This window comes from Mesoplodon densirostris, chromosome 4 (assembly GCF_025265405.1).
Source record: "Mesoplodon densirostris isolate mMesDen1 chromosome 4, mMesDen1 primary haplotype, whole genome shotgun sequence".
Taxonomy (NCBI): domain Eukaryota; kingdom Metazoa; phylum Chordata; class Mammalia; order Artiodactyla; family Ziphiidae; genus Mesoplodon; species Mesoplodon densirostris.
In genome coordinates, this window is record NC_082664.1 from 113748775 (window position 1) to 113892953 (window position 144179).

General features: G+C 41.8%; 2 protein-coding genes, 1 long non-coding RNA gene and 17 other non-coding genes across 22 annotated transcripts; all 20 read right to left on the bottom strand.

Annotated features, from left to right (window-relative positions):
* Nucleotides 1–1703: 1703 nt before the first annotated feature.
* Nucleotides 1704–1796, bottom strand: LOC132489470 (small nucleolar RNA SNORD116). Its single transcript, XR_009531880.1, has one exon. It is a non-coding gene; the product is annotated as a small nucleolar RNA SNORD116 (small nucleolar RNA).
* A 2684-nt stretch (nt 1797–4480) lies between these two features.
* Nucleotides 4481–4573, bottom strand: LOC132489471 (small nucleolar RNA SNORD116). Its single transcript, XR_009531881.1, has one exon. It is a non-coding gene; the product is annotated as a small nucleolar RNA SNORD116 (small nucleolar RNA).
* Nucleotides 4574–7256: 2683 nt separating this feature from the next.
* LOC132490118 (small nucleolar RNA SNORD116) lies at nt 7257–7349 on the bottom strand. The gene has a single exon (XR_009532478.1). It is a non-coding gene; the product is annotated as a small nucleolar RNA SNORD116 (small nucleolar RNA).
* A 2684-nt stretch (nt 7350–10033) lies between these two features.
* On the bottom strand, nt 10034–10126 carry LOC132489472 (small nucleolar RNA SNORD116). Its single transcript, XR_009531882.1, has one exon. It is a non-coding gene; the product is annotated as a small nucleolar RNA SNORD116 (small nucleolar RNA).
* A 4048-nt stretch (nt 10127–14174) lies between these two features.
* On the bottom strand, nt 14175–14267 carry LOC132489473 (small nucleolar RNA SNORD116). Its single transcript, XR_009531883.1, has one exon. It is a non-coding gene; the product is annotated as a small nucleolar RNA SNORD116 (small nucleolar RNA).
* A 2684-nt stretch (nt 14268–16951) lies between these two features.
* LOC132489558 (small nucleolar RNA SNORD116) lies at nt 16952–17044 on the bottom strand. The gene has a single exon (XR_009531963.1). It is a non-coding gene; the product is annotated as a small nucleolar RNA SNORD116 (small nucleolar RNA).
* Nucleotides 17045–19727: 2683 nt separating this feature from the next.
* LOC132490130 (small nucleolar RNA SNORD116) lies at nt 19728–19820 on the bottom strand. The gene has a single exon (XR_009532489.1). It is a non-coding gene; the product is annotated as a small nucleolar RNA SNORD116 (small nucleolar RNA).
* A 2684-nt stretch (nt 19821–22504) lies between these two features.
* Nucleotides 22505–22597, bottom strand: LOC132489475 (small nucleolar RNA SNORD116). Its single transcript, XR_009531885.1, has one exon. It is a non-coding gene; the product is annotated as a small nucleolar RNA SNORD116 (small nucleolar RNA).
* Nucleotides 22598–26644: 4047 nt separating this feature from the next.
* LOC132489559 (small nucleolar RNA SNORD116) lies at nt 26645–26737 on the bottom strand. Its single transcript, XR_009531964.1, has one exon. It is a non-coding gene; the product is annotated as a small nucleolar RNA SNORD116 (small nucleolar RNA).
* Nucleotides 26738–29420: 2683 nt separating this feature from the next.
* Nucleotides 29421–29513, bottom strand: LOC132489484 (small nucleolar RNA SNORD116). The gene has a single exon (XR_009531894.1). It is a non-coding gene; the product is annotated as a small nucleolar RNA SNORD116 (small nucleolar RNA).
* A 4048-nt stretch (nt 29514–33561) lies between these two features.
* LOC132489476 (small nucleolar RNA SNORD116) lies at nt 33562–33654 on the bottom strand. The gene has a single exon (XR_009531886.1). It is a non-coding gene; the product is annotated as a small nucleolar RNA SNORD116 (small nucleolar RNA).
* A 4048-nt stretch (nt 33655–37702) lies between these two features.
* On the bottom strand, nt 37703–37795 carry LOC132489477 (small nucleolar RNA SNORD116). Its single transcript, XR_009531887.1, has one exon. It is a non-coding gene; the product is annotated as a small nucleolar RNA SNORD116 (small nucleolar RNA).
* A 2682-nt stretch (nt 37796–40477) lies between these two features.
* Nucleotides 40478–40570, bottom strand: LOC132489523 (small nucleolar RNA SNORD116). The gene has a single exon (XR_009531931.1). It is a non-coding gene; the product is annotated as a small nucleolar RNA SNORD116 (small nucleolar RNA).
* A 2668-nt stretch (nt 40571–43238) lies between these two features.
* On the bottom strand, nt 43239–43331 carry LOC132489575 (small nucleolar RNA SNORD116). The gene has a single exon (XR_009531980.1). It is a non-coding gene; the product is annotated as a small nucleolar RNA SNORD116 (small nucleolar RNA).
* A 1888-nt stretch (nt 43332–45219) lies between these two features.
* Nucleotides 45220–45312, bottom strand: LOC132489574 (small nucleolar RNA SNORD116). The gene has a single exon (XR_009531979.1). It is a non-coding gene; the product is annotated as a small nucleolar RNA SNORD116 (small nucleolar RNA).
* A 15339-nt stretch (nt 45313–60651) lies between these two features.
* LOC132489701 (small nucleolar RNA SNORD109A) lies at nt 60652–60718 on the bottom strand. Its single transcript, XR_009532088.1, has one exon. It is a non-coding gene; the product is annotated as a small nucleolar RNA SNORD109A (small nucleolar RNA).
* Nucleotides 60719–103538: 42820 nt separating this feature from the next.
* LOC132487429 (uncharacterized) lies at nt 103539–107730 on the bottom strand. Its single transcript, XR_009531640.1, has 4 exons — nt 107333–107730; nt 106824–106938; nt 106104–106258; nt 103539–104396 (listed from the first exon to the last, which is right to left on the bottom strand). It is a non-coding gene; the product is annotated as an uncharacterized LOC132487429 (long non-coding RNA).
* Nucleotides 107731–118277: 10547 nt separating this feature from the next.
* Nucleotides 118278–118351, bottom strand: LOC132489691 (small nucleolar RNA SNORD107). The gene has a single exon (XR_009532080.1). It is a non-coding gene; the product is annotated as a small nucleolar RNA SNORD107 (small nucleolar RNA).
* Nucleotides 118352–121551: 3200 nt separating this feature from the next.
* On the bottom strand, nt 121552–129630 carry SNRPN (small nuclear ribonucleoprotein polypeptide N). The gene is made up of 8 exons (XM_060095108.1): nt 129523–129630; nt 127310–127455; nt 125873–126024; nt 123488–123599; nt 122885–123037; nt 122299–122437; nt 121819–121944; nt 121552–121713 (listed from the first exon to the last, which is right to left on the bottom strand). Exons 2-8 carry the CDS (start codon nt 127310–127312, stop codon nt 121676–121678), a joined length of 723 nt encoding a protein of 240 aa, XP_059951091.1. The 5' UTR covers nt 127313–127455; nt 129523–129630; the 3' UTR covers nt 121552–121675.
* A 1180-nt stretch (nt 129631–130810) lies between these two features.
* On the bottom strand, nt 130811–141191 carry SNURF (SNRPN upstream open reading frame). Of its 3 annotated transcripts, none has more exons than XR_009531642.1 (4): nt 141102–141191; nt 138484–138630; nt 136415–136538; nt 133195–133273 (listed from the first exon to the last, which is right to left on the bottom strand). XR_009531642.1 is itself a non-coding variant. In XM_060095109.1 (3 exons), the coding sequence occupies exons 1-3, from the start codon at nt 141113–141115 to the stop codon at nt 133165–133167; spliced, it is 219 nt and encodes a 72-aa protein (XP_059951092.1). In that variant the 5' UTR covers nt 141116–141189; the 3' UTR covers nt 130811–133164. The 3 variants fall into 3 exon arrangements, 1 of the variants encoding a protein (XP_059951092.1); XR_009531641.1 differs by having other exon boundaries at nt 138457–138630; XM_060095109.1 differs by lacking the exon at nt 138484–138630 and having other exon boundaries at nt 130811–133273; nt 136443–136538; nt 141102–141189.
* Between the last annotated feature and the right edge of the window lie 2988 nt (nt 141192–144179).

Below are 144179 nucleotides of genomic sequence, written 5' to 3' on the forward strand. Positions count from 1 at the left end.
TTCCTCATTTTGGCTTCCAGAAATAGCCCCCGAAGCTGCATGCACAAATGTGATCCTGGCCAAAGCACACCTTTCCAAGCTGCAAGCTTACTGGGCCTACACCAGCACACACTCCGACTCTGAAGACCAGCAGGAGAGCCTTCCCCCTCGCATGCACTCAACGGTCTTTCAGCAGGGACCTAATATGCGTAGATGACCCAGCTTATGGGCAGACACAGTGGACACCCAGATAGGAGCACCTCGAATTCTGGAACCCTGGTGTGTGTTTGCATGCAGGTCAGAAGGGGACCTACATGCCTACAGGCCCTCCTCCTGCCCACTGGGTAAGTCGAACCTACTGGAAGCCACAGACATCATTCAAACACGGGGTCACTGTATACCAGGGATGGCAGACCGCAAACACGACTGCTTTGATGACACTGACCATACGCCATGCATCCTGGCACTTCTTCACTGACAGAGTGACACTACCGAGAACCTCCCAGAGATCAAAGGCACTCTCCCCGAGGACCACAGACCGATTTCCAATGGAAGAACTCTGCTTCGCGAGGGGACCTGCAAGCTTCAAAGGGCACAGTGGCTGTCCACAGCAGCGCACCTGGCATCAGAACACTGAACGCATCTCTGCTCCGCCAACGGACTGCTCCAGATAAACCACTAGCTGTCCAAACCTCCTGCGTGCCACAAGGGCTGGCCGCATCATGCCCTCTCGGAGAAACACTTTCGCTTTGCACATTCCCAAACAAGGAAACAAAGTGGCCAAAGGGCATGTTCGCATAACCCAAATACCCCCAAGGTGAGCGGCACAGACGCTTCAACATGTCCAACTTCTCGGCGTCCCGCAAGACACCCTTTGGGCGACATTCCTCCGGCAACGGGATCACAACTCTACGCAGGTTAAGTACGTAACCGCATACTCATGTACTGCCAAAGCCATCCCCTTCGTGGGCAGCTGATGCCAGCACATCACGAACAGGACGCATTCTTGGGAAGACGTGGCCAGCTCCTGCAACCCAATCATGACAGCCCATCCCACGACATCACACAGGACATGTCCTCATGATGCCTTGCCATCTTCTGCAGGCCAGCAGCCACCACGCAGGCTTCAATGCAGCACTCGGTCCTAACCCCACTCCACGATGACCCACTTAGTGCCAAAACTCTGTCGGGAGCTGCAGTGGAGTAGCCGACATGGGCAATACCTAGCCCTAATCCATCAGCTCCCTTCCGTTGAAGACCAACCCCAGCCCACACCCACCCACTGCTCCATCCCCACCGGGCACTAAAGAACTTCAACGCGCCAAAACAAATGACAGAGAGGGACACAAGCCTGGCCTGAGGCTCCAGGCTCCAACGAGCGATGCTTCCTCATTTTGGCTTCCAGAAATAGCCCCCGAAGCTGCATGCACAAATGTGATCCTGGCCAAAGCAGACCTTTCCAAGCTGCAAGCTTACTGGGCCTACACCAGCACACACTCCGACTCTGAAGACCAGCAGGAGAGCCTTCCCCCTCGCATGCCCTCAACGGTCTTTCAGCAGGGACCTAATATGCGTAGATGACCCAGCTTATGGGCAGACACAGTGGACCCCCAGATAGGAGCACCTCGAATTCTGGAACCCTGGTGTGTGTTTGCATGCAGGTCAGAAGGGGACGCTGGCCCTCACTCCTCACTCTCCCCTACCCCCGAGAGACGAATCGTGCTGGACCTCAGATTCGATGAGGAGACGGTAGAGTGTTCTCACTCATTTTGTTCAGATTTTCCAAGGAATGCATACAAGGGTGTCACCATCGATCCAAGCACAGGCTGGGACGCTGCAGAACACAACCGGGCATGCCGTGGGGGTCTGAAGAGGAGAGATGACCTCGGAGTACTCCAAAACCCTGGGGAATCCACAGCCCTCAGGTCACTCAGAAAGAGCAACAGTCAGTCCACTCTTGCAGCCACTGGGACGGTCTGAGGAAAACCTCATATCCAATGGCACATCTTAGGGTGGGTGAAAGCCTACCTTCCTGAGTTAGCCAGAGCCACGCATAGAAACAGGCCCCTGTGTCATTTTTCCACTTTTCCTTAGCACCTGCAGTCATCAGCCAACGCGTAGGTCTTCTTGTCTTTGCCGACGGCCAGCCTTGTCCAGCAGCTGCACCTGAGAACTGGAGATAAATCAGGCAGGCTTCAGAATTGGACCGGGGTACTCAGAGATCATGATTCATGAGAATTTTTACCTGGGCTTCAGCTCGGAATCTGCCTCCCAAAGACGTCTACATTTATAGAGAACTCAATGTTTGTCTGACAGCACGACTGCAGGAATTAAGGCATGTACGTTGGCCGGTACGTGAGAGGGTATATTTTTGTTTTCACGCATGTGCGCGGGTGTGATTGTTACTGCACATGAGGACGCGCTTGTGGGCGTCTTTGTGTGCCTCTGAATCCGCATCTTGCTCTCTGTGTGTTCCTGTGGCCCTCTCCTGAGACCTCGAACCATAAAAGCCAGAGTTTATACACAGCGTCCTGGATTTGGACCCCCCGACTGAATGGAGAAAGACCTCTTCAAGCTTCAACAGACTGAATGTGAACTTTGAAACCCAGGGCGTTTTGACATAGGCCACGGACTTCCACTCTTCCACAGCCAAGCCTTCTGACCAACGCACAAACACCTGACGAGACCTGCTTTCCGACCGTGGGTGTAACATAAAGATGGACCCAGAAATCCTGCAACCTAGTAGAATATGTAATGTGCACTTGGGGCCACTCCCATCATTTTTAGGAGCAAGGAAACCTCCTATGGGCGGGCCGACCTGCGACTGGCTACAGGCAAGATGCAGGCCGGCACCTCTCAAGGGGCTAACGAAATTCGGCCCAACTGCCAATTGTTGCCAACTATGACAAATCACTTTGCGAGGACCCAGGGGAATGCCCACCACAGGAAGTGGTGGGCTTCAGTAACCAAGACCCACGTTCAAACCCCACTGCGGAAACTAGGCTAGCTTCCCAGGCACGTGTTGCCAGCATCCAGACACCAGGTTTGCCGGCCCTGAACCCGGAGGAAACACTCAAATTCTTGACAGTGTTGTCCTACGTGCCCTCCTCCTGCCCACCGGGTAAGTCGAACCTACTGGAAGCCATAGACATCATTCAAACACGGGGTCACTGTATACCAGGTATGGCAGACTGCAAACACGACTGCTTTGATGACACTGACCATACGCCATGCATCCTGGCACTTCTTCACTGACAGAGTGACACTACCAAGAACCTCCCAGAGATCAAAGGCACTCTCCCCGAGGACCACAGACCGATTTCCAATGGAAGAACTCTGCTTCGCGAGGGGACCTGCAAGCTTCAAAGGGCACAGTGGCTGTCCACGGCAGCGCACCTGGCATCGGAACACTAAACGCATCTCTGCTCCGCCAACGCACTGCTCCAGATAAACCACTAGCTATCCAAAACTCCTCCATGCCACAAGGGCTGGCCGCATCATGCCCTCTCGGAGAAACACTTTCGCTTTGCACATTCCAAAACAAGGAAACAAAGTGGCCAAAGGGCATGTTCGCATAACCCAAATACCCCCAAGTTGAGCGGCACAGACGCTTCAACATGTCCAACTTCTCGGCGTCCCGCAAGACACCCTTTGGGCGACATTCCTCCGGCAACGGGATCACAACTCTACGCAGGTTAAGTACGTAACCGCATCCTCATGTACTGCCAAAGCCATCCCCTTCGTGGGCAGCTGATGCCAGCACATCACGAACAGGACGCATTCTTGGGAAGACGTGGCCAGCTCCTGCAACCCAATCATGACAGCCCATCCCACGACATCACACCGGACATGTCCTCATGATGCCTTGCCATCTTCTGCAGGCCAGCAGCCACCACGCAGGCTTCAATGCAGCACTCAGTCCTAACCCCACTCCACGATGACCCACTTAGTGCCAAAACTCTGTCGGGATCTGCAGTGGAGTAGCCGACATGGGCAATACCTAGCCCTAATCCATCAGCTCCCTTCCGTTGAAGACCAACCGCAGCCCACACCCACCCACTGCTCCATCCCCACCGGGCACTAAAGAACTTCAGCGCGCCAAAACAAATGACAGGGAGGGACACAGGCCTGGCCTGAGGCTCCAGACTCCAACCAGGGATGCTTCCTCATTATGGCTTCCAGAAATAGCCCCCGAAGCTGCATGGACAAACGTGATCCTGGCCAAAGCACACCTTTCCAAGCTGCAAGCTTACTGGGACTACACCAGCACGCACTCCGACTCTGAAGACCAGCAGGAGAGACTTCCCCCTCGCATGCCCTCAACGGTCTTTCAGCAGGGACCTAATATGCGTAGATGACCCAGCTTATGGGCAGACACAGTGGACCCCCAGATAGGAGCACCTCGAATTCTGGAACCCTGGTGTGTGTTTGCATGCAGGTCAGAAGGGGACGCTGGCCCTCACTCCTCACTCTCCCCTACCCCCGAGAGATGAAACGTGCTGGACCTCAGATTCGATGAGGAGACGGTAGAGTGTTCTCACTCATTTTGTTCAGATTTTCCAAGGAATGCATACAAGGGTGTCACCATCGATCCAAGCACAGGCTGGGACGCTGCAGAACACAACCGGGCATGCCGTGGGGGTCTGAAGAGGAGAGATGACCTCGGAGTACTCCAAAACGCTGGGGAATCCACAGCCCTCAGGCCACTCAGAAAGAGCAACAGTCAATCCACTCTTGCAGCCATTTGGACCGTCTGAGGAAAACCTCATATCCAATGGCACATCATAGGGTGGGTGAAAGCCTACCTTCCTGAGTTAGCCAGAGCCACGCGTAGCAACATGCCCCCGTGTCATTTTTCCACTTTTCCTTAGCACCTGCAGTCATCAGCCAACGCGTAGGTCTTCTTCTCTTTGCCGACGGCCAGCCTTGTCCAGCATCTGCACCTGAGAACTGGACATAAATCAGGTAGGCTTCAGAATTGGACCGGTGTACTCAGAGATCATGATTCATGAGAATTTTTACCTGGGCTTGAGCTCGGACCCTGCCTCCCAAGGACGTCTACCTTTACAGAGAACTCAATGTTTGTCTGACAGCACGACTGCAGTAAGTAAGGCGTGTACATTGGCCAGTACGTGAGAGGGTATATTTTTGTTTTCACGCATGTGCGCGTGTGTGACTGTTACTGCACACGACGACGTGCTTGTGGGCTACTTTTTATGCCTCTGAATCCGCATCTTGCTCTCTGTGTGTCCCTGTGGCCCTCTCCTGAGACCTCGAACCATAAAAGCCAGAGTTTATACACAGCGTCCTGGATTTGGACCCCCCACTGAATGGAGAAAGACGTCTTCAAGCTTCAACAGACTGAATGTGAACTTTGAAACCCAGGGGGGTTTCAAATGGGCCAAGGACTTCAACTATTCCACAGCCAAGCCTTCTGACCAACGCACAAACACCTGACGAGACCTGCTTTCCAACCGTGGGTGTAACATATAGATGGACCCAGAAATCCTGCAACCTAGTAGAATATGTAATGTGCACTTGGGGGCACTCCCATCATTTTTAGGAGCAAGGAAACCTCCTATGGGCGGGCCGACCTGCGACTGGCTACAGGCAAGATGCAGCCCGGCACCTCTCAAGGGGCTAACGAAATTCGGCCCAACTGCCAATTGTTGCCAACTATGCCAAATCACTTTGCGAGGACCCATGGGAATGCCCACCACAGGAAGTGGTGGGCTTCAGTAACCAAGACCCACGTTCAAACCACACTGCGGAAACTAGGCTAGCTTCCCAGGCACGTGTTGCCAGCATCCAGCCACCAGGTTTGGCGGCCCTGAACCCGGAGGAAACACTCAAATTCTTGACAGTGTTGTCCTACGTGCCCTCCTCCTGCCCACCGGGTAAGACGAACCTACTGGAAGCCACAGACATCATTTAAACTCGGGGTCACTGTATACCAGGGATGGCAGACCGCAAACACGACTGCTTTGATGACACTGACCATACCCCATGCATCCTGGCACTTCTTCACTGACAGAGTGACACTACCGAGAACCTCCCAGAGATCAAAGGCACTCTCCCCGAGGACCACAGACCGATTTCCAATGGAAGAACTCTGCTTCGCGAGGGGACCTGCAAGCTTCAAAGGGCACAGTGGCTGTCCACGGCAGTGCACCTGGCATCGGAACACTGAACGCATCTCTGCTCCGCCAACGGACTGCTCCAGATAAACCACTAGCTATCCAAAACTCCTGCGTGCCACAAGGGCTGGCCAAATCATGCCCTCTCGGAGAAACACTTTCGCTTTGCATATTCCCAAACAAGGAAACAAAGTGGCCAAAGGGCATGTTCGCATAACCCAAATACCCCCAAGGTGAGCGGCACAGACGCTTCAACATGTCCAACTTCTCGGTGTCCTGAAAGACACCCTTTGGGCGACATTCCTCCGGCAACGGGATCACAACTCTACGCAGGTTAAGTACGTAACCGCATCCTCATGTACTGCCAAAGCCATCACCTTCGTGGGCAGCTGATGCCAGCACATCACGAACAGGACGCATTCTTGGGAAGACGTGGCCAGCTCCTGCAACCCAATCATGACAGCCCATCCCACGACATCACACAGGACATGTCCTCATGATGCCTTGCCATCTTCTGCAGGCCAGCAGCCACCACGCAGGCTTCAATGCAGCACTCGGTCCTAACCCCAGTCCACGATGACCCACTTAGTGCCAAAACTCTGTCGGAAGCTGCAGTGGAGTAGCCGACATGGGCAATACCTAGCCCTAATCCATCAGCTCCCTTCCGTTGAAGACCAACCCCAGCCCACACCCACACACTGCTCCATCCCCACCGGGCACTAAAGAACTTCAACGCGCCAAAACAAATGACAGAGAGGGACACCTGCCTGGCCTGAGGCTCCAGGCTCCAACCAGGGATGCTTCCTCATTTTGGCTTCCAGAAATAGCCCCCGAAGCTGCATGCACAAACGTGATCCTGGCCAAAGCACACCTTTCCAAGTTGCAAGCTTACTGGGCCTACACCAGCACACACTCCGACTCTGAAGACCAGCAGGAGAGCCTTCCCCCTCGCATGCCCTCAATGGTCTTTCAGCAGGGACCTAATATGCGTAGATGACCCAGCTTATGGGCAGACACAGTGGACCCCCAGATAGGAGCACCTCGAATTATGGAACCCTGGTGTGTGTTTGCATGCAGGTCAGAAGGGGACGCTGGCCCTCACTCCTCACTCTCCCCTACCCCCGAGAGACGAAACGTGCTGGACCTCAGATTCGATGAGGAGACGGTAGAGTGTTCTCACTCATTTTGTTCAGATTTTCCAAGGAATGCATACAAGGGTGTCATCATTGATCCAAGCACAGGCTAGGACGCTGCAGAACACAACCGGGCATGCAGTGGGGGTCTGAAGAGGAGAGATGACCTCGGAGTACTCCAAAACCCTGGGGAATCCACAGCCCTCAGGCCACTCAGAAAGAGCAACAGTCAATCCACTCTTGCAGCCACTGGGACCGTCTGAGGAAAACCTCATATCCAATGGCACATCATAGGGTGGGTGAAAGCCTACCTTCCTGAGTTAGCCAGAGCCACGCATAGCAACATGCCCCCGTGTCATTTTTCCACTTTTCCTTAGCACCTGCAGTCATCAGCCAACGCGTAGGTCTTCTTCTCTTTGCCGACGGCCAGCCTTGTCCAGCAGCTGCACCTGAGAAGTGGACATAAATCAGGCAGGCTTCAGAATTGGACCGGTGTACTCAGAGATCATGATTCATGAGAATTTTTACCTGGGCTTGAGCTCAGACCCTGCCTCCCAAGGACGTCTACCTTTACAGAGAACTCAATGTTTGTCTGACAGCACGACTGCAGGAAGTAAGGCATGTACGTTGGCCGGTACGTGAGAGGGAATATTTTTGTTTTCACGCATGTGCGCGTGTGTGACTGTTACTGCACACGACGATGCGCTTGCGGGCTTCTTTGTGTGCCTCTGAATCCGCATCTTGGTCTCTGTGTGTCCCTGTGGCCCTCTCCTGAGACCTCGAACCATAAAAGCCAGAGTTTATACACAGCGTCCTGGATTTGGACCACCCCACTGAATGGAAAAAGACCTCTTCAAGCTTCAACAGACTGAATGTGAACTTTGAAACCCAGGGGGCTTTGAAATAGGCCAAGGACTTCCACTCTTCCACAGCCAAGCCTTCTGGCCAACGCACAAACACCTGACGAGACCTGCTTTCCGACCGTGGGTGTAACATATAGATGGACCCAGAAATCCTGCAACCTAGTAGAATATGTAATGTGCACTTGGGGGCACTCCCATCATTTTTAGGAGCAAGGAAACCTCCTATGGGCGGGCCGACCTGCGACTGGCTACAGGCAAGATGCAGCCCGGCACCTCTCAAGGGGCTAACGAAATTCGGCCCAACTGCCAAATGTTGCCAACTATGACAAATCACTTTGCGAGGACCCATGGGAATGCCCACCACAGGAATTGGTGGGCTTCAGTAACCAAGACTCACGTTCAAACCCCACTGTGGAAACTAGGCTAGCTTCCCAGGCACGTGTTGCCAGCATCCAGCCACCAGGTTTGGCGGCCCTGAACCCGGAGGAAACACTCAAATTCTTAACAGTGTTGTCCTACGTGCCCTCCTCCAGCTCACCGGGTAAGTCGAACCTACTGGAAGCCACAGACATCATTCAAACACGGGTTCACTGTATACCAGGGATGGCAGACCGCAAACACGACTGCTTTGATGACACTGACCATACGCCATGCATCCTGGCACTTCTTCACTGACAGAGTGACACTACCGAGAACCTCCCAGAGATCAAAGGCACTCTCCCTGAGGACCACAGACCGATTTCCAATGGAAGAACTCTGCTTCGCGAGGGGACCTGCAAGCTTCAAAGGGCACAGTGGCTGTCCACGGCAGCGCACCTGGCATCGGAACACTGAACGCATCTCTGCTCCGCCAATGGACTGCTCCAGATAAACCACTAGCTATCCAAAACTCCTGCGTGCCACAATGGCTGGCCGCATCATGCCCTCTCGGAGAAACACTTTCGCTTTGCACATTCCCAAACAAGGAAACAAAGTGGTCAAAGGGCATGTTCGCATAACCCAAATACCCCCAAGGTGAGCGGCAGAGACGCTTCAACATGTCTAACTTCTCGGCGTCCCGCAAGACACCCTTTGCGCGACATTCCTCCGGCAACGGGATCACAGCTCTACGCAGGTTAAGTACGTAAACACATCCTCATGTACTGCCAATGCCATCCCCTTCGTGGGCAGCTGATGCCAGCACATCACGAACAGGACGCATTCTTGGGAAGACGTGGCCAGCTCCTGCAACCCAATCATGACAGCCCATCCCACGACATCACACAGGACATGTCCTCATGATGCCTTGCCATCTTCTGCAGGCCAGCAGCCACCACGCAGGCTTCAATGCAGCACTCGGTCCTAACCCCACTCCACGATGACCCACTTAGTGCCAAAACTCTGTCGGGATCTGCAGTGGAGTAGCCGACATGGGCAATACCTAGCCCTAATCCATCAGCTCCCTTCCGTTGAAGACCAACCGCAGCCCACACCCACCCACTGCTCCATCCCCACCGGGCACTAAAGAACTTCAGCACGCCAAAACAAATGACAGGGAGGGACACTGGCCTGGCCTGAGGCTCCAGACTCCAACCAGGGATGCTTCCTCATTTTGGCTTCCAGAAATAGCCCACGAAGCTGCATGCACAAACGTGATCCTGGCCAAAGCAGACCTTTCCAAGCTGCAAGCTTACTGGGCCTACACCAGCACGCACTCCGACTCTGAAGACCAGCAGGAGAGCCTTCCCCCTCGCATGCCCTCAACGGTCTTTCAGCAGGGACCTAATATGCGTAGATGACCCAGCTTATGGGCAGACACAGTGGACCCCCAGATAGGAGCACCTCGAATTCTGGAACCCTGGTGTGTGTTTGCATGCAGGTCAGAAGGGGACGCTGGCCCTCACTCCTCACTCTCCCCTACCCCCGAGAGACGAAACGTGCTGGACCTCAGATTCGATGAGGAGACGGTAGAGTGTTCTCACTCATTTTGTTCAGATTTTCCAAGGAATGCATACAAGGGTGTCACCATCGATCCAAGCACAGGCTGGGACGCTGCAGAACACAACCGGGCATGCCGTGGGGGTCTGAAGAGGAGAGATGACCTCGGAGTAATCCAAAACCCTGGGGAATCCACAGCCCTCAGGTCACTCAGAAAGAGCAACAGTCAGTCCACTCTTGCAGCCACTGGGACGGTCTGAGGAAAACCTCATATCCAATGGCACATCTTAGGGTGGGTGAAAGCCTACCTTCCTGAGTTAGCCAGAGCCACGCATAGAAACAGGCCCCCGTGTCATTTTTCCACTTTTCCTTAGCACCTGCAGTCATCAGCCAACGCGTAGGTCTTCTTGTCTTTGCCGACGGCCAGCCTTGTCCAGCAGCTGCACCTGAGAACTGGAGATAAATCAGGCAGGCTTCAGAATTGGACCGGGGTACTCAGAGATCATGATTCATGAGAATTTTTACCTGGGTTTCAGCTCGGAATCTGCCTCCCAAAGACGTCTACATTTATAGAGAACTCAATGTTTGTCTGACAGCACGACTGCAGGAATTAAGGCATGTACGTTGGCCGGTACGTGAGAGGGTATATTTTTGTTTTCACGCATGTGCGCGGGTGTGATTGTTACTGCACATGAGGACGCGCTTGTGGGCGTCTTTGTGTGCCTCTGAATCCGCATCTTGCTCTCTGTGTGTTCCTGTGGCCCTCTCCTGAGACCTCGAACCATAAAAGCCAGAGTTTATACACAGCGTCCTGGATTTGGACCCCCCGACTGAATGGAGAAAGACCTCTTCAAGCTTCAACAGACTGAATGTGAACTTTGAAACCCAGGGCGTTTTGACATAGGCCACGGACTTCCACTCTTCCACAGCCAAGCCTTCTGACCAACGCACAAACACCTGATGAGACCTGCTTTCCGACCGTGGGTGTAACATAAAGATGGACCCAGAAATCCTGCAACCTAGTAGAATATGTAATGTGCACTTGGGGCCACTCCCATCATTTTTAGGAGCAAGGAAACCTCCTATGGGCGGGCCGACCTGCGACTGGCTACAGGCAAGATGCAGGCCGGCACCTCTCAAGGGGCTAACGAAATTCGGCCCAACTGCCAATTGTTGCCAACTATGACAAATCACTTTGCGAGGACCCAGGGGAATGCCCACCACAGGAAGTGGTGGGCTTCAGTAACCAAGACCCACGTTCAAACCCCACTGCGGAAACTAGGCTAGCTTCCCAGGCACGTGTTGCCAGCATCCAGACACCAGGTTTGCCGGCCCTGAACCCGGAGGAAACACTCAAATTCTTGACAGTGTTGTCCTACGTGCCCTCCTCCTGCCCACCGGGTAAGCCGAACCTACTGGAAGCCATAGACATCATTCAAACACGGGGTCACTGTATACCAGGTATGGCAGACTGCAAACACGACTGCTTTGATGACACTGACCAAACCCCATGCATCCTGGCACTTCTTCACTGACAGAGTGACACTACCGAGAACCTCCCAGAGATCAAAGGCACTCTCCCCGAGGACCACAGACCGATTTCCAATGGAAGAACTCTGCTTCGCGAGGGGACCTGCAAGCTTCAAAGGGCACAGTGGCTGTCCACGGCAGCGCACCTGGCATCGGAACACTAAACGCATCTCTGCTCCGCCAAGGCACTGCTCCAGATAAACCAATAGCTATCCAAAACTCCTGCGTGCCACAAGGGCTGGCCGCATCATGCCCTCTCGGAGAAACACTTTCGCTTTGCACATTCCCAAACAAGGAAACAAAGTGGCCAAAGGGCATGTTCGCATAACCCAAATACCCCCAAGGTGAGCGGCACAGACGCTTCAACATGTCTAACGTCTCGGCGTGCCGCAAGACACCCTTTGGGCGACATTCCTCCTGCAACGGGATCACAGCTCTACTCAGGTTAAGTACGTAACCGCATCCTCATGTACTGCCAAAGCCATCCCCTTCGTGGGCAGCTGATGCCAGCACATCACGAACAGGACGCATTCTTGGGAAGACGTGGCCAGCTCCTGCAACCCAATCATGACAGCCCATCCCACGACATCACACAGGACATGTCCTCATGATGCCTTGCCATCTTCTGCAGGCCAGCAGCCACCACGCAGGCTTCAATGCAGCACTCGGTCCTAACCCCACTCCACGATGACCCACTTAGTGCCAAAACTCTGTCGGGATCTGCAGTGGAGTAGCCGACATGGGCAATACCTAGCCCTAATCCATCAGCTCCCTTCCGTTGAAGACCAACCCCAGCCCACACCCACCCACTGCTCCATCCCCACCGGGCACTAAAGAACTTCAACGAGCCAAAACAAATGACAGGGAGGGACACAGGCCTGGCCTGAGGCTCCAGGCTCCAACCAGGGACGCTTCCTCATTTTGGCTTCCAGAAATAGCCCCCGAAGCTGCATGCACAAATGTGATCCTGGCCAAAGCACACTTTTCCAAGCTGCAAGCTTACTGGGCCTACACCAGCACACACTCCGACTCTGAAGACCAGCAGGAGAGCCTTCCCCCTCGCATGCCCTCAACGGTCTTTCAGCAGGGACCTAATATGCGTAGATGACCCAGCTTATGGGCAGACACAGTGGACACCCAGATAGGAGCACCACGAATTCTGGAACCCTGGTGTGTGTTTGCATGCAGGTCAGAAGGGGACCTACATGCCTACAGGCCCTCCTCCTGCCCACTGGGTAAGTCGAACCTACTGGAAGCCACAGACATCATTCAAACACGGGGTCACTGTATACCAGGGATGGCAGACCGCAAACACGACTGCTTTGATGACACTGACCATACGCCATGCATCCTGGCACTTCTTCACTGACAGAGTGACACTACCGAGAACCTCCCAGAGATCAAAGGCACTCTCCCCGAGGACCACAGACCGATTTCCAATGGAAGAACTCTGCTTCGCGAGGGGACCTGCAAGCTTCAAAGGGCACAGTGGCTGTCCACAGCAGCGCACCTGGCATCAGAACACTGAACGCATCTCTGCTCCGCCAACGGACTGCTCCAGATAAACCACTAGCTGTCCAAACCTCCTGCGTGCCACAAGGGCTGGCCGCATCATGCCCTCTCGGAGAAACACTTTCGCTTTGCACATTCCCATACAAGGAAACAAAGTGGCCAAAGGGCATGTTCGCATAACCCAAATACCCCCAAGGTGAGCGGCACAGACGCTTCAACATGTCCAACTTCTCGGCGTCCCACAAGACACCCTTTGGGCGACATTCCTCCGGCAACGGGATCACAACTCTACGCAGGTTAAGTACGTAACCGCATACTCATGTACTGCCAAAGCCATCCCCTTCGTGGGCAGCTGATGCCAGCACATCACGAACAGGACGCATTCTTGGGAAGACGTGGCCAGCTCCTGCAACCCAATCATGACAGCCCATCCCACGACATCACACAGGACATGTCCTCATGATGCCTTGCCATCTTCTGCAGGCCAGCAGCCACCACGCAGGCTTCAATGCAGCACTCGGTCCTAACCCCACTCCACGATGACCCACTTAGTGCCAAAACTCTGTCGGGATCTGCAGTGGAGTAGCCGACATGGGCAATACCTAGCCCTAATCCATCAGCTCCCTTCCGTTGAAGACCAACCGCAGCCCACACCCACCCACTGCTCCATCCCCACCGGGCACTATAGAACTTCAGCGCGCCAAAACAAATGACAGGGAGGGACACTGGCCTGGCCTGAGGCTCCAGACTCCAACCAGGGATGCTTCCTCATTTTGGCTTCCAGAAATAGCCCCCGAAGCTGCATGCACAAACGTGATCCTGGCCAAAGCAGACCTTTCCAAGCTGCAAGCTTACTGGGCCTACACCAGCACGCACTCCGACTCTGAAGACCAGCAGGAGAGCCTTCCCCCTCGCATGCCCTCAACGGTCTTTCAGCAGGGACCTAATATGCGTAGATGACCCAGCTTATGGGCAGACACAGTGGACCCCCAGATAGGAGCACCTCGAATTCTGGAACCCTGGTGTGTGTTTGCATGCAGGTCAGAAGGGGACGCTGGCCCTCACTCCTCACTCTCCCCTACCCCCGAGAGACGAAACGTGCTGGACCTCAGATTCGATGAGGAGACGGTAGAGTGTTCTCACTCATTTTGTTCAGATTTTCCAAGGAATGCATACAAGGGTGTCACCATCGATCCAAGCACAGGCTGGGACGCTGCAGAACACAACCGGGCATGCCGTGGGGGTCTGAAGAGGAGAGATGACCTCGGAGTACTCCAAAACCCTGGGGAATCCACAGCCCTCAGGTCACTCAGAAAGAGCAACAGTCAGTCCACTCTTGCAGCCACTGGGACGGTCTGAGGAAAACCTCATATCCAATGGCACATCTTAGGGTGGGTGAAAGCCTACCTTCCTGAGTTAGCCAGAGCCACGCATAGAAACAGGCCCCCGTGTCATTTTTCCACTTTTCCTTAGCACCTGCAGTCATCAGCCAACGCGTAGGTCTTCTTGTCTTTGCCGACGGCCAGCCTTGTCCAGCAGCTGCACCTGAGAACTGGAGATAAATCAGGCAGGCTTCAGAATTGGACCGGGTTACTCAGAGATCATGATTCATGAGAATTTTTACCTGGGCTTCAGCTCGGAATCTGCCTCCCAAAGACGTCTACATTTATAGAGAACTCAATGTTTGTCTGACAGCACGACTGCAGGAATTAAGGCATGTACGTTGGCCGGTACGTGAGAGGGTATATTTTTGTTTTCACGCATGTGCGCGGGTGTGATTGTTACTGCACATGAGGACGCGCTTGTGGGCGTCTTTGTGTGCCTCTGAATCCGCATCTTGCTCTCTGTGTGTTCCTGTGGCCCTCTCCTGAGACCTCGAACCATAAAAGCCAGAGTTTATACACAGCGTCCTGGATTTGGACCCCCCGACTGAATGGAGAAAGACCTCTTCAAGCTTCAACAGACTGAATGTGAACTTTGAAACCCAGGGCGTTTTGACATAGGCCACGGACTTCCACTCTTCCACAGCCAAGCCTTCTGACCAACGCACAAACACCTGACGAGACCTGCTTTCCGACCGTGGGTGTAACATAAAGATGGACCCAGAAATCCTGCAACCTAGTAGAATATGTAATGTGCACTTGGGGCCACTCCCATCATTTTTAGGAGCAAGGAAACCTCCTATGGGCGGGCCGACCTGCGACTGGCTACAGGCAAGATGCAGCCCGTCACCTCTCAAGGGGCTAACGAAATTCGGCCCAACTGCCAATTGTTGCCAACTATGACAAATCACTTTGCGAGGACCCAGGGGAATGCCCACCACAGGAAGTGGTGGGCTTCAGTAACCAAGACCCACGTTCAAACCCCACTGCGCAAACTAGGCTAGCTTCCCAGGCACGTGTTGCCAGCATCCAGACACCAGGTTTGGCGGCCCTGAACCCGGAGGAAACACTCAAATTCTTGACAGTGTTGTCCTACGTGCCCTCCTCCTGCCCACCGGGTAAGTCGAACCTACTGGAAGCCATAGACATCATTCAAACACGGGGTCACTGTATACCAGGTATGGCAGACTGCACACACGACTGCTTTGATGACACTGACCATACCCCATGCATCCTGGCACTTCTTCACTGACAGAGTGACACTACCGAGAACCTCCCAGAGATCAAAGGCACTCTCCCCGAGGACCACAGACCGATTTCCAATGGAAGAACTCTGCTTCGCGAGGGGACCTGCAAGCTTCAAAGGGCACAGTGGCTGTCCACGGCAGCGCACCTGGCATCGGAACACTAAACGCATCTCTGCTCCGCCAACGCACTGCTCCAGATAAACCACTAGCTATCCAAACCTCCTGCGTGCCACAAGGGCTGGCCGCATCATGCCCTCTCGGAGAAACACTTTCGCTTTGCACATTCCCAAACAAGGAAACAAAGTGGCCAAAGGGCATGTTCGCATAACCCAAATACCCCCAAGGTGAGCGGCACAGACGCTTCAACATGTCCAAATTCTCGGCGTCCCGCAAGACACCCTTTGGGCGACATTCCTCCGGCAACGGGATCACAACTCTACGCAGGTTAAGTACGTAACCGCATACTCATGTACTGCCAAAGCCATCCCCTTCGTGGGCAGCTGATGCCAGCACATCACGAACAGGACGCATTCTTGGGAAGACGTGGCCAGCTCCTGCAACCCAATCATGACAGCCCATCCCACGACATCACACAGGACATGTCCTCATGATGCCTTGCCATCTTCTGCAGGCCAGCAGCCACCACGCAGGCTTCAATGCAGCACTCGGTCCTAACCCCACTCCACGATGACCCACTTAGTGCCAAAACTCTGTCGGGAGCTGCAGTGGAGTAGCCGACATGGGCAATACCTAGCCCTAATCCATCAGCTCCCTTCCGTTGAAGACCAACCCCAGCCCACACCCACCCACTGCTCCATCCCCACCGGGCACTAAAGAACTTCAACGTGCCAAAACAAATGACAGAGAGGGACACAGGCCTGGCCTGAGGCTCCAGGCTCCAACCAGCGATGCTTCCTCATTTTGGCTTCCAGAAATAGCCCCCGAAGCTGCATGCACAAACGTGATCCTGGCCAAAGCACACCTTTCCAAGCTGCAAGCTTACTGGGCCTACACCAGCACACACTCCGACTCTGAAGACCAGCAGGAGAGCCTTCCCCCTCGCATGCCCTCAATGGTCTTTCAGCAGGGACCTAATATGCGTAGATGACCCAGCTTATGGGCAGACACAGTGGACCCCCAGATAGGAGCACCTCGAATTCTGGAACCCTGGTGTGTGTTTGCATGCAGGTCAGAAGGGGACGCTGGCCCTCACTCCTCACTCTCCCCTACCCCCGAGAGAATAATCGTGCTGGACCTCAGATTCGATGAGGAGACGGTAGAGTGTTCTCACTCATTTTGTTCAGATTTTCCAAGGACTGCATACAAGGGTGTCACCATCGATCCAATCACAAGCTGGGACGCTGCAGAACACAACCGGGCATGCCGTGGGGGTCTGAAGAGGAGAGATGACCTCGGAGTACTCCAAAACCCTGGGGAATCCACAGCCCTCAGGCCACTCAGAAAGAGCAACAGTCAATCCACTCTTGCAGCCACTGGGACCGTCTGAGGAAAACCTCATATCCAATGGCACATCATCGGGTGGGTGAAAGCCTACCTTCCTGAGTTAGCCAGAGCCATGCGTAGCAACATGCCCCCGTGTCATTTTTCCACTTTTCCGTAGCACTTGCAGTCATCAGCCAACGGGTTCGTCTTCTTCTCTTTGCCGACGGCCAGCCTTGTCCAGCAGCTGCACCTGAGAACTGGACATAAATCAGGCAGGCTTCAGAATTGGACCGGTGTACTCAGAGATCATGATTCATGAGAAATTTTACCTGGGCTTGAGCTCGGACCCTGCCTCCCAAGGACGTCTACCTTTACAGAGAACTCAATGTTTGTCTGACAGCACGACTGCAGGAAGTAAGGCATGTACGTTGGCCGGTACGTGAGAGGGTATATATTTGTTATCACGCATGTGCACGTGTGTGACTGTTACTGCACACGACGATGCGCTTGTGGGCTTCTTTGTGTGCCTCTGAATCTGCATCTTGCAATCTTTGTGTCGCTGTGGCCCTCTCCTGACACCTCGAACCATAAAAGCCAGAGTTTATACACAGCGTCCTGGATTTGGACCCCCCCACTGAATGGAGAAAGACCTCTTCAAGCTTCAACAGACTGAATGTGAACTTTGAAACCCAGGGTGCTTTGAAATAGGCCACGGTCTTCCACTCTTCCACAGCCAAGCCTTCTGACCAACGCACAAACACCTGACGAGACCTGCTTTCCGACCGTGGGTGTAACATATAGATGGACCCAGAAATCCTGCCACCTAGTAGAATATGTAATGTGCACTTGGGGCCACTCCCAGCATTTTTAGGAGCAAGGAAACCTCCTATGGGCGGGCCGACATGCGACTGGCTACAGGCAAGATGCAGCCCGGCACCTCTCAAGGGGCTAACGAAATTCGGCCCAACTGCCAATTGTTGCCAACTATGACAAATCACTTTGCGAGGACCCATGGGAATGCCCACCACAGGAAGTGGTGGGCTTCAGTAACCAAACCCACGTTCAAACCCCACTGCGGAAACTAGGCTAGCTTCCCAGGCACGTTTTGCCAGCATCCAGCCACCAGGATTGGCGGCCCTGAAACCGGAGGAAACACTCAAATTCTTGACAGTGTTGTCCCACGTGTCCTCCTCCTGCCCACCGGGTATCTCGAACCTACTGGAAGCCACAGACATCATTCAAACACGGGGTCACTGTATACCAGGGATGGCAGACCGCAAACACGACTGCTTTGATGACACTGACCATACCCCATGCATCCTGGCACTTCTTCACTGACAGAGTGACACTACAGAGAACCTCACAGAGATCAAAGGCACTCTCCCCGAGGACCACAGACCGATTTCCAATGGAAGAACTCTGCTTCGCGAGGGGACCTGCAAGCTTCAAAGGGCACAGTGGCTGTCCACGGCAGCGCACCTGGCATCGGAACACTGAACGCATCTCTGCTCCGCCAACGGACTGCTCCAGATAAACCACTAGCTATCCAAAACACCTACATGCCACAAGGGCTGGCCGCATCGTGACTTCTCGGAGAAACACTTTCGCTTTGCACATTCCCAAACAAGGAAACAAAGTGGCCAAAGGGCATGTTCGCATAACCCAAATACCCCCAAGGTGAGCGGCACAGACGCTTCAACATGTCTAACTTCTCGGCATCCCGCAAGACACCCTTTGGGCGACATTCCTCCGGCAACGGGATCACAACTCTACGCAGGTTAAGTACGTAACCGCATCCTCACGTACTGCCAAAGCCATCCCCTTCGTGGGCAGCTGATGCCAGCACATCACGAACAGGACTCATTCTTGGGAAGACGTGGCCAGCTCCTGCAATCCAATCATGACAGCCCATCCCACGACATCACACAGGACATGTCCTCATGATGCCTTGCCATCTTCTGCAGGCCAGCAGCCACCACGCAGGCTTCAATGCAGCACTCGGTCCTAACCCCACTCCACGATGACCCACTTAGTGCCAAAACTCTGTCGGGAGCTGCAGTGGAGTAGCCGACATGGGCAATACCTAGCCCTAATCCATCAGCTCCCTTCCGTTGAAGACCAACCCCAGCCCACACCCACCCACTGCTCCATCCCCACCGGGCACTAAAGAACTTCAAGGCACCAAAACAAATGACAGGGAGGGACAAAGGCCTGGCCTGAGGCTCCAGGCTCCAACCAGGGACGCTTCCTCATTTTGGCTTCCAGAAATAGCCCCCGAAGCTGCATGCACAAACGTGATCCTGGCCAAAGCACACCTTTCCAAGCTGCAAGCTTACTGGGCCTACACCAGCACGAACTCCGACTCTGAAGACCAGCAGGAGAGCCTTCCCCCTCGCATGCCCTCAACGGTCTTTCAGCAGGGACCTCATATGCGTAGATGACCCAGCTTATGGGCAGACACAGTGGACCCCCAGATAGGAGCACCTCGAATTCTGGAACCCTGGTGTGTGTTTGCATTCAGGTCAGAAGGGGACGCTGGCCCTCACTCCTCACTCTCCCCTACCCCCGAGAGACGAAACGTGCTGGACCTCAGATTCGATGAGGAGACGATAGAGTGTTCTCACTCATTTTGTTCAGATTTTCCAAGGAATGCATACAAGGGTGTCATCATTGATCCAAGCACAGGCTAGGACGCTGCAGAACACAACCGGGCATGCAGTGGGGGTCTGAAGAGGAGAGATGACCTCGGAGTACTCCAAAACCCTGGGGAATCCACAGCCCTCAGGCCACTCAGAAAGAGCAACAGTCAATCCACTCTTGCAGCCACTGGGACCGTCTGAGGAAAACCTCATATCCAATGGCACATCATAGGGTGGGTGAAAGCCTACCTTCCTGAGTTAGCCAGAGCCACGCATAGCAACATGCCCCCGTGTCATTTTTCCACTTTTCCTTAGCACCTGCAGTCATCAGCCAATGCGTAGGTCTTCTTCTCTTTGCCGACGGCCAGCCTTGTCCAGCAGCTGCACCTGAGAAGTGGACATAAATCAGGCAGGCTTCAGAATTGGACCGGTGTACTCAGAGATCATGATTCATGAGAATTTTTACCTGGGCTTGAGCTCAGACCCTGCCTCCCAAGGACGTCTACCTTTACAGAGAACTCAATGTTTGTCTGACAGCACGACTGCAGGAAGTAAGGCATGTACGTTGGCCGGTACGTGAGAGGGAATATTTTTGTTTTCACGCATGTGCGCGTGTGTGACTGTTACTGCACACGACGATGCGCTTGCGGGCTTCTTTGTGTGCCTCTGAATCCGCATCTTGGTCTCTGTGTGTCCCTGTGGCCCTCTCCTGAGACCTCGAACCATAAAAGCCAGAGTTTATACACAGCGTCCTGGATTTGGACCCCCCCACTGAATGGAAAAAGACCTCTTCAAGCTTCAACAGACTGAATGTGAACTTTGAAACCCAGGGGGCTTTGAAATAGGCCAAGGACTTCCACTCTTCCACAGCCAAGCCTTCTGGCCAACGCACAAACACCTGACGAGACCTGCTTTCCGACCGTGGGTGTAACATATAGATGGACCCAGAAATCCTGCAACCTAGTAGAATATGTAATGTGCACTTGGGGGCACTCCCATCATTTTTAGGAGCAAGGAAACCTCCTATGGGCGGGCCGACCTGCGACTGGCTACAGGCAAGATGCAGCCCGGCACCTCTCAAGGGGCTAACGAAATTCGGCCCAACTGCCAAATGTTGCCAACTATGACAAATCACTTTGCGAGGACCCATGGGAATGCCCACCACAGGAATTGGTGGGCTTCAGTAACCAAGACTCACGTTCAAACCCCACTGTGGAAACTAGGCTAGCTTCCCAGGCACGTGTTGCCAGCATCCAGCCACCAGGTTTGGCGGCCCTGAACCCGGAGGAAACACTCAAATTCTTGACAGTGTTGTCCTACGTGCCCTCCTCCAGCTCACCGGGTTAGTCGAACCTACTGGAAGCCACAGACATCATTCAAACACGGGTTCACTGTATACCACGGATGGCAGACCGCAAACACGACTGCTTTGATGACACTGACCATACGCCATGCATCCTGGCACTTCTTCACTGACAGAGTGACACTACCGAGAACCTCCCAGAGATCAAAGGCACTCTCCCTGAGGACCACAGACCGATTTCCAATGGAAGAACTCTGCTTCGCGAGGGGACCTGCAAGCTTCAAAGGGCACAGTGGCTGTCCACGGCAGCGCACCTGGCATCGGAACACTGAACGCATCTCTGCTCCGCCAATGGACTGCTCCAGATAAACCACTAGCTATCCAAAACTCCTGCGTGCCACAATGGCTGGCCGCATCATGCCCTCTTGGAGAAACACTTTCGCTTTGCACATTCCCAAACAAGGAAACAAAGTGGTCAAAGGGCATGTTCGCATAACCCAAATACCCCCAAGGTGAGCGGCAGAGACGCTTCAACATGTCTAACTTCTCGGCGTCCCGCAAGACACCCTTTGCGCGACATTCCTCCGGCAACGGGATCACAGCTCTACGCAGGTTAAGTACGTAAACACATCCTCATGTACTGCCAATGCCATCCCCTTCGTGGGCAGCTGATGCCAGCACATCACGAACAGGACGCATTCTTGGGAAGACGTGGCCAGCTCCTGCAACCCAATCATGACAGCCCATCCCACGACATCACACAGGACATGTCCTCATGATGCCTTGCCATCTTCTGCAGGCCAGCAGCCACCACGCAGGCTTCAATGCAGCACTCGGTCCTAACCCCACTCCACGATGACCCACTTAGTGCCAAAACTCTGTCGGGATCTGCAGTGGAGTAGCCGACATGGGCAATACCTAGCCCTAATCCATCAGCTCCCTTCCGTTGAAGACCAACCGCAGCCCACACCCACCCACTGCTCCATCCCCACCGGGCACTAAAGAACTTCAGCACGCCAAAACAAATGACAGGGAGGGACACTGGCCTGGCCTGAGGCTCCAGACTCCAACCAGGGATGCTTCCTCATTTTGGCTTCCAGAAATAGCCCCCGAAGCTGCATGCACAAACGTGATCCTGGCCAAAGCAGACCTTTCCAAGCTGCAAGCTTACTGGGCCTACACCAGCACGCACTCCGACTCTGAAGACCAGCAGGAGAGCCTTCCCCCTCGCATGCCCTCAACGGTCTTTCAGCAGGGACCTAATATGCGTAGATGACCCAGCTTATGGGCAGACACAGTGGACCCCCAGATAGGAGCACCTCGAATTCTGGAACCCTGGTGTGTGTTTGCATGCAGGTCAGAAGGGGACGCTGGCCCTCACTCCTCACTCTCCCCTACCCCCGAGAGACGAAACGTGCTGGACCTCAGATTCGATGAGGAGACGGTAGAGTGTTCTCACTCATTTTGTTCAGATTTTCCAAGGAATGCATACAAGGGTGTCACCATCGATCCAAGCACAGGCTGGGACGCTGCAGAACACAACCGGGCATGCCGTGGGGGTCTGAAGAGGAGAGATGACCTCGGAGTACTCCAAAACCCTGGGGAATCCACAGCCCTCAGGTCACTCAGAAAGAGCAACAGTCAGTCCACTCTTGCAGCCACTGGGACGGTCTGAGGAAAACCTCATATCCAATGGCACATCTTAGGGTGGGTGAAAGCCTACCTTCCTGAGTTAGCCAGAGCCACGCATAGAAACAGGCCCCCGTGTCATTTTTCCACTTTTCCTTAGCACCTGCAGTCATCAGCCAACGCGTAGGTCTTCTTGTCTTTGCCGACGGCCAGCCTTGTCCAGCAGCTGCACCTGAGAACTGGAGATAAATCAGGCAGGCTTCAGAATTGGACCGGGGTACTCAGAGATCATGATTCATGAGAATTTTTACCTGGGTTTCAGCTCGGAATCTGCCTCCCAAAGACGTCTACATTTATAGAGAACTCAATGTTTGTCTGACAGCACGACTGCAGGAATTAAGGCATGTACGTTGGCCGGTACGTGAGAGGGTATATTTTTGTTTTCACGCATGTGCGCGGGTGTGATTGTTACTGCACATGAGGACGCGCTTGTGGGCGTCTTTGTGTGCCTCTGAATCCGCATCTTGCTCTCTGTGTGTTCCTGTGGCCCTCTCCTGAGACCTCGAACCATAAAAGCCAGAGTTTATACACAGCGTCCTGGATTTGGACCCCCCGACTGAATGGAGAAAGACCTCTTCAAGCTTCAACAGACTGAATGTGAACTTTGAAACCCAGGGCGTTTTGACATAGGCCACGGACTTCCACTCTTCCACAGCCAAGCCTTCTGACCAACGCACAAACACCTGACGAGACCTGCTTTCCGACCGTGGGTGTAACATAAAGATGGACCCAGAAATCCTGCAACCTAGTAGAATATGTAATGTGCACTTGGGGCCACTCCCATCATTTTTAGGAGCAAGGAAACCTCCTATGGGCGGGCCGACCTGCGACTGGCTACAGGCAAGATGCAGCCCGTCACCTCTCAAGGGGCTAACGAAATTCGGCCCAACTGCCAATTGTTGCCAACTATGACAAATCACTTTGCGAGGACCCAGGGGAATGCCCACCACAGGAAGTGGTGGGCTTCAGTAACCAAGACCCACGTTCAAACCCCACTGCGCAAACTAGGCTAGCTTCCCAGGCACGTGTTGCCAGCATCCAGACACCAGGTTTGGCGGCCCTGAACCCGGAGGAAACACTCAAATTCTTGACAGTGTTGTCCTACGTGCCCTCCTCCTGCCCACCGGGTAAGTCGAACCTACTGGAAGCCATAGACATCATTCAAACACGGGGTCACTGTATACCAGGTATGGCAGACTGCAAACACGACTGCTTTGATGACACTGACCATACCCCATGCATCCTGGCACTTCTTCACTGACAGAGTGACACTACCGAGAACCTCCCAGAGATCAAAGGCACTCTCCCCGAGGACCACAGACCGATTTCCAATGGAAGAACTCTGCTTCGCGAGGGGACCTGCAAGCTTCAAAGGGCACAGTGGCTGTCCACGGCAGCGCACCTGGCATCGGAACACTGAACGCATCTCTGCTCCGCCAACGCACTGCTCCAGATAAACCACTAGCTATCCAAAACTCCTGCGTGCCACAAGGGCTGGCCGCATCATGCCCTCTCGGAGAAACACTTTCGCTTTGCACATTCCCAAACAAGGAAACAAAGTGGCCAAAGGGCATGTTCGCATAACCCAAATACCCCCAAGGTGAGCGGCACAGACACTTCAACATGTCTAACGTCTCGGCGTGCCGCAAGACAACCTTTGGGCGACATTCCTCCTGCAACGGGATCACAGCTCTACTCAGGTTAAGTACGTAACCGCATCCTCATGTACTGCCAAAGCCATCCCCTTCGTGGGCAGCTGATGCCAGCACATCACGAACAGGACGCATTCTTGGGAAGACGTGGCCAGCTCCTGCAACCCAATCATGACAGCCCATCCCACGACATCACACAGGACATGTCCTCATGATGCCTTGCCATCTTCTGCAGGCCAGCAGCCACCACGCAGGCTTCAATGCAGCACTCGGTCCTAACCCCACTCCACGATGACCCACTTAGTGCCAAAACTCTGTCGGGATCTGCAGTGGAGTAGCCGACATGGGCAATACCTAGCCCTAATCCATCAGCTCCCTTCCGTTGAAGACCAACCCCAGCCCACACCCACCCACTGCTCCATCCCCACGGGGCACTAAAGAACTTCAACGCGCCAAAACAAATGACAGGGAGGGACACTGGCCTGGCCTGAGGCTCCAGGCTCCAACCAGGGACGCTTCCTCATTTTGGCTTCCAGAAATAGCCCCCGAAGCTGCATGCACAAATGTGATCCTGGCCAAAGCACACCTTTCCAAGCTGCAAGCTTACTGGCCTACACCAGCACACACTCCGACTCTGAAGACCAGCAGGAGAGCCTTCCCCCTCGCATGCCCTCAACGGTCTTTCAGCAGGGACCTAATATGAGTAGATGACCCAGCTTACGGGCAGACACAGTGGACACCCAGATAGGAGCACCTCGAATTCTGGAACCCTGGTGTGTGTTTGCATGCAGGTCAGAAGGGGACCTACATGCCTACAGGCCCTCCTCCTGCCCACTGGGTAAGTCGAACCTACTGGAAGCCACAGACATCATTCAAACACGGGGTCACTGTATACCAGGGATGGCAGACCGCAAACACGACTGCTTTGATGACACTGACCATACGCCATGCATCCTGGCACTTCTTCACTGACAGAGTGACACTACCGAGAACCTCCCAGAGATCAAAGGCACTCTCCCCGAGGACCACAGACCGATTTCCAATGGAAGAACTCTGCTTCGCGAGGGGACCTGCAAGCTTCAAAGGGCACAGTGGCTGTCCACAGCAGCGCACCTGGCATCAGAACACTGAACGCATCTCTGCTCCGCCAACGGACTGCTCCAGATAAACCACTAGCTGTCCAAACCTCCTGCGTGCCACAAGGGCTGGCCGCATCATGCCCTCTCGGAGAAACACTTTCGCTTTGCACATTCCCAAACAAGGAAACAAAGTGGCCAAAGGGCATGTTCGCATAACCCAAATACCCCCAAGGTGAGCGGCACAGACGCTTCAACATGTCCAAATTCTCGGCGTCCCGCAAGACACCCTTTGGGCGACATTCCTCCGGCAACGGGATCACAACTCTACGCAGGTTAAGTACGTAACCGCATACTCATGTACTGCCAAAGCCATCCCCTTCGTGGGCAGCTGATGCCAGCACATCACGAACAGGACGCATTCTTGGGAAGACGTGGCCAGCTCCTGCAACCCAATCATGACAGCCCATCCCACGACATCACACAGGACATGTCCTCATGATGCCTTGCCATCTTCTGCAGGCCAGCAGCCACCACGCAGGCTTCAATGCAGCACTCGGTCCTAACCCCACTCCACGATGACCCACTTAGTGCCAAAACTCTGTCGGGAGCTGCAGTGGAGTAGCCGACATGGGCAATACCTAGCCCTAATCCATCAGCTCCCTTCCGTTGAAGACCAACCCCAGCCCACACCCACCCACTGCTCCATCCCCACCGGGCACTAAAGAACTTCAACGTGCCAAAACAAATGACAGAGAGGGACACAGGCCTGGCCTGAGGCTCCAGGCTCCAACCAGCGATGCTTCCTCATTTTGGCTTCCAGAAATAGCCCCCGAAGCTGCATGCACAAACGTGATCCTGGCCAAAGCACACCTTTCCAAGCTGCAAGCTTACTGGGCCTACACCAGCACACACTCCGACTCTGAAGACCAGCAGGAGAGCCTTCCCCCTCGCATGCCCTCAATGGTCTTTCAGCAGGGACCTAATATGCGTAGATGACCCAGCTTATGGGCAGACACAGTGGACCCCCAGATAGGAGCACCTCGAATTCTGGAACCTTGGTGTGTGTTTGCATGCAGGTCAGAAGGGGACGCTGGCCCTCACTCCTCACTCTCCCCTACCCCCGAGAGAATAATCGTGCTGGACCTCAGATTCGATGAGGAGACGGTAGAGTGTTCTCACTCATTTTGTTCAGATTTTCCAAGGACTGCATACAAGGGTGTCACCATCGATCCAATCACAAGCTGGGACGCTGCAGAACACAACCGGGCATGCCGTGGGGGTCTGAAAAGGAGAGATGACCTCGGAGTACTCCAAAACCCTGGGGAATCCACAGCCCTCAGGCCACTCAGAAAGAGCAACAGTCAATCCACTCTTGCAGCCACTGGGACCGTCTGAGGAAAACCTCATATCCAATGGCACATCATCGGGTGGGTGAAAGCCTACCTTCCTGAGTTAGCCAGAGCCATGCGTAGCAACATGCCCCCGTGTCATTTTTCCACTTTTCCGTAGCACTTGCAGTCATCAGCCAACGGGTACGTCTTCTTCTCTTTGCCGACGGCCAGCCTTGTCCAGCAGCTGCACCTGAGAACTGGACATAAATCAGGCAGGCTTCAGAATTGGACCGGTGTACTCAGAGATCATGATTCATGAGAAATTTTACCTGGGCTTGAGCTCGGACCCTGCCTCCCAAGGACGTCTACCTTTACAGAGAACTCAATGTTTGTCTGACAGCACGACTGCAGGAAGTAAGGCATGTACGTTGGCCGGTACGTGAGAGGGTATATTTTTGTTATCACGCATGTGCACGTGTGTGACTGTTACTGCACACGACGATGCGCTTGTGGGCTTCTTTGTGTGCCTCTGAATCTGCATCTTGCAATCTTTGTGTCCCTGTGGCCCTCTCCTGACACCTCGAACCATAAAAGCCAGAGTTTATACACAGCGTCCTGGATTTGGACCCCCCCACTGAATGGAGAAAGACCTCTTCAAGCTTCAACAGACTGAATGTGAACTTTGAAACCCAGGGTGCTTTGAAATAGGCCACGGACTTCCACTCTTCCACAGCCAAGCCTTCTGACCAACGCACAAACACCTGACGAGACCTGCTTTCCGACCGTGGGTGTAACATATAGATGGACCCAGAAATCCTGCAACCTAGTAGAATATGTAATGTGCACTTGGGGCCACTCTCAGCATTTTTAGGAGCAAGGAAACCTCCTATGGGCGGGCCGACATGCGACTGGCTACAGGCAAGATGCAGCCCGGCACCTCTCAAGGGGCTAACGAAATTCGGCCCAACTGCCAATTGTTGCCAACTATGACAAATCACTTTGCGAGGACCCATGGGAATGCCCACCACAGGAAGTGGTGGGCTTCAGTAACCAAACCCACGTTCAAACCCCACTGCGGAAACTAGGCTAGCTTCCCAGGCACGTTTTGCCAGCATCCAGCCACCAGGATTGGCGGCCCTGAAACCGGAGGAAACACTCAAATTCTTGACAGTGTTGTCCCACGTGTCCTCCTCCTGCCCACCGGGTATCTCGAACCTACTGGAAGCCACAGACATCATTCAAACACGGGGTCACTGTATACCAGGAATGGCAGACCGCAAACACGACTGCTTTGATGACACTGACCATAACCCATGCATCCTGGCACTTCTTCACTGACAGAGTGACACTACAGAGAACCTCACAGAGATCAAAGGCACTCTCCCTGAGGACCACAGACCGATTTCCAATGGAAGAACTCTGCTTCGCGAGGGGACCTGCAAGCTTCAAAGGGCACAGTGGCTGTCCACGGCAGCGCACCTGGCATCGGAACACTGAACGCATCTCTGCTCCGCCAACGGACTGCTCCAGATAAACCACTAGCTATCCAAAACACCTACATGCCACAAGGGCTGGCCGCATCGTGACTTCTCGGAGAAACACTTTCGCTTTGCACATTCCCAAACAAGGAAACAAAGTGGCCAAAGGGCATGTTCGCATAACCCAAATACCCCCAAGGTGAGCGGCACAGACGCTTCAACATGTCTAACTTCTCGGCATCCCGCAAGACACCCTTTCGGCGACATTCCTCCGGCAACGGGATCACAACTCTACGCAGGTTAAGTACGTAACCGCATCCTCACGTACTGCCAAAGCCATCCCCTTCGTGGGCAGCTGATGCCAGCACATCACGAACAGGACTCATTCTTGGGAAGACGTGGCCAGCTCCTGCAACCCAATCATGACAGCCCATCCCACGACATCACACAGGACATGTCCTCATGATGCCTTGCCATCTTCTGCAGGCCAGCAGCCACCACGCAGGCTTCAATGCAGCACTCGGTCCTAACCCCACTCCACGATGACCCACTTAGTGCCAAAACTCTGTCGGGAGCTGCAGTGGAGTAGCCGACATGGGCAATACCTAGCCCTAATCCATCAGCTCCCTTCCGTTGAAGACCAACCCCAGCCCACACCCACCCACTGCTCCATCCCCACCGGGCACTAAAGAACTTCAAGGCACCAAAACAAATGACAGGGAGGGACAAAGGCCTGGCCTGAGGCTCCAGGCTCCAACCAGGGACGCTTCCTCATTTTGGCTTCCAGAAATAGCCCCCGAAGCTGCATGCACAAACGTGATCCTGGCCAAAGCACACCTTTCCAAGCTGCAAGCTTACTGGGCCTACACCAGCACGAACTCCGACTCTGAAGACCAGCAGGAGAGCCTTCCCCCTCGCATGCCCTCAACGGTCTTTCAGCAGGGACCTAATATGCGTAGATGACCCAGCTTATGGGCAGACACAGTGGACCCCCAGAGAGGAGCACCTCGAATTCTGGAACCCTGGTGTGTGTTTGCATGCAGGTCAGAAGGGGACGCTGGCCCTCACTCCTCACTCTCCCCTACCCCCGAGAGACGAAACGTGCTGGACCTCAGATTCGATGAGGAGACGATAGAGTGTTCTCACTCATTTTGTTCAGATTTTCCAAGGAATGCATACAAGGGTGTCACCATCGATCCAAGCACAGGCTGGGATGCTGCAGAACATAATCGGGCATGCCGTGGGGGTCTGAAGAGGAGAGATGACCTCGGAGTACTCCAAAACACCGGGGAATCCACAGCCCTCAGGCCACTCAGAAAGAGCAACAGTCAATCCACTCTTGCAGCCACTGGGACCGTCTGAGGAAAACCTCATATCCAATGGCACATCTTAGGGTGGGTGAAAGCCTACCTTCCTGAGTTAGCTAGAGCCACGTGTAGCAACATGGCCCCGCATCATTTTTCCACTTTTCCTTAGCACCTGCAGTCATCAGCCAACGCGTAGGTCTTCTTCTCTTTGCCGACGGCCAGCCTTGTCCAGCAGCTGCACCTGAGAACTGGACATAAATCAGGCAGGCTTCAGAATTGGACCGGTGTACTCAGAGATCATGATTCATGAGAATTTTTACCTGGGCTTGAGCTCAGACCCTGCCTCCCAAGGACGTCTACCTTTACAGAGAACTCAATGTTTGTCTGACAGCACGACTGCAGGAAGTAAGGCATGTACGTTGGCCAGTACGTGAGAGGGAATATTTTTGTTTTCACACATGTGCGCGTGTGTGACTGTTACTGCACACGACGACGCGCTTGCGGGCTTCTTTGTGTGCCTCTGAATCCGCATCTTGGTCTCTGTGTGTCCCTGTGGCCCTCTCCTGAGACCTCGAACCATAAAAGCCAGAGTTTATACACAGCGTCCTGGATTTGGACCCCCCCACTGAATGGAAAAAGACCTCTTCAAGCTTCAACAGACTGAATGTGAACTTTGAAACCCAGGGGGGTTTGAAATAGGCCAAGGACTTCCACTCTTCCACAGCCAAGCCTTCTGGCCAACACACAAACACCTGACGAGACCTGCTTTCCGACCGTGGGTGTAACATATAGATGGACCCAGAAATCCTGCAACCTAGTAGAATATGTAATGTGCACTTGGGGGCACTCCCATCATTTTTAGGAGCAAGGAAACCTCCTATGGGCGGGCCGACCTGCGACTGGCTACAGGCAAGATGCAGCCCGGCACCTCTCAAGGGGCTAACGAAATTCGGCCCAACTGCCAAATGTTGCCAACTATGACAAATCACTTTGCGAGGACCCATGGGAATGCCCACCACAGGAATTGGTGGGCTTCAGTAACCAAGACTCACGTTCAAACCCCACTGTGGAAACTAGGCTAGCTTCCCAGGCACGTGTTGCCAGCATCCAGCCACCAGGTTTGGCGGCCCTGAACCCGGAGGAAACACTCAAATTCTTAACAGTGTTGTCCTACGTGCCCTCCTCCAGCTCACCGGGTAAGTCGAACCTACTGGAAGCCACAGACATCATTCAAACACGGGTTCACTGTATACCAGGGATGGCAGACCGCAAACACGACTGCTTTGATGACACTGACCATACGCCATGCATCCTGGCACTTCTTCACTGACAGAGTGACACTACCGAGAACCTCCCAGAGATCAAAGGCACTCTCCCTGAGGACCACAGACCGATTTCCAATGGAAGAACTCTGCTTCGCAAGGGGACCTGCAAGCTTCAAAGGGCACAGTGGCTGTCCACGGCAGCGCACCTGGCATCGGAACACTAAACGCATCTCTGCTCCGCCAACGCACTGCTCCAGATAAACCACTAGCTATCCAAAACTCCTGCGTGCCACAAGGGCTGGCCGCATCATGCCCTCTCGGAGAAACACTTTCGCTTTGCACATTCCCAAACAAGGAAACAAAGTGGCCAAAGGGCATGTTCGCATAACCCAAATACCCCCAAGGTGAGCGGCACAGACGCTTCAACATGTCTAACGTCTTGGCGTGCCGCAAGACACCCTTTGGGCGACATTCCTCCTGCAACGGGATCACAGCTCTACTCAGGTTAAGTACGTAACCGCATCCTCATGTACTGCCAAAGCCATCCCCTTCGTGGGCAGCTGATGCCAGCACATCACGAACAGGACGCATTCTTGGGAAGACGTGGCCAGCTCCTGCAACCCAATCATGAGAGCCCATCCCACGACATCACACAGGACATGTCCTCATGATGCCTTGCCATCTTCTGCAGGCCAGCAGCCACCACGCAGGCTTCAATGCAGCACTCGGTCCTAACCCCACTCCACGATGACCCACTTAGTGCCAAAACTCTGTCGGGATCTGCAGTGGAGTAGCCGACATGGGCAATACCTAGCCCTAATCCATCAGCTCCCTTCCGTTGAAGACCAACCCCAGCCCACACCCACCCACTGCTCCATCCCCACCGGGCACTAAAGAACTTCAACGCACCAAAACAAATGACAGGGAGGGACACAGGCCTGGCCTGAGGCTCCAGGCTCCAACCAGGGATGCTTCCTCATTTTGGCTTCCAGAAATAGCCCCCGAAGCTGCATGCACAAATGTGATCCTGGCCAAAGCACACCTTTCCAAGCTGCAAGCTTACTGGGCCTACACCAGCACACACTCCGACTCTGAAGACCAGCAGGAGAGCCTTCCCCCTCGCATGCCCTCAACGGTCTTTCAGCAGGGACCTAATATGCGTAGATGACCCAGCTTATGGGCAGACACAGTGGACACCCAGATAGGAGCACCTCGAATTCTGGAACCCTGGTGTGTGTTTGCATGCAGGTCAGAAGGGGACCTACATGCCTACAGGCCCTCCTCCTGCCCACTGGGTAAGTCGAACCTACTGGAAGCCACAGACATCATTCAAACACGGGGTCACTGTATACCAGGGATGGTAGACCGCAAACACGACTGCTTTGATGACACTGACCATACGCCATGCATCCTGGCACTTCTTCACTGACAGAGTGACACTACCGAGAACCTCCCAGAGATCAAAGGCACTCTCCCCGAGGACCACAGACCGATTTCCAATGGAAGAACTCTGCTTCGCGAGGGGACCTGCAAGCTTCAAAGGGCACAGTGGCTGTCCACAGCAGCGCACCTGGCATCAGAACACTGAACGCATCTCTGCTCCGCCAACGGACTGCTCCAGATAAACCACTAGCTGTCCAAACCTCCTGTGTGCCACAAGGGCTGGCCGCATCATGCCCTCTCGGAGAAACACTTTCGCTTTGCACATTCCCATACAAGGAAACAAAGTGGCCAAAGGGCATGTTCGCATAACCCAAATACCCCCAAGGTGAGCGGCACAGACGCTTCAACATGTCCAACTTCTCGGCGTCCCGCAAGACACCCTTTGGGCGACATTCCTCCGGCAACGGGATCACAACTCTACGCAGGTTAAGTACGTAACCGCATACTCATGTACTGCCAAAGCCATCCCCTTCGTGGGCAGCTGATCCCAGCACATCACGAACAGGACGCATTCTTGGGAAGACGTGGCCAGCTCCTGCAACCCAATCATGACAGCCCATCCCACGACATCACACAGGACATGTCCTCATGATGCCTTGCCATCTTCTGCAGGCCAGCAGCCACCACGCAGGCTTCAATGCAGCACTCGGTCCTAACCCCACTCCACGATGACCCACTTAGTGCCAAAACTCTGTCGGGAGCTGCAGTGGAGTAGCCGACATGGGCAATACCTAGCCCTAATCCATCAGCTCCCTTCCGTTGAAGACCAACCGCAGCCCACACCCACCCACTGCTCCATCCCCACCGGGCACTAAAGAACTTCAGCGCGCCAAAACAAATGACAGGGAGGGACACTGGCCTGGCCTGAGGCTCCAGACTCCAACCAGGGATGCTTCCTCATTTTGGCTTCCAGAAATAGCCCCCGAAGCTGCATGCACAAACGTGATCCTGGCCAAAGCAGACCTTTCCAAGCTGCAAGCTTACTGGGCCTACACCAGCTCGCACTCCGACTCTGAAGACCAGCAGGAGAGCCTTCCCCCTCGCATGCCCTCAACGGTCTTTCAGCAGGGACCTAATATGCGTAGATGACCCAGCTTATGGGCAGACACATTGGACCCCCAGATAGGAGCACCTCGAATTCTGGAACCCTGGTGTGTGTTTGCATGCAGGTCAGAAGGGGACGCTGGCCCTCACTCCTCACTCTCCCCTACCCCCGAGAGACGAAACGTGCTGGACCTCAGATTCGATGAGGAGACGGTAGAGTGTTCTCACTCATTTTGTTCAGATTTTCCAAGGAATGCATACAAGGGTGTCACCATCGATCCAAGCACAGGCTGGGACGCTTCAGAACACAACCGGGCATGCCGTGGGGGTCTGAAGAGGAGAGATGACCTCGGAGTACTCCAAAACCCTGGGGAATCCACAGCCCTCAGGTCACTCAGAAAGAGCAACAGTCAGTCCACTCTTGCAGCCACTGGGACGGTCTGAGGAAAACCTCATATCCAATGGCACATCTTAGGGTGGGTGAAAGCCTACCTTCCTGAGTTAGCCAGAGCCACGCATAGAAACAGGCCCCCGTGTCATTTTTCCACTTTTCCTTAGCACCTGCAGTCATCAGCCAACGCGTAGGTCTTCTTGTCTTTGCCGACGGCCAGCCTTGTCCAGCAGCTGCACCTGAGAACTGGAGATAAATCAGGCAGGCTTCAGAATTGGACCGGGGTACTCAGAGATCATGATTCATGAGAATTTTTACCTGGGTTTCAGCTCGGAATCTGCCTCCCAAAGACGTCTACATTTATAGAGAACTCAATGTTTGTCTGACAGCACGACTGCAGGAATTAAGGCATGTACGTTGGCCGGTACGTGAGAGGGTATATTTTTGTTTTCACGCATGTGCGCGGGTGTGATTGTTACTGCACACGAGGACGCGCTTGTGGGCGTCTTTGTGTGCCTCTGAATCCGCATCTTGCTCTCTGTGTGTTCCTGTGGCCCTCTCCTGAGACCTCGAACCATAAAAGCCAGAGTTTATACACAGCGTCCTGGATTTGGACCCCCCGACTGAATGGAGAAAGACCTCTTCAAGCTTCAACAGACTGAATGTGAACTTTGAAACCCAGGGCGTTTTGACATAGGCCACGGACTTCCACTCTTCCACAGCCAAGCCTTCTGACCAACGCACAAACACCTGACGAGACCTGCTTTCCGACCGTGGGTGTAACATAAAGATGGACCCAGAAATCCTGCAACCTAGTAGAATATGTAATGTGCACTTGGGGCCACTCCCATCATTTTTAGGAGCAAGGAAACCTCCTATGGGCGGGCCGACCTGCGACTGGCTACAGGCAAGATGCAGCCCGGCACCTCTCAAGGGGCTAACGAAATTCGGCCCAACTGCCAATTGTTGCCAACTATGACAAATCACTTTGCGAGGACCCAGGGGAATGCCCACCACAGGAAGTGGTGGGCTTCAGTAACCAAGACCCACGTTCAAACCCCACTGCGCAAACTAGGCTAGCTTCCCAGGCACGTGTTGCCAGCATCCAGACACCAGGTTTGGCGGCCCTGAACCCGGAGGAAACACTCAAATTCTTGACAGTGTTGTCCTACGTGCCCTCCTCCTGCCCACCGGGTAAGCCGAACCTACTGGAAGCCATAGACATCATTCAAACACGGGGTCACTGTATACCAGGTATGGCAGACCGCAAACACGACTGCTTTGATGACACTGACCATACCCCATGCATCCTGGCACTTCTTCACTGACAGAGTGACACTACCGAGAACCTCCCAGAGATCAAAGGCACTCTCCCCGAGGACCACAGACCGATTTCCAATGGAAGAACTCTGCTTCGCGAGGGGACCTGCAAGCTTCAAAGGGCACAGTGGCTGTCCACGGCAGCGCACCTGGCATCGGAACACTAAACGCATCTCTGCTCCGCCAACGCACTGCTCCAGATAAACCACTAGCTATCCAAAACTCCTGCGTGCCACAAGGGCTGGCCGCATCATGCCCTCTCGGAGAAACACTTTCGCTTTGCACATTCCCAAACAAGGAAACAAAGTGGCCAAAGGGCATGTTCGCATAACCCAAATACCCCCAAGGTGAGCGGCACAGACGCTTCAACATGTCTAACGTCTCGGCGTGCCGCAAGACACCCTTTGGGCGACATTCCTCCTGCAACGGGATCACCGCTCTACTCAGGTTAAGTACGTAACCGCATCCTCATGTACTGCCAAAGCCATCCCCTTCGTGGGCAGCTGATGCCAGCACATCATGAACAGGACGCATTCTTGGGAAGACGTGGCCAGCTCCTGCAACCCAATCATGACAGCCCATCCCACGACATCACACAGGACATGTCCTCATGATGCCTTGCCATCTTCTGCAGGCCAGCAGCCACCACGCAGGCTTCAATGCAGCACTCGGTCCTAACCCCACTCCACGATGACCCACTTAGTGCCAAAACTCTGTCGGGAGCTGCAGTGGAGTAGCCGACATGGGCAATACCTAGCCCTAATCCATCAGCTCCCTTCCGTTGAAGACCAACCACAGCCCACACCCACCCACTGCTCCATCCCCACCGGGCACTAAAGAACTTCAACGCGCCAAAACAAATGACAGGGAGGGACTCAGGCCTGGCCTGAGGCTCCAGGCTCCAACCAGGGACGCTTCCTCATTTTGGCTTCCAGAAATAGCCCCCGAAGCTGCATGCACAAATGTGATCCTGGCCAAAGCACACCTTTCCAAGCTGCAAGCTTACTGGGCCTACACCAGCACACACTCCGACTCTGAAGACCAGCAGGAGAGCCTTCCCCCTCGCATGCCCTCAACGGTCTTTCAGCAGGGACCTAATATGCGTAGATGACCCAGCTTATGGGCAGACACAGTGGACACCCAGATAGGAGCACCTCGAATTCTGGAACCCTGGTGTGTGTTTGCATGCAGGTCAGAAGGGGACCTACATGCCTACAGGCCCTCCTCCTGCCCACTGGGTAAGTCGAACCTACTGGAAGCCACAGACATCATTCAAACACGGGGTCACTGTATACCAGGGATGGCAGACCGCAAACACGACTGCTTTGATGACACTGACCATACGCCATGCATCCTGGCACTTCTTCACTGACAGAGTGACACTACCGAGAACCTCCCAGAGATCAAAGGCACTCTCCCCGAGGACCACAGACCGATTTCCAATGGAAGAACTCTGCTTCGCGAGGGGACCTGCAAGCTTCAAAGGGCACAGTGGCTGTCCACAGCAGCGCACCTGGCATCAGAACACTGAACGCATCTCTGCTCCGCCAACGGACTGCTCCAGATAAACCACTAGCTATCCAAAACTCCTGCATGCCACAAGGGCTGGCCGCATCATGCCCTCTCGGAGAAACACTTTCGCTTTGCACATTCCCAAACAAGGAAACAAAGTGGCCAAAGGGCATGTTCGCATAACCCAAATACCCCCAAGGTGAGCGGCACAGACGCTTCAACATGTCCAACTTCTCGGCGTCCCGCAAGACACCCTTTGGGCGACATTCCTCCGGCAACGGGATCACAACTCTACGCAGGTTAAGTACGTAACCGCATCCTCATGTACTGCCAAAGCCATCCCCTTCGTGGGCAGCTGATGCCAGCACATCACGAACAGGACGCATTCTTGGGAAGACGTGGCCAGCTCCTGCAACCCAATCATGACAGCCCATCCCACGACATCACACAGGACATGTCCTCATGATGCCTTGCCATCTTCTGCAGGCCAGCAGCCACCACGCAGGCTTCAATGCAGCACTCGGTCCTAACCCCACTCCACGATGACCCACTTAGTGCCAAAACTCTGTCGGGAGCTGCAGTGGAGTAGCCGACATGGGCAATACCTAGCCCTAATCCATCAGCTCCCTTCCGTTGAAGACCAACCCCAGCCCACACCCACCCACTGCTCCATCCCCACCGGGCACTAAAGAACTTCAACGTGCCAAAACAAATGACAGGGAGGGACACAGGCCTGGCCTGAGGCTCCAGGCTCCAACCAGCGATGCTTCCTCATTTTGGCTTCCAGAAATAGCCCCCGAAGCTGCATGCACAAACGTGATCCTGGCCAAAGCACACCTTTCCAAGCTGCAAGCTTACTGGGCCTACACCAGCACACACTCCGACTCTGAAGACCAGCAGGAGAGCCTTCCCCCTCGCATGCCCTCAATGGTCTTTCAGCAGGGACCTAATATGCGTAGATGACCCAGCTTATGGGCAGACACAGTGGACCCCCAGATAGGAGCACCTCGAATTCTGGAACCCTGGTGTGTGTTTGCATGCAGGTCAGAAGGGGACGCTGGCCCTCACTCCTCACTCTCCCCTACCCCCGAGAGACGAATCGTGCTGGACCTCAGATTCGATGAGGAGACGGTAGAGTGTTCTCACTCATTTTGTTCAGATTTTCCAAGGAATGCATACAAGGGTGTCACCATCGATCCAATCACAAGCTGGGACGCTGCAGAACACAACCGGGCATGCCGTGGGGGTCTGAAGAGGAGAGATGACCTCGGAGTACTCCAAAACCCTGGGGAATCCACAGCCCTCAGGCCACTCAGAAAGAGCAACAGTCAATCCACTCTTGCAGCCACTGGGACCGTCTGAGGAAAACCTCATATCCAATGGCACATCATCGGGTGGGTGAAAGCCTACCTTCCTGAGTTAGCCAGAGCCACGCGTAGCAACATGCCCCCGTGTCATTTTTCCACTTTTCCGTAGCACTTGCAGTCATCAGCCAACGGGTACGTCTTCTTCTCTTTGCCGACGGCCAGCCTTGTCCAGCAGCTGCACCTGAGAACTGGACATAAATCAGGCAGGCTTCAGAATTGGACCGGTGTACTCAGAGATCATGATTCATGAGAAATTTTACCTGGGCTTGAGCTCGGACCCTGCCTCCCAAGGACGTCTACCTTTACAGAGAACTCAATGTTTGTCTGACAGCACGACTGCAGGAAGTAAGGCATGTACGTTGGCCGGTACGTGAGAGGGTATATTTTTGTTTTCACGCATGTGTGCGTATGTGACTGTTACTGCACACGAGGACGCGCTTGTGGGCTTCTTTGTGTGCCTCTGAATCCGCATCTTGCTCTCTGTGTGTCCCTGTGGCCCTCTCCTGAGACCTCGAACCATAAAAGCCAGAGTTTATACACAGCGTCCTGGATTTGAACCCCCCCACTGAATGGAGAAAGACCTCTTCAAGCTTCAACAGACTGAATGTCAACTTTGAAACCCAGGGGGTTTTGAAATAGGCCACGGACTTCCACTCTACCACAGCCAAGCCTTCTGACCAACGCACAAACACCTGACGAGACCTGCTTTCCGACCGTGGGTGTAACATATAGATGGACCCAGAAATCCTGCAACCTAGTAGAATATGTAATGTGCACTTGGGGCCACTCCCATTATTTTTAGGAGCAAGGAAACCTCCTATGGGCGGGCCGACGTGTGACTGGCTACAGGGAAGATGCAGCCCGGCACCTCTCAAGGGGCTAACCAATTCGGCCCAACTGCCAATTGCTGCCAACTATGCCAAATCACTTTGCGAGGACCCATGGGAATGCCCACCACAGGAAGTGGTGGGCTTCAGTAACCAAGACCCACGTTCAAACCCCACTGCGCAAACTAGGCTAGCTTCCCAGGCACGTGTTGCCAGCATCCAGCCACCAGGTTTGGCGGCCCTGAACCCGGAGGAAACACTCAAATTCTTGACAGTGTTGTCCTACGTGCCCTCTTCCTGCCCACCGGGTAAGTCGAACCTAATGTAAGCCACAGACATCATTCAAACACGGGGTCACTATATTACAGGGATGGCAGACCGCAAACACGACTGCTTTGATGACACTGACCATACCCCATGCATCCTGGCACTTCTTCACTGACAGAGTGACACTACCGAGAACCTCACAGAGATCAAAGGCACTGCCCCAAGGACGACAGACCGATTTGCAATGTAAGAACTCTGCTTCGCGAGGGGACATGCAAGCTTCAAAGGGCACAGTGGCTGTCCACGGCAGCGCCCCTGGCATCAGAAAACTGAACGCATCTCTGCTCCGCCAACGGACTGCTCCTGATAAACCACTAGCTGTCCAAAACTCCTGCGTGCCACAAGGGCTGGCCGCATCATGCCTAATCGGAGAAACACTTTCGCTTTGCACATTCCCAAACAAGGAAACAAAGTGGCCAAAGGGCATGTTCGCATAACCCAAATACCCCCAAGGAGAGCGGCACAGACGCTTCAACATGTCTAACTTCTCGGCGTCCCACAAGACAACCTTTGGGCGACATACCTCCGGCAACGGGATCACAACTCTACGCAGGTTAAGTACGTAACAACATCCTCATATACTGCCAAAGCCATCCCCTTCGTGGGCAGCTGATGCCAGCGCATCACGAACAGGACGCATTCTTTGGAAGAAGTGGCCAGCTCCTGCAACCCAAACATGACAGCCCATCCCACGACATCACACAGGACATGTCCTCATGATGCCTTGCCATCTTCTGCAGGCCAGCAGCCACCACGCAGGCTTCAATGCAGCACTCGGTCCTAACCCCACTCCACGATGACCCACTTAGTGCCAAAACTCTGTCGGGATCTGCAGTGGAGTAGTTGACATGGGCAATACCTAGCCCTAATCCATCAGCTCCCTTCCGTTAAAGACCAACCTCAGCCTACACCCACCCACTGCTCCTTCCCCACCGGGCACTAAAGAACTTCAAAGCACCAAAACAAATAACAAGGAGAGACACAGGCCTGGCCTGAGACTCCAGGCTCCAACCAGGGACGCTTCCTCATTTTGGCTTCCAGAAATAGCCCCCGAAGCTGCATGCACAAACGTGATCCTGGCCAAAGCACACCTTTCCAAGCTGCAAGCTTACTGGGCCTACACCAGCACACACTCCGACTCTGAAGACGAGCAGGAGAGCCTTCCCCCTCCCATGCCCTCAACGGTCTTTCAGCAGGGGCCTAATATGCGTAGATGACCCTGCTTATGGGCAGACACAGTGGACCCCCAGATAGGAGCACCTCGAATTCTGGAACCCTGGTGTGTGTTTGCATGCAGGTCAGAAGGGGATGCTGGCCCTTACTCCTCACTCTCCCCTACCCCCGAGAGACGAAACGTGCTGGACCTCAGATTCGATGAGGAGACGGTAGAGTGTTCTCACTCATTTTGTTCAGATTATCCAAGGAATGCATACAAGGGTGTCACCATCGATCCAAGCACACGCTGGCACGCTGCAGAACACAACCAGGCATGCCATGGGGATCTGAAGAGGAGAGATGACCTCGGAGTACTCCAAAACCCTGGGAAATCCACAGCCCTCAGGCCACTCAGAGAGAGCAACAGTCAATCCACTCTTGCAGCCACTGGGACCGTCTCAGGTAAACCTCATATCCAATGGCACATCATAGGGTGGGTGAAAGCCTACCTTCCTGAGTTAGCCAGAGCCATGCGTAGCAACATGCCCCCGTGTCATTTTTCCACTTTTCCTTAGCACCTGCAGTCATCAGCCAACGCGTAGGTCTTCTTGTCTTTGCGGACGGCCAGCCGTGTCCAGCAGCTGCACCTGAGAACTGGACATAAATCAGGCAGGCTTCAGAATTGGACCGGTGTACTCAGAGATCATGATTCATGAGAATTTTTACCTGGGCTTGAGCTCGGATCGTGCCTCCCAAGGACGTCTACCTTTACAGAGAATTCAATGTTTGTCTGACAGCACGACTGCAGGAAGTAAGGCGTGTACGTTGGCCGGCACGTGATAGGGTATATTTTTGTTTTCACGCATGTGCGCGTGTGTGACTGTTACTGCACACGACGATGCGCTTATGGGCTTCTTTGTGTGCCTCTGAATCCGAATCTAGGTCTCTGTGTATCCCTGTGGCCCTCTCCTGAGACCTCGAACCATAAAAGCGAGAGTTTATACACAGCGCCCTGGATTTGGACCCCCATACTAAATGGAGAAAGACCTCTTCAAGCTTCAACAGACTGAATGTGAACTTTGAAACCCAGGGGGTTTTGAAATAGTCCACGGACTTCCACTCTTCCACAGCCAAGCCTTCTGACCAACGCACAAACACCTGACGAGACCTGCTTTCCGACCGTGGTGTAACATATAGATGGAGCCAGAAATCCTGCAACCTAGTAGAATATGTAATGTGCACTTGGGGCCACTCCCATCATTTTTAGGAGCAAGGAAACCTCCTATGGGCGGGTGACCTGCAACTGGCTACAGGCAAGATGCAGGCCGGCACCTCTCAAGGGGCTAACGAAATTCGGCCCAACTGCCAATTGCTGCCAACTATGACAAATCACTTTGCGAGGACCCATGGGAATGCCCACCACAGGAAGTGGTGGGCTTCCGTAACCAAGACCCACGTTCAAACCCCTCTGCGGAAACTAGGCGAGCTGCCCGGGCACGTGTTGCCAGCACCCAGTCAGCAGGTTTGGCCGCCCTGAACCCGGAGGAAACACTCAAATTCTTGACAGTGTTGTCCTACGTGCCCTCCTCCTGACCACCGGGTAAGTTGAAGCTACTGGAAGCCACAGACATCATTCAAACACGGGGTCACTGTATACCAGGGATGGCAGATCGCAAACACGACTGCTTTGATGTCACTGACCAGACCCCATGCTTCCCGGCACTTCTTCACTGACAGAGTGACACTACCGAGAACCTCCCAGAGATCAAAGGCACTCTCCCTGAGGACCACAGACCTATTTCCAACGGAAGAACTCTGCTTCGCGAGGGGACCTGCAAGCTTCAAAGGGCACAGTGGCTGTCCACGGCAGCGCACCTGGCATCAGAACACTTAACGCATCTCTGCTCCGCCAACGGACTGCTCCAGATAAACCACTAGCTGTCCAAATTTCCTGCATCCCACAAGGGCTGGCCGCATCATGCCCTCTCGGAGAAACACTTTCGCTTTGCACATTCCCAAACAAGTAAACAAAGTGGCCAAAGGGCATGTTCGCATAACCCAAATACCCCCAAGGAGAGCGGCATAGATGCTTCAGCATGTCTAACTTCTCTGCGTCCCGCAAGACACCCTTTGGGCGACATTCCTCCGGCAAAGGGATCACAACTCTACGCAGGTTAAGTACGTAACGGAATCCTCATGTACTGCCAAAGCCACCCCCTTCGTAGGCAGCTGATGCCAGCACATTGCGAGCAGGATACATAATTGCGAATCCGTGGCCAGCAGCTGCAATCCAATAATTACATCCCATCCCACAACATCACACAGGACATGTCCTTATGTTTCCTTACCATCTTTTGCAGGCCAGCAGCCACCACGCAGGTTTAAATGCAGTACTCGCTCGTATCCACACTCCACAATGACCCACTTAGTGCCAACACTGTGCCTGGAGTTGCAGTAGAGTAGCTGACATGGGCAATACCTAGGCCTAATCCATCAGCCCTCTTCCGCCGTCGCCCAACCTCAGCCCACACCCACCCATTGCTCCATCCCCACCGGGCACTAAAGAACTTCAACGCACCAAAACAAATGACAGGGAGGGACACAGGCCTGGCCTGAGGCTCCAGGCTCCAACCAGGCATGCTTCCTCATTTTGGCTTCCAGAAATAGCCCCCGAACCTGCATGCGCAAAGCGTGATCTTGGCCAAAATACACCTTTCCTATCTGGAAGCTCACTGGGCCTACACCAGCACACACGCCGACTCTGAAGACCAACAGGAGAGCCTGCCCCCTCGCTTTCCCTCAATGGTCTTTCAGCAGGGATCTGATATTCATAGACGACCCTGCTTATGGGGAGACACCATAGACCCTCCAATTGTGGAGCCCTGGGTGGTGTTTGCATGCATGTCAGCAGGGGACGCTGGCCCTCATTTCTCACTCTCCCCTACCCCCGAGATAGGAAACGTGCTGGACCTCAGATTCGATGAGGAGACTGTAGACTGTTCTCACTCATTTTGTTCAGATTTTCCAGGGAATGCATACAAGGGTGTCATCATTGATGCAAGCCCATGCTGGGACTCTGCAGGACACAGCCAGCCAGGTTGCGAGGCTCTGTAGAGGAGTCATGACCCCGGAGTACTCCAAAAGCCTGGGTAATCCACTGTCCTCAGGCCACTCAGCAAGAGCAGCAGTCAATCCACTCTTGATGCCACTGGGCCTGTCTGAGGAAAACCTAATAACCAATTCACATCTTAGGGTGGGTGAATGCCTACCATCCTGAGTTATCCGTTGCCATGCTCACCAACAAGCTCCCACCTCACTTTTTCCAGTTCTCCTTAGCACCTCCATTCATCAGACAATGTGAAGGTCTTTTCTTTGCCAATGGTCAGCCTTGCCCAGAAACTGCACCTGAGACATGAACAGACATCACTCAGGCTTCAGAATTGGACTGGGGTACTCAGAGATCATGATTCATGTGAACATTTACCGGTGTGTGATTCTGGAACCTGCTTCCCAAGGAACTCTATCCCTTACCGAGATCTGATTGCGGGTCTGACAGCATGACTGTAGAATTTAGGCACTTACGTTGGCCGGTGTGTTTGAGGGTATATGTGTGTTTTCACACATGTGCGCGTCTGTGACTGTGACTGTGCACGAGGATGCGCTATGGGTTTCTGTGTGTTCCTCTGAATCTATGTCTTGGTCTCTATGTGTCCCTGTGGCCCTGTGCAGAAACTTGAACAGTAAAAGCCACAGTTTATACACAGCACCTTGGCTTTGGATCCCCCCCCCCCACTAAATGGAGAAAACCCCTGTTAACCTCAAGAGGCCGCATGTGAACTTTGACCCCCAGGGGCTCTTTAAATTGGCCACGGACTCCCACTCTCCCACAGCCACGCCTTGTGACCAAAGCACAAAGACTCGACGAGATCTGCCTCCCGGCCGTAGGTGTGACATCTACATGGGCCTGGAGACCCTGCCAGCTAGTAGCACATCTGATGTGCACTTGGGGCCATTCCCAGTCCTTTTGGAAGCAAAGGAACCTCCCATGGATGGTGCCGACTCCGACGTGTTGCTGGCTACTGGTAAGATGCAGCCCGGCACCTCTCTAGGGGCTAAGGGACTTCAGCCCAAGTGCCACTTCTTGCCAACTAGGGCAAATAACTTTCCATGGACCTGTGGGAATGCCCTCCATGGGAACTGTTGGGCTTCAGCAACCATGACCCAGATTCAAGCCCCATGGCAGAAACTAGGCCAACTTTCCGGCCACGTCCCATTCAGCTCCCAGCCGGCAGGGTTCGGAGTCCTGAATCCCAAGGAAACGTTCAAACACTCGACAGCCTCGTGCTCAGTGCCCTCCTCCTGCCCTCAGGGTGACTCGACCCTACCGGAAGCCACAGACATCTTGCGAACATGGGGACACTGTACACCAGGGAAGACAGACCGCAAGCATGTCTGATTTGATGATGCCGACTCCACCCCGTGCATCCTGGCACTTCTCCACTGCCACAGCCACACTACCGAGGACCTCACAGAGATCAAAGGCACTGTCCCCGAGGACCACAGACAGACTTCCAGTGGAAGACCTCTGCCACGCGAAGGGAGCTGGAAGCCTGCAAGGGCACAGTGAATACACCCCCCGAAGTGCCACGCCCAAAGAGGGAACCTGGCGAAAACACACCTCTCCAAGCCGCAAGCTTACTGGGCCTAGATCTGCACACACTCCTTCTCCTAAGACCAGCAGGAGAGCCTGCCATCTCGCAATCCCTCACCGGCCTTTCATCAAGGACCTGGGATCATAGACTACCCAGCTACTGTGCAGACATAGTCGACCCTCAGACAGGATCCCCTTCAATGCTGGTGCCCTGAGTGGTGTTTGCATGCGTATTAGCAAGGGAACGCTGGCCCTCACTCCTAACTGTCCCCTACCCCCAAGGGAGGCAACGTGCTGGACCTCAGTTTCGATGAGGAGATGGTAGAGCATTCTCACTTATTTTGTTCAGATTTTCCAAGGAATGCATACGAGGGAGTCATCATCCAACCGAGCTCGTGCTGGGATGCTGCAGAATCCAACTATGAGGCCGGGTGGCTCTGAAGAGGATCCAATGACCCCGGAGTACTCCAACAGCCTGGGGAATCCACAGCCCCCAGGCCACTCAGCAAGAGGAAAAGTGAATCCACGCTTGTAGTCGCTGGGCCCATCCGAGCAAACCCTAATATCCAGTAGCACATCTTGGGGTGGGGGAATGCCTATGGCCCTGAGAGATCCATGGCCAGGTTCAGCACCCTGGGCCCACCCCACTTCTTTCGTGTCTCCCTCATACCTCCAGTCATCATACCACGCGACGGTGTTCTTATCTTAGCGGACGGCCAGCCTTGCCTGGAAACTCCACCTGAGAAGAGGACAGAAATCACACACGGGCTTCAGAATTGGACCTGGGTCCTCACAGAAGAAGATTCATGCCAATGTTTACCTGGGGGTAAGCCCTGCACCTGCTTCCAACTACCTCTTTCCCTTAGGGAGGACTGAATGTGTGTCTGATGGCAGGAGTGTAGGACATTAGTCACTTACGTTTGCCTGTATCTGTTTGTTTGTTTGTATTTTTGTGTTTTTAGTGAAATGGCATTCCTTCTACACATCACCGTGGCCTGTGCCATGTGAAATGCAAAGAATTCCCATGCACACTATGATTTGTGCTTCATGCCAGGATCTGCCGCCTAAGTCAAAATCTTCACATTTTTTCAAATCTTCTTATTTTTCATTTTTCATACTTTTTGTCCTATGTCATATTCTCCCGTGGAAAGGTATCACTGCCCTTCCCAATACATAATGTGTACCTCTCACCTGATATGTTCATGGACTTTTAAAAACCCTTAAGCAATGTCTCTCACAGAGTTCCTTTCTAAAAATATTATATATATATATTTTTTGCCAACAAACACATGAAAGGATGCTCAACATCACTAATCATTAGAGAAATGCAAATCAAAACTACAATGAGGTATCACCTCACACCAGTCAGAATGGCAATCATCAAAAAACTTATAAACATTAAATGCTGGCGAGGGTGTGGAGAAAAGAGAACCCTCCTGCACTGTTGGTGGGAATGTAAATTGATACAACCACTATGGAGAACAGTATAGAGGTTCCTTAAAAAACTAAAAATAGAACTACCATACAACCCAGCAATCCCACTACTGGGCATATACCCTAAGAAAACCATAATTCAAAAAGAGTCATGTACCACAAGGTTCATTGCAGCTCTATTTACAATAGCCAGGACATGGAAACAACCTAAGTGTCCACTGACAGATGAATGGATAAAGAAGATGTGGCACATATACGCAATGGAGTATTACTCAGCCATAAAAAGAAACGAAATTGAGATATTTGTAGCAAGGTGGATGGACCTAGAGTCTGTCATACAGAGTGAAGTCAGAAAGAGAAAAACAAATATTGTATGCTAATACATATATATTGAATCTAAAAAAAATGGTTCTGAAGAAGCTAGGGGCAGGACAGGAATAAAGACACAGACATAGACAATGTACTTGAGGACAGGGGGAGGGGAAATGGTAAGCTGGGATGAAGTGAGAGAGTGGCATGGACATATATACACTACCAAATGTAAAATAGATAGCTTGTGGGAAGCAGCCACATAGCACAGGGAGATCAGCTCAGTGCTTTGTGACCACCTAGAGGGGTGGGATAGGGAGGGTGGGAAGGAGACACAAGAGGGAGGAGATATCGGGTTATAGGTATAGCTGATTCACTTTGTTATAGAGCAGAAACTAACACACCATTGTAAACCAATTATACTCCAATAAAGATGTTAAAAATATATATTATCTTTTTTCCTGAACATAACACCTTTGTGGAAAATATCTCCAATATTATGTGCTCTTTTTTTGCACGTTTTAAAAAGATTATCCATAGACCTGTTTTTTATTATGAATCATCATATGTTATGCAACATATTTTATATTCCACTTCATGTTCTTACAAAAGGTAAACTATCCTATTTACAGAAGGCAAAAAGAACAATAGCAATAAAATATCTTTTTCACAAAAAGTTAAATGAAAAATTTACATACATTTTTCTTTACCAGTATTACTCTATTTTGTGATATAGGATTTAATTTTACAGATAAACTGTAACCAGCAGAATCACAGGGGGGTGATTTTCAAATTATATTTTTGGTAAAATCTTTCCTCCTGTACCATATAATCAGTTCTTTCAACTGAAGAAGAAAAGAAATAACTCCATTAAAATTGTTGAAATTATTTTAATAGACACTTCTCAAGAGAAGATACACAAGTGATTATAATCCTTTCAAGATATGATGAACTTCATTAGTGATTGGTAAAATCAAAAATGAAATGAGAAGTGACAGCATCAAATCTGACACATGAGGAACTCCAACACCTGTCCCTTCATAAACAATAAAGAAAAAGTGGTAAATGCTTGCACTATCAGCTTTTTTGCAAATCTGCAAATTCACCAAGTAATAGCTATCACTAGATAATCTCTTAATCAAGAAACATAGTTCAATTTCTAAAATCCAGAAACTTTGGGTTGTTTAACTGACTCTAGTCCCATGTCTTATTCCCCAACTCAGTGATATTATTGAGAATAACACTCCACATTCCTGGTTCTTGTAGTGGAAAGAGTCAGACTGACCTCATATCCAAAGAATTGTAATTTCTTCTTTTAATTTATGATTTATATTGACTCCCTAAAACACTGGTTCAAAGACTTGCTTTTCTATCTTCTAATTCAGAAGTCACTCAGTGCTATAGCAGCTAGATTGGTGGTAATTTGCATTGTTTGTCACTGCTGCCTAATGCAATTGATTACAGTTGTAACAGAAAATAAATTAAACCAAAACATTATGAGGAAAGATCAGGAATGAATTTTTTGTGTTTTTGGAGTAATGGCTATCAGATGATTCCATGTGTTCCTCATAATCTATAAGGGCAGCACAGATGTAGAGTTATGTGTCTATTCAGGGAAAACTTGAGAAGGCCTAAGGTCTCCTCTGTGAGTGAACTTGAGGCTCTTAACAAGCAAAAATTGAGGCTAAGAGAAAGCTTAAAATGCCTGGCTAAGTGTTAAAGGCATATACTAACATACACAGAGAGACTTCTGAAATGCAGGGATATTTTTTGTCTTCAGGATTTCTAAGGAAATCTTTGTCCAATTTTTAGCTGACCACAAATCTAATGAAACAGTCTTCAGTGAACACATACCACAAACAACTTCAACAACAAAAAGTAACAACAGACAAACAGGGAAGGCAGATCTGATTTCCAGAGTTGCCACATTATATTCATAATGTCCAATTTTCAATGTAAAAGTACTGGGCATTCAAGGAAACAATGAAGTATATCCCACACACAGAAAGAAAAAAAAAAAAGAACAAGAAATAGAAATTCTCCCTGAAAAGCCAAGACACTGGACTCAAAGACAAATATTTTAAATCAGTTACTTTAAATGTGTTGAAAGAGCTAACGGAAAACATATTTAAGAACTAGATGAAGCCCACAAGCACTGTCTCATGAAATAGGTGTATCAATAAAGAGACAGAAAGTTTTCAAACAAATCAATTAGAAATTCTGGAGTTGAAAAGCACAATAGCAAGTGTTGAAAAACTCACAAAAAGGGCTCCATGACAAATTGAGCTGAAAAAATAAATCTAACTTGAAGATAAGTCAATTTAAATTACCCAGTTAAAAGAAGAGAAAATTTATTTTTTAATGGATATAGCCTAAAAGTCCTATGAGGCTACCATCCAGTGTACCAACATATGCATAATGAGAGTCACGAAAGAAGAAAGAAAGGAACAGAAAGTATATTTCAAGTAATAATGGACAAAACTGCCCAAAGCTGATGAAAAGTGATAAACTACGAATACAAGCAGTCTAATGAACTCCATGTAGGATAAATTCAAACAGATTCATACTGAGACACATCATTATGAAACTGTTCAAATAGAAAGTCAAAGAGAGAACCTTGAAAGCAGAAATAGAGAAGGAACTCATCACATAGAAGTGATCTTCAATAAAATAACAAGTGATTTTTCATCATACAACATGGGGTCAGGGGACTTCCGGGTAAGATGGCGGAAGAGTAAGACGCGGAGATCACCTTCCTCCCCACAGATACACCAGAAATACAGCTACATGTGGAACAACTCCTACAGAACACCTACTGAACGCTGGCAGAAGACCCCAGACCTCCCAAAAGGCAAGAAACTCCCCACATACCTGGGTAGGGCAAAGCGGAGAGATTCCCGCACAGAGGAGCGGTGCCGAGCGGCACTCACCAGCCCGAGAGGCTTGTCTGCTCCCCCGCTGGGGCGGGCGGCGCTGGAGCTGAGGCTCGGGCTTCGGTCAGAGCGCAGCGAGATGACTGGGGCTGGCGGCGAGAACTCAGCCTGAAGGGGGCTAATGTGCCACAGCTAGCCGGGAGGGAGTCCGGGAAAACTCTGGAGCTGCCGAAGAGGCAGGAGACTTTTTCTTCCCTCTTGGTTTCCTGGTGTGCAAGGAGAGGGGATTAAGAGCGCCGCGTAAAGGAGCTCCAGAGACGGGCGCGAGTCGCGGCTGAAAGCGCGGAGCCCAGAGACGGGCGTGGGACGCTGGGGCTGCTGCTGCCGCAGCCAAGAAGCCTGTGTGCGAGCGCAGGTCACTGTCCACACCGCCCTTCCGGGAGCCTGTGCAGCCTGCCACTGCCGGGGTCCCGGGATCCAGGGGCGGCTTCCCTGAGAGAACGCACGGCGCGCCTCGGGCTGGTGCAACGTCACGCCGACCTCTGCCGCTGCAGGCTCGCCCCGCACTCCGTGCCCCTCCCTCCAGCCGGGCCTGAGTGAGCCAGAGCCCCCGAAGAGGCTGCTCCTTTAACGCTGTCCTGTCTGAGCGAAGAACAGACGCCCTCCAGTGACCTACACGCAGAGGCGGGGCCAAATCCAAACCTGAGACCCAGGAGCTGTGAGAACAAAGAAGAGAAAGGGAAACCTCTCCCAGCAGCCTCAGAAGCAGCGGATTAAAGCTCCACAATCAACTTGATGTACCCTGCATCTGTGGAATACATGAATAGACAACAAATCATCCCAAATTGAGGAGCCAGGAGTCAGTGCTGTGCCTCTGAGGTGGGAGAGCCAACTTCAGGACACTGGTCCACAAGAGACCTCCCAGCTCCACATAATATCAAACGGCGAAAATCTTCCAGAGATCTCCATCTCAACACCAGCACCCAGCTTCACTCAACGACCAGCAAGCTACAGTGCTGGACACCCTATGCCAAACAACTAGCAAGACAGGAACACAACTCCACCCATTAGCAGAGAGGTGGCCTAAAATCATAAAAAGTCCGCAAACACCCCAAAACACACCACCAGACGTGGACCTGCCCACCAGAAAGACAAGATCCAGCCTCATCCACCAGAACACAGGCAGTAGTCCCCTCCACCAAGAAGCCTACACAACCCACTAAACCAACCTTAGCCACTGGGGACAGACACCAAAAACAATGGGAACTACGAACCTGCAGCCTTCAAAAAGCAGACCCCAAACACAGTAACATAAGCAAAATGAGAAGACAGAAAAACACACAGCAGGAGAAGGAGCAAGATAAAAACCCACCAGACCTAACAAATGAAGAGGTAATAGGCAGTCTACCTGAAAAAGAATTCAGAATAATGATGGTAAAGATGATCCAAAGTCTTGGAAATAGAATAGACAAAATGCAAGAAACAGTTAACAAGGACCTAGAAGAACTAAAGATGAATCAAGCATCGATTAAAAACACAATAAATGAAATTAAAAATACTCTAGATGGGATCAATAGCAGAATAACTGAGGCAGAAGAACGGATAAGTGAGGTGGAAGATAAAATAGTGGAAATAACTGCTGCAGAGCAAAATAAAGAAAAAAGAATGAAAAGAACAGAGGACAGTCTCAGAGACCTCTGGGACAACATTAAACGCACCAACATTCGAATTATAGGGGTTCCAGAAGAAGAAGAGAAAAAGAAAGGGACTGAGAAAATATTTGAAGAGATTATAGTTGAAAACTTCCCTAATATGGGAAAGGAAATAGTTAATCAAGTCCAGGAGGCACAGAGAGTCCCATACAGAATAAATCCAAGGAGAAATACACCAAGACACATATTAATCAAACTGTCAAAAATTAAACACAAAGAAATCATATTAAAAGCAGCAAGGCAAAAACAACAAATAACACACAAGGGAATCCCCATCAGGATAACAGCTGATCTCTCAGCAGAAACTCTACAAGCCAGAAGGGAGTGGCAGGACATAATTAAAGTGATGAAGGAGAAAAACCTGCAACCAAGATTACTCTACCCAGCAAGGATCTCATTCAGATTTGATGGAGAAATTAAAACTTTTACAGACAAGCAAAAGCTGAGAGAATTCAGCACCACCAAACCAGCTTTACAACAAATGCTAAAGGAACTTCTCTAGGCAAGAAACACAACAGAAGGAAAAGAACTACAATAACGAACCCAAATCAATTAAGGAAATGGGAATAGGAACATACATATCAATAATTACCTTAAATGTAAATGGAATAAATGCTACCACCAAAAGACACAGACTGGCTGAATGGATACAAAAACAAGACCCATATATATGCTGTCTACAAGAGACCCACTTCAGACCTAGAGACACATACAGACTGAAAGTAAGGGGATGGAAAACGATATTCCATGCAAATGGAAACCAAAAGAAAGCTGGAGTAGCAATTCTCATATCAGACAAAATAGACTTTACAATAAAGACTACTAGAAGAGACAAAGAAGGACACTACATAATGATCAAGGGATCGATCCAAGAAGAAGATATAACAATTGTAAATATTTATGCACCAAACATAGGAGCACCCCAATACATAAGGGAAATATTAACAGCCATAAAAGGAGAAATCGACAGTAACACAATCATAGTAGGGGACTTTAACACCCCACTTTCACCAATGGACAGGTCATCCAAAATGAAAATAAATAAGGAAACACAAGCTTTAAATGATACATTAAACAAGATGGACTTAATTGATATTTATAGGACATTCCATCCAAAAAGAACAGAATACACATTTTTCTCAAGTGTTCATGGAACATTCTCCAGGATAGATCATATCTTGGGTCACAAATCAAGCCTTGGTAAATTTAAGAAAATTGAAATTGTATCAAGTATCTTTTCTGACCACAATGCTATGAGACTAGATATCAATTACAGGAAAAGAGCTGTAAAACATACAAACACATGGAGGCTAAACAATACACTACTTAATAACGAAGTGATCACTGAAGAAATCAAAGAGGAAATTAAAAAATACCTAGAAACAAATGACAATGGAGACACGACGACCCAAAACCTATGGGATGCAGCAAAAGCAGTTCTAAGAGGGAAGTTTATGGCAATACAATCCCACCTTAAGAAACAGGAAACATCTCGAATAAACAACCTAACCTTGCACCTAAAGCAATTAGAGAAAGAAGAACAAAAACATCCCAAAGTTAGCAGAAGGAAAGAAATCATAAAAATCAGATCAGAAATAAATGAAAAAGAAATGAAGGAAACGATAGCAAAGATCAATAAAACTAAAAGCTGGTTCTTTGAGAAGATAAACAAAATTGATAAACCATTAGCCAGACTCATCAAGAAAAAAAGGGAGAAGACTCAAATCAATAGAATTAGAAATGAAAAAGGAGAAGTAACAACTGACACTGCAGAAATACAAAAGATCATGAGAGATTACTATAAGCAACTCTATGCCAATAAAATGCACAACCTGGAAGAAATGGACAAATTCTTAGAAATGCACAACCTGCCAAGACTGAATCAGGAAGAAACAGAAAATATGAACAGACCAATCACAAGCACTGAAATTGAAACTGTGATAAAAAATCTTCCAACAAACAAAAGCCCAGGACCAGATGGCTTCACAGGGGAATTCTATCAAGCATTTAGAGAAGAGCTAACACCTATCCTTCTGAAACTCTTCCAAAATATAGCAGAGGGAGGAACACTCCCAAACTCATTCTATGAGGCCACCATCACCTTGATACCAAAACTAGACAAGGATGTCACAAAGAAAGAAAACTACAGGCCAATATCACTGATGAACATAGATGCAAAAATCCTCAACAAAATACTAGCAAACAGAATCCAACAGCACATTAAAAGGATCATACACCATGATCAAGTGGGGTTTATTCCAGGAATGCAAGGATTCTTCAATATACGCAAATCAATCAATGTGATACACCATATTAACAAACTGAAGGAGAAAAACCATATGATCATCTCAATAGATGCAGAGAAAGCTTTTGACAAAATTCAACACCCATTTATGATAAAAACCCTGCAGAAAGTAGGCATAGAGGGAACTTTCCTCAACATAATAAAGGCCATATATGACAAACCCACAGCCAGCATCGTCCTCAATGGTGAAAAACTGAAACCATTTCCACTAAGATCAGGAACAAGACAAGGTTGCCCACTCTCACCACTCTTATTCAACATAGTTTTGGAAGTTTTAGCCACAGCAATCAGAGAAGAAAAGGAAATAAAAGGAATCCAAATGGGAAAAGAAGTAGTAAAGCTGTCACTGTTTGCAGATGACATGATACTATACATAGAGAATCCTAAAGATGCTACCAGAAAACTACTAGAGCTAATCAATGAATTTGGTAAAGTTGCAGGATACAAAATTAATGCACAGAAATCTCTGGCATTCCTATATACTAATGATGAAAAATCTGAAAGTGAAATCAAGGAAACACTCCCATTTACCATTGCAACAAAAAAAATAAAATATCTAGGAATAAACCTACCTAAGGAGACAAAAGACTTGTATGCAGAAAATTATAAGACACTGATGAAAGAAATTAAAGATGATACAAATAGATGGAGAGATGTACCATGTTCTTGGATTGGAAGAATCAACATTGTGAAAATGACTCTACTACCCAAAGCAATCTACAGATTCAATGCAATCCCTATCAAACTACCAATGGCATTTTTCAGAGAACTAGAACAAAAAATTTCACAATTTGTATGGAAACACAAAAGACCCCGAATAGCCAAAGCAATCTTGAGAACGAAAAATGGAGCTGGAGGAATCAGGCTCCCTGACTTCAGACTATACTACAAAGCTACAGTAATCAAGACAGTATGGTACTGGCACAAAAACAGAAAGATAGATCAATGGAACAGGATAGAAAGCCCAGAGATAAACCCACGGACATATGGTCACCTTATCTTTGATAAAGGAGGCAGGAATGTACAGTGGAGAAAGGACAGTCTCTTCAATAAGTGGTGCTGGGAAAACTGGACAGGGACATGTAAAAGTATGAGATTAGATCACTCCCTAACACCATACACAAAAATAAGCTCAAAATGGATTAAAGACCTAAATGTAAGGCCAGACACTATCAAACTCCTAGAGGAAAACATAGGCAGAACACTCTATGACATAAATCACAGCAAGATCCTTTTTGACCCACCTCCTAGAGAAATGGAAATAAAGACAAAAATAAACACATGGGACCTAATGAAACTTAAAAGCTTTTGCACAGCAAAGGAAACCATAAACAAGACCAAAAGACAACCCTCAGAATGGGAGAAAATATTTGCAAATGAAGCAACTGACAAAGGATTAATCTCCAAAATTTATAAGCAGCTCATGCAGCTCAATAGCAAAAAAACAAACAACCCAATCCAAAAATGGGCAGAAGATCTAAATAGACATTTCTCCACAGAAGATATACAGACTGCCAACAAACACATGAAAGGATGCTCAACATCTTTACTCATTAGAGAAATGCAAATCAAAACTACAATGAGATATAATCTCACACCAGTCAGAATGGCCATCATCAAAAAATCTAGAAACAATAAATGCTGGAGAGGGTGTGGAAAAAAGGGAACACTCTTGCACTGCTGGTGGGAATGTGAATTGGTACAGCCACTATGGAGAACGGTATGGAGGTTCCTTAAAAAACTACAAATAGAACTACCATATGACCCAGCAATCCCACTACTGGGCATATACCCTGAGAAAACCATAATTCAAAAAGAGACATGTACCAAAATGTTCATAGCAGCCCTATTTACAATAGCCTGGAGATGGAAACAACCTAAGTGTCCATCATCGGATGAATGGGTAAAGAAGATGTGGTACATATATACAATGGAATATTACTCAGCCATAAAAAGAAATGAAATTGAGCTATTTGTAATGAGGTGGATGGACCTAGAGTCTGTCATACAGAGTGAAGTAAGTCAGAAAGAGAAAGACAAATACTGTATGCTGACACATATATATGGAATTTAAGAGAAAAAAATGTCATGAAGAACATAGGGGTAAGACAGGAATAAAGACACAGACCTACTAGAGCATGGACTTGAGGATATGGGGAGGGGGAAGGGTAAGCTGTGACAAAGTGAAAGAGCGGCATGGACATATATACACTACCAAACGTAAGGTAGATAGCTAGTGGGAAGCAGCCGCGTAGCACAGGGATATCAGCTCGGTGCTTTGTGACCGCCTGGAGGGGTGGGATAGGGAGGGTGTGAGGGAGACGCAAAAGGGAGGGGATATGGGAACATATGTATATGTATAACTGATTAAATTTGTAAAATAAAAAAAATAAAAAAATAAAAAAAAAGAAACATGGGGTCAGAAGGCAGTAGGAAGATAGTTTCAAAGTTATGCAATGAAAAGACATTCAACTAGGAATTCTTGATCTGACATTAATGCCTTACAAAACTGAAGGAGAAATTAAGACATTCTCAGACAACAAAAACTGAGAATGTTCTTTGACAGCAGCCTTGCCCTACAACAAATGTCAAAGGGAGTCAAGCTGAAATGAATGGACCATATACAATAACTTGAATCCACATCAAGAAATAAATAATATCAGTAAAGGTAACTTCACAAGCAAATATAAAAGCCAATATTAATATGTGTTTTGTAACTCCTCTCTTTTCCTATCATATGCTTGAATAACTGCATAAAACAAAAATTATCAGTCTGTGGTGATGAGTACATAAGTATAGAGACACAATTTGTGACAATGACAACACACAGGGGAAATGGAGCAATATGGAAGCAAAAATTTTATATACTACTGAAATTAAATTGGTATTAATTAGAACTAGTTTGTTATAAATTAAGAAGTTAATTGTTACCCCTAGGGCAACCACTAAGAAAATAACTTAAAGTATATGTAGTAAAAACAACAAGGAAATAAAGAATTTTAAATGGTGCACTCAACAATATCTACTTAACACATAAAAGCAATAGTGAAGACCAAAAACATGTAAGACACAGAAAAAAATGAGCAGCAAAATGGCAGTAGTCCTCCTTTATCAGTAATGACATTAAACAGAAATGTTATAAAATGTATAAGTGAAAGGCAGAGATTGGCAAAATGGATTTAAAAACATGATCCAACTGTATGTTATCTGCCAGAGACACACTTTACATTCAAATAGACAAACTGGTTGAAAATTAAAGCATGAAATAAATATTTCATATAAGTTGTAACCAAAAGAGAGCTAGAGTGACCATACTAATATCAGACAAAATTTGTTTTCAAACAAAAATTGTTTCATGAGTCAATTAAACATTAATAAAAGAGTCAATCGATTAAGAAGATATGGCAATCATAAACATTTACACACCTAACAACAGAGTCCCAAAATATTGGAAGCAAAATTGCACAGAATTGAAGAGAGAAACAGACATCTCTACAATATGTGGATACTTCAATGTCCTACTTTTAATAACCAATAGAAAAATTAGAAAGAAGATCATTCTGGAAATAAAGCACTTGAACAACACCATAAATCAACTACACCTAATGGTCTTAGGCAGAACAGTCCACCTAAAAGCAGAAGATTACACATTTCTCTCAAGTGCATAAGGAACATTCTTCAGAATAGACCAGAAATAACACCCAAAATAAGTTTAAATAAATTTTAAAACATTGAAATCATGCAAAGTATGTTCACTGATCACAATGGAATTAAATTAGAAATCAGTAACAGAAGGAATTTTAGAAGACTCACACACAAGTGGAGATTAAGAAACACATTCCTAATAAACAATGAATCAAATAAGATTCTCTCATTCTCAATGTAAATTATTTGAGATCAATAAAAATTAACATACAACATTCCAAAACTTATGAGATGACAAAAGCAGTACTTGAGGGGAAAATTTTATAGCTGTTAAAATTTACATTAAAAAATGAAGAAAGATTTCAAGTCAATAATATAACCTTATACCTTAAGAAGGTAGAAGAAGAGAAATCCAAACATAAAGCAAGACAAGGAAGAAAAAAAAGATTAGCATAGAAAATAAAGATTAAAGCTTGAAATTATCAATTGAATAAAAATTTAAAAATCAATGAAACCAAAAACTGATTCTTTGAAAACTTCAACAAAATTCAGAAAGTTTTAGCTAAACTGACCAGAGGAAAAGAGAGAAGATTCAACTTACTAATGTCACAAATGGACACAGGCACATTATTACTGATTTCAAAGAAATGAAAAGGGTTATAAACAATACTATGAACAAGTATATACCAACAAATTAAACGATCTAGATGTAATGGACTAATTCCAAAAAACATAAAAACTATCAAAAATAATTCAAGAATAAATTGAAAATCGTAATAGACCTTGCTATGGTCTGAATTTTTGTCCCCCAAAATTCATATTTTAAAATTGCAACCCCCAAACGTTAACGTATTAGTAGGTAGGGCCCTTGGGAAGTGTTTGGACCATAATGGTGGAGACCTGGTGAATGAAATTCCTTTCTTATAAAAGAGACCTCCACTAAACTCTTTTATTCCTTCCACCACGTGAAGATACAAGAAGTCTTCAACTCAGAAGAGTGCCCTTACCCGAGCATACCAGCCCCCTGATTTCAACCATGCTGGTATTCCAGCATCCAAAACTTGAAAAGTAAATTTCTATTGCTTATACACTACCTGGTCAGTGGTGTCTTGTTATGACGGCCCAAATGGATCATGACAGATTAATAAAAAAGTGACTGAGTCAGAAATTAAAAAAAAAAAAAAAAACTACCAGCAAAGAAAAGCCTAGGACCATATGCTTCACTGGTGAATTCTACCAAAAATTTAAGGAAGAATTGACATCAATACTTCTCAAACTCTTTCAAAAAATAGAGGAGGAAGAAACACTTCCTAACTCATACTATGAGGCCAGCTTGACAGTGATACCAAAGCCAGACAAGGACATCACAAGGACCTCACAAACTAGTGAATGTAACAAAAATAAGTAGACTCGCAGACATAGAGAACAAAGTAGTGGTTACCATTGGGGAGAGGGAAGGGAGGGGATGAATTATTTGTAGTGGATTAACAGGTACAAACTATTAGGTATAAAATAAGCTACAAGCTATATTGTACAACATGGGAAATATAAGCAATATTCTATAATAATTACAAATGGAGCACAACCTTTAAAAATTGTGAATCACTATATTTATACGTGTAACATATAATATTGTACATCAACTATACTTCAATCAAAAAAAAGAAGTGATGAGACAGGACATCGTCTTTTTCCCAATCCTAGGAAAAAGTACTTCTTTTTTAAAACACCCTGGGTTGTACATTTTTAATACTTGCCATTTACAGCATTAATACTATACGTCAATTTAATTCTACACATTAAGACAGCAACCATGCACTATAAATCTACTTATATACTAACATGGATGAATAAACAATTATGTAATTTTAGGATCATATTTATTAGACCAAAATATGTTCTAGTGCTCCTGTCATTCATAATTATACTCAAATGTTTTTAAATGATAAGAGTTTCTACAGTTCATGTCAGTAACTGGTAAGGCTCTTTTCCTCCCTAATATTACAATTATTAATGTTCATGGCTATTTTATTAGTTGTTATTGATTTCATTTGAATTACTTTGCTAGGTTCTGGAGAAGTGAAAACATATATTACAATACATAAATAAGTATAAAAATAGCAAAAACAATTATTACTTCAAAGAATTTGTGACCATAACTTTGTCAAGAGAAAAACAGAGTTTACCCATTTCTAAAGTATTAAACACTAGTCCCTATGTAACATAAAACCTGTGTAATCATGCCAAGGAATATACAGACCATTTTCCTTATTGATGGATGTTTCAAGTTTAACAACAAACAATGATTAATTATTTAATATATGAAATTTCACTATCTCTACACTTGATTAACCCAACCCGATATCTTTTGTGAGATTAATGTACTATGGAAAATTGAATTTTTTTGTGTTTCAGAAAAATGAAGTACTTCAAGGTTCTTTATCATTTAAAATCTTCATGGGCTTAGAAAGATCTCAGAAAGTTTAATATATAATTTTTCACATCAAAAAATGAAAAACACCTAATTAAAGTCAAATTCAACACTGAGAAGAGTAGCAATAATGACCCATAATGATCTTATGGATCTGATCAAAATGCTCTAAGTATGATGCTCTCAATCATGGGGTCAACATTCTGAAACCATAATTTGTTATGGAAACTCCCAAGCACAGATTAATTTCACCAAAGGATATTTCACTGCAATAAGAAAATGTATTTAAAAACCAACAATTTTCCAAGATTCTCCACTTGTCAGTCCACCCAAAACTCAGATAAAATAAAATTTAAAATTTGGAAATGAGGGTAGAGGCAATCACCAAAGAAAAGGACACATCATGAAGATACAATCGAGTAAGCCATTGAACAGATGAACACAGAGACTTCAGGGTGTGGCACAGAGCACATGACATATGAATTTTAAAGGACTCAGGTATAGTTACTCACCCCTATTCTCTGAAGTGGAGGCCCTCATTTCAGCCCTTCTACCTCAAAAAACCATAAACAACAACAAAAAAGAAAGATATAGTCTCAAAAAATACTCAACACTAAAAATAAAAACACACTAATACTGACTCCATGGTCAATATTTATTACAGGCATGCATGGTTCCCTTCTTTTAGCCCAATACTAATGAGGCTTTCAGTACCCACCACAGTTGCTTGACCCCTTCTTAATGTAACATTTCTTTTGTTTCCTCATTTATTACTCAAGAACGTTTCCTTTAAACAAGTTCTATCTAAATCTCTGTTCAAAGTGAGCAAAATGAAGCAAGTCTTGGGTCACTTAGCATATATACAGTGAATATTGCCTCATAAGATAGGATGCTAATAATGCCTTGCCCTGGGAGAAAGAAAAGGAATGCTTGCAGCAGTATTATGTCGTCAATGAGGGGTCACCAAATAAAGCCAGGCTATGAGGGTCTTATTTGTCCTATTAGAGAGGCATTCATCTGGACCTCAGATTGACATCTGGAATGAGTCCCTCAGCATCCTCAGACAATTTTTCTCATCATCGATCCAGACAAGTACCCCCCCCCCAACAAATAAGCGTTTCCATAGCTAGGCTTATTTTCTTCAGGCTTATCTACTGCATTATGAATAAAAAAACAGCACATATACAGTAGACATTTTGTTTAGTAGTTGAACCATGGAACCCTCATCTACACAGCACAGTAGGCACATAACCATGGATTTTTTTTTTGAATAAAATTAAATAAAATCTATTGAGAAAATACAAAAAATTAAGTCAACTAAAATTTCAAGGAGTAGTGGAGTAATATTTGTAAATGAGTTAGCAAATAAGGTTTGATTATCGTAGAAATATGAGTAAAAAATCTAAGTTCTGAAATGCTAGTAATAAAAAGATAAATATTTTGGCACATTTAAATTTCACTAAAAGATTATTTTCATACATAATAAAATGGTATAAAAAGGAAATCTATCAATGGTTCTTAAACGTTAGCCAAGTTACTTCAAAGAGAGATTTTTATTTAATAAAGGAAAGAAACAATAATGAAGATTCCATTAACAAAGTAGGCATACCTATGGGGAAAAATCTATCATAAAAGCATGCTCCCTGAGTGCCTGAAAGAATGAGACAACAGGACTTGAATTTCTCACATCACTGGCCAGAACACAGACCAAAACTTTCAATAGCACCCGAGTAGCTGCTCACCTTTCCTCCTTGAAGTATGATAAATTTCTAGCCTTTTACCTGCAGCAGAACATCACAAAGAATATAAATCAGATCAGAAAATACATGAAATTCATTTAAAACTCAAGTACAACAGTTGGTTCTATGTAATTATTTATTGCACAGGCATCCCCGCATGTCTAGTCCTCGTCACACAAATCATGGTTCCTTGGTCCTTTATCACCTTTGTCATTTCATTTCTTCACTTATTTCCTCTCTGAATTCTTCACTCTGCAAATAGTCAGTAATCCTGTCTGCAATGTTATGCAAATTAGTGGCATAACAGTTTTCTTTTTAAGTGAGAAATTCTAAAGTTGTATTCCACCAAATAAAGACTTTGTGAAAATGCTTTGTGATTGGTCAAATGAAAAGCACATGATAAAGGCGTTGTTAGACCTATATTCTGGAAGTAAGATAAAAACTCTGAAAATCTATTACAAACAACATATAGAAATGAATGGAGCAATGGCAAGAACAGAAAAATATCGATAGATGAGACAGTTCAAAAGATAAGTGGAAATTATATGGAAAAAGACATTAGAGATAGGTAAGACATAAGTGGAATTAAGATGGAGTAAGATTGGCTTGTCTTTTCTCCACACAGAATGCAACTAAGAATCCTAGGAGGATTATATCTATAAACCAACAGACATCTCTGAAGTATAAAGGCCTGCAAGTAAACTGGGGAACTCAGAATGCTAAGTAAAAGGAACTAGACCTTAGATGCTAAGTAATGTTTGATTCCATTTAAATGACATTTTGTAAAAGGCAAAACTATAGAAACAGTGATTGCAAGAGATTGTGGAGTAGAAGGAGGAGAAACACAAGGGGATTTTAGGGGTAATGGAACCCCTCCACATCATGATCGTGGTGCTAGATATACTATTCTATACCTTTGTCAAAACCCACAGAACTGTAAACGACAAAGGGTGTATTTTACTGTACATAAAATAAAAATTATATAAGGGGTACAAATATAAAATTGAAAAAAGGCTGGGACAGGGACTTCCCTGGTGGTCCAGTGGTAAAAAATCCACCTTCCAATGCAGGGGACACGGGTTCAATCCCTGGTCGGGGAACTAAGATCCCACATACAGTGGGGCAAATAAGCTCGTGCACCACAACTAGTGAGCTCACGCGCCACAAACTACAGAGCCCATGTTCTCTGGAGCCCGGGCACCACAACTACAGAGCCCACACGCTCTGGAGTCCACACGCTACACCTAGAGAAGAGAAAACCAGCATGCCACAACTAGAGAGAAGCCCACGCACTGCAATGAAGAGCCCACACATTGCAACAAAAGATCCCATCTTCCTCAACAAAGATCCCACATGCTGCAACTAAGACCTGATGCTAATTAATTAATTAATTTAAAAATATTTTTTTAAAAACGAAGAAAGGCTGGACTGAACACTGGACCTAGTATTCATGTACTCAATCCACACTCTCATGTATTGAACGTATATATTTTTTAGCAGGCACACATTCAAAGGAATACCATTTAATAAGGAACCAGATACTCAGATATCAAATGCTGAATACATGCAAAGCTAGTAGCACTCAAAGCTACCCAAACTCTGAGCTAACATTAAAATGAGTTAGCTAACATCTTCCCTCACTTGCTTAGAATAGAAATACAGTACTGTTCAACAACAGTGATTTTGCCTCTCATTTTCTTCAGATTTTTCACAATGTATGAATATATGATCCAGACACATTCATTCAAAAGGGCACCTTTTGTTGGCTGCCTGTGAAAAAGGATAGACCCTGAAGACACCCAAGAAATAACAGTCATTCATAACCCTGGAAACATACTGAAACAATTGATTTACATGTGAAAATTGGAGATGACAATGAATAAGGGAGGCTACACCAGCTATTAAACCAATGAGAGAGTTTTTCATTTCAGTTCTTCATGAACATTATGAGTAATATCAATATATTTCTGTGGCAAAATTCTACCAATCCGAATGATCCTACTGTCCTTGAATAATATTTAATTCACTTATTTGAGATACCCTTTCTCCATCATAATTAATGTTGTAAGACAAGGAAATGCTTTGTATGAAAACCAACATTGATTCCATAACATTTAAAACAAAAAACATAAAAGCAAAAATGCACAATAATAAAAAATATATATACCCATTGAATCAACCATGTATGAGGCAATGGGCATCAACTGTGTTTATCTTGGTTTTTCAATTTACATAATTATTTCTACAATAACATTTTCCACCAATATTCAACAGGATATTCACGGTGCACAGAGTTGTACACCTTCAAATGAAACAAATATGATCTTAAAGTCCTGGTCAGAAAACTCAAAATGTTAAACATAGAGTTACCATATTCTCATCCCTAAAAGAACTAAATCTCTACATAGGTATTTATAGCAAGATTATTCAAAATAGCCAAAGTGTAGAAATAACCCAAATAGCCACTAACTGATGAATGAATAAGCAAAATGTGATATATCTATAAATGGAATATCACTCATCCATAAAAAGAAATGGAGTTCCGATACATGTCATAAGGTGGCTGAACCTTGAAAATATTATGCTAAGTGAATTGTGGGTAAAAAGACTTGTTCTATTGGAAATGGTTCAAATGCAGATACAGATAAGACTCATTGGTATCATAGTATTCATGAACTTATCCCACACTTTCATATTTCCTGAGCAAGTATGTACACCTGAAACCATATGCTTCAAGATATTCTTCTTTTTACATATTATTTTATACTATCATTTTGACCTAATTTCAGACTTAGTCTTATAGTTGTAAGTCAACTATACTTAAATAAATGTTTTAAAAAGAATATTAAAAAGTATCCTGTTTCTCTTCAAATTTTCTCCAATAAGTTCTAGCATCCTTTGATGTTCCTGGTTAAAACAATTATTGAATATTATGATTATTGCCAAATGTTGAGCTCTTATATCCTGTCATTCTTATAATGTTCCTTGCAGCTTTCTGTAGTAAAGAACTTTACTTTCTACCCTATTCATTCATTCATTCACATATTAGGGGTTTTTTTTTTTAGCATTTTTTTTTTGTGTGTGTGTGTGTGTGTGGTAAGCGGGCCTCTCACTGCTGTGGCCTCTCCCGTTGCAGAGCACAGGCTCCGGACACGCAGGCTCAGCGGCCATGGCTCATGAGCCCAGCCACTCCGCAGCATGTGGGATCTTCCCGGACTGGGGCACGAACCCATGTCCCCTGCATCGTCAGGCGGACTCTCAACCACTGCGCCAACAGGGAAGCCTGATTTACATATTAGTTTAATAATATTATAAACATCTTAACATCATTAATCAGTTTTATCATCCTTAAAGAGATTTACCAGGTCCAAACATCCCCAAATTGTACCAGTCAAAACCAGAGGCTGAACAGCTCAGTGTCCAGCAGTCCTCTTTGACAGATGCAGCCTTACCCATATATGACTGGTTTTTCCTTCTGTACTTATCTTCCTCCTTCAGTATTCTCAACGTTACAGAGCCCCAACTGTGCGTATCTTATGTAGGTCCATTTCCCCTCAAGATACCAGAAGATAAAAAGGCAAAGTTAGAATAGCATAGCACATACCTTGCTATAAACCACCCAAATTTTTAAACATACCTTAGGCACTGCTATGGCACAGTCAGGCAAAACTTATGTCACAATTCACTCTGCTTATCATTCTGGCCAACATTTTAGCTACTAGCTGAGAATTACTAATGAACCACACTTGTAAGACACAGTGTTGTCTTTAGAAAAGTGTTAGAATGAATACAGAGAACTGGATAAAATTGAATTGATTATGGAACACACATTCATATGAAGTAGATAGTTTATAATCCAGACCATATGGTCATAAAGTACAATTTGAAAAAAATATTCCAATAGGAGATTATGGAATTTGAATCTATATCAGTTGGGGATTATTTCTTCACTCCAAGATCTTCATTGGTCCTTTCCCTGCTATCTACAGTATTTGTCTTGGTATTGCCTATCACCAAGTCTGATCCAAAGTTGATTTCTTCCATTTACTGATACTCCACTTACTGGCCATTTCTCTTTGGACTTTGATCTGTGCCCCATTCTCTATCTATGAAATGGTTTCTGCTGAAGAACACTGTCCCATCACCTAAGCACTGGTGCCCCATATTTTTAGAGGTCATTCTGTGTAGATTTATACCACGGAATTTTCCACAAACCAATGTCCTATTCATCTTTTTCTCCTGTTCTGGCAATGTCTCAACACATACACTTTTTAGCTTAAAGAACTAAACTTGAGAATTCTCATGGCTCTGACCTTAACAACACAGAGAAAACAAATATGAGCTCAGAAATGTGCGTCTTTTCCCCAAACATGGGGAGATTTAGCAAAATATAAGTATTTTTAATTATCATCTACCAAAGGCTGTGACACTGAGTGTGTGGGTTTTTTTAAGTTGTGAGTAACAGAATGAATTGCACAATCAAACTTAGTTTCAAACTCAGTCTCTATCTTCTCATCTTATAAAAAGGAATGAATATCCTAATCTGTTATTTTGGTTATTATTAGCATTAAATGAGATAATCCATGAAAAATTATTTATCTCAGCATGTGGTAGTACACATACTAAGAATTCAATAATTGCTATATATAATTGAAATATATATATTTGAAATTACACCACACACACACACACACACACACACACACAGATAATAGTAAAATAATGACCCAAACTCACGATCAACAGTTTTTGAACATTCTTCCTGTAAAATTGGTTTATTGACCATATCCAAACAATCACATACATATATCATTTTATGTGAATGAAATACAATATTAATGCCTCAAACATTGTTGATATTCAGTAACTGATGGACAAATGAACTTTTGAAAAACCTAGATGTTCATATCAATTAATTTCAGTATACATTACCATATATAACTGAATACAATTCAATTAGATAAATGAATCATCATTAATTTACCTAGCATTATGACTTGATAAACAGATTACTTATAATTTTACAAGTATAACTAAGGCTCTCATGAGTACCCTTGAGTTTATATATACATTTGAACACTCCCTATTATATCTTATAGGTAAATCTCTAAAAATAAAATTTTTAGTCAAAATGTGCTAATTTCCATCTAATACATATTTTTCCACTCTCTATTGGAAAGACCATAACACACAAGGAGTCCCAAATTCTCCACACTTTGTTAACAAATGTGCCTGTTAATCTAATAGGTGAAAAAGTAACTGTTGATTTATTTTATTATGCGTGTTTCTGTCTGTGTTTAAACACACATACACATATTTATTTCATTATATATGTATAATGATTAATAATTATTTAATATATATTTAATGTTTCATTATAAAGATAGATATGGTTGAGTATATTTTTACGTGTTCTTGGCCATTCACAATACTTACCTTTTATGAATTGCTCGTTTATGTGTTTTCCCACTTTTGTACTGGAATGCTTGCCTTTTTCTAATTGATTTGCATGAGCCTTTCATAGAATATTAACACTAAACTGGTCATATATGTAAATATACAGGTACATTTTCAATTGACTGCAGAATAAGCAATAGCCCAAATTTAATTTTAAGTTAGCGTGTTTTAGATACTTTTTCTTTCCTCTAAACCCTCCAATGCAGATAACATGAAGAAAACTCAGAAAACACAGTTTAACTGGATTAAAGATTATATCCATTAGCTATTTATGCTGTTGAATCTTTCACATTTTTACAAACTAGGTCACATAACAGCCTTGGAAGATACAAATCCTATTCTGAGATGTTGAAACAATTACAAAAACTGTTCAAATGATGTCAAAATAGACTGAAGTCAATGCCTAAGGAGACTGGATACCACCAAGGAAACTGATAGATAACATTTTGACTTGAAATGTGCCGAAGGGGAAAAGAAGGCAGGCAAGATTTTGGACACAATCCTTGCGGACTTTATAAATGGAATGTGGGAGAAATATGCTCAACTTAAAAATATAATTTATTGGTTACAACTGGAAAGGGGTTCATATTACTCCAGTCACTTATACAGTTTTACATTGTTTAGGTTATGATGGCATGTAGTATTCATTTATAGCACTCTCTTATGAGTGAGATTTAGCAGAAGAACTAAAATAATTTTCATGAAAATAAAATAGGGAAATAATTTTCAGATATTTTTACCATGTAGTGAGGTTAATCCAATTATTTTCCAGGTTCTGATTTAACCAATGCTCTAGTTCAGCATGTGGTACTCAAGCCCACAGCCTGCTGTTGTAAATAAGGTATTACTGGAACACAACCATACTCATTCAATTAATTACACATTATGTTTAGCTGCTTTCACACTACAATAGAAGAGTAGATTAGCTGTAACAGAGTTCATAAATTCTAAAAAGCTGAAATCATTTGTTATTTGGCCTTTTACAGAAAAGGTTTACCAATCCATGGTCTAATTTAAAGTAAACTGAGGTGATAACTCCATGTAATTAAAACTGAGTCTTAAAATATGGAGACATAGGTGGACTGAAAAGGCAGAGCTATATTTAGATGAAATTTTCTCATGTAAGCTGACACAGAATATAGGCAACTCTATTTTGATTTTTCAAATTTGAGCACAGTAGTAAGTCCAGAGTTCCTGGTCCTCAGTCCTCATGTTCTCTTCTTGTTTTCTCCTTATACATCATCACTTCAGAGACCACTGTCATCACTGTCCTTTCACATGGGAGGTAACCCCCTTGTTTTTCTATTGCCATGCTCTTCTGCCTATTATACTTAATAAAGGCATGGATGGAGAGATAGATAAATCAATGATACACAAAAGATATTTATAAGATGGGTGATTGAACTTGAATGATAACTTATCTATTAATAAGTAAATAGGCAGATGATAGGTAGAGATATACAGATAAATACAGAAGATAAAGTGATAGATAGACAGATAGATGATAAAGTAGAATGGGGCAGAATTTGAGAATCATTAACATAAGACATTACAACACCAAAGTGCTTCTCAAAACTGAGCACTTCTGCTTCCACAGAAACTTATTTATCTTACATGTCCATTGGAATATGATTTCTACATTTATCATAAGATCAAGGATGGTAGTATGTTTTGGTGACAATGTACATTGCAAAAAGTACAACAGCTTCCTCTTTTCTGTATGATTGTCATGGAATTTCACATGTGGGGATCATGTGAAAGCAAAAAAATATGCCATTCAAATCAAACACAAAAAATTCGAAGGTTAATTTCATCCTCCCTAAATTCAGAGGTTGTGAGGTACCCATGTCCCACTTATCTTCAATAAAGAGATGTTATTTCAAGAGATGGATCAATTCTGTGTTAAGAGAACTAATACCAAATGTTTACATCACAGCACAATTCACAAAATATTCCGTATTTCTATGCCTTGACCAAATGGTAATATTATCAATTAATCAAATGAAATATTTCTAATATCAATTCACTCCAATCTTTTTACCTTCGTTTTTCTCTTTAACACAGTCATCCATTTACTCTCTAACTAACTTATTATTTTATTGTAAATACCATGAAAGCAAAACTAGCCATTTAAAAGTGTGGAATGATTATTTTCTGTATGACTTTCTGGGTAAGACAAGAATATAAATAATACCAAATCCCTGTCAAAGGGAGCTCATTTTTCAAAACTGTCAAGAGACACAGAGAGCAACACATAACAACAAACTGTTTAGTTAAGAACTCTTCATAACAACTGCTTGTTAAAGTATCTATCACATCCTGCTTTGTTAGCCTAAACTTTTGCTTCAACTATTTTCTATGCCAACTACCCCCAAAATGGATTTTATTTCAATGAAGCAGAGAAAACCATGGAATATTATCTTTAAAGTACTAGGGGAAAATGTTAAATCATAATTCTATATTCAGTAACTATATTCCTCAATAAAGAGGACTAAATAAAAGACACTGTCAGATAAAAGAAAATGAAGAAAAGTATCACCAGTACTACTGGTGCTAAAGAAAACTCTTTGGGAAGATAAATAATGATATCAGAAGGAAACATGGATCTTCTGGATAGAATGAAAAGCTTTAAAACTGGTTAGTATGTGGGTAATTATGAAATATTTTCCCTCTTAAATTCTTAAAAATAAATATACCTATTTAAAACAATTATTCTATTGGCTATATGGTTTAGAGTAGATATAGATATAATATATATGACACCTCTAGCATAACAGGGGGCAGAGACTAAGTAAATATGTATGTATGTTTCCAAGATTCTTCTGTTTATGTGGTGATTTAATGGTCTTAAAGACTGAAATAACTAAACATGTATATTGCAATCACTAGAAAACCACTAAAAAACTACAAAAAGGTAGAGTTAAAAAAGTAAAGGAAGGCTTCCCTCGTGGCACAATGGTTGAGAGTCTGCCTGCCGATGCAGGGGACTTGGGTTCTTGCCCCAGTCTGGGAAGATCCCACATGCCACGGAGCAGCTAGGTCCGTGAACCATGGTCGCTCAGCCTGTGCGTCCAGAGCCTGCATGTCTGGAGCCTGTGCTCCACAATGGGAGAGGCCACAACAGTGAGAGGCCCACATACAGCAAAAAAAAAAAAAAAAAAAAAAAAAAAAAAATAGTAAAGGAAAATGGAATTCTGAAAAAAAAATTAAACAATCAAAAGCAAGACAGAGAAGAAGGGAAGGAAGAACAAAAAACAGAAGATAGACACTGATAAGGAGTACACACTTACAAAGAAAAAAACAATAAAAGAGGTGGAGTAAATCCGCCTTTTCAATAATTATATTAAGTGAACACTGAATAAACACTCCAACTGTTAACAGTTAAAACATAACCTAACTATATGCCATCTAATAATGACAATATTTTGTACATAAAGATATAGGTTAAAAGGAAGAAAAGATGAAAAGATACACCATACTAACAGAAAGCATATGAAACCTAGAGTAGTTATATTACTTTCTAATACAGTAAATTTCAAGTTAATGTATTACCAGAGATAGAGACATTTCATAATATCAGAGGGTCAATTTATAAGGGAAACATAATCATCATGAAAATTTTTATGACTAATAACAAAGTTTCAGATTACATGAAATGAAACTAACAGAAATAAGGGGAGTAAGAGACAAATCCACAATCATAGTTGGTGACTTTAAACTCTACTCTTTCAGTAATTTATAGACCAAAACACAATATCAGTCATAGAAGATATGAACAATATATATCAACCATTTAAACCTAATGGATATTTATAAAACACTATAGCCAACAATTTTAGAATGAATGCACTTTTTAAAGTGTCTATGGCATATTCACCAAGAAAAACCATATACCAGGCCAAAATCTTTAAAATCCCTCAAATAACGTAGAATATATTCACTGATCATAATGAAAATTAGAAATCCATACAATAAAATATCTTTGAAGAATAAAAGGAAACAGTGAAGGACTTACATATTAGTATAGCTAATGAAATTTGTGTAGCTAATAAAATTTTCTCTGATTTTTCATAATTGTATGATCTTAACTTAGTTCAGTTTTAGAGTCAAGCAATCCTTACTTGTAAGAGTAAGTCAGCACAAGATTGAAATGCAACCCTAGAATATTGTTCCCACACCTCAGGAAGGTTTGACAGAAAAAAATACTTTTACTGTCATTAAAATGGGGCATCCTACCCAAATCTAAGAAAATTTGGAAGATTAAATTCTTATTAAAGAAAGTACTTTAAGTTTCAAAAAACAATGTTAGAGCAAAGAGAAATATTTTGACTGAAAAGCAAGATACAGAATTTTAGGAATTGGGAGTCAACAAGATGGTGACAAAGGAGTTCCCCTCCTCATACAGACACACCAAATGTACAGCTACACATGAAGCAATTTACTCTGAAAGGGACCCAGAAACTAGCTGAGCAACTCCTACAAGTAGGACAAATGAGAAAATATGCACATCAAAACATGTAGGAAAGGCTGTTCCTTCCACACTCTTGGCATCAACTCCACCCACAGCCCAGTGCCTTACAATCAGGAGAGAAGTCTCAACTTCTAGCTTCTCCCTGAAAAGCAAAGGGCTTGAACTCCATATCTAGCACACCAACTGCTAAGACCCACCAGAGGGACAAGCTCACAAAATCCCTTGCTCTAAAAACCAATGGAGCTTGTGTCCACAAGACTTACAACACTATAGCAAAAAAAAGAAACAATTCTTAATAAGCATGCAAGCACTCACCAAGGCTATCAGTCCAGCAATCAGCATAGAGGGAACAGGCAAAATTGCACACCTCACAGTTTTTCCCTGAAAGAGTATCTGCATACTTTAAACGCTGCCGCCTAAAGGCCAGTCTTCTAACTTAGCAGGCACTAGGGGCTGGCTGTGATACTCCCCAGAGAATGGGGAAATGGACACCACTCCCCCCCACTCCAGATGGCTCTAATTTCCTACTCTCTCCCCGGAATGGCTTTGTACACATGCCTACACCCAAGATTTTATAGCTTCTGCCCGAGAAATGGGTAAAGAGACCATCAGTCTTACAGTTAAAGGGGGCTCCATTCACAAGTTCCACAGGACCATAGAAAACAAAGGAGTAATTCCTAGCAGGCTACTCCCTAGGCTCAGTGAGAAGGAGAAAGCAAAATTACCCTTCTCCCAATCGTTCCCTGAAAGAGGTTTACCTGCATACTGTAAAAGATGGAAAGTTATACTTTATTCTTGGATTGGAAGAATTAATATTGTTAAAATGACCATAATACCCAAGGCAATCTGCAGATACAGTGCAATCCCTATCAAACTACCAATGGCATTTTTCACAGAACTAGACCAAATAATTTTAAAATTTGTATGGAAAAACAAACAAACACAAATAGCTGAAACAATCTGGACAAGAAGAACAGATCTGAGACAGAGGGATGATCATACGAGGACACAGGGGGAAGGCAGCCATCTGCAAGCCAAGGAAAGGGGCCTCAGAATGAAACTAGTCCTGCCCACACCTGGATCTTGGACTTTCAGCCTCCAGAAATAAATAGAGACACATGAACCATGAAACCAAAGAGAAGGCCGGAAAAGAAAGGTCAAGATACATCAGAAATACATCTACACGTGGAACAACTCCTACAGAACACCTACTGAACGCCGGCAGAAGACCTCAGACGTCCCAAAAGGCAAGAAACTCCCCACGTACCTGGGTAGGGCAAAAGAAAAAAGAATAAACAGAGACAAAAGAATAGGGACGGGACCTGCACCAGTGGGAGGGAGCTGTGAAGGAGGAAAGGTTTCCACACACTAGAAGCCCCTTCGTGGGTGGAGGCTGCAGGTGGCGGAGGGGGGCAGCTTCGGGGCCACAGAGGAGAGCACAGCAACAGGGGTGCAGAGGGCAAAGCGGAGAGATTTCCGCACAGAGGATCAGTGCTGACCAGCACTCACCAGCCTGAGAGGCTTGTCTGCTTACCCGCCGGGGTGGGTGGGGATGGGAGCTGAGGGTCAGCTTCGATCCCAGCACAGGGAGAGGACTGGCAGCGTGAACACAGCCTGAAGGGGATAGTGCGCCACAGCTAGCCGGGAGGGAAGCTGGGAAAAAGTCTGAACCTGGACAAGAGGCAAGAGACTTTTTCCTCCCTCTTTGTTTCCTGGTGCGCGAGGAGATGGGATTAAGAGTGCTGCTGAAAGAAGCTCAATAGACGGGCGTGAGCCACGACTAACAGCGCGGATCCCAGAGACAGGCATGAGATGCTTAGGCTGCTGCTGCAACCACAAAGAAGCCTGTGTGTGAGCACAGTTCACTCTACACAACTCCCTTCTGGGGAGCCTGTGCAGCCCGCCAATGCTAGGATCCCGTGACCCAGGGACAACTTCCCTGGGAGAACGCACGGCGCGCCTCAGGCTGGTGCAACGTCACGGCGGCCTCTGCCACTACAGGCTCGCTCCGCATCCGTACCCCTCTCTCCCCCAAGCCTGAGTGAGCCGGAGCCCTGGACTCAGCGGCCCCTTTAACCCTGTTATGTCTGAGCGAAGAACAGACGCCCTCCAGCGACCTACACACAGAGGCGGGGCCAAAACCAAAGCTGAACCCCGGGAGCTGAGCGAACAAAGAAGAGAAAGAGAAATCTCTCCCAGCAACCTCAGGAGCAGCAGATTAAATCTCCACAATCAACTTGATGTACCCTGCATCTGTGGAATACATGAATAGACAATGAATCACCCCAAATTGGACTTTGAGAGCAAGATTTATTATTTTTTCCCTTTTCCTATTTTTGTGAGTGTGTATGTGTATGCTTCTGTGTGAGATTTTGTCTGTATAGCTTTGCTGTCAACATTTGTCCTAGGGTTCTATCTGTCCATTTTTTTAATTAAAAAAATTTTCTTAATAATTATTTTTTAATAACTTTATCTTATTTTACCTTACTTTATTTTATTTTATTTTATCCTCTTTCTTTCTTTCTTTCTTTCTTTCTTTCTTTCTTTCTTTCTTTCTTTCTTTCTTTCTTTCTTTCTTTCTTTCTTTCTTTCTTTCTTTCTTTCTTTCTTTCTTTCTTTCTTTCTTTCTTATTTTTCTCCCTTTTATTCTGAGCCGGGTGGATGAAAGGCTCTAGGTGCTCCAGCCAGGAGTCAGTGCTGTGCCTCTGAGGTGGGAGAGCCAACTTCAGGACACTGGTCCACAAGAGACCACCCAGCTCCACATAATATGGAATGGCAAAACTCTCCCAGAGATCGCCATCTCAACACCAGCACCCAGCTTCACTCCACGACCAGCAAGCTACAGTGCTGGACACCCTATACCAAACAACTAGCAAGACAGGAACACAACCCCACCCATTAGCAGAGAGGCTACCTAAAATCATAATAAGTCCACAGACACCACAAAATACACCACCAGATGTGGACCTGCCCACCAGAGACACAAGATCCAGACTCATCCACCAGAACACAGGAACTAGTGTCCTCCACCAGGAAGCCTACACAACCCACTGAACCAACTTTAGCCACTGGGGAGAGACATCAAAAACAACGGGCACTATGAACCTGCTGCCTGCAAAATTGAGACCACCAAAACAGTAAGATATGGAAAATGAGAAGACAGAAAGACACACAGCAGATGAAGGAGCAAGATAAAAACCCACCAGATGTAACAAATGAAGAGGAAATAGGCAGTCTATCTGAAAAACAATTCAGAATAATGATAGTAAAGATGATCCAATATCTTGGAAATAGAATAGAGAACATACAAGAAACATTTAACAAGGACCTAGAAGAACTAACGATGAAACAAGCAATGATGAACAACACAATAAATGAAATTAAAAATACTCTAGAAGGGATCAATAGCAGAATAACTGAGGCAGAAAAACGGATAAGTGACCTAGAGGATAAAATAGTGGAAATGACTACTGCACATCAGAATAAAGACAAAAGAATGAAAAGAACTAAGGACAGTCTCAGAGACCTCTGAGACAATATTAAATGCACCAATATTCAAATTATAGGGGTTCCAGAAGAAGAAGAGAAAAAGAAAGGGACTGAGAAAATATTTGAAGAGATTATAGTTGAAAACTTCCCTAATATGGGAAAGGAAATAGTTAATCAACTCCAGGAAGCACAGAGAGTCCCATACAGGATAAATCAAAGGAGAAACATGCCAAGACACATATAAATCAAATTGTCAAAAATTAAATACATACTAGAGAATGGACTTGAGGATATGGGGAGGGGGAAGGGTAAGCTGTGACAAAGTGAAAGAGCGGCATGGACATATATACACTACCAAATGTAAGGTAGATAGCTAGTGGGAAGCAGCCGCATAGCACAGGGATATCAGCTCGGTGCTTTGTGACCGCCTGGAGGGGTGGGATAGGGAGGGTGGGAGGGAGATGCAAAAGGGAGGGGATATGGAAACATATGTATATGTATAACTGATTAAATTTGTTATAAAGCAAAAAATTTAAAAAAATCTTCATTAAAAAAATTAAATACAGAGAAAACATATTAAAAGCAGCAAGGCAAAAATAACAAATAACACACAAGGGAATCCCCGTAAGATTAAGAGCTGATCTTTCAGCAGAAACACTGCAAGCCAATAAAGAGTGGCAAGACATATTTAAAGTGATGAAGGAGAAAAACCTACAACCAAGATTACTCTACCCAGCAAGGATCTCATTCAGATTTGATGGAGAAATTAAAACCTTACAATAAAGCAAAAGCTGAGAGAGTTCAGCACCACCAAACCAGCTTTACAACAAATACTAAAGGATCTTCTCTAGGCAAGACACACAAGAGAAGGAAAAGACCTATAATAATAACAAACTCAAAACAATTAAGAAAATGGGAATAGGAACATACATATCGATAATTACCTTAAATGTAAATGGATTAAATGCTCCCACCAAAAGACACAGACTGGCTGAATGGATACAAAAACAAGACCCATACATATGCTGTCTACAAGAGACCCACTTCAGACCTAGAGACACATACAGACTGAAAGTGAGGGGACTGAAAAAGATATTCCATGCAAAAGGAAACCAAAAGAAAGCTGGAGTAGCAATTCTCATATCAAACAAAAGAGACTTTAAAATAAAGACTATTAGAAGAGACAAAGAAGGACACTATCTAATGATCAAAGTATCGATTCAAGAAGAAGATATGAGAATTGTAAATATTTATGCACCCAACATAGGAGCACCTCAATATATAAGGCAAATACTAACAGCCATAAAAAGGGAAATCGACAGTAACACATTCATAGTAGGGGACTTTAAAACCCCACTTTCACCATTGGACAAATCATCCAAAATGAAAATACATAAGGAAACACAAGCTTTAAATGATACATTAAACAAGACGGACTTAATTGATATTTATAGGACATTCCATCCAAAAACAACAGAATACACATTTTTCTCAAGTGCCCATGGAACATTCTCCAGGACAGATCATATCTTGGGTCACAAATCAAGCCTCACTAAATTTAAGAAAATTGAAATTGTATCAAGTATTTTTTCGGACCACAACATTATGAGACTAGATATCAATTAAAGGCAAAGATCTGTAAAAAAGACAAACATATGGAGGCTCAACAATAAACTACTTAATAACGAAGTGATCACTGAAGAAATGAAAGAGGAAATAAAAAAATACCTAGAAATCAATGACAATGGAGACACGACGACCCAAAACCTATGGGATGCAGCAAAAGCAGTTCTAAGAGGAAAGTTTATAGCAATACAATCCCACCTTAAGAAACAGGAAACATCTCGAATAAACAAGCTAACTTTGCACCTAAAGCAATTAGGAAAAGAAGAACAACAACAAAAAAAAAACCCCAAAGTTAGCAGAAGGAAATAAATCATAAAGATCAGATCAGCAATAAATGAAAAAGAAATGAAGTAAATGACAGAAAAGATCTATAAAACTAAAAGATGGTTCTTTGATATGATAACTAAATTGATAAACCATTAGCCAGACTCATCAAGAAGAAAAGGGAGAAGACTCAATTCAATAGAATTAGAAATGAAAAACGAGAAGTAACAACTAACACTGCAGAAATACAAAAGATCATGAGAGATTACTACAAGAAATACCATGCCAATAAAATGGAAAACCTGGAAGAAACGGAAAAATTCTTAGAAATGCACAACCTACAAAGACAGAATCAGGAAGAAATAGAAAATATGAACAGACCAATCACATGCAATGAAACTGTGATTAAAAATCTTCCAACAAACAAAAGCCCAGGACAAGATGGCTTCACAGGCGAATTCTATCAAACATTTAGAGAAGAGCTAATACCTATCTTCCTCAAACGCTTCCAAAATATAGCAGAGGGAGGAGCACTCCCAAACTCATTCTACGAGGCCACCATCACCCTGATACCAAAACCAGACAAGGATGTCACAAAGAAAGAAAACTACAAGCCAATATCACTGATGAACATAGATGCAAACATCGTCAACAAAATACTAGCAAACAGAATCCAACAGCACATTAAAAGGATCATACACCATGATCAAGTGGGGTTTATACCAGGAACGCAAGGATTCTTCAGTATACACAAATCAATAAATGTGATACACCATATTAACAAACTGAAGGAGAAAAACCATATGGTCATCTCAATAGATGCAGAAAAAGCTTTCAACAAAATTCAACACCCATTTATGATAAAAAACCTCTAGAAAGTAGGCATAGAGGGAACTTTCCTCAACATAATAAAGGCCATATATGACAAACCCACAGCCAACATCGTTCTCAATGCTGAAAAACTGAAAGCATTAACACTCAGATCAGGAAAAAGACAAGGTTGCCCACTCTCACCACTCTTATTCAACATAGTTTTGGAAGTTTTAGCCACAGCAATCAGAGAAGAAAAGGAAATAAAAGGAATCCAAATTGGAAAAGAAGAAGTAAAGCTGTCACTGTTTGCAGATGACATGATACTATACATAGAGAATCCTAAAGATGCTACCAGAAAACTGCTAGAGCTAATCAATGAATTTGGTAAAGTAGAAGGATACAAAATTAATGCAGAGAAATCTCTGGCATTCCTATACACTAATGATGAAAAATGTGAAAATGAAATCAAGAAAACACTTCCATTTACCACTACAACAAAAAGAATAAAATATCTAGGAATAAACCTACCTAAGGAGACAAAAGACCTGTATGCAGAAAATTATAAGACACTGATGAAAGAAATTAAAGGTGATACAAATCAATGGAGAGATATACCATGTTCTTGGATTGGAAGAATCAGCATTGTGAAAATGACTCTACTACCCAAAGCAATCTACAGATTCAATGCAATCCCTATCAAACTTCTAATGGCATTTTTCACAGAACTAGAACAAAAAATTTCACAATTCGTATGGAAACACAAAAGACGCCAAATAGCCAAAGCAATATTGAGAACGAAAAACGGAGCTGGAGGAATCAGGCTACCTGACTTCAGACTATACTACAAAGCTACAGTAATCAAGACAGTATGGTGCTAGTGCAAAAACAGAAATATAAATCAATGGAACAGGATAGAAAGCCCAGAGATAAACCCATGCACATATGGTCACCTTATCTTTGATAAAGGAGGCAGGAATGTACAGTGGAGAAAGGACAGCCTCTTCAATAAGTGGTGCTGGGAAAACTGGACAGGTACATGTAAAAGTATGAGATTAGATCACTCCCTAACACCATACTCAAAAATAAGCTCAATATGGATTAAAGACCTAAATGTAAGGCCAGAAACTATCAAACTCTTAGAGGAAAACATAGGCAGAACACTCTATGACATAAATCACAGCAAGATCCTTTTGGACCCACCTCCTAGAGAAATTGAAATAAAAACAGAAATAAACAAATGGGACCTAATGAAACTTAAAAGCTTTTTCCCAGCAAAGGAAAACACAAACAATGTCAAAAGACAACCCTCAGAATGGGAGAAAATATTTGCAAATGAAGCAACTGACAAAGGACTAATCTCCAAAATTTACAAGCAGCTCATGCAGCTCAATAAGAAAAAAACAAACAACCCAATCCAAAAATGGGCAGAAGACCTAAATTGACATTTCTCCAAAGAAGATATACAGATTGCCAACAAACACATGAAAGAATGCTCAACATCATTAATCATTAGAGAAATGCAAATCAAAACTACAATGAGATATCATCTCACACCAGTCAGAATGGCCATCATCAAAAAATCTAGAAACAATAAATGCTGGAGAGGGTGTGGAGAAAAGGGAACACTCTTGCACTGCTGGTGGGAATGTGAATTGGTACAGCCACTATGGAGAACAGTATGGAGGTTCCTTAAAACACTACAAATAGAAAAACCATGTGACCCAGCAATCCCACTACTGGGCATATACCCTGAGAAAACCATAATTCAAAAAGAGTCATGTGCCAAAATATTCATTGCAGCTCTATTTACAATAGCCAGGAGATTGAAACAACTTAAGTGTCCATCATCGGATGAATGGATAAAGAAGTTGTGGCACATATATACAATGGAATATTACTCAGCCATAAAAAGAAATGAAACTGAGCTGTTTGTAATGAGGTGGATGGACCTAGAGTCTGTCATACAGAGTGAAGTAAGTCAGAAGGAGAAAGGAGAAAGACAGGGCTTCCCTGGTGGTGCAGTAGTTGAGAGTCCGCCTGCCGGTGAAGGGGACATGGGTCTGTGACCCAGTTCGGGAGGGTCCCACATGTTGCGGAGTGGCTGGGCCAATGAGCCATGGTCACTGGGACTGTGTGACCGGAGCCTGTGCTCCACAACGGGAGAGGCCGCAGCAGTGAGAGACACGTACCGCAAAAAAAAAAAAAAAAAAAAAAAAAAAAAAAAAAAAAAGAAGGAAAGAAAGAGAAAGACAAGTACTTTATGCTAACATGTATATATGGAATTTAAGAAAAAAATGTCATGGAGAATCTAGGGTTAAGACAGGAATAAAGACACAGACCTACTAGAGAATGGACTTGCAGATATGGGGAGGGGGAAGTGTAAGCTGTGACAGAGTGAGAGAGTGGCATGGACATGTATACACTACCAAACGTAAAATAGATAGCTAGTGGGAAGTAGCCACATAGCACAGGGAGATGAGCTAGGTGATTTGTGACTGCCTGGAGGGTTGGGATTTGGAGGGTGGGAGGGAGGGAGATGCAAGAGGGAAGAGATATGGGAACATATGTATATGTATAACTGATTCACTTTTTTATAAGGCAGAAACTAACACACCATTGTGGAGCAATTATACTCCAATGAAGATGTAAAAAAAATGACATTAATAAATGAAGAAAAAATTTAAAAAAAAAGAACAGAGCTGGAGGAATCATGCTCCCTGACTCCAGACTATACTACAAAGCTACAATAATCAAAACAGCATGGTACTGGTAGAAAAACAAACGCATAGATCTATGGAACAGAACAGAGTCCAGAAAGAAACCAAACACTTATAGTAAATTAATCTATGACAAAGGAGGCAAAACTACACAGTGGAGAAATGACAGTCTCTTCAGTAAGTGGTACTGGGAAAACAGGACAGCTACATGTAAAAGAATGATATTAAAACATTCTCTAGCATCATATGCAAAAATAAACTCAAAATGTATTAAAGACCTAAATGTAAGACTGGCAACCAAAAAATTACTAGAGGAAAACATATGCAGAACACTCTTTGACATAAATCGGGGCAATATTTTTAGGATCTGTCTTCTAAAGCAAAGGAAATAAAAGCAAAAATAAACAAATTTAACCTAATCAAACTCAAAAGCTTTTGCACAGCAAAGTAAGCCCCTAACAAAATGAAAAGACAACCTACCTAATGGGAGAAAATATTTGCAAATGATATGACTAATAAGGGGTTAATATCCAACATACATGAACAGCTTATACCACTCAACATCTAAACAGCAAACAACAACACTAAATGGTCAGAAGACCTGAATAGACATTTTTCCAAAGAGGACATGCAGGTGGCCAACAGCCACATGAAAAGATTCTGAACAATGCTAATCATCAGGGAACTGCAAATCAAAAACACAATGATATATCACCTCACACCTTCAAAATGGCTATCATCAAAAATAACACAGATAACGAATGTTGGCGAGGATGTGCAGAAAAGTGAACTCTTGTACACTGTTGGTGGGAATGTAAATTGGCACAGCCACTGTGGAAAACAGTATGGAGGTTTCTCAAAACACTAACAATAAAACTACCATCTAACCAAGCAATCCCACTTCTGGGTATATATCCAAATAACCGAAAACCCTAATTCAAAAAGATACATGCACCCCAATGTTCATAGCACAGTTATTTACAATTGCTAAGATAGAAAAGCAACCTAAGTGTCCATCAACAGATGAATGGATAAAGAAGATGTGAGATACATAGATAGATAGAGAGATAGGGAGATAGATAGAGAGATGTGTATATGCATATATACATACACATACACAGACAGTGGAATATTTCTCAGCCATAAAAAAGAAGGAAATTTTGCCATCTGCAACAACATCAATGGACTTGGAGGCTATTGTGCTAAGTGAAATAAATCAGACAGAGAAAGACAAATACTGTAATGATATCACTTATATGGAAGATCTAAAAATAAAACAAACTAGTGAATATAAAAGAAGCAGACTCACAGATATAAAGAACAAACTAGTGGTTACCAGTGAGGAGAGGAAACTGGGGAGGGACAATAGAGAGGTAAGGGATTAAGAGATACAAACTATTGTGTATAAAATAAGTTACAAGGATATATTGTACAACAAAGGGGATGTAGCCAGTATTTTATAATAATTATAAATAGAGTATAACCTTTAAAAATTGTGTATCATCATATTGTATATCTGTAATTTTTATGATACATAATATTGTACATCAACTTCACTTCAATTTAAAAAAACACACTCAGCCTTCTCCCTCTAGCCCACTCCAATAATAAAACCAGGCTACCAGTATTTCCCAGGAAGCATCTTCTACCCACATCTAGTGCCCCAGCTTTTATGGCAGCCACCTGAGGGACCGGCCCCAGTATCACCTAGCTCTACCACCAAAGGGGACTTGCATTCACAAGTCCCACATGACATTAGCAAACAAAGAAATAGTTCTTAATGAATGCAGGAGCACCCCCACTTCATGTCTATACACCCAGGCCCACAACTGAAGGAGCAGTCAAAAATGTCCACCTCCCAGTTTATTCCTGAAAGACACTCAATTACACACTTTCCAAGCTGCTGCCTGAGGGACGAGCTTCTATTCAGTCAGCACCTAGGTGCTAACTGTGAACTCCCTTTGGGACACAAATAGGTTTTGGCACACCCAAAACTACTGGGAGCCAGGCGTGAACAATCACAAAGGCTGGATTGACAAATGGGAGCTTGGGTTGGGCTGATCAACAAGGCTCATCTCCTACATGAGACAATTCTGTCAAGACTGGGAGAGGTTAGGTCTTCCCTGGTGGTGCAGTGGTTGAGAGTCCGCCTGCCGATGCAGAGGACATGGGTTTGTGTCCCGGTCTGGGAAGATCCCACATGCCACAGAGTGGCTGGGCCCGTGAGCCATGGCCACTGAGCCTGTGCATCCGAAGCCTGTGCTCTGCAATGGGAGAGGCCACAACAGTGAGAGGCCAGCGTACCGCAAAAAAAAAGACTGGGAGAGGTTGCTCTTTTGCCTAATGCACAACACAGAAACAACACAGAAAGTCAAGACAAATGAAGAAACACAGGAAAATATTTGAAATAAAACAACAAAATAAAAAACCAGAAACAGATCTTATTAAAATGAAGATAAGTGATTTCCCTGACAGAGTGTTCAAAATAATGGTCATAAGGATGCTCATCAAAGACAGGAGAGAAATGTAGGAACAAAATGAGAATTTTAACCAAGACACAGGAAAAATTTTACAAGTACCAAACAGAAATCACAGAGCTAAAGAATATAGCCAAACTAAAAAATTCAGTAGAGGGGTTCAACAGTAGACTAGATCAAGTGAAAGAAAGAATCAGTAAAATTGAACACAGTGCAGTGGAAGTCATCCACTCAGGTAAGTCAAAAGAAAGAATTAAAAAGTGCAAATAGCTTTAGGGAACTTATGGGATACTAGTAAACAAACCAATGTATGTGTTATAGAGATCCCAGAAGGAGAATATCAAGAGAAAGGAGCAGAAGGCTTATTCAAAGAAATAATGGCTGAAGATTTCCCTAATGTAGGGAAAAAAAGACACATCCAGATTCAGGAATCTCAGAAAATATCAAAAAAAAAAAAAAAAGAATCCAAAGAGACCCACACCAAGATACATTATAATTAAAGTGTCAAATGCTAAAGAGTAGGAGAGAATCTTAAAAGCAACGTGAGAAAGCAAGTTATGTACAAGGGAAACCCCATAACACTATCAGCAAATATTTTAGCAGAAACCATGGAGGTGAGAAGGGTGTGTGATGATGTATTCAAAGTGCTGAAATAAAAAACCACCAAGAATACTCTACCCAGCAAATTGGTTTCTCAGAATTAAATGAGAAATAAGGAGTTTTCCAGGCAAACAAAAGAGTTCATCAATACTAGACCAATCTTTTAAGAAATGTTAAAGGGTGTTCTTCAAGCTGTAATGAAAGGATGTTAATTAGAAGAAGAAAAACATATGAAAGTAAAAAATTCACCAATAAAGGTAAATATATAGTTAAATTCAGAATATTCTAATGTTGTAATGGTGATGGGTAAATCACTGAAAACTCTAGAATAAAGGTTAAAAGACAAAAATATTAAAATAACTACAACAACAATTTGTTATTGGATACACAATGTAAAGAGATGCAAATTGTGACATCAAAAACATAGTATGTAGGGGTGGGGGAGCACTGGTATGCATTTGTTATTATCAGCTTAAAATACACTGCTGTACATAAAAGATGTTTTATGTAAGCTTCATGGTAACCACAAAGCAAAAGCCTATACTAAATACACAAAAGATAAAGAGAAAGGAATCAAAGCACACTACTACTCAAAAAAATTCACAAATCACAAAGAAATAGAGCAAGAGAGGAGGAAAGGAAAAAAGGAATTACAAAACAGCCAGAAAACAATTAACAAAATGGCAATAATAAGTCCATACTTATCAATAATTACTTTAAATGTAAATGGACTAAATTCTCCAATCAAAATCTAGGTGAGCAGACTTCCCTGGCTGTCCAGTGGTTAAGACTCCACACTTCCAATGCAGGAGGCACTGGTTTGATCCCTGGATGGGGAACAAAGATCCTACATGCCACGTGGCCTGGCCAAAATAAAAAAAAAAAGAAGAAGCTAGGTGATATTGGGGCCTGTCCCTCAGGTGGCTGCCATAAAAACTGGATAGATGGATTAAAAAAAAGACCTAACTACCTACTGCCTATGAGACTCACCTAAGCTTTAAGAACACTCATAGAATGAAAGCAAAGGGATGGAAAAAGATATTCCATGCAAATGAAAACCAAAACAAAGCAAGAATAGCTATTCTCATATCATACTAAATAGACTCTAAGCCAAAGGCTGTAAGAAGAGAAAAACAAGGTCACTATATACAATGTCAACTCATCAAGAGTATATAACAATTGTAAATACTTAGACCCCCAACATAGGAGTACCTAAACATATAAAGCAAATATTAACAAATCTGAAGGGAAAATTACACAGCAATACACTAATAGCAAGGAACTTCAATACCCCACTCTCAACAATGTATAGATCATCCAGACAGAAACAATCACTAAGAAAAACCATTAGACTTATACTACAGATTAGAGCAGATGGACTTAATAGATATTTATAGAACATTCCATTCAACAGTACCAGAATAAACATTCTTCTCAAGAATCCATAGAACATTATCTAGAATAGATCATGTTAGGCCACAAAATAAGTCTTAATAAATTAAAACTGAAATTATATCAAGCATCTTTTCTGACCCCAAAGGTATTAAACTAGAAATCTGAAGAAGAAAACTGAAAAATTCAAAAATATATGTAGATGAAACAATGTGCTCCTGAACAACCAATAAAGAAATCAAAAGAGAAATCAAAAAAATATCTTGAGATAAATAAAAAAGGAAACATAACATACCAAAGCATATGGGATATAGTAAAAGCAGTTTTAAGAAGGACAGTTATTGTGATAAACACTTACAATAAGAAAAAAAAAAACATCTCAAACGAACTAACATTACACCTCAAGGTACACAAAGAATATAACTTAACATAATAAAGGGCATAAATGACAAGTCCACAGCAAACATCATATTCAACAGAGACATGCTAAAAGTTTTTCCTATAAGATGAGCAACAAGACAAGGATGCCCACTGTTGACACTTTTATTCAACATGATATTGGAAGCCCTAGCCAATGTAGGCCAGTAAAAGAAATAAAAGAAATCTAATATGGAAAAGAAGTAAAACTGTCATGACTTGAAGATGACATGATATTATATATAGAAAACTCCAGACTCCACCAAGAAACTGTTAGAACTAATACACAAGTTCAGTCAAGTTGCAGAATACAAAAAGTCAACTCTCTTTCTATATACCAACAACAAACTATCAGAAAGACAAATTAAGTAAAAAATTCCATTTATAATAGCATTGAAAAAAATAAAATACTTCAGAATAAATTTAACCGAGGTGAAAGATCTATACTTTGAAAACGATAGTACATTGATAAAATAAATAGAAAAGGACATGAATAAATGGAAAGATATTCTGCTGTGTTCATGGATTGGAAGAATTAATAGTGTTAAGAAGAACAAAGCCAGAGGTATCACACGTCCTGATTTCAAACTATATTATAAAGCTATAGTAATAAAAACAGTATGGTTTTGGCATAAAAACAGACATGTAGATCAGTGGAACATCATAAAGAGACCAGAAATAAGCTCATGCACATATGGTCAACTAATTTTCAACAAAGAAGCCAAGAATACACAATGTGTAAAGGATAGTTGTGTCAGTAAATGGTGTTGGAAACACTGGACAGTCACAGATGAAAGAATAAAACTTGGACTCCTATCTTACACCATATACAAAAATCAACTCCATATGGATTAAAGACCTGAATGTAATATCTGAAATCATAATACTCCTAGAAGAAAACATAGAAGGTGGGATAATATAGTGTGAAGGGAAAAAAACTTCAGAAATATAGATTTTTTAAACAGTATCAAAGAAAGTAGTAGCAACTAGCACAACAACTAAGGCTTGTGGTTCTACAGGCAAAAGAGAGCACTTCCTAATCCACCGAGTTCATTTCCCTGCACACCAGTAAATCTGAAGACAGACTCATAGTACTATCAGTGGTGCCCTTCTCTCCTTTCCTAGACAAATTCAAAAGGGTTAGCAAGATGGGAGACATGACAAACTGAGATTTATACAACATTTACATGGAACCAACATAGGAGAGAGGCCCCAGAGAGTGATCCTTTTCTGATTTCCCAAATGCAGATAGTTTAATGGTTTTTGCTATTACTTATTTTAAAATAAACCCAAGAGTTAATATCTACATGCCTACATTTCAGAAAAAAAAATCACTAAACTCTATGTTCTTTTCTTTCAACATTGTCAAACACAAGAGATTCCCAAATTACTCAAATAACATCACATGTCTATCTGAATAACACTATCGCTCCTTTATTGTTATATTCTCTCATTATTTATGACTCTCTCTTGCTCACTCCTTCATAAATGTGTTTATTTAACAAACTTCAATGAAATTCTCATTTTCTGGCATTGCAGCATAAGACAATAGAAAAAAAAATCCCTGTCAAGTAGGAGCTCATTATATACATTTTAGGAAAAGGAGACAAGACATAAAATAAATCAAAATTGGTACACGTATTGATAAGGATATAAATACAACATTTAAGGGTAAAGTGGGGAGCCAAAGCAAATAGGACTCAATACTTACAGCTATTTACATTAAGGCATATTGAACAATCCTGAGATACTTCAGATCTGAGTGCCATTCAACAATTCTCTCATCCCACATTTACCATTTTATCATGATCCATTCAGATACTCTCTCCAAACCAGCATTTTCTCCACTAAGAGAAGGGGATGTGGGTGGGAATTATGAATTATGAATTCATATTATGAATGTTGATAACCATGAATCAACTAGACAATTTAACTGGGTTTTGGTTGAAGCTATCACTACTCCAACGTGAATCAACAGCAGTACTTTTTCTCAAGGTAAGAAACTCAGAATTCTTAAACTTACTCAGAATAACTGATTAAAAGCTAAAAGGAAAGCAAGAGGAGGAGGTACATCTCCTATTCACCTAGTGTTTCAATGTCCTTCTAGAAATCAACACTCTGACAACTTGGTCAGGTTGCTGCTGATAGGGCATTTTCCCCCTCTTCACAATCTCCATAAAGGTGAGTATTCCTAATCTTTTGGACTTTGTGAACCTAAGAGTAATGTGGTGAAAGCCTCACATACAATCCCCTCCTCCTTTTCCTTATTGTATTTCTTGGTCTCCTATTTGAGACACAGATCCTTCCCCACTTATCAACAGTATACATTCCTTCAGCATTCCTGGAATTTCAACACTAAACAAGTGAACTGGGTCACAAAGGTGAATATAACTATCATACTTGGAAGAAAAAGCCATAATACTTGATGGCATACAGATACACAAGGGAAGAATTTTTTCAAGTTAGGAAGTTCGAAGACATGTAAATACTGTATTATGGGGACACTGAAAATTCTCACTGAAATCAGCCATACAGACTGTACTATGTTGTTCCTTCTTATGACTGAAAACCATTGATAATGGACTGTATTCTACAATTTAATGTCTTATTATTGACCTGTACAGTCTCTCCTCAAAATCAGCTTTTCACTTTCAAAATAGCTTTAAAAATAGAAAAGTTTATATTACAGAGAAAATGAATATTTTTAGGGACATACGGTACATAAAAAGGACAATACTGCAAAATATGTTGATTCTATCCAGAGGAAAAAGTCTACTATCTATAAACCTTCCTCTCTGGATTGTTTTGTTTAAAAGAAAACGGTAGGAAAAAAAAAAAAAAAAGGGGGACACCTCTGGCATATGCTATACAAGCAGGAAAGAAAACAAGGGCTGCATTATACTACTCCACAACTATTAATAGGGATTTATAACTCAACCTGTAATTTTCATCATAAAAAGTCTAATCCAGCAGATGCTCGATTCCCCAGTACTAAATTTATATTTGCACATTCCAACTCAGCTTAAGCTATAAAATCTATAATTTCCTCATTCATGGCCAGAACACTCCCAAAAACATCCTCAAAGAATTGCCTCAGGCAGAGGCTCTATAAACTCTTACTTTCCTTGCCCTTTAAGTGATTGGCTAAATCATCAAACTTTCACTCACCCAAACACTAAACAAGGAGTTTAATCAACACAGTTAAAATTACACATCTGCTACATGGTAGGCTCTATAAGATAATGAATGGAAAGTTAAATATGAATAGGAAAATATCCCTGTCAAAAGAAGCTCATTATTTCTAGTCTATTTAAACAGACACACACAAAAAGGAGCTCATTATTTCTAGTCTATTTAAACAGACACAAAAATAAAACAAAATTTAGCAACTGAAATGTTAGAGACATAATGTGTGTTGTGTATTAAATGGTAGCAATTTAGACAGTTTGGACCAAAAAAATTCAGGCTCATTTCCAAACCACTAGTTATAAAATAAATTTCTGGCAATATTCCAGACTCAAATGGGAAAGATCGTTTTCCACAGTCCTGTATTCTCCTTGACTTAGTGATGTTATTGACATTTACTATCCTCTAGAGCTACTATCTAAAATGTAGGTTCAGCACACCTTGGTCTTGCCCTTGCAGCTTTTTCCTTCAAAAATCTACCTACTGTACATTCCATCTGACTTTATTCCCTTGATTCCTAGCACCATCCTTTTTCACTTCTTCATGATTAGGTTGTTACTTTTTCTTTCACTTGGCCCCTCACCCATTCCTTTTTTCAAGTCTTTCCTTAATATCCCACAAAAGCCAAAATCTCTGGAACTATTGTGCAATCTTGCCTTAATGAGATAGTCTACCATTGCCAATGGATGCAAGAACAGATAGACATAAATGGGAACTGAAAAGATAAAGTTGCATGAAAGTTATCAGGGCAATACTGATGACTTGTAACAAAGACTATCAGTTCTATCCTGGATGCATACAATGTGGAATTCTGAAGTAGATCTCAACCTGTACAACTGAGATGCATCTTCATTTTTTCATGATTCAAGCAATCAATTCACAAGCTATCAGCATGTGTGTACCAGACTGACACTGGTAACAGTATTACAGGGCAAACTGTTGACTCAGAAGGATCCTTTGAATTGGCCTTGCTGATATTAAAAGTACTACTTAACCATCCCTTTCCATATAGCACTTTTACTAAAAATCAGTGATTTTCTCTTTCTTCATTTCCAAACTTAATTGTGCCTTTCAGTGCCATGCAAAAGCCACCTGCTATCCCTGGTATTCCTTTTTGAAATTCAGTCTTCATTTCTCTCCGTGGACAACACAATCTTTTGGTTTTCAATCAATGACTCTAGCCACTGTTGACGATCTCCTTTATTGGATCCTCCTTACTAACTCAGTATCTAAATGCTAGAACATAAAAGGCACAGTCTTCAGGCAAATATATTCCTATTCCTACATATATTCCATGCCTACATCTCATCCTTCCCCATGGCCGTAAGTCTTCTATTGATTATTCCAAAGTAATACCTCAATCCCCAATTTCCCCTCTAAACCCCCGAGTCCTACTGAATTAGGCATTATGGGAAGGAAGAAATTTCTAGGGTCTATAATCCTTGAAAATAAACATCAATTTTAGAATTTATTTTATGGAAAAATTAAAATAAAGATAACAGGATTTGTTTTATAATCCCATATAATGAACTAGGTAGAATATAGCAGAGAATATTTAAATTGGTCAAATAAATGTGGAGACAGTATTTTTAACCAACTGCATAGTTTTGACTTGGAATTAACTTAGTGCCCTGTCTTAGTTAAACCAAATACCAGAAAAGTCACAGTCCTGGATTTTTGCACAAATGATTTATCAGAGAGTAGTAAAACTCAAGAGATATGGGGAGAAATAAGGGCTACAATCTTCTCCTTAAACTTTTCATTGGTCTAACTCATTCTGCTCCATATGGGAGGAAGAGGCTCCATCCTGATTGAAGAGATTCCAAGTAAATGCTGGGCCTCTTTTTTAATGAGGAGTCCCTGTGTTCTGTGGTCATCCATGTGTTTACTCTTTGTATCTTCATTTCATGTTCATGGATGCTGTCTTGAAAGTACCTTTCTTCGTGGAAAAAGACCCAGTCATGCTGCCCCCTTGTCTTCTTCTCCAAGGTAAGAGCATTCCATTTATTTTTAAATTAGAGAGACTGAATTCTCTTTGGAACTACTCTACCTTTCCTCCTGTATTAAAAAGTGTTTGGCAGCACAGTTTCATTATCATTCCAGAGAATAATTAAACAGTAACATCCTTTTCTGTTGTGATTTTCTATTTATTTTTTAAAGATTTCATACCATGGAAATTTTAAGGGTTTGCTAGACTGAGGTTGAATATACGAATATGGTTTTAAAAAAAAGTCTTAACGCCAAAACAATAATCTATCTATATATACATGGCCTCATGGAAGAGAGGAGGATGTGTTTTAGCCAGGTTGATTTCAAATTTTCCAAGATACACTTATTATATGTGAAAGCACCATATTTATATTAAAATGATGACAAACTTCCCTTTGTCCCTGTCTTCAATTGTTTCACCTTCTTTATATGACAAGTTTCTTTACTGGAAATTCATTTGCCTGTTTATTTGCACGTTCATTTAGTTCATACTTCATTTGTTTATAATCAGTAATTCTGGCTTCACTTCCATTTTCCTCTTCAAGCACGTAAGTCAATATTTACTGAGCCTCCACTACAAGCCTGTCATCAGAGACTAAGTACAAAGTTAGAAACAGGGAGCAGGAAATACTCATATCACTGTTTTGACCCAAAGGCTGAGGTCATCCTCATGCCTCTGTAAATATACTGCATTGGTTTATAATTTATACTCTCGTATGACATTTCCATTCCTGGACTGCACCTCAGCAACAATGAGCCAGATTTTGAAACTCATCATATTCAGGATGATTAAGAACATTTCATCAATTCAACCAGGTCACTTTTTCAAAACTCAGCATATCTTTATTCTGGAAATATTATTTAACTAGAATAAAATTTGGGATTATGATTATAGATTGCTTAAGTTTCCCTGGTTACAGAGAACATAGAACAAAATTTAGGGACATACAGATTTTAGGCAACATAACCACTGTAGCAGTCTGTATCATCTATACGCAGCACCACAGAGGGCTGGAGTTCATTCACTATCAATCTCAGACACTATAAAGGATTATGAAAACCTAATAAAGCAACAACAAAACAATAACAGTCCAAGAAAACTGTTGAACATCTTGCCAATAATGATGGTATTGTTGCATTCCCTAGTTGGGACTTACTACTAAAAACACAACCTTCTCCCTCTACCAACTACCTCTTAAAGAGTTCTACGTGCCACTCACATTCCACTCCCTAGTTTAGGCATAAACTTCATTAAATCTTTAGATAACCCTTTCCCTTTTTTTTGTACTGTGGGTCACCATCTCATTCTTTCACACAGTATTTTCAGTTAGAAAATATTTTGTTGACCATTTCTCACAAGCCATGATATACAAACTCCTCCTTAAAGCAGAACACCAGCTAATATACATTACATAAACCAGTAAGAGAGTTTGAAAAATCACCATTGATTCTGCTAAAAATCACCTGTGACTGCTAAAACTATGGTGTAAAAGTCTGTTGACAAATAGGGTATTTACATACTTTCAAATGATTTCCCTATAGAACATTTATTAATTACAAAGGAATGTTAACTTTAAAGTGGAGAAACCAAGTGAATACCAATTGAACCAAGCAATCACAGTTATGTCACCAATAATAGGACAAAGTGATATCACTTGCCATATGATGTGAATCACTGAGGTAGAGACACATCAATTTGAAGTATTCTTGCCAAAAATACATTAACTTAAACCTATTCATGAGGAAATATGAGAAAATAATTTAAGGAATCTTTTAAACTATGAGCTATTATTTTTCAAGAATACCAAAGTCATCAAAGACAAAGGATGAATGAGAAACTGTTCTACATTAAATGGGACTAAAGAATTGTGACACTTGAATGCAACACAGGATCCTTTTCTGGGTCTGAAAGCGGAAGAAATTACAGAAAGAACATTACTAGAACTGGTGACATCTATGGACTGTTTATCAGTGTAATATATTTGTACTACTGATAAATCTCATAATTTTGAAAACTGTAACAAGTTAATTTAAAAGGATGCTCAGGCTCTTAGAAAGTGAATGCTGAAGTATTTTGGTTTATAGACACATATCTGGAAGTTACAATTAATTCTTAAAATAAGAACAATAATTGGGCAGGGAGAGAATGAAAGAAAGAGGGAGAGACGAGGGAGGAAGGGAGGAAAAGTAAGAGAAAGAACACAGGAATGTAGAAAAATCTGGGTGAAGAGTATACGGGGGTTCTCTGTATGATCCTTGCAACTCTAAACCTAAAATAATTTCAAAAATAAACAGTCAAAAATAATAAACACTGGTATAAGATATACTGAGGAAGTTTGTGAACCCCCAAGAAGCACTGCATTTAGAAGCGGTCTATGGTTTCTAACTCTGAAAATTCTTGTGATTAGAGGAAACACGGACTATTGCTTTTTTAATAAATAAATAATCCATCACTATTTGGCCTTTTTATCCATGGCCACTGACTGTTTATACATAAGTTAAAAATACCATTTTCACCTATTAGATTGGCTAAAATCTTAAAGGATTGATAACATCCATTATGTACAAGTTTTTATGAAAATTAGCACTGCCATTACTCCATATATATGCCATTACTATTTTCACCTATTAGATTAGCTAAAATCTTAAAGGACTGATAACATCCATCATGTACAAGTTTTTATGAAAATTAGCACTGCCATTACTCCATATACGTGTGCTGGCCTAGAAAACATTTCAGGAGCAATTTCACAATATCTACTAAAAGTAAAGTATGCAGAATTGATGACCCAACAATGCCACATCTAAAAATCTATCATAGAATTAGGAGACCAATTTTATATATATAAAATTACATACATTATAGTATTATATGCATCAACATAAACAAATAGTTCACCTACATTTCCAAACAGAAATGGATAAACCCATTATAACATGTACTTATACAGCCAATGGAAAGTCTGCAGATAAGCTATATTTATTGGTTTGGAAAATGTCTGCAAAATATTAAAGAAAAAAATTAAGTTGCTAAACAAAAAATACCATAATGATGGCATATTTGTAAAATAAATTCAACATAAACTTATATAAGCTTAGACAAATTATTGACCACTATACCACAAAGAGTTAACTCTTCTCACCCCTAGAAAGTAGGAATGGAAGATGAAGGATGAATGACTACAATTTGCTTTAGGTTGTTTAATAACCCTTCATTCTTGGTGGCCCCATTTCAATGCATTAGTTGTCAGACTTGTCTAGTGAGACAGGTTGGGCAATGCAGTTAGTAGTTCCCTGATGACAGTGCATCTGACAATCCAGAAGTAGACAAAACTTCCAGTAAACACAGCCATCTATATTAAGCCCACTTAGGTTAAACAGAAAACAAGTGAAAATCAGAGTAATGTGGATTAAAGGAAAACCTCATGAGTTTTTTACCCCAATCCCAAAGAAGAAAATGCCAGTGTAGCCAAGAAAATTATGGAAACATTTTTCTACAAGATTGCATCATCATGGCTCAAAATGTCAATGCAAGGGTCTGGCTCTCTTTTACACAACCAGAGTTCTGATGGCATCCAGATCTTAAATTCGTGTATGGGGAAGATGACAACTACAGTCAGACTCAGATCCTGTTCTAGAATGAGAACTAGTAGGTTCAATAAGAAGGGAAACTGGAGATGGCCTGTTGCATGTATTGCAAATGTTTTAAGAAGTTCTTGTTTGGGACCACTCTAAAAACTGTGGGTTCATGATTCAAATGAGGAACAAAGTATCTTACAAATGATACCAGAACTGGCATATGGGAGGCACTGGGCTCGTGAGAAAGCCTGATTATTATCTGGGGCACAACCAAGGTGTCCATGGAGTTGCATTAATTACATTTATCATACACAAATCTCACATTTGTAAAATAAAACATGGATAAAAAAATGTAATGAGGTAAATACAACAATAAAGAAAAACACAAGATATACTCAGAGCACAGAGAAATATGAACAACATTCCAGGCAATTACTTTTCAAAAGCATGTCACTTCTATTCCTGAGGACACATATGAAAGTTGTGCCCTTTGGGATACAAAGATGCAATAAGCTTCTGAAAGGGGGAAATAATGACAGCATTTGGGTGATGCTGTGGATGGAACCACTGTAGAAGATATCTATGATCCTCTTGTCCACATGTTCACCACCTGGAAGAGTACAGAGGGAGAGACTGCAAATGAAAATAAACAACAGGTTATCACATAGCTATGCCTCGTGACAGATGGATATCACCTCTGAGTCAAGATTTTACTGGTACTCGATAGAAATCAACTCCCATGATCCTGACGCTAAATATCTCCAGGCTACGAAAACCAGGTTTATGTATGAAAATGATGAAACCATAATTTTCCTTCCTCAGTCCATTTACTGTGATCTCAGTACCCATCTTCTATTCAAAATTATTTCCATGCCATTCAATCACACATACATTCTTTGAAACACCATTTCCTAAGTAACTTAGTGCTAATTTATAGACCAGTTCAGGGTTAAAAATAAAATAAAAAGACAATGGCACAAGCAGAAGGTAATAATGTGGTCTGTAAATTCCATAGTATTTCATGGAAATCTTTCCAAAATGAAAACCCATTATCACAATATCTGCATTCTTCCTGCTTGTGCAACTTCTGATGGTGATAACTGGATGAAAACTCTTTGTATTTCAACTCGTGACTTCATTAACTGTTTTTCACTAACAAGAGACAACTCAAAAATCTGGGGTTAAACTCAAAGGATCACATAGGCCACATAACAGATTTGATGAAAAAGAAATATAGTGTCAAGTAACTCAAACAAGAATCAATTCATCATCAATATAACTAACAGGCTATCTTAAAAATAAGAATATAGGCCTTAATGCTCTTACCTACAGCCCAAATCTCTTTGGTCCCTTGCGTATGAAAGATGCTTATGAAAGAAAGAAAAAAAGGAAAGGAAGAAAGAAAGAAAAGAAGGAAGGAAGGGAGGGAGGGAGGGAGAAAAGGACGGAGAGAAAAAAAAGCTTAAAAATATTTGAAGAATCTTCATTCACTCATCAAGTGAAAGGGTGTTAAGAACCTCCTTCCATCACACTAATATTGGAATATTCCTTAACTCCTCCTGTCCACCCACCTTACCTACCCTTTGACAATGTTAGTAATACCACAATTAATACATCTGGAAATAAAATTCAACTATCATTAAGACCCACATGATCTACAGCAAATTCTAGTTTCTAATTGTTTTGCTTTCTGATGTCTTTTTATATATACCCCTTTCACATTTTCCTACCTGCCTGGTGTCCTTCCTTGTCTCCCTCTATCCAGCTACCATTAATGCCTTTATTCCAAAACACTTAATACTTAAATAAAGGTAAAACTTACTGAATGTACAGAGATTATAGCCTGTCTAGATAATATCAAATTCTATGGTGAGAGGAGATAAGAGAAGTAAATCAAAATCTATATGATCTATGTACCAATACTATACCAAAATGTAAGAGCCTTTTTATCTCTTCTATTGCATCTAATTGGCAATCACATCACAATTTGACAATCTTATATGCTTTATGGAATTCATGTTTTTGGAGTTTAAAATACTATAAATTGGATTTCACGTAAAACTGATCAAAAAAGGAACAAAGAGTACACTGGCATTAACAATTCTTACCAGCACTTTTGAAGAATAAAATCCATAGAAATGATAAGCAAGTACAAATATTTGGATCGATTATAGAAATGTCAGGCAGTGACCCATGAAAAGGTCTCACTTCTTAAATTGATAACACCTCAGTCAAAACGTTGGGAAATATGGGAAAATTGTGACACATACCATGACCAACATAATATACAGAAGGTAAAGTTGGCTCTTTGATCAATTACCTAAAAGAATCCAACTTACTAAAATATAAAAAATCATTATTAGATAAAATACTCTTGTGAACTCACTACAGTTGGATTTTGGTTTCTTTTTTTTTTCTTCTTATTTACTATCACACTGTTTGAATACAATCACTAAACTTTTCTAATTTTTAAAATAAAAGGGCTTCCCTGGTAGCGCAGTGGTTAAGCAGGGGACACGGGTCCGAGCCCTGGTCCAGGAAGATCCCACATGCTGCGGAACTAAGCCTGTGTGCCACAACTAATGAAGCCTGTGCCTAGAGCCCATGCTCCACAACAAGAGAAGCCACCACAATGAGAAGCCCGCACACCGCAACGAAAAGTAGCCCCCACTCACTGCCTCACCGCAACCAAACAAAAGCCCACGTGCAGCAACGAAGACCCAAAGCAGCCAAAAATATATTAAATTAAATTAAATTTAAAATAACAATAAATTAGCCTATATTCCTCGACAGTACATCCATCTATTCATTCAACTTTAAATATGTGATTTTATTATTTTATGTCTGTTTTCCCAATGATGAAATTATTGTACCATCCCTACTTGAATCAATCCATCCATGCATCAATCCACTTTGCAGGCCACCCTGAAACTATCAATGATACCTCTATTCACTCATGCAATCAATCTATCTATATGCATTGATCCCTACATTCATCCATTATTCTAGCCGGACATTCTTGCTTCTGACAATCTAAACACGCATATGATCCATGCATCTAACATTCCATTCTGGAATCCACTCAAATTCTGATGTCTAGGTATCTATCTATCTACACCTTCACTGAATATTGAGTCCCTCAACCCATATACACAACTGTTTGTTTCCAAAACATTAATTGATTCTTGCATCCAGCCATCCACTAATATATATTCTAGTTTCCATTTGGTCTTACATTCAGCCAATTTTGCATTCATTCATGCATTACTGTACCCTAAATCCTGTAAAGCATCCATCTCTCCCAACCTTCTTTCTTTCCAAATATCCAACCTTGCATTATTTCACCCACTAATTCTTAAACCCACATAAGCTTGATTATGTAGAAAATCTCCTTATTACATCCTTCCTTCCATCTATCCACTCCTACAACCAAGTTTTAAACCATCAATCCAACTCTCCATTCTACGCATTCATCCACCAATCCCTGGATTCTTGTCTGCATTTTATCCCTTTATATTAATCAAAGTCAAAGCAACTTCAAAGTCTCACTGGCTTAACAAAACAATTACTTTTCATGCATGAAGACCTCTGCTCCATGTTACAGCTTATTGTTCCAGGATATTCTCCTTTTGTGGCACCTCTGCTCCAACACTTGATTCTATGATCAACACAGGTTAAGAGATGAAGGAGAATCATATGCAACCTATTAAAGTCTTCTGCCCATGACACATTTCAGGCATGCTACATTTCTTTAAACAGTGAAGTTTTATTATGGTTGACTGGAAGAGATTTTCACAAGGCATTGTTGGGTGAGAAAAGCATGATGTAGCATGTGTGTAATATGAACCGATTCTTGTAACAAACAAGTACAAAAATGCTAGTATATATCCACAATTATAGTTGGAGACTTCCACAGCCCACTCTGAGCAATTGATAGGCTACTATCCTGAAAGTCAGCAAGGATATACAAAGCTGAACAACATTATCAACAAACAGGATCTAGTAGGCATCCATAGTGTGCTCCATGAAATCGTGGCAGATGTTCCCAAGGAACATCTACCAAGACAGACCACAGCTCAAGCCACAAAACAAGCAAATCTAAACAAATTTAAAATAATTGAAATCAAACAGAGTGTGTTCTCTGACAATGGATTCAAATGAGAAATCAAGGAAGACACAAGGAAAGTATCTAAACACTTGGAAAATAAACAACACTGGCATGTTACATTAAAAAAAATTTTTATGCTACATTTTAGAGTGAGTTATACTTTCTGTCTCAGAGTAGAGAAAGCTGTGCAGCAACCCTGGAGGGTATTTCTCACATTGCTTATCTTAGAAATAATTAAGCAGGATAACAGGAGTGGAACAATGTGTCAGAGGCCTAGATAGGGCCAGGAAGAATAAAGGACAAGTATCTCTCAAGAGTTTCCCTCAAGACTTACTTAAATATTCTCCAACCCCAAGACAAAGGGTGCTCACCGTATCTTCCCAGTGCAATTTTTAAATTTCTAAGGAACAGTTACTACTATGTGTCTTACATTCAACACCTTACATTACGTAGTTTTTATTGCAGTTGCGTTGTCCTTGCTCCATAACTATACACTTGGAAGTGAGTTACTGATAATTTTTTTAAGTTCATGTATCTCTGGCATACATGAACACCCCACATATCTGTCTGTATACAGGATTAGTGCAAATCACCTCCTTATCCCCATGAACAGTAAGACAGAACATGTTACTGTCTTCGAACTTCAAGCCAAAAAATGTCAAAAATAATACATTCACAAATTCTTTGAAAGCTAAATATATATAAGACTATTTTAAAGTATATGAGCTAAATGAAAAAAAACATTGTGCATCTTTCCAAAATGAGATAGTGAAAGTAAGTAAAGGTAACCAAATGGAAACATTTTGTAAAATAGAGAAAGGAACACAAAAAGGTAAATAAAAAGCATTTAAAAGGTAAATAAAAACCAAGCATTATTTGCTATACACATATGAATAGAATAAAAATGAATTTTATAAAGGATGAGAAAAAATATCCTAACTACAAGCTGTACAAGTGAATTCTAAAAATTGAATACGAATTTGAATAGTTAGAATTATCCTTTGTCTGTATGTATACATGGGTTTCCTAATTGCCATACTAACATTATTATATTAGCAGTACAACTGTTAAATACTCAAGTTTACGCAGTTCTGTCTTTAGACTACAGTACATGAATTTATACTAATCATCTTTGGAGACTGATAGGACATCAAATTCATTATCCTATAACTGATAATTAAATGGAAAGAATCAAGGATTCATCCTGTGTTTCCATTTGAATTAAGAATTTAACAGTTGTACAAAGTTCCTATTTAAATTAAGAAATTTCTTATCACTTATTTAGAGCAAATGTGTAACTATTAATGAAATAATGAATAAAGGCCATGATTTTTTAAGTGAAAAGCTGATGTCAAAATTAAATACTGAGTGATTCTTGACATCATAGAAAGATATACAAACATTATGATGTGATAATATCCTTATAATGAATTATGATGTGATGTAATTGGAAACAGTCCTAAAATAAATGATTAAAGAATGAATAAAACCAGTCTGATAAGGCATTTAAAATCTAAATACCATAGAAAATTGAGGAAAATATCAAATACCACCATAGGTAGCAGGTCATCTACCATGTCCAGAATATAGAAATGCAAGTTTTAAAAGGAAAATAGCCTGATTTCCTCCAAAGGGAAATGACATGAAAAAAACTAAAAACCAAGGGATGCTGCAGAACCACAGATTAACAAACCAAAGGAGACGGAATGCGTAATTCTTTAACTGCTGAGTTGAACACTACAACTATTTTAAAAACACATACAGAAGTTTAAATAAGAATTTTTATCAAGAAATATTTCATAGGTGGGACTAGGTATCCTGCTGTGATATACTATATGGAATGATTACATTTTATATTTTTCAAGAGGCAGCATGATGGTATGTCTTAAAAAGATTGGTGTCCCCAAATCTTGAGGTAACAAAATACATTCAGAAGAAATAAAAGAAAACTAGATCTTAGTTGTTATTTCCTGAATGAGAAGATGGGAAAATGGAAGATGCATTATCAGATTCTATTTGGGACATATTTTAAGACATCCCATGAGCTAAGAGCTCATGGAAGATTGAAAGCATGATCAAATATGCTACATGAAATTAAACAAAAAGAAAATTAAGGTCAGGAAATCAATAGCAAGTCAATTTAGTAAGACTAAAATGATCTCTAATAGAATGATAAGAGATACAGAATAGAATGATAGAGACACAGATCTCTAACAAGTTTACAGTTAACCATGGTAACAATCACTTATAGAACTCTACACTGGAGAATATGCATCCTTCCTAGCACCCCTAACACAGCTACAAATATGGGCTGTACTTCTGTTATGATCTATATAAATGTAAGTGTATATATATATATATATATATATATATATATATATATATATATATGTTATAAAGATATTTACATAGTCTATAAATATATACAAGTATATGTACGTGGGAAAGAGAATATATGAGATAGAGACAGATAGATAGAGAGAGAAAATCTCAAGGCAGAAATAACCTAAACCAATTAGCTCACCAAAATGCATTCAATACACTAAAATATAGTGGATAAAATCATTAAGAATATAACAAACATGAAAATTAAATTCCTCCCAAATGAAATAAATTACAAAAGATCAAATCTTAAAAGTTTTTAACACACACATAAAAAAGCAAGGGAAATGTCCTATATCAAAATAACGAGGTTGAATACTGATAATAACTTAATAAATTTGCCAAAACTAAGATAAAAGTGGCCTACATAAAAATGTATGGTCCCAGCTTGGACTCAGTTTTCTTTCAACTATCATAGATATCTTTGGAACGACTAACAAATTTACATAAGGATTTATTTTAAAATATATTAAGGGATTCTAGTTAATAAAACTAGGGATATAACACTGTAGTTATTTAAAAATATGATCTGTACATATACAAATTCAGGACTGAAATATTACTGTATTTCTAATTTTCAAAATATGGCAAAATATCTAGTTCCTATATACATGAAAGTTTACTATGCTCTCATTTGTCTTTGAAGCTTTTCATAACAAAAACTAAGATAGTTCCTCAAAAAGCTAAACATGGAATTATCATCACTCCTAGCAATTTTACTCCTAAGTATATACCCAAAGGATATGAAAACAGAGACTTAGACATTTGTACACCAATGTTCATAGTGTCACTGTTCAATGTGGATAGCCACTAGCCATATTATTCAAAGTCAAAAACTGGAAACACCCAAGTGTTCATCAACATATAAAATGTGGTATATACATAGAATAGAATATTCAGCCATAAAAGAAAACTGAACTTTTGATACATATCTTGCTTTCCAAACACTATCTATTTCCCATAAGGAACCAGGGATCCTAGGAGAAATGGCTAGAGCAAGATAAGAACAAAATGAACCTGGACACTGTTACATGGCCAGAAAGTAAGTGCTTGAGAAAGGATAGGAACACGTTAAAAAGACACAGAGGCCAGATGTGGGATAATTAAAAAAAAAAAAAAAAACTCAGTAATGTAGTGTATATCCATCTTTATCCATAGGATAAAGAAAATATCTATGAGTCTACATTGAAATGAATAACTGAAAAACTGAATGGAGAAGAATGGATAGCTCCAAATAATTGGATCACTCCAATAAATAAAATGTAGGATTGACAGAATTTTTTTAAAATCATGATTTGACAGGAAACCTCAATAAATGCTAAAATTAGCATACACAACTATGATAAGAAACAGTACTTGCGTTATCTTTCCCAAAAGATACTTATTAATTACAACACTAAGTAAGCAAAGTAACATTGCTAGTCATAAGGCACTATCAACATTATGTGATCCCTAGTGATGAACTGAGAACTACAACATTTCTGTAGTATTCTTGCCAAAAGTATATAACCTCAAACTCAAAGAAAAAAATCAAACAAACCTATACTGAGAGACATTCATGGTTAAAATATTTGTAGATCCTTCGAGTGTCAAAATCATGAAAAGGAGACTTTGACAACTATATGTAATGTTGGATCTCACTTTAGATGTATAAAACAATCAGTTAATAGTAGTACATCAATAGATGTCTCCTGTTTTAGATAATTGTATCCTGCATAAGTAAGATGTTAATATAAGAAGCTGGGAAATATTAAAAACCCAAATGAACAACAACAAAAGAAACCTATGTACTACTTTTGCTACATTTTTGTAGGTACAAGGTTATATCAAAATAGAATTAAAAATGAAATAATGCTAATATTTCTTAATTGTTTTCAGTCCACTTCATGAAAAAATACTCAAAACAGTTTTGATAGAGCCAATAAACCAAATATAAAATTCCAACAAAAATAGAACAAAATAAAGCTCTTTGTTTAGGATTATCTTTTCAGAAAGTGCAATTAAAATTATAATGACTATAATAGGGCAGAATATAATAGAAAAATGAAAATTTAGTTCACATAGACACTGGATGTAAAACGTTCATTTTTAGAAAAATTCAATTTTTAGTCTAATCAATAATTATAATGGCAAATATATCAACTGTAAAACACGAGACATTTTATTAAACCTGTCACCAAATCTGGTGAAAAATCCTTAATTAAAGAGAGAAAAATTCCTAAAATGACCCAGAAGTACTTACAAATTGTGAAAAAAAAACCCATAATTCTGGAATTTTGATGAAACTGCATTTAAAAAGTATACAAATGGCTTTCCTATATCAATATGAAAATAAACTAGGTATACAATCCCCATCATTAAGAAAACTATGAAATGCCTGGGAATGAACTTAGAAAAACTAAACTAGCAGTATCCCAACATAACAATTTGATAAAAAAAAATAGAAAGACATACCTTGCTGTTTGATAGGAAGACTCAATTTTAAAGAGATCTATTCTCTCCTAATTAATCTATTAAATTTGTTGCAAATGAAATAAAAACTGCATTATTTTTTCCAACTTGCAAAGTAATTTTAAGCGTCAACTGAGAGAAAAAATGCAAGTACAGACAGGGAATATTCTGAAAGAGAAGAGAAATGAGATAGAACTCAATGGAATAGATAAGACTCAACAGTAATTTTAAAGTATCAATAGAAGGTAAGGCAAACCAATAAATAGAAATGCAGTCAATTATATGTCAGAATTTTTATATGATTATGGTAGAATTAAAAATAAGTGGTAACTACTTAGGTTAAGGTGAGTAATTTGACTATGTAATGCTTTAAAACTACAGTAATGATTAATGGAAAGAGAAATAACATGACAAAATATTTGATGCAAAAAAGAAAATACAGACCAAGAAATGATACTAATACAAACGTGTTTTTTAAGAAAAACACAAAACTCAAAAGGCATAAAGCACATGATTATATTTTAATACACAACCAAAATACAAAACACCATAGTAAACTGATGGCAATAAAATATGGTACTTCATTTGCACTGCATGACAAATGGTTAACATCCTTAATAAAAAATGAGTTCTTAGAAACCAGTAACAAAGACATTGATATATCAATGGAATGGGAAAAAAAAAAAACAGAAGAAAATGAAATAACACAAATGACTAGTAAGGATTAATCATATATGAAGATGACAGAGCTGAACAGTAACAAAAGAAAAGCAATTTCTTTGTAATACCATATTACCAAAGATTAAAAATGTAACATTTGTACAGTTTTAGGAAATGTACCCACATAAACACTGGGGAACAAGATTGATGAAGTCCTGTCTGTATAGTAGGGAAAACTAGTTTGGACTCAAAACTATAAATTTTGGATACCCTTAGTCCTAGCAGTTCCAATTCATTGGAATTATTTCAACAAATTAGTTGGATAAATTTACAATTTATATATAAACCATGTTTACTGTGTAGAAAATTTGTAGCTAGTATATAGACTCCCCCAAAAATAACTTGCATATTAATTTATCAATACACCCAAAAGGATGTGCACAAAATTTCATTAATAGTAGATAACACAGAGGTGGCAGAATTAGAAGAGGAAAAAAAGGCATGTAAGTAAAATATTATACTTCACAAATTTCCATGTCCTTTGAAATCTTGAAAAAGATGATTTTTTGAGTCAATTTTAAATTTCCCTGTGATAAATGAAAATTTTTAAAATGTGCACCTAATACTTATGGGAGCACTGTAATGAAGCCTTGAAATTATACCATCCTGAGCTTCTCTGTGTAATAATGCCTCCATCATTCAAGCTCCTGAGATTTAGTCCAATGGCAACAATGAAAACAGTCAACATGCCTGGTTACAGTTCTCTCCAATATCACCCTTTAGGTCACTTTGAATCTTCAGCCTTCTCAGCCTGTTTTTGTGATCTACAGGGAGTGTCCATTGCAACACATCAATGAGGAATCTCTGTACATTATGAAGACTGTCTTTGGTTTTACTGAAGATGGTGGCAGAAGCAATGGCATCAGTTTTTCCTATTCAGTCATCACCTGAGAGGACACATTAGGGAAAAAAATGGGAAAAATTTAGTAGCATACTTCATGATGCAACAGCTATTCTATTAAGAAGAAATAACAGGTGGATCAAAATTCATTTTGGAATTTTCTAACAATGAGAAACCTGATATTGGGGGTCTTTCTTCTTACATCTTGCTAAATGGACTGATCCTTCAAACTTTCTCTTCATGTTGTCTGTGTTTCTTTTTTACTATGTATGGTTTCTTGTATCTCCAGATCACTCACTCATGATATCATGCAATCTACATACATTTCCGTATAAGAAACATAACAATGCTTAAACACTGCAATGAAAATAACCAAGGAGCTTAGTCCATTTGACAAGAAAAGCATTAACTATATTAAAGATATAGAGACTACAACGGAACTTAGGAAAAGATTTGGCTCCTGACCCATTCATTATTCCAGGGTCCATCAAAATTGCTGAGTAGGTACCTCCCAAAAAACCATTAATCTTCTATTTAGCTATGATTTATCCTGAGGAAAAAAGAAACATTTTCTGATTAAAACTTTCACTTTCAATGTTATCCCATGGACAGCAGGTAGGCAATGAGGGTCTCTGAGAAAGAATGTCTAAGGAATTTGTCAGCATTCACTCTTCATAGCACATCCCATGAATTATTAACCTTCCTGTGGGATACAGTAAAAAATGAAGGGAAAAACTCCTGGTGTGTTAAGAGCAGGGATTCAGTATGTGTTATAACATTATTGATTTCATCAACAACTGTCTCCACTCATTCTTTTTTTTAACAGTTCCATAGCTTTTGTAGTTCTAAGATTGTACCTTTTGGTATCAACATATTGCACCTGGGCCTTTTTCCTTTTGCATTCCCCAAACTGACTTAATCCAAAAACCATGCACTTTTAACTTCTTATCTTTTGCCTAATTTACTCCCCAAATCACAAAACAATTCAGTAAGACTTTATTTTATGCCAGGCAATGAATAAGACATTTGTCAGAAATTATCTGCAAGGGATTCTGAGTGTGAGAGAAGTGGAATTCTGAAAATCAAGGACCACCCCTCCCAAAAAGAAAACAAAACAAAAACTACTGAAGCACCACATTTGTAGCTCTTACCTACTGTGCCTTCTTTCATCTGGTTTTACAAGCTGTCTGGGTCTGCAGTCACCTTGGCACTATCTCACCATGTTATGGAATTTTGGTTGGCCATATGGCACCATTAGCCAACAGAATATGGCATAAAAGATGCTACATGACTTCTGAAACTAGTTCAGAAAGGCCATGCCACTTTCACAAGGCTCTCTAACACGTATTTTTATGACTCATGTGGGAACCTGGCTGTGTGAAGGTACTCTAGTTGAAAGCCTCAGCTAAGCCCAACCTTCCAAGTCATCTAAAACCAGTGCCAGACGTGAGTGAAAAAGTATCCAGAGGACTCCAGTGGTCTGAATCACTCTCAATTACTGGAATGGGTCTTCCCATTTGATCCCACAGACATTCTAACACTGTCAGAAATTTTCACTCACAGAACCCATGGAAATAACACAATAATGTATTATCCATAACTAAGTTTTAGGATAATTTGTTACTCATGTTATCCTGAACAATATCCACTAGCTGCCACCAAAATCCACCAAGCTTAAGAAAAGCAGAATAATCAATTCCTGTCTATCAAAGTGCCCCTCCCTGAATCAAATGAGCACTCAAAGTGTCCTTACACAATCGTTATCGCCAAGGGGTTCTCCTGGGCCCAGGGATGGATGGGAGTGATGAACACTTGAAAAGAGGAATACTGCAACAAGTCTCATGGTACCAATTATTGAGATTAAAAACAAAGATGGCAAAAGTGTCTTTTCTTGGAACTATCATCTCCCTATAGGGAAAAACAAGAAACATTATAAGGTAAAATATATAGCATTCTGACCAAACACTGAAGTAGCAGGTAAATGGAGGCTCATGTTGAACTTTGTTACAATTTCAGTTAAGGCTTAGTAACAGTTCCTCATTAATCAATCCCATAGCTAATTCAACTCTCCAAGTTCAACATGACTTTATTACTACTACTCTTCTGTATCAGTATATTTTTTAGGTTGCCATGAACTTCTCTCTTTATCATACCACAAAACTACACATGCAAAAATAGTTGGTCTATTCTCTAATTTATAATTATTAAAATATTGATCATTTCCTTTATAATATTAGTTATCATGTTTAGTCATAAGTAAATTAATTGAAGGAAGGCATAAGTAACCACCTACATTATTCATGGACTCCATCTTTAATAAAATTATATTTAAAAATAACTGGTTTACTTATTTTCTCAGGAATGTTTGTAACTCAAAAGTACTCAAGAACAAAGTCTTCCCCCAGTGTTATTTTCCTGAACCTAGCCAAAATCTCATCCTAATACAGCATGTCTTGATCCAGAACCTTCTTACCTATGGTTTACAGTTGAGATTTATAAATTAAGGAACTTCACAGGAAGAATGTTCCTGATGATGTCAGACATCCTCAGGTTATCTTCATGTTATGTCTTTCTTTCATCATGTTCACCTGAGAAGTATACAATATTTGACTTTAGAACTGACAGGAATAGTGAATGGAAATAATTAAACTAGCAAATGACTGCCCAAAGAGACTTTTTTTTTTTTTTTTTTACTTTTTCACCTTTTCAGAGTACCTTTAGCACAAACATTGAGACTACTGAAACATCTTTTATGCCAATTCTGAATAATCTAAAAAGCCATAAAGACCTATTTGAAATCCTTCTGACAGACTCAACTACCATAAAAGAAAACAATCCATTCTCCAATTATGCCCATTACTAAGAGTAATTCGAGTTTAGCCCAAGAGATTCCTCCCCCTTACAATATGCCACAAATATGGCACTGCCTTATAAAATTACCCTTTGTGTTTGTCAACCCAAATATAACTGTTTAGCACCTACCTCAAATGCCATCTTCTCCCTTCTTTCCATGGATAGTCCAATATTCTGTTTCACTGTGTAAAACTCTTTGCCGCACTAGCACTGGTATCTAAGTCACACGCTCTTCATGATCACTCAAAAACTATTTGTAACAGTCACTGGGAATACAAAGTTGGATACAACAGCCCAAAACTCCCGAGATGCCAATAGGTAACGATGAAGACAGGCACAAATTGGTTGTATCTTTAAAATTTCCTCTGCTGTTTAAATGTTGCTTCTGAAATACCTTTAAAGTTTTAAAGGCAGAAAGTGGCAGCATACCTTCTTTTCTGATCTTTTTACACAGTAATGTTAAAATTTTGTCATGTTTTTCCAGACAACTTTCTATTCAATAATTCACATTTGCATTTTAGATTGTCATGTAGCAATACACAAATATATAAACAATGTTTTAGTATTTAACTTACACATGTACAAAAATTTCAAAAAGAATGCTAAAATAATCACTATTGTAGTAACACTAATGAGTAAGCATTACTTAACTCCATTATCATGTCTGAATAATCCCATTCCCAAGGAACATTAGACATTAATATTTCAAATAGAAAAACTGGAGGCATATGGACACACCTCAGCACACAAAATTAGTTGATATTTGTACAAAAATGACAATTTAAAAAATCAATTTAAAACACCCTTCAATATCAGAATACTTTTTCAGTGTTTGAGTAATATTCGTATGAATTAGCTATCATTACAGTGGTTCTTTTAATAATGTGTATTTCATACATTCAAATTATTTGTTATACTTGATCTATAACATACTTTCTTCTATATGGATTTGAGAGTAGGAATACATAAAATCCCATCAGCAGATTACATCATTTCAAAAATTTTACACTCAAATTTCTATTGTCATTGCCAAACTGTTGTTCAAAAAGATGTACTGATTGATAATACTGGATAGGATTCTAAGAAATTTCCGTTATTTACATTATAGGCAACTAAGAATACTTTTGACATTGGTTACATACAAATTAACTGCTCTCCAGAAAATTTTCAAAAGCTCTCAGAAAAATAAAATATTCATAATCATGGAAATTCTGTTCTCATACAGATGTATATATGTAAACATTAAAAAAAATCCATGCTGGTTAAACATTTTATATAAAAATTAACATTCATTTAGATATAACATGAAGTGGGCTTCTACACGTTTAAGCTTACAACTGAAATACTATTTCATTAAAAAAAAAGCAAGTAAAGCAATAAGCTAATAAATAAGAACACTATCATGTCTATACCCCTAAAACTAATTTTACATATGTACATGCATATACATTTATAATATGCATGCACATGCATATACATATATAAATTTGCAAACAGTAAGTTTTCATAGCATAGCAAAATAACCATTACTTCAGCAATGTTATATAACTATGAATATACCTGCAGTTTAAAATGACAATTCCCTTCTCATGTCTTCCTTTTTCTTCCTAAAGATGAAAATAAACCCCATGGACATTTTTCTTTGTTTGTTAAAAGTATACAATCTAATCTTTTCTTATAACATGAGAACCTAAAAACCTGAAGATATGGAGACAATCTGTGTACCCCTATCCCCAAAAACCCACTACATAAACACCATGTTACAAAGCCCTAAAAGGCCAATTACTAGTTACCTATTACACTGCTAAAACATTTATAGAAGCCACCTCATGATACTTTACAATGAGATATTTACAAATTTGTACTTCGTGAAATTCCATGCATCTAGAAAAACTAATTTTTAAATGATAAATTTACTGTTATTTACAAGGTTGTCTTGAATGTTGTCATGCAGTCCAATTAAACACAAAACTGTATAATTCAAAGAGAATAAAATCTCCTCTGATTAAAATATGTAATGCCCTATCAGCAACACAACTACAAATTATGACTTGGCTTTTTTAATGTATAAAAATCCAAGCACTAAACAATGATTAAAATGTAAAATTTTCTTTTAGATGAGAATGCAAAAGTGAAAAAATACCCTTTTAACTTTTGCTTTCCCATAACTCAACAGATCCTGAAATATGTATACAGCTCAAGAAATCCACAGTTCCATCAATTTCACTGCTGAGACATAAGAAAACAATGAAACTTTACAGTGAATTATTTACAAAATTATACTTTGTGAGACTCTATACATCTAGAAAGTCTAGATGATAAAAATTAAAAACTCATATCTGCCTATTTACAAAGTTGTCTTGAATATTGTCATGCAACCAAGGGAACACATACAGAACTGTGTATAGTTCCAGGAGGTAGTATAAAATCTCTCTGACAAAGCCATTTATTAATTTGAATATTAAGGGAGAAAAAAAAGAAAACAAAGTAAAAAAAAATACAAGGGGAGGGATGAGTAGTTGGAGCAAAGAGGATTTCTAGGGCCATTAAAATATGATGACAATGAATACATGTCATTATATGTTTGCCTAAACCCACAGAATGTACAACACCAAGAGTTAACCATAATATAAACTACAGACATTGGGTGATTTATGATGTGATGTGTCAATATGGGCTCATGAATTATAAAAAATGTACCACGCTGATGGGGGAATGTGATAATAGGGGTGGATTATACATGTGCTGGGTTGATAATGGGGGAGGGATTATGCATGTGTTGGGGCAGGGGGCATATGGGAAATCTCTGTGCCTTCCCCTCAATTTTTCTGTGAACTTAAAACTGCCCTTAATAAAAAGTCTTAATAAATAATAATAATATAAATGAACTATATCAGGAATCTCGGTACATTCAGAAACACCAAATGAATTTACATGGTGTAAGTTTTAAATATACATACTTGATACAATGTCAAATTCTTCTATATGAGAACAGGGTAAATGCATAATCTTGTCAACATTTCCTCTTAACAACCAAACTAATATGATAAATTTTGCATAGCTCCAAGAGCCTGTTTGTCAACTTCATTGCCATGTTGATTTTAAAAGACAACAGTATCAATACTAACACATTTACAATGAAAGTTTTTACAAAATTATACTTTTTGAGACTCTCAGTACATCTAGAAATACCAGATGTTTAAAACTAAATTATTTATCTTATCCCTTACTTACAAAATTGTCTTGTTTATTGCCATGTAACAAATGAACACAGAAACATTTCTATAAAATGTTCTTTAGAAAAATGAATTTCATCATGAACCTCAGCACATCTGGGAAAATAAGTTATACCTACATGTCCAACAAATAGAGGTAAAATTATATGTATATCAGAAATGTCTATATCTAGAAAGAACATGTGTTTGTAATGTAATTACATACATAGAAGTCTAAATGTCACTCAGCTAAGTGAGACTTAGTGTACCATTTCATTTCTACAAGAATAAAAAAGCTTATGTGCTATTAATTTTAGGTAAATATGTGTTCAAAACTATGACAGAAATTTCTGCACATCTATTGAATTATATGGTATAAAAAATGAACATCTGATTACATGCACACAACTACCTAATAATTCCCTCCCTCCCATACATACCAAGTATAAACACATAGGGGTCATGTAACACTTCTATTGGTAACAGACATTTTTCACCATTAGTTCAACATTAATATATTAATTGTGTGTATATGTGTGTATGGAGAGGGAGTTCCTAAATACCTAGGAAGTTGTTATAGAAGAGCTTGTCTGTTCAACACACAGCAAATGCTTCCCTGCTCTGTCCCAACATTTAAAACTCAAAAATTTGATTGGAATAAGAAAAACTGTACAAGTTTACATATTTAAAAATATGAATGGCAATGATTTCTACACTTTAAACAAAGAATGTCTAATTACAAAACCTCAAGAACATAAAAACAAAAAACCCTCAAAAATCAAGCCTAATTAATGAAGATGCTCACTCTACTATATCTATGATCAATGATTACAACTTTAACATTTAAGTGAAAAGGTATTTCCAAAATTGACAGAAATTATATATCCAAAATTACTTCATGAAATAACACGTATCTTCTATACAGAAAACAAAGTAATAATACAATCCCGAGCAACCAAATATATCCCAAATAGACATGGTTTAGCAATTCAATTTACCAAAATAGTGTTTTCACCTTTGTCTATCAGTTTGGTACTCACAAAATATAAGCCTACTCAGCAAATCCTAGGCAGATGTCATTTAAAAAAAAACAAAACCAGGGCTTCCCTGGTGGCGCAGTGGTTGAGAGTCCGCCTGCCGATGCAGGGGACACGGGTTCGTGCCCCGATCCCGGAAGATCCCACATGCCGCGGAGCGGCTGGGCCCGCGAGCCATGGCCGCGGACCCTGTGTGTCCGGAGCCTGTGCTCCGCAACGGGAGAGGCCACAGCAGTGAGTGGCCCGCGTACAGCAAAAAAAAAAAAAAACAAAAAAAACAAAACCAACATTTGTTTACCACATATCTAGCAGCCTCACAGTATCCTCCAGCAACTAAATAAAGTTCATAAACTAAAACGTCCTATATCATCTGCCCTCAAGGCCAAATGATAATTGTTTAGGCCAAAAAATAATTCCATTCTATGACTTTTAATATCACTAGTTTTATAAAACACATACGTGCATGTATTCATGTGTGTGTATATGTATACATATGTAGTAGATGTTAAGAAATCCCTATAAATCAAGGACTAAAAGTTTAAAGCAAAACTATTATACATTCTATTTTATTAACAACCATCTATAAAAACACCCCTTTAGCTGCTCAATTATTTGCTAAGATAGTCTGATAATTAGCGAAAATTTTCACTCTATATAGTTAATATTTTATAAAACATGCAGAAATTATAGCTCATATACCTAAAAAACATATAATAATGGTGTCTATTATATACACATAATACAAAAACATTCCTTTGGTCAGCCCACTATTTAATGAACTCTGGTGTGATATACCATCACTAACATCATCCATAAAAATTTACAAATTGCCTATACAACTAGAAATAAGTACTTTAAAACAACAATTCACTATTTTCATTAAAAGTCAAATTCCACTCACAAATGAAAACTTTTCTAACCTATGCTATTTTACCACATGTGGAGCTTTCTATAAGATATACAAAGAGCTGTACACAAATATATCTGAAAACTATAAATAAAGGCAGTCCAGTGATGTTTTCACCATAATGAATCCTGTCATAAAACAATTATATATTTATATTAAATACTACACAATGTATTTCTCACAACCTAAAAATTGAGTCTAGTGATCCAATGAACACAATGAGAGGCTAAATGGAACATTTTTTTTGGCAAACAAAAATACTTCTATCCTATTAGATTGGTATGTATTTACAATGAGGTTAAAAAAAAAGAAAAAGAAAATTAGAGGTTAAACAAGAAAACATTATAACATTGTTTATAACAAACTGTTTAACAATTTCTACCAGAAATGAATTAATACTGATAGGCAATTCCACTGGCAAAACGAAAAAAATTCTACCTGTGTTTAACATTAGAATATTCATAAAATATATGTAGATGCCCAACATATCTGAGCATGGAGTAAAGCCCGGATGCTGTTTAAGAACTGTCTCTGTGCATATGCATATAAACACACAACCCTCCAAAACCCCCTAATTTTCTATCTCCTAAATTAGCTTTTATTTACCTAATACAAAGCGGTCTAGAAATTCCTCAGTAACTAACATTATATTCTAGTAACTGAAGTGCCCAAAATGTCACCCACCTCTATGCCTGATAAGATGGTACAGCACAGTAGTCTTTCTATTATATACAAAGCAATAAAAAACACCCACTCAACCCTGATCATACAAGTGTTCATAGAAGCTCTTCTCCTGTGCAAAAATTCCATCATGATAAGGCAATCTCATACCATATAAATTTTAACATAAAAATCATTTACAGGATAACATCTACAACCAGATAGAGCACCCTTAGTAAAATTTCTTAGGTAACAACTGTATACAAAACAATCCCCCTCCCCCAAAAAACCCACCACAATAATCCAATCAAATGATTTCAAACGTACATCATTCAGAGTTATTCTAACAATCCTTATTTCTGTAATCATGTATTAAAAATAATTCTTCTACATATATTAGCAAACTCTTTGTTAGCATTTGCAATACATTAAGAAATATCACAAAGCAATTATATTTGGTTATTTCATACACAGTATTCTCAAAATGCATATAAACAGTAATTAGTGCCTTCCTTTGCTTTTATGATTGATGTATTAAACATTCCCATGTCCTTCTCTTTTCTGCTATCCATAAGCAATACAGAATTGTGTATAGCTTACAAAATGTCCTCAGAATCCCTTTCTTAAGTCTTTTCCAGAAGATAATTTTACCAAACATGTTTTTAGAAACTTCCTTAGGAAACAGGCTATATTATTACAACATTCATCTTAAAAAGTATCTAAAAATAATATTTGTTTATAAATGTAGGCCTCTGTACTTGAGTATTAGATTCCAAAAGATTAAGCAAAGAAAGAATAAAATACAATAAACCATTACATGTTGAATTTCATTCTCTTCATCTCCTAACATTCAATGAACAGTTCACACGTGTTCATCATTCACTGAGTATTTTAATTTCAATACCATTACCCAAACACAATTTTTCTAAGTATTTAAATAAATTTGTAAGGTACACATATCCAGTTAATTAGTTAATGGGATTAGATTTCAAGTTGTTTTAAAATGCTGTGGGGGAAAATAAGGTTTATCACATATGCATACAAATGCCACATATATAGGGCTTTTTACGGGTAACTTTCGAAGTCAAGTTGATATTCCATGGCAAGGAAAATATTCCACCCCACCAATCCCAAGATTGCCAATGAAATGCAAATACAAAAGAGCCAAGATGAAGTACAGGCCAGTATAAATTTCTATTTTGTCTGTAATTTTAGAGCTGGTGCAGCTTCCAGCTAAACTCAAGATCTGTTGTCCTTCCCTTCCTATCCACATATTCCTACAGGGTTAGCTTATGTTTACTTGAGTTTGTAGACTAGCCAATACTTCAAGTTTTACCCAGCTGAAATAATTTTCAATTCAGTAGATACCCTTCACACACTTGAATCTTGGGGAGAGAAACCTGGAATGAGAGATGCTGTCCTGATGCTGTTGGATCGGGCAAATCAACAGATTAAAAGATCTAGAAAATGTCTCTACAGGAGGGCCCTGGCCCAAAACCCCTTAAATTGGTATGAGGTGTAGACTTCCATAGCAGTCCGTAAGTACAATTGTTCAGGATACTCCAGAAAAATCTGTTCAACTATGTTAACAGAAAAACGGTTTGCGAAACTACCCTAAAATCATCCTGGGTTGCAATCACATTGTATCTTGCTGTGCAAATTTCTTGAGATTCTTATGGACCAAAGGGTAAGAGGAAAGGAGTGTCTAAATTTTATGAATCCAAATGTTCAGCCACTAGAACTGGAAAATTTCCAGTTTTGACAGTGGCAAAAGATGGTGTAAATATTATCAGTTTATATAATCTTTGTCCTCTTCTCTGATTATTGCTTAATTCTAACACTTCTAAAACATGTCAACCGCAGATTTATGAAGGACATGATGTGGTTTCGTCATCTTTCCCAAAGACTGCTATGGCAGACAGATCAATTAGAGAATCTGAAGCTAGAAGTAAGGGGACCAGTTAGAAGTTTCAGTATGAAAGGTAGCTCCAAAACAGCCATCTATATTGGAGTATCTATTGTGCAAAAAGATTCTAAGTTTCTGGATGAAATCCTTTGTCCATCTTTCTTAGGCTCCATTCATGTCCATGAATGATAGCCAATCACCTTCTAGTTGACATCATGTTTCAAATCTCTGTAAAATTGATAGTGAAATATATATTACACAATGATTTTAAAAGGATGTTTATGAATTTGAGATATTTCCCATTTATTTGCCATTATTTTCTTTGAATTATCTGTACATGTGTTTGTCATTTCAAAAACAAGTATTCAAAGTCTTTTCATTTACAATGAGTTGTAGGACAATGTTTAAGGTGCATTATAAAAACCAAGAGAATAAATAATCAATATATCTTGCCAACCTAAATAATATCACAGATGAATTTTCACATACTTTTATGTGGTCAAGTACTCTGTTAGCCACTAATAAGTAAACTCTGTTGTATATGCCTCAACAACTATGCCCTCTTGATTTCTAAGAGGTATGCTCTAGAAATAAATTCAAATAAAGATATGCCTTTTGTTTCTATACATGAAGATTTATTCTCCAGTGAGCTAGACTAAACAGGGAAAGGTGTCCCGTAAGAAGAGACAACAATTTCTTTTTCCACCAAAGCCCCAAATTGAAATTTGGCACTCTCACGTAAGTGAGTTGAAGGCAGTACCATCCAGGGAATTTCCTGGCAGCCCAGTGATTAGGACTCCACACTTTCACTACTGAGGGCCTGGTTCCAATCCCTGGTCTGGGAACTAAGATCCCATAAGCCACACAGTGCAGGCGGTGGGACAGGGGAGAAAGTACCACCCAATTCCCTGCTTCCAGGCTGTGGCACAATAGACTTCCTTGTTTCTTGACTCAACCCTTACAAAAAAAAAAAAAAACAAAAAACAGAAAATAAAGGTTAAACTGGAAGCCAAATTTTGCCTATACTATAAGGCAAATTTCTTGTACCTTTTGTTCATTCATGTGTTGATTCTACCAGTAATTAAGACAACAATGTAACAAAAATTACTATCCATCAAAAACCTACTAGATGCCAACTTTTATGACAGGCCTTGGAAAAAGAACAGTCATAATGACACCAAGACCTCTGGTGAACCATTAATGTTTTATTCTCCTATCTATGCACATTCTTGTAATCATTTTTCCAAAACTTGTCATGTTATAATCTTAGGCAAACAAAAATATTATTCAGTAACTCAAGGCTTTTATAAAAGTTTCTTCATTGTGACTTCAGCGATTTTGGGGGGTGGAATATTTGTATTGTTACTTTGACATCACTTAGGGCCATAATTCACTCTTTTAGTAGAGAAAACGCCCCGTCTAAAATTCAAATCCAGTGTCTAGCCAAGTTCTCTAGAGAGCGTTACACATTATGCAAAAGATAATTAGAAAAATATAATGCCTGAATTTTCTGCCATCCTACAAAAGAAAAATTGGTATCACTGCAATAACTTATTCTCATTGTTATCATATCACAATTTTTAAAAATCCTCTGTGATTTCTTATTTTATTCAGTCCAAGCCATGGAAGTGAAGTCTCCTTGTTTCAAGTCTGGGTTCATTCTTCAGTTGCTATGGCATGGGGAATGACTCTGTTTTGACTCATATTTTATATTCTTTACCACTTATAAACCTAGAGGAATCCCAACTAAAGTGACTAATTTTCAGATTTCATAAGTAAAGTGGACAGTTCATTATAACACTAACACTACAGAGAACCATCATTAGAAAACAGTACTAGATTTCAATAACCAATATGGCCAACAGATATTTATTTACTGCTAAGCTATAACATATTTGATGAAATTTCCCCAGAAAACAGGACACCTGGAAATCTATTGGTATTGCCAGTTTATGGTCCACTTAAAATGACCCAGAAGTGGATGCTTAAAATAAAATGTATATGCCTAAATGCAAAGTAATTCAAGTTATGCATAGTTCAGTGACTGAAACAGAATATAAACTGGATAAACCTTACCCTAAAAGTATAAGTAATAGGTAGAAGTTACCACATCTAGGAAATCAACACACTATTCACTGAGATCATATCTACTCTTAGAAATATTTGTTAAAACATCTACGGCTTCCTAGAAATTTTTGTTTATTGGTCATTTTTATGACTGAAGGGCAGAAGTCACAGAAACAAGGTTTCTTCATCTACCATTTGAGAAGTTGAATGAAGTATCCTGTAGCAAAAACCCAGCAGCTCCCCTGTACTAAAGGCTCCTATTCACTGCTGGCAAAAATGGACTGGCCATGTGAACACCTGAAGCTGTGTATTAACATTCACATCTAGAACAAACATAACTGGATTTCAAATACTGCTCTTCTAGTAGGCCTTCACCATGTAACTAAGCAAAAGAGGTACTCTCACCCCTATGAACTCAAACAGCACTGTATTTCCACTTTCCAACAAAAGTGACTAAAATGTATCCCTATAAATATATTGTAAACTTCATAACAAAGTATTTATGTATCCCTATAAATACATTGTAAACTTCATGACAAAGTATCTAGTTTTTCTGAAACACATCCTGGTATACACTAAATAGCTATTCCCAGATAAGGGTCAAACTGACTACTGAGACTACTGAGTATTAAGAGTATGAAATTAGATATTAGATAGCCCTAGATTCTAATTTCAGATATTTCACTAAAAGAAGTAACTGTAAAGTATCTAATAACATTTTAAAAAATCAGTAATGTCATATTTCTTAAACATTTACTCTGTGATAGGCTCTGAACGCACTGACCAACTGCAGGCAACTGAAGAAAAAAAAAAAAAAAAAAAAACTATCCTTAAACACCAACATCCCTCTGAGGGCACTTACCACTCATTGCGTTTCATATGTGTTCCATAAATATTCTTTCTGGACAAAGCTTAGACACCTAGAACCCTGTCATTCAATGTTTGATCCAAGAAGTGGCAGCTTCCTTTTTATATGTCTTTGTTTCCATCTCGCCACCTATGTGCCTTCTGAGATCCAAGGGTGAGCTCCCATTTTTGCTTTGAACAGTGTGTGTGGGCACACACACACACATATATGTATATATATGTATATATAAAAAAAGAAAAAAGAGAAAATAATTAGCTCAGAAAAATCTATGAAAAGAAAAAAAGGGTTGTTTGAAGAACTGGCAAAATGTATGACTACACCTGCTATTTCTAGCTATTCAGTTTTCACATGTCAAGCCAACATTTTCTACCAAGAATAATGTCCTCTGAAAAGTCTATTGAGGCACATTGACTGGATTTCAGAGTGTCCTTTTAAGCTCAAATTTTGAAATCATCATATTCAGACAAGGTCCTGTGTCATCATAAACCTAGCCAAGGCCTCTGCAATACACTCTTACTTTTTTCTTTAAACAAGGTTATTTTACCTTGTGGTTTGGTCCACAAAAGGAGTGGTTTGTTTCTGTCCTAAAGGCAGCTCATATGACTTTTAGCCTCGTTGCAACACTACTGGGTAGGATCCACAATGACATTTCAGAAAATTCAGTGACCAAATTCTCTCTTCCTTTGGCACTGCATATGACTGAAAAGGTTTCAAGACCAAAAAGAAAAACAAACCATGATAACATGCATTGCTTTATTTTAAGAAAATAAAAATGCTGAACATTATTATATTTATGGCCAGTCCCAAGGGAATTAGAATGCAAAGATGAGTAAAACAGAATCTGGCAATGTATCATAAACTGAATACCATGTATCTGAAAATTTCATGATACAGTAGAGGCTTATAACTGACTCAGTAAAAGTTTTATTTGAAATTAGTATAATAAAGTGTTTCTTTCTGATCTTTATAAGATTTTGAAAATTCTAGGCAAGTACTACCATTTTCACATAATTCCGTAAATAGGGAGATGCTGATCAAAGGCAATAAACTTTCAATTATAAGATGAATAAGTTCTAGGGACCTAATGTACAGCATGGTGACTAGTTAACAATATTACATTGTATACTAAAAATATGCTAAGATGGTAGATCTTAAATATTCTCACAAAAAATAAAAAGAAATGGTAACTGTAAGGTAATAGACGTGCTAACTAAACTTACTGTGGTAATCTTCTCACTATATATACACATTATAAGACATCATGCTGCGTACCTTAAAACTATACAACGTTATTTATCACTTAGGTATCAATGAAGTTGGAAAAAATTACAGGACTTTAAAATTTGACAGGATTACATGATTAAGTAACAATCAGTCTATGAAGGCAGGGAACTATGTCACATCTGACATGCTTTTACACCAAGTCCAGTTTACCTATCACATAAGCACAGAATACCACAAATAACTCAGAAACATAAAGGTTATTTAAGGTAGTGTAACTATTATATCCCAGAATTCTAACTGAAACTGTAAACCACGCTGAAAATATGTATTGCTATGCAATGTGTATATATTTATGGAGTCACAGTTAATAAATGTGAACAGGAAATCAGGAAGTTGTTGTCCAACCATGTTTTAGATGAAACATGTATTCATTTAAATGCAGGAATGCAGGAAAAATTCTCAAGTATTTACTTCCATGAATGTTTGCAAACTGAGTATACTGGTACATGACCCCAATGGAACTCTGCAGAAGCTCTGAATTAGCAATCCATAACAAAATATCCACACTTACCTTATACCCGACATGCAATTACATGCATATCTGTGTCCCAAGTTTTCTTAGTATATTTTCCACAATTAAGAGCCCTCAAAAACATTCAAGGAAGCTCTAGGCAGAGAAGAATACTATTATCACCAAACAAAAACAGCCATTAGAAATAAGCATCTTGCAGAATATAGAGCTCTCATCACTCACCTCTAACTTGCAAAAGAGGCCAACTTTAGTTAAGAATATTAGAGAATGTGTCTTCTTCAAATATTCCGTGTGACCACTCATGTCAAAATCTAAAGGCCATGCATGCCAGCAGATGTATACAAGGATGAATGTCTTCCCTCCAAAAACAGAAAAGAGTACCACAAATTATTTGAAGTTGATCCAGTGAGGAGGCCGCTCAGAAAATAAGGCTCTTTACATACTCTTGCTCTAAAAACTGAAGGTTGTATCTGTCATATATGTTAGGGTCAATTTTATCCTAAGAGAATGGTTTTGTCTACAATGATCCAGATGCCTGGGGCTCTGATAACCACAGTTACTTTGTAACATTCACAAACTCTGAAAAAAGTATCACATATGTATTATAAAAATCTCCTAAACCAAGGAAGGCTTGGCTTCTTTTGTTCCTTACCTATTGGCCATTGATCTTAAAAACTACTTTTGGGATCGACCACATAAAGTTGGTGCCAGCAACTGTAGTCATTTTGAAGGCCCCTTTTCTTCCAGAGACTATTACTTGAAAGGCTATGATTTAAAAGCTAGAAAAGGAAACACAAATATAACCTCTGCTGATAAACATCGAAGGAGAAGACACAATCAGTCTACCAGTCTTAAATTATTAAGGAGCTACTACCAATCTCTAACTGTGGTATTTTACAAGCTAATTCCTACAATCAATAAGGACTCCTTTATTGTCTAGTTGAAACCTTAGCCGTAAAGCTTAAAACCTCCTACCTCTTCCTTTTAAAAGTGATTTCATTGTTCCCTAACCAATTCTAACTAGATCTAGATATCTGGCCATTCTTTAACTATTTAACTGGAAGATAATGTTTACTTCTCTGAACACTTCCCATACATCACTAACTGATGCAGCTGGATATAATCATAATTTGTACTTAGGAGTGTCAACTGTCCCTGGCAGTCCAGTGGTTAAGACTCCATGCTTTCAATGCAGGGGGCGCTGGTTCAATCCCTGGTCAGGGAACTAAGATCCTACATGCTGTGTGGCATGGCCAAAAAGTAAAATTAAAAAGAAAAAAAGTGTCAACTGTATTTCAGAGTGTAAGTTATCTTTAAGTAACACAACTTGTCTCAAATATGAAGTCTCCCCAGCTTCCAAGACCCATGCTCTGCCATTCATTTAAAAATTTGTAAGTAAATACTCACTAGTAGGGAATGATGATTATTCCAGGAGAGTGTCATCTCTCTGACCGCACAGGCACAGGGCACTGTAAAAAGCTCATCAACGGAGGTCAACTTCCAAGCAAAAAGAGTACCCTCCTATTCCAAATGCTTTGATTGAATGAACAAAGTCTAATTCAACACCAGTTTCCTTCCACAGATGGCCTTACAAGGCCTTTCTTCACATCCCTACTTTCCTTCAAGTATGTATGGCATAGTAGAGAGGGCTATGTGTCAATCTTACATGAACCACTTAACCCCCTGGGTCAAGTTTCCTTACGTGTAAAGGTTATTACCTGACACCAGTCAGTACACAAAGTCAAAGTTATGAAGCTGAAAAAAGTATCATGACCATTTTATCATAAGAATTAAAAAGAAAATTATTTAAATGAGTTGGTTAACAGGATTTACCTAATCCAAAATAACTTCAAGACCAGAAAAATCCCAGTCTTCACCCTGACCTCAAAAATAAAAACAAAAGGCAAAAAAATGTACAACAGTACCTCACAGTTTAATTTATGCATTTATTAGCTAATATTAATGCAGCAGAGGAGACAAAAGCTCACAAACACTCCACACATTTCACAAGACACATTGCAGGAAAAAAAAGTGACTAAGAAGGATCAATAGTATCCTAGGGTCTTGGTGGACGCATTCCTGGGGGAGGTGGACCTTGAAAAGAAAAAGCAAAATTCCATGAGATCATAAAATAACAGAAAAACATATAAATATTCAGGGGCCTGGATAGCACCACTGAGAATATGTATACCCACTAACCTCTTATTCCTGGTGGAGGGGGTCTCATTCCTGGAGGGGGCATGCCTATTGGCGTCCCTCGAGTAGGAGGAAGCCCAATTGGTGGGCCCATGGGTGGTCTCATACCAGGTGGAGGAGCCATAATTCCTAGAATGAAAAATGGCAGAAATAAAGGCCTCATAAATCAGCTAAGATGGGAGCATTAAACACAAGATAATATTTAAAGAAATAAGCCTGGTACTAAGTAGAGTTAAACAATTTCTCCTTGACCACTGCCATGCTGGCCATCCCAACTCAAAAGAGTCCATAGCCTTTCATTTAAAATCAGTGTCCAAAAGTGGAAAACATATTCCAACTTCCTAGTTAGGTAGTTAGGCTGGGCCTTAATTCAGTATCTTCTTATTTTTCATCATCACTCCTCAAGATGATACAATTTTTTCACAGATCCACACCTATATCTAAGAATCAAATTCTTTTAGTTCTTGTCCATCAATTCCTTACCTGGAGGTGGAGTTGCTCGACCAACAGGTGTAGGTGCAGTCCCACGCCCTGGTGGATACTGAGTTGGGGCTCCAGCAATGCTCGCAGTAGCAGCAACTGCAGCAGCTGCGACAGTGCCTCTTCCCTGTGGGGTCATTACCTGAGAAGGAATGGTTAGAAAGACAGTAAAGGTAAGGCACTTCCTTGCATCATTCAAATACAGAATATAAGCAGTTGATCACGGACTATTAAACAAAAAATTAAGGCAATTCTGCACTTCTCCTGTTACTCTCATTTAAAAAAATCTTGGCACACTATCACATTCTCCTTTAAACTGAACATGTCCCCTTTTAACCTAATCAGCCCTTTTGCATTTTCTCAACTCCGGTTTACCCATCCATATTCCTCTTCACTCACCAACAGTGGTGAGTTACTGTTATCATGGTGGCTTTAATCTACTGTCTTCCTAATGTACATCTGTACCTCTCTTCCCTCTACAGCATACGCTGCTTACATAGTATAGTATGCACGCTCAGATTTTTCAATTTCCTCAGCCTCAGGTTCTAGGCACTTTCTCCCAATAATATAAAAACTTGTGGTTGCTCACCTGTTGGGATGGCCCCCCAACCCCTCGGACAGGGCCTGCTAATCCAGCAGGAGCCTGGGGAATTGGAACACCAGCTGGAACACCTCTGCCAGCTGCCCTACCAACCCCAGGGCCTCCTGCAGCTCCAGCAAGTGGTACCCGAGCAATGCCAGTCTGAAACAAAAAAATAATAGCTTGAAATCAAATGATTTATGAAAGTTATCAATAATCTTATTCCTAAAAAACTACCCCTTTCCCACCATTTTCCCATTATCACCTATCTCATTAGTTCTGTATTCAAAATAGCATCACGGAAGGCATCCTACAGATTAAATTGTACATTTGTCAAATTGTGAGTCCATATATTTTCATGACCCTACCAAGAGGAAATAAATCACCAACTCCTACCCTTATCTAGGTTGCAGCCAGCAGGTAGACTAACCCATCAGAAAACCCTTAATCTCCCAGTATAGACAAGCAAGAACTTACATCAAGTGCCAGGCACGTTTTACTTGACAAAGGCACACTATACTGTGCCTCTGCTGTACCCTGATTTAGCAAATATTTCAAATAATGTGATGTGCTTCCACATTAATGTTCTGTCCTGTCCTACATCTTCCTTACATCTTTGGGGGGTGGTCCCTCCACAGTCATGGAAACCAAGTTCTCCCCACGCAGCAACACCAGACCCAAAACCCGCTTTTCTTCACGCTCTGGCTGCTTAGCATTCTTTGGCCTGTAAATCAGAAGAAAATTTTAGTATGATAAGTTATGGGTCACTCACTAACATTTTTATAGATAAGTATCAATGAAGACAATAATTAATGCTCAGATGCTCACGCTCAAACAGTTAATGAGTTACGACAAACAAAACTAGACTCAACTGATATATAAGGGTGAATGGCTCTTTTCCTTTTACACTTCAATCTTCCAGAATGTTCCCTCAATGTTATACTAAAGCAAAACTAATTTCTTCTTTGTGAAACACAGATGCAAATAACGTAGCTAGGATTGTTTTTCTAATAGTACTGATTGCAAAACTTGGAATTTTACTTTTTTCTTTCAGTTTTACTGAGATATAATTGACATACAGCACTGTGTAAGTTTAAGGTGTACAGCATAATGACTTACATACTTCATGAAATGATTACCACAGTACGTTTAGTGGATATCTAACACGTCTTATAGATATAAAAGAAAAAATGATTTTCCTTGTAATGAAAATTCTTAGGATTTACTCTCATAACAACTTTCATATATAACATACAGCAGTGTTAATCATATTCATCATGTTGTACATTAATTACATTCCTTGTACCTAATTATCTTAAAACTGGAAGTTTGTACCTTTTGACCACTTTCATCCAACTCACCCTCCCCCATCCCCTGCCTCTGGTAGTCACAAATCTGATCTCTTTTTCTATGAGTTTGTTCTTGAAGTATAATTGACCTACAACACTATGTTAGTTTCTGATGCACAACACAGTAATTCAATATTTCTACACATTATAAAATGATCGCCACTGGCTAAGACTTTAAAGACAGGCAAAACTGAAACCTCAAGTTTTCATGTTAAGATGGGATTTCAATCATTTTTTAACTGAATAAGTAAATACTGACGACAGACAACTGAAATAAGGGATGGGAACAGCAAGAGGCGATGACGGCATACCAAAAAGTTTTTAATAACAGACTCCTGTTTATTCCTGGACTTAGCACATACTATATAACCATGGGAAATTTTTTTGAAAACTTTTTTCTAACCTCTGTGATTCTAATTTCTTCATCTGTCAGCAGCAAAAATCATACATGCATGAGGCTTATATCACATACTATAGGTAATGCATTATTTAGGTGAGATTATCCCTGTAACTTACTGAAGAGTGAAACAAATTAAGAATATACCTCAAGCATTCATCAAATGTCTTTAGTATTCATCAACATTGTAAGTATTTTTAAAAATTCTTTTCAGTAAAAAGGCAAATTATTTAAACAAAAAATTAACATTGAAGCATTCACCATCCTAGAATTTCTGAAATGATCCAACTTTGTATGCAGGAAGACGAGTAAGAATGAATAAAAAGGGAAGGACAGGAATATGTTACTAATTCTATTCAGATTTGAGAAGAACAGACTTATAGCAGGCAGGCAAAGGTCATCATCACCTTTCTCTTCATATCTGAAATCCCTAAATGAAGTGGTCAAAATAAATTTTTGGACAGTATATCGTTAACTGTGGAAACAGAAGAAATAAAGCCAATGGTCAAGGGTGATGCCTTGTAAATTATGCCAGGAGCCTGAAACAAAGCCATCTTGAACGTCTGGAGATATTACAAGCACTGACCCAAATACTCTGAATGAAAAGTCAACTGAATGGAAGTAGAATGTCCCTGTGATCTAGCAAGTGGCATGCTCTTATAGTTAAAGGAAGCTCCCCAATCACAGGTGCAAAGAGGGTGACCTCCTATGGTAAGGCACAAACACACAGAGGTTATGTCTGAAGAAACAGCATGGGCAAATCACAAAGATAAATAAGCAAGATTAGGGATTGAGACCAAATCAACACTGACCATGAGGATTCAGACAAAACAAGGGGCATGCAAAGAGGCTAGCCGAACAATTGCTAGACACAGCCTGAATTATTCTATTCACATCTCAACTCCTCAACCATGAAGAGTAATTGTTATTCTTAAGATTCCCTCAATCTGAAGGAATGTTGCAGATTAATGTTACTGATCATTTCTCAATTTTCTAAATAAAATATAACTTGTTATTTTGATTATAACATACAGTCTTATTCCCAGTTTAGTTCATAATTGTATTTCCAAAATTAAAACAGTAGTGTGGATACAGCTGACTCTTAATACTAGGAGATTCATCCAATTCAGAGATGAGGCCAGGACATTAGACAAGAGACCAGTCCTGCCTTTTCCCTACCTCCTTCAGTTACCCTCACTACTGTTCAGACTCTCCCTCAGTATCCCACTGCCCAAACCCAAATGGCCTTACTTGATCTTCCTGAACTCATCACAATCACAGAGGATCAAGTTCATATGCTTGTCAAAGGCCTTAAAGGTGCCAATGAAGATCCGGCCATCTTGCAAGATACATCTCATCCTATAGTCAATGTGCTGCAGCATCTTGCTGCTCTTTCCCACAGTCTGGAAGGAGTAAGAGAAGAGTTAGTCATCAGCTTGTCTGCAGCTACTTTCTAACCCTTTCCTGTTTCTTCCCCACTCCTATACCAATCCAAACCTGGCTTCCTTAACAAAAATATGCTTCCATTTCTTTTCTCCATACCTTTAAGATACTAGACCAAATTTGGACCCAGGGCCATTTATACTCCCCTATGGAACCCTCTGCTTCTCAGAATCCCTCCCTATGCAGTTTTCCAGTACCCTAAATATATTTCCTCCCCAATAGAGACTCCCAAACCCAGTTCTCTCTTCTAGTATTCCATCGTTTTAATCCCTGTCCTTTCCCCAATTCTAATCCCAAGCTCCACCCTCATACAGAATACTTTACGCTGTTGGCTATTTGTTTTCCTCTAGACACCTAGCCAAATGGTGGGAAACTCCTATCTCCATCAAAGAGTTTGCAACTCCCATCGACCCAATGCAAATATGATGTATCATTTTTCAGTTCCCTTTTAAAGGTCTCTGTCCTAGTTCCACCACACCCCACATCCCATATCATTCAGAACTTTGATCAGTGTTCCTCAAACTTTTTCTTTCATTTTTTGTCCCGCTAAGGCACCTTTTTAAAAGATTTTCATCCTAATTGCCCACTCCAATGAAACTTTAATATGCAGAAATACTGTATCTATTTACATACTGTGGCCCTTTGGAAGACCACAAACCACTGTCAAATCTAACATTCTTCCCATTCCTCAAAAACTAATTTTCAGTCCCTTTGGATATCTTTCCAGTTAAGAATACATGTTCTTGATTAGCTAAACTTAAACAGAAACACAAAATGGATTAGGATGCTGTATTTCTCTCTATAGACAGCCTTCCTTTGTACCAATCAAGCCTCAAAGCCCCAAACCCCTCTATTTTTCTTTCCCTGCTGATTCCGCCAAGGCCTTTCCCTTGGCTGTGGTTTTGCTGGACCCTCCATTTATAAAGTAGTCTTTTTATCTATTGAAATCTGACCTCAGAGTCCCTCATCTGCAGGACGGTCCCTTACCACTGTAATTATGACCAAAAACTCTCTTCTGTATTTCCTCACAATGCAAGATTCCTCTTAAGATGTTTCCCAAACCATTATACCACTGTGACAGGACAACAGACATAGGTCTTCACCAGCTGCTATTCCATGAAATGAAGCGTTATCTCTATAGATTAATTCCATATTAAGAACCCCCAAACACCTCACACTCTGGAAATCTGTTATATTGGGCATTTACATTAGCTTCTCACCCCTCTGCCCTAATATACATCTTACCATGATTGCTGTTCCACCAAATCCAATGTCCACAGGAAAGTTTCAGGATCCTTAAGACCTAAGGGAAGGCTACAGATAAAGGTATGACGCACGTTCTCCTACAAACAATGCAAGCTGGGGCGGAAGCTTCGAATAGTAGATGGAGCCTGCAGAGGAAAGCATGATCTAGCTGCACTGCAATCTACCATGTTTTAAAACAGGTAGACAATTTTGCATGAAAAGCACTATAAGAGACATTCAAAAATATCCCCTCATGCTCTCATACCCACCAAGTAAACACCAAATTTCACTATTCCATCATCTTAACTCCCACATTGTACACACCCAGAGTTAACAGGTGGTTAAATTTAATTTTACACAGAAATTCTTAAATGTTTCAAAAATTAGCTTCATTTTCATTCCCAAAATGTATTATTTTCTCTTTCCATCCTTATTTAAGGTAGTGTTTCATTCTCTGGTCACAAATTAACACCAAGTCATCTCAACTTCAACATTTTGGTATCCTTAAGTTTCTCCATCTGAGTTAGTCCAAACTTTTGCTCCTTGGCTGAAACACCTAAATGTTTTCTACCTCAGTGTTCCCTTTCCCCAAGCCAGAGTCCCTTCAAAATAAGCTAGGAAATCTCCCTTCACCAAGAACCTAATATATTATCATATACCTGCCTAAGATGTCCTTTGTTAAAAGGGGACATACAACTACTAAATGTTTACACGGATATTCGGTCAACTTTCTTAGTAATCAAAGAAACAAGCATTAGAACAATACTCTCATTTCCCCCAATATACTTAAGGAAATGCTTTGAATAAGTATGAGAACCAAACCTAGCCAAAACTGGTAAAGGATCTCAAACTGCTAATTATACTCATTTAAAAGGAAACACACAAATTATGTTCCTTTTGAATAGGAATTTGGATTTATGCATAAAAGTAACTCAGTATCATGAACAGAATCTGGTATAATTGTACTTTTAACAATGCAAACATTTCCAGTAAGATTGTTGTCTCCACTGTTTTTTCAATAGAGAAAATTTGCAAACAGTAAACTGCTTAAGTACATTTAAAATCATCTATTTTAGGATGTGAAAATGAAATCATTTAAATAGTGGTTATGAACTATGGCAACATCAAAACAATAAAGTAAAAGAACGGTGAGGATACCATTATACATGTGGAATTATAACACTAGATTAGAAGAGATCATAATGATATAAAATAAATAATTCAGTAAGGATGGTAAAATGCAGAGGGGATGTTTCCCTATAATTAACAAAATTTGATGGCAGTTCAATACATTTTTATGAGAACTTGGAGGGTATCAGGTTTTCTAATAGAATAAACTGATCATTACTCAGAATATCTCCCAAGCTTTGTTCTCCACATGCAAACTGCCATGCATCCTTTGTGCAGCTTTTCCTGAAAGTCAATCCTCCCCCCCAATAAATGTAGTTTCTAATCCAAATTCACATGAGAAGATTAACGCCTATAATTCAGATGCTCTGATTCTGACAGGATTCTCTATAAAGCAGACTATAAATTCAGGAATACTTGGTGTATGTTTGAATCAGTAGCAATTTCCATTTTTATGATAGCATACCTAAGATTTAAGGTCTTCATCAACCCATGGAGACAGTAAGTAAATTAAGTGGTTGTCTGAACTAAGGGTGGAAATGGGGAATGAATTAAATGGGCACAAAGGGATCTTACTTGGGTAATGGAAAATACTAAGAGTATGTGTGGCAGTGACTGCAAAATTCTGTAAATTTACTAAAAAGCACTTGTTTATAACTGGATAAATTCTATGGTATAGGAACTATACACCAAGAAAGCTGTTTTTAAAAAGTAAACTGTCTTGGACTTTCAAACAATGGTCAAAGTTCATAGTAAGATTACTTTTTACACTGCCATTGGTGCCCTCAAAGAATAAAAACAGCTAAACGTTCAACAGGACACTACTACTGCAGCTCACTCCCTTACCAACAATGGAGACATGCTACCGGACAATGAGCCACAACACAGTGATTATTGGGGGAAAAAAAAAGATGTAGCTGGATGTAGCTTTTCAAAACTTCATTTAAAGGAAAGAAATGTAATCACAAAAAGATATCAGATGTAAAGATTAATATAATGGAAACCACTATCAAATGTGCATTTAAGGTGGGAATTTGTAGTCACCTCTCCAGTAAAAGTTTAAAATTCAGAGACAGGGCTTTTACCTTCAAGTGCCAAACAGATTTTAGAGTTGAGATTTCCCAATCCGACCCGTTTCAAATGTTTTATCCCGCTTGGCCTTTCAGTGAACACATACCTCATCAGCCCTAGTTCATAGAGTTTAGCTATTAAGAGATCAACAAATGCAAACAAGATTTCCTGGTATAGTGGATAAGAACAAAAAAGGAAGGCCAGTCAGGCATGTGTCTGTCCATCTAACCTGTTTGAGGTTCCAAACCCCTCCCATACCCACTATCTTGTTACCCAGTTATCGAGTATAAAAATGTATCTGGTGATTTGAGTCATGGACTAAAGAACTGGAGACCTCAGAACTGGGGATGTAAATGTATAAAATAATTTGCATAATAGGATATACATTTCACTCAGAATAGGGGTTGACTGACTGGGGAGGTTAAGAAAGGCTTCCCTTAATGAGAGGGACTTGATATTTAGGAACAATTATCTCTCGTCCCTAAATTTAGCACACCATAATCATGAACCCTTGTAAGGGAAAGGAGATATATCACTTTGCAGAATGATCAAATGTATCTCTACAGTAAAGGAGAACAAAATGCTTTATGAGGAAGAAGACAAGAGCAGCAATATCACACTGCATTAAGGAATTAGCAGTTACGGCAAATATCCTGAAGAAAGTGCAAATAAGCAAATAAATGGCCCAGAGTCCCTGACCAAAAACATCCTGGGATTCCTCAGAGGAGGAAGTTATCAAACTTTTGAAAAGTGTGGAGTTCGAAATGATTAAACTACGTAAATATGTAAAGCTTCCTTAAATCAAAGGATATGATGGTCAGACTTGGCCAAGCAACATGTAGGAAATGAGAAGTCACAGAATAATGGTAATAGTGTTCATTCTCCTGGTTAAATAACAGACCCTTCACAGAAAAAAAAAAAAATGTAAAAAGTCTAACATGAGAAAACACAAATAAGTGGAAACTACTAATCCACAAAGCAATGCCATTTAAACCAGAGGAAAACAATGTTTCCCTTTTTGAAACCGTTTATTTATCAAAGGGAAAAAAAAGACAACAAAGGTGGTACTAAGAAATTATCACTCTAGTAAGTATTCTTGATGGCAAATCAACACTGCTTATGATGCTGTTAGAAAGCAACATAACAAAACATTTAAGAATCATACTAGTATTTATACCCTAAGCCGAAAATTGGATCCTTACCCTAATAAATTAAAAATACCAAATATATCTTAAAAATATAGAACTAATATTCATAACAGCATAGCAAACTAGGGGAAAAAACACAAGTACAAAGGAAAAGTAAATCATGAACGGACCATCATTTATTCATTACAAATGATAATTGTGAGGACTATGTAATAAAATGAAGGAACATTAATGATATACATATAAGTGGAATAGTTTAAAAGCATGATTACAATTAACTACATTTTCAAAAGAAAAGCAAAAGGGCAAAATGAAAGAAAATTCAACCTCATGCTGCTGCGGTTGAAACATGGGTAAAGTCTGTGGTTTACTTCCCATTTTTCTTGGCTATCAGTCACATGATTTAGATTTTTATAATGAAAAAGAAAACATATCAATTGTTAAAACACCTTTACCCATTTACATGTATAGCAGACTTTAGCACTAGTCTTAGACCTGACCCTTATCCCAGAAATTCATCTGGTTCTCTACCCTGGAATATTTACTTCATATACTCTCCTTCTACAACCCCTTTCCCTTCACCACACTGTATATTATCACCACTCCCCTACTGGCTCCACCTTAGTGTTTTCATCTTTGAAAGTGGTTCTCTAAGAGAGAGATTAGCCAACTTTTTCTTTTAAAGGGAAAGATAATAAATATTGTAGGCTTTGCCTGCCATTCAATCTGTCACAAATACTCCCATCTGCCACTGTACTGCCAATAACAGCCACAGGCCATACGTAAATAAACAGACATGGCTGTGTGCCAATAAATTTACAAAAACAGGCAATAAATGGGCCAGATACTTTACCAACTCCTGCTCTGTAACAATCCTAGTACCTAGTACTGTTTAGATGAAACAAGCACTTGAAACTCAGAAAACTGGATGGCCCTACTTACAGATCATAATGTATAATTTAAATAATACTTTACTCAGGCACTTACAAGAGTATGTAAACTGCACTGAGGAGCCAAAAAATTCTTGGTTAAAAATAGTCAATTATGCACACTTACTCATTTAAAAATGCCCTTACTCTGGGGAACAGCTGAGGACAATGATCAGATTCTATCCCCTGAAATCAATTCCACTGTCTTGCAATCAAATCCAATCAATTACTGGAGAATGATGGGTAAAGGATTCAGCTGGGGAGGGTTTTCCCTTTGCTTTAAAATTTGAAATGATGGCCATAAACAGGCCTAATTAATTTGAGTTGAGGGGTCATATTTCAAAATAGAAATAAAGAAAATCTAGAAGAAAACTCATCTATAAACCCCTTTCCTCTCATAGTTTCTAAAAGGTATATATTAAACCCTTTGGATTGAGATCTTAATTTTTAAAAAGCTGGAAAGGAAAAATAAAGTATTAAATCAAAATTAATAGTGTTTTCCTAAAAATCTAAGCAACGAACACAAGACACACTGTAAATACATCTACTTAACATTGAAAAATCATAGGTTTATAGCTTTATTACATTGTCAGCTGATTCAAACAGATTGGTAAAAAAAGGTAAGAAAAAGATAAAACAAAAAAATAATTAGTAAATAAGCATGGGAAATACTTAGCTTCTCATTTGCTAATGGATGTGATGTGTATTTATAATTCAATAGAAACAAATTATATACAATTAACATAAACAATGAAGATGAAAGTGTAACTGGCACTATATTTTTTCATTACAATAGACTAATATAATAATTCATAATACAATTCAGAAAATGTACCTTAATTTCAAATTCCTTGACTCAATTTATTTTTACATCTGCATATCCAAGGAAATGATCCTATCTAAAGTTTTATGCAAAGCAATTCACTGAAGCTTTATTTCAAACTACCAGCAGAAAAAATGAAGTCTCTCACAAAAAGAAATTATAAAACATATTAGCAGGATATTCAGCAGCTATTTATAATGAAATATTTTTCATGTTAAGGTGAAAATCAGTAAAAGTTAAATATGAATAAAACTACCTAGGGCTTCCCTGGTGGCACAGTGGTTGAGAGTCCACCTGCCGATGCAGGGGACACGGGTTCGTGCCCCAGTCTGGGAAGATTCCACATGCCGCAGAGTGGCTAGGCCCGTGAGCCATGGCCGCTGAGCCTGTGCGTCCGGAGCCTGTGCTCCGCAACGGGAGAGGCCACAACAGTGAGAGGCCCACGTACCGCAAAAAAAAAAAACTACCTAAAAAAGCAAGGACTATACAATGTCTGAAAAGTAATACATGACAAGTATCAGGGTAAAAGCATTAAGATCCTGCTTTTTACTTTTTTAAACTTTCTGCTATGTGTTTATTTGTATGAAGCCTTTAAGAAAAAAAAATTTCTTTGGACATATCCCAAATGATTAAATGACCTCCAAACACCCTACCCTTTAATTAGTTCTTTATTCTTGATCATGACTGCATCAGCTCTAACCTGTTTTGTTTTGTTTGCTCTCTTGGAATCAGCTACCTGGGTGTTCCAATACTGCTTTAACCACCTCTTGGTGTCTCAGCTAAGAATGCCTGTCTCAGTTCCGCCTGGAAATCCACCACAGGTACTTGCTGCTGCTGCTGAGATCGCCTTGGATACAGGTGACACCTATGACAAGAGCACAATACACATAAATGAAAAGACATTTTCCTATATAGATAACAATGTGAAAGAAAACACAGAGACCCTTACATTTAAGGAGATCCTTCATTTAGGGTCAGAGCATGCCATTACCTTATGAAGAAAGTATAAAACAGGAGACTCCACACAGAGTTACTGGGACTGAGGGATACTTACCCTCTTGGGGGATACTAGCAAGGAACTTAAAAAAAAAAAAAAAAAGAGCTCTTTTTGTTTAAAATGCCCTGTGAAAGTACCATCAGTATAATATCCATTACTTACTTTCCAATCTGGAAACAATTCTTTAACCCCCAAGGAGGGAGGTGGGCATTTGTTAAGGCATTTCCAGGGAGACATTAAGGCTGTCATTCATGCTGACAAGAAGTCACTACCTGAAACAAAGAACTTCCAGGGCCCAGGCTATTTAAGCTCTTAAACTATGTAAACAACCATCTATCAGTCATCAGAGAATTCTGGAAAAAAATGCTCAACATATTCCTACCTATCAGTCATCTGGCTGTGAATCTGATCCTGAGGATAAGAAATGCAGGAGGTTACACAGTTGCTGGCTAATAATACAAGCACGAAAAAAAAAAATCACCAGCCAATTCTGCCCCTGTTGATAAGTATATATATATGAAAATATTCAACAGCAGCTGGATTTGAAAATGGGACTGTGATAAAAGGTTTTCCGCTATTTTCTGTAGTTTTTAAGTAACATTTTTAACATTCTGTTATATAATAAATAATTAGGCTGAACTTTGTCCATGGTTCCTAGGAGGTAACCTCTAATCCTGTGAGTTTAACAAGTGATAGCAGTATCTTTGTTATTCATGGTGGGCCTCTGGGATCACACCAAAGTTAATGCTAACTAGATGACTCAGGATTAAAGCTGGGCTTAGAGAATATCAGTACTGCTTACCTGTTCCTATAATCCACTCACAAAGTGGGTAAAGGTAGCTGGGGAAACTATACTATTTTCCTAACTCAAAACTCCCCTCAGATTCTTCCCCTAGTGCAGCACCCTCTAGTATTTTTACATAATATACATAACAGACATCAGGAAAATGAAGTTATTTCTTCTTCAAAAGCAACAAAATATTTCCATAGATACTGACAAACTAATGACACCTAAAGCAGTATTTTACAAGATTAGGATATGATAATCTGTTATACTGGTCCACATTGATGCTGCACTGGATAAAGTCTCTAATAAAATATAACAAATATGATAGAACCTTCACCCACTAACAAATATCTTCCCCCAAGAAATCCCCTCCACCCATACCTCCACCAATCTCTAAACTACCTCAAGATATTTCTAGAGACTCTGGGAAGGATAAAACGGCACTTTTAAAAACTCTGAAGTTACAAGAGACTGAAGGGGAAAAATGACATTACCATATAAAAGAAAATAGGCAAATGCCTATTATAAAGGACAAACTATATAAAATATTCATTCTTAAATATTCTTTTTCAAAGTAATTTCCAAAACGAAAATGTAACAAAGGAAAGAATAATGAACTATGAAGAATAAGTAAAATAAACATGGGAAAATGGAGAAATCTTTCGCCTCACCAATAATTTTAAACGTGCAAATATACTGAAATTTTTCCACATATAAAATGAACAAATAACAAAAATAAGATGCAAAACGTTATCCACTTTTTACAACAATTTCTGTAAAAAGCTTTATATTTGAAGAAGTGAAATAAAATACAAATAAATATTAATAACTACAGCTGACCCTTGAACATGGGTTTGAATTGCGTGGGTCTACTTATATGTTGAGTTTTTTTCCAATAAATATATTGGAAAAGTTTTTGGAGATTTGTGACAATTTGAAAAAACTTGCGGACAAACCACAGAGGATAGAAATATCAAAAAAAGAAAAAGTTAGGTATGTCATGAATGCATAAAATATATGTAGATATACATTTAACATAAAAATATGTGTTAATCAACTGTTTATGTTATCAGTAAGGCTTCTGGTCAACAGCAGGCTATTAGCAGTTAAATTCGGGAGAACTCAAAAGATATACGGGGATTTTTGCCTATGTGGGGGGTTGCACCCCAACTCCCTTGTTATTCAAGGGACAACTGCAATATTAATTTTCAGATTGACTGCTCTTACCTTCATTGTAATAACTAAGAAAAGCAAACAACCTAAATATCCAACAGTAAGCTAATGATAAATGTAACTGTTATTACAACACCATATTCTGCACTTTGTAAAATAAGGTATTTTTATATGTACATGGAAAGATCACCAAGGCACATTGTTACAGAATAAATCTCATGTATGTAAACAAACAAATCACAAAGATGCCTCCCCTCACCCCATGTGTGTACGCATGAATGCACAGGAAAAGGTTTGAAACAATAGAGATCAAAGTACCTGAGGATTATATCTGGAGAGAGAAGGGGAATGGACTAGTGGTATACTGAAGTAGGCACTCACTTTTTATCTCAAAATTATGTGTTTTAAGAAGAGATTATATTCATATATTACTAATACTTATAATTTTGAAAAATAACAGCTTTAGGAAAGAAAAATGATGTTACCCACAGATACTGTCAAGATTTGTGGTAATGACAAAATGCACATAACTGTAGACTCAATATATACCATGTCATTAGAAATGTTAATATATTTTTAATTGAAATGTCCCTTCTAGAAACACATATGCATATCCTAAATAAATGAAGGGAAAAAATGTATACAAGTTTTTAACTGGATAAATGTACTAACTAAAAATAAAATTCTAAATATTGCAGAGCAAGCATGAATACATAAATTAACAACTCTTCAAAGCACAGAACATTTTGCAAGCACAGAAAAAGTGACTCAGTAACAATATAAATACAGCAGAAATAATTTTAATATAAATATGTTGAAAGATGTAGAATTTTATGAAGATACCACTCACCCACACTATATGGAAAAAAGGGAAATACGTATTACTAAAATTTTAACAAAAGTTGAGTTAAGTTAGGATGGCATGGTTAAGGATAATTTAACTGCTTTTTTGCTATATCAATATAACATGCACAAGCTTCTTTCATTAATTAAATTCATTTCAAGCCCCTGATCACAAGATACTTTGTTCCAATTTGAAAATGCCCTACATTGGTTCTCAACGCTGACTGTACTCACTCCTGGTTGCTCAGTGAGGCTGTTCTTCTCCGTTTGACTTGGACTTCTACCTCTGGTACGTGCTGTTCTGTGGTCCGTCTCAGGTGTAAACGGTCCCTGAAGCAGAAAGAGGATTTGTTTCATACATTTCATCAATTTTTGAAATAACCATTTCTTTAAAGATTATAGGGACTTCCCTGGTGGTCCAGTGGTTAAGAATTTGCCTTCCAATGAAGGGAACGTGGGTTCAATCCCTGGTCAGGGAACTAAGATCCCACATGCCACAGGTCAACTAAGCCCGTTCACCACAACTACTGAGCCCACGCCACAACTAGAGAGCCTGCACGCTGTGATGAAAGATGCTGCATGCCGCAATGAAGATCCCATGTGCTGCAACTAAGACCCAAGGCAACCAAACAAATAAGTAAATAAAGATTATATTTAGAACTCTATTTAGTATGATGGAGTTTTTAAACTCCTCTAATTAACCTAATTAAATCTAATTAAAACATGGTAGAGTGATGTATGTCAATTATATCTCAATAAAACTGAAAAGAAAAAAAAGTAAAATTGAAATCTTAGAATATCTTTATCCACCAATAGCCAAAATCTATCGTAAAACCACTTTCTCCCTTTAGCATCCCTGACGTCAGAAAACTTGGGAGAAAAACTATCAAAAAATTAAGCAAAATTGTTTATTCCTACATATATTCACACATACAGATATAAAACTATACACTTACAGAGATACATTTATATACAGGCATACTACCCATACCTACATATCCCTGAAAAAATAACAACGTTGATTCTAAAAATGGTTTGAAAAATATTTTACTATGATAGATCATTTTGTATAGTGGAATAAAGAATAAAATTTAAATTTCAAAATGTCTAAGCAAACTCTTGTGCAAATGCTTCTTAGGATTTGCAAAATAAGAAATTTTAAAACTGTTTAAAAAAAAAGAAACATAGCCACTGACATTATAATCTTCAGAACAGCGCACAAAATGTCTGCTCAAGGGATCTGAACATGAAATCTACTTGGGTCATCCAGATTAGAAACTACAGGAACCACTCATGAAATTGAAATTTTAAAATGTCAAATCAGAAAGGAGAGAAAGGCATTTTACACAAGTCATGCAATGTAGTATTTCAAAGGCAGAATTCAAAGGACACATCCCAAAAGATAATTCCCTGAACCTGTGCTTTTAGAATTCATGTTTAAGATTATGCAAAGTAACCAAAATAGCTTACCAATAACCCCAAATCGTTTTCTTGCTTCAAAAACTTCAATGTTCTAATCAGGCATTAGAAAAGACCATTTTTTTAAAAAAATCACATACCAGATTTTTAAATGGTAAAAGTACTGAATATACTTTGCTAATCTCCTTGACCTTTGATTAGGCAATGTGACAACACCTAAAGTACCTAATGAGAAAGAAATCCATAAATAGGATTTCATCAAAAGTGAACATTTCAGGAAATTAGCATTTAAGGAAATAAAATGTTGTTATATGTACATAATGTTAATTTTTTGCTCCAAAATCACTTTCATTAAAAAAAATACTAATCTGGAAATGCACTGAAAAGAAAATGTGTGAGATCACACTATTTTTCCTAACGGCCTAATATTCTATCAAATATTTAGGATACCTTACACCTCTCCCCAAAAAAACCTCAATTATAAACTCAATGACTAGGACCTCAAGAATGAGAAATAAAAACCACTAAGATAATGTGAGGTAATCCCAGTCTGTGATCTTCCAACAAACATAAGACGATCAGTGCCTCCAAAAAAAAAACGCTACAGAATCATCAAGAATTCTGAGCCACCCAGCATTCAGGAACCAGAAAATAAACTTCTCTGCCAAACCTTTATTAGTGAAGGATGCGGCCTTAACCATCAACAACTCTTGCTCAACGTACCTTGCTTTAGAAAACAACACACAGTCCTTCGACTAAGTGTCCTTGCTCTAAACTTCAGAAAGCGTTCACACTCCCTCCCCATTCTCAAAAAGCCGTGGTACTATACCAAATATTCACAAGGCAGGAGAGAGACCTTCAAACTTCAGCTCTTTCCACAGGGTCCGCCATATTGAGGTCCTGAGCCCGAGGGCAAGACTACAAAATGGCGGACCAGGAATGATGCACACTCATCTTGCAAAGGGCCAAATGATCAGAAGTTCATATTTGAAGCACTATCTTCCTACAAGCAGAAAAAAAAATAGGTGCAAATCATAAGTATCGCAAAATACCAGACTCCTGCTATTTTTCAAACTACTCGAAAATAATTCCAGAACAAAGCTTCCCAGGCTTCTGAATTTACATTTTCCTTAATTACATTCTAACTTAGCACACAACCAGGCGTACTGTTTATGATGCACGAGAAAAAAAAAAAGGCAAGCACATCAAAATCCTGCAAAGAAAGTCCTTAAAAATAACCCCTCAAAAGTCAAAGTAGTGGAATACGTAATACAGGAATAGTTACTTTGTTAATTATCCTTTCTCAGCAAATATTCACAGCAGCTCCAACTTCAAAAATGATGGAACGAAACCATTAATTTAAAAATCCGATTAAGGGCAAGAATTCACTAATCCCACATACACCCATTCTACTTTCTCTCTCCAGTTCTCCTTGAGCAAGCAGAACTCGGCCCTCAGTTCCTAGGAGCCCTGGAGGAGCTGCGACCCCCTGATTTAAGGAAAGTATCTATAAAGATGACATCACCAATGAAATATCCAGCGATTAAGAAATACGACAGACACTTAAAAGAGATGCAGTTGTGGAATTATATAACCTGGAAAGTTGAAATCAGAGGTTATAGGAACGGGAGTTGTCTAAAGGGATACTGAAGCCACCTGAATGTGGCGAACAACTAAGACTGTTCACAGTACAACCTAGGGAGAATCTACAAAAAAGGAAAAGCTCCTGCACCGGTGATGGAGACTGTCTTAAGTAGCACAGTAAATCCCGGAATGCCCTCACCTCTCTTGCCCTCCAGGCCCCTGCCTTTCCCTTAAGCGTAACAGAAAACCAGGGGCACAGTGCGGCTGCCCTGCCATTCCAGGCAGGCAAAGAATGTACAAACTGCCCCCTGTATAAATCTCTTATCTCCCCACCTTCCCCACTCCACTGCGGCACCGCAGGGAAATGGTGGAACGCCAGGCAGAGGCTGAGCAAACCTGTCTCCTTCCTCCCCTCCCCCTCCCCCCACTGCAGCACAGTAGGGAAGAAAACTGGGATTGGGCACACAGGTGAAGGAGGTGGCTGGCCGCCCCACACAGCAAAGACTGCGCAAACCCCTTCCCCCGCAGCATGCCCCATTGCAGGGGGGAAGTGGTGTCGTCGCTGCTGCGCCTGCGCACCCTGAACCCACACCTTCCCTACTGCGGCATTAGGACGCGGCAGCCACCCACCCAGGCCCGCCTCCTCTACCTAGGGCGTCGCTTTGCAGAGGGTGCGGCTGACACCCCTGCCAGGCAGAAGTGGCACAGCTGCCCCTCCCACACTGCGGCACTGGGGGGAGGGGCAGCACCCCCACCCCCACCCCTCGCGCCTGCGCAGACCCATACAGCTGCGGCAGCAGCCATCTTCGCGGAGCTGCACAATGGCAGTGACGCGACACCGGCCCCCGCGCACTCCCGGGGTGGCCTTCGAAATTCTCATTCCAAACGCAGGGAAAACCTATGCGAACGAGAAACACCCCTACACGTCACATCCCAGAACCTGGCAGGTCCCCCCGCAAGATGCACTAAACAGGCTGTGGACATCACATCCCTCATCTTACACCAAACCCACAAATGTGAGAAATATAAAGGACTTAAGTATATAAGGACCAGACATTTCTGCAGCCACCCCTTCAGTTGAGGCGCAGGGTAGGAGTTTCGCCACAGTATTCAAATTCTAAGAGCACCACTAGTCACAGAAAATTGAACGTTTTCTTTTCTTCAAATTAATGGGCTCCTCCAACTGCCCGCCCCCACCCCTGCCCCTCCCCCTCAACCCCCTCTACCACTGCCCAGAGGGCCACTCCGCGAGACCCCCAGCCCTGTCACGGCCCCACCGCCACCCTGCGGCCCCCGTCATCGGTGTCACCCCGCCGTCCCCACACACCGTGGCAACACAGGCCACCCCGCCACACTTCCGCCACCCCCTCCAATCACGCCCGCCACAGCTACCGCGGTCACCCCGTCGCCCCCTTCATATCAGTGCCACGGGAGCCACCCCAACCACCCCCTCCCACTACTGCCACACACCAGTGCCTCCGCGGACACAGCACCTGCTGCCCCCTGGCCAGTACTGCGGCCCCACTTACCCCACCCCTTGTACCCTCCCCCACCTCACACACCGCGGTGGCCACCGCGATGTACCCTCACCACCCGCGGTCACGGCCTTGGACCTCAAGGACAAAGGGCCACCCTAGAGAGGGTCTGAGGGGACGCGAAATGATGGTGCAGACGCACCAAGACCTGACAAGGCGCGGACAGAATACCCCCGAGGAGGGTCAGCCCAGCCCCAAGCCTCCAGAAGGTGCCCTATCCAGCCTCCGGACAAAGAACTTGAGGGCCCAGATCCCCAGTAAATACTGAAATACTTCTAGTTCTGGAAGCCTGGTATATCATGAAAACAAAAATGTTTCCCATGCTTCCTCTGAGGGAAGACACCACACAGCTGACCTGGCCCGCTCCATCGCGCCGCTGGCCGCTCCTCAGAACACACCGTTAGGCATCTCCGGCAGCAGCTCCACTCTACGCGGCCTTTGCCGGGGCGGCACCAAGAAATACGCCGGCTTTGTCTGCGCCTGCGCGGCAACCCCCTCAGCACCGGGCCTTGGGCACGCATGCGCGTCTGTTTGCCGCAGTAGCGGTGCCGCAGCCCTGCAGGTGCACCGGCGCCCTACCTGACAGGAAAAACTGGGGGATGGTATCTTTCGGACCCCAGGTGATCAACGCACGGGGGCCTTAGGGGTGGGGGGACTCCAGGAGCCACCACCAGCCTTCAATTAATGGCTCTTAGAGTCTCACTAAATGTTACAGTGGTACTTCCACCCAGGGGAGTGGGAATTGCGTATTTATTTTTTGTGAACTTTATAAAGTCCGTACCTTTTTCAGACTTCCTTAGGTTTTTCCCCAGTATCCTTTTCCTGTTGAAAGGTAACACAAATATTATGTTCAGTAGTCATGTTTCTTTAAACTCCTCTTGGCTGTGGCAGTTTAGATTTTTTTGGTTTTGCTTTTTAACTTTTACCATGTTTATATTTTTACAGTGATCATTAGTTACTTTCAGAATTAAAAATTATTATTAAGATAAAACAAAATTAAACTTCACTCTAAGCTCTAATGTACTTGACTGTCAGTTTCCGGACTCATCTCCACCCTTTTCTAGCCTGCTCTTTCTGACAAGTCTGACTACTCTCCTAATTTCTTGACTGCTCTATAGTATTCAGAAGCTGCCTTTGGATGCCGGGGAAGGCATGATAGGATCCCTGACCTTACAGATGATCTAGAGACAGCAGCCATTTTGGCTCATTCATTTATTGAAAGCGGATATTTTAAATCAGTTTACAGGCCTGGTGAGCATATCCTGCAGTTTGGTAGTGAATATACAGAAAAGGAGACTTCCCAGCAAGCTATGATATAAGGACTGTGCAGCTAGAACCTGACGTCTCCCAATCATTCCGTTTTGTAAAAAAAAAAAGAAAAAAAAAATCGAGACATCCCAGTTCAAACACTCAAAGATATGAGCTTAAAGAACATAAAATCGGGCTTCCCTGGTGGCGCAGTGGTAGAGAGTCCGCCTGCCGATGCAGGGGACACGGGTTCGTGCCCCAGTCCGGGAAGATCCCACATGCCGCGGAGCGGCTGGGCCCGTGAGCCGTGGCCGCTGAGCCTGCGCATCCGGAGCCTGTGCTCCTCAACGGGAGAGGCCACAACAGTGAGAGGCCCGCGTACCGCAAAAAAAAAAAAAAAAAAAAAAAAAAGAACATAAAATCTGTACTAAAACTATTCTGTATACAACTGAATCTGGCGTCTGCAAAAACCGATCTGAACTACATTACACCGTATACAAAAATTAACTCAAAATGGATCAAAGACTTAAATGTAAGAGTAAAATGTAAATCTCTTAGAGGAAACATAAATGTAAATTTGTGTGACCTCGACTTAAGCAATGCTTTCTTAGATATGACATCAAATGCACAAGCAACCACAAAAAAAAAGATAAATTGGACTTCATCCCAAGTACATTAAAGTTTTTGCTTCAAAGATCACTATTAAGAAAATGAAAAGACAACCAGCATAATACTAAAAAAAAAATTGCAAATCATATACTAGCTGATAAAAGAAGACTTACAATTCAACACTAAAAAAACAAAATAAAATTTTAATGGGCAAAGGATTTGAATTAGATAATTCACCAAAAACTGGCAAATAAATGGCCAATCAGCACATGAAAAGATGCTCAGCATCATCAGTCTTTAGGGAAATGCAAATGAATAGCTCGTTGAGATGCCACTTCACACTCACTAGGAGGGCTATAATCAAAAAGACAATAACACATGTTAAGGAGGATGTGGAGAAACTGGAACCTTCTAACACGGTTCATAGGAATGTAAAGTAGTGTAGTTCAGGAAAAGAGTTTGGGAGTACCTAAAAATTTAACCATAAAGTTACCCTATGACTCCCCACAGTTCTACTCCTAAGTATATAACCCAAAATAAATGAAAACATACATCTGTGCAAAAACTTGTACATGAATTTTCATAGCAACCCTGCTATAACAGTCAAAAGTGGAAACAACCAAAATGTCTATCAACTGATGAATGGATAAACAAAATATGTGGTATGGCATAAATGTACAATGGAATAGCATTTGTCCATTAAAAGGAATGAAGTATTGATTCACGCTACAAAATGGATGAACGCTGAATATGCTAAGTGAAAGGCCATATTTTTTATGAGCCCATTAAATGAATTGTTCAAAATAGGCAAATCCATAGAGTCAGAAAGCTGATTAGCGATTGTCAGGAAATGGGAGAAGGGCAAATGGAGATTGACTGCTAATGGTTACAGTGTTTCTTTACAGAATGATGAAATGTTCTGGAATTAGATAGTAGGGATGGTTGTAAAACATTGAGAATATATTAAAAAGCACTGAATTGTGCAATTTTTAAAAAGTAGGTTTTCTGGTATGTGCATTATAAATCAATTTTTTTTAATCCCAATTGAGGGACATTCTACAAAATACCTGACTAGTAATCCCCGTAACTGTCAAGGGCATCAAAAACAAAGGCTGAGAAACTTTCTGAGTCTTGTCACAACCAAGAAGAGCCTTGAGACAGAAGTACTAAATGTATTATCCTGAATGAGATCCTGGACATTACGGAGAAACTGAGCACATGAATAAAGTATGAACTTCTGTTAATAATAATGTACCAATATTGGTTCATTATTGTAACAAATATACGATGTTAATGTAAGAAAGACATTGATAATAGGGGAATATATGTATGAGGTACAGGGGAACTCTCTGTACTACCTTCAAAATAATTATGTAAATATAAAACTACTCTGAAATTAAAGTTGATTAAGGTAATAAAACTGATCAGAAAATGATATACAAAAATATCCTAACATGGCCGCCTATAAAGGAGAAGAAGGCGCACAGACAAGGGTAGAAGGGAGACATCCCACTGAAAAATTCTCTGTAATTCTAATTTAAAAGATTTTTTCCTGTAATTCGAATTTATGAACTGT

Coding starts and splice junctions, on each gene's coding strand:
- SNRPN (XM_060095108.1), bottom strand. Junction 122,438..122,884: donor TTGGGGGGCCATCCCAACAG/GTGAGCAACCAC, acceptor ATTCCTTCTCAG/GTAATGACCCCACAGGGAAG. Junction 121,945..122,298: donor TCGAGCAACTCCACCTCCAG/GTAAGGAATTGA, acceptor TTTTCATTCTAG/GAATTATGGCTCCTCCACCT.
- SNURF (XM_060095109.1), bottom strand. Junction 133,274..136,442: donor GCCTCACTGAGCAACCAGGA/GTGAGTACAGTC, acceptor CTCTTGTCATAG/GTGTCACCTGTATCCAAGGC.